General features: G+C 38.7%; 1 protein-coding gene across 1 annotated transcript; it reads right to left on the bottom strand.

Annotated features, from left to right (window-relative positions):
* Positions 1–25,798: 25,798 nt before the first annotated feature.
* SYT16 (synaptotagmin 16) lies at positions 25,799–142,364 on the bottom strand (the record flags this gene model as incomplete). Its single annotated transcript, XM_079698883.1, has 6 exons — positions 25,799–26,112; positions 46,569–46,758; positions 49,667–50,107; positions 55,675–55,931; positions 61,294–61,503; positions 141,848–142,364. The coding sequence occupies 6 exons, from the start codon at positions 142,362–142,364 to the stop codon at positions 25,799–25,801; spliced, it is 1,929 nt and encodes a 642-aa protein (XP_079555009.1).
* Between the last annotated feature and the right edge of the window lie 1,815 nt (positions 142,365–144,179).

Genomic DNA, 144,179 nt, shown 5'->3' with positions numbered 1-144,179 from the left:
AACGTCAAGACCAAAAAATTATACCAATGGCTCCGAGGCTCATAAAGATTCTGTCTGCTGTATTCAGGCAGTTATCCTAAGATAGAGAATGTATTAGACCCTGGAAACAGTAATTTCTCAGGGGTCTAGACTTGTCTCTCAGCTCCATGGGCAACACGCTTAGCCACTTAGTTTATTGCTCTTAAAACACACCCCCATGGGTTGTTGAAATGCTGAAAAGTTTTCACAGCTGCTATCTGTTTGACAATTACTTCCTTGCATGCTGTTTAGCTATTCGCAATGTTTTCAGCATCAAATTTTGGAGGATGCTTTTAGCCACTTTGAGGCTAACATATATAGCAAACATAAGTTCCTACATCTATTTTCCTGGCTGGATGAGAACTCAAAATATTCAGAGCTGGAAACTATTTATTGATCACGTGGTTCAGCCTACAAGATTTACAGATGAGGTAACTGAGGCCCAGAAGGGTTCAATGATTTCCAATTTGGTGTGTGGCTAAGAGTTTGGGTTTTGAAGTCAGATGCAAGTGGTCCAGCTCTACCACTTCTTAGCTGTGTGACTTTGAGAAAATTACATAAACTCTTTACATATTTCATTTGTAAAGTGGGGACAGAAATAATACTGTCTCAAAGGATCACTGAAATAATTCGTGGAAAGTGACTGGCATTATGCCCAGCATATAGTAAGCACTCAATCAAATCCTAGCTCTTATTAGTGCCAATAAGCACAGATCTATCCCAGAAGCAAATCCCAGCCTGGGCTCCAAGCTCTGGCCCTAAGATTCTTTCCACCACTCTGCCTCCCACAGATATTCGATTATAATTAGAGAGTTAAAAGACTGCAAAAGAATATTTCAAATGGTCAAGTTGAAAATAGCACAAGTACTATAAAAGCTCCAGAAAAATGTTTCTGGATACATTGTCATTGGTCATACACTTTGAGTGAAGGAAATGTAACTGTTTTTAAAATATCCAGATAGTCATTTAGAGAATTAAAGTTAGTCTGAAGTTCCAAATGTTTGCCTGTATGATCCAATAAACATGTGTAAATCTATTTATATAATTCTCCCATAATGAAAAAGCCCAACTCAACCCAGCCTGTTATTCAAATAAAGCTGATGAAATAGACAAGAAAAAGTAAAATGATCTTATGTCTTCATAGTCCATGTCCTGAGCTCTGAGAACAGTATATAAATTATAAAACTGAATGAGGTTGAGCCTAAATTTATCTCTAAAAGTAAAATAGCTAATGCTGGCTTGAATATTCAAATTGTTTTTAATGCTCTAACCTCTGGGCACATAAAATATCTGTGCCAGCCTCAATGCTTCAATGTATTTCCTAGTCTAAAACTTCAATAAACAGCAAGTTAAGAGTCACAGAACACAATGGCCGTCCCTGTCATTAGAGTTCTGACAGTACAATTTATACATATTTCTTTAAATACACGTTTCAAATGTAATTACAAATGACTGCTCAAATGCTCTTCCTTATTCCTCTGCTTCTGCCTCCAGACAACTGAAATCCTATTATTGTACAAAAGTGATTTCATTTGGTGCACGGCCCACAGGCAGTACATTAAAGAAAGATCATCAGCAAATTAATTTACAAACGCTTTGAGAGTACAGACGATCATAAAAGAACGACTCCTGTCATAGTAAACCATTCTTTACCCAAGACCGTGAAAAGCCTGAGAGATGGTAAGGAAGCAATGAGTATAATATATCTTAATTTTGGTAAGGTTTTCATTTTCTGCCTCACAACACTTTAATCAACACACTGCAAAAACAGAGTTCAGACCATCCTATTGGCCGTGGGCATCTGTAGCCAAAGACAAAGGAAGAGTTTGATCAATGGGGAAAATAAGGTGCTTCTAGTCTCAGATCAACAACTGACCCGTGACGTGGACAAACCACGTGCCTCAGCTTCCAGTCTCTCAGTGATTTCTCTTTGTATAGTGTATAGAGCCTTTAAAAGCACATATTCCTACCTATCTAAATAATGCTTTGCTGGTGGCAAAGCTACCAAAATCCTTCCTTAAGGGCCATGGGCACTTTTGTTCAAAGAGCTACTCTACCTGTCACTGTTAGTTACATTCTGCAGTCTTACTGCATGGCTTCAAACACTTCAGCACGACCTACTGGGGCTATCCTACAGCACTGTTTCCAATCCCAGTTCCTCATTTTATTTTCTTAGTGATGTTGGACAAAGCATTTAATCTCAAAGAGCCTGAGTTTCCTCATCGATTAAGTGAGGCCAAATATCAAACTCATTGAGTTATGTGTGGATTAACTGAGATGATTAAAAAGCACTGACTTCATGCCTGTCATATACCCACATATTTTCTGCTCACTAAATATTAGGTATTATTATTGTAGTGGCCTCATTTTTGAAGTCACATATATATGTATATAAATATGCTACTCAGCAGCACTATGTTGTATGGAGGACATCTGTCCTCTCTTATTAAGCAGAGGGTGCATGAAACATTCGTGAGTGTATTCAAGAAGGCAGGCAGGTGCAACATTCAAAGCTGTAATGCTGCACCTTCTATAGACCTTTAGCTTTGTTGATGTTTAGCAATATGTCATCATTCTTCTCCCTCATAACCTCTTGTCTGGCACCCTTCTGGATAATATGCTCTAGAGGAGCAGAATTCAGTGCCAGTTTTTAGCTCTGAATCAATGAAGCAATCCGTCCCTTCAGATTTATCATCCACCCTAAGCACATGATTGTCTCTACTGGCAGTTTAGAATTACCGACAAGTTGCAGCTCCTGGAAAACTTTCTTAGGAACTTCCAGGGGGTACTGACAGCCAGAGAGTTAGAAATGCTTTTCAAGAAACTAGCAGCATTGAGGATAGCCCCAAGCACAGATGTGGAATATGAAATAAAAGACCACTAGTTCCACACGCCTACCTTGTTCCAGTGGTGATGGTCTCTGAACCAAAGACAACATCGTTAAATGGGATATGACCAGCCATGTAATCATGAAGTTACCTTAGATGCTGCACTGAAACCTCCCTAACTTCCGCCATGAGCTGGCCCTATTAATGAGAGAGACCAAGTGCAACAGGTTCCTCGGGGAAACTGTGAATTTACCACCCCTCAGAGGTGCATCCCTTGTTTTGGAGGATGAGGCTCCCTTTCACTCTACCTTTTACCTTGGAAAGTGGGACTGAATCAGAAAGAAAACTGGCAAAGCAATAACACTGACAGATGGAGGTTCTAAGAAATATCTTATGTCTAGGGAGATGCTCTAACTTCCTTAGGTACCCCAGTCTGTTGCTCAGAGAGAAGGGTTTTTAACCCCTGACATGTGCAAGGCAGTGGTGTTTTGAAAAGTACCCCATCTGTATCACCCTCATTGTCTTCTACTTTGGGTATATCACCAAAAACACTTAGCCAGATATCCCAGAGGGTTGAGGAAAAAGATAAAACAGAACTAACCATTAACTTTACTCACTAATAATACACAGTCGTCCCTCAGTATCAGGGCATTGGTTCCAGGGCCCCCACGGATACCCAAATCTGCAGATGCTCAAGTCCCTTATGTAAACTGGTGTAGTACAGTCAACTCTCTATATCCATGGGTTCCACATCCATGAAAATCAAAGACCGACTGTATGAGAATTTGCTCTGGAGTTGGTTAATTCTCTGCCCTCACTCATATGGTGCCTGCTTTGTGTCGCCACCTGGAGTTGCTCTAGTGATGAAATGTTCTTCATTCACAGGGCACCTTTATTCCAAAGAGTGATAGGTGCTTCATTAAATTATTATATTGTGTTCAACTCAAGCATGCCACTTAGTAGATGGTCTTATCCCCCATATTAGACATGGAGAAACTGAGCCATAAAGCAGTAAAACAGGTAGCACATGGAGACAGAATTGAGACTCCAGGATCCTGAGTCCTGGTTCTCTTTGCAATATCCCCAATTTTTCTTGACATATTACCACACACTCCCTTTTAATAAGCATCTTAAAAATAACACAAACTCTGCTACACCCCTGCAGAGGGGGTTTCCCAGCTTCACACCTCTCCCTCCCCCCTTCTGATCATCACTGATGTTTAGAAGACTCTTGTATCTCTACCTACCAAGAAGATTTTTTTGTTGCATTTTACTTTCTATAATTTATAACATGAGAAAAGGTTTAAATTTTTTCTGAATATACTTATATTACAATACTGGACATAACACTAGCAAACCCTTAGTACTTTTTAATATCCTCCTACCACCCCACTGAGAATTATTGCAGCAAACTAGATGACTCTGGTTTTAGCCTGTTAAATTTAATCAGGAAAAATTAAAAAATAATTGGTTAGGTTAAAAAGGGGAAACATTAAACCAATGTACCAAGACTATTTAGACAGACCTTATTAAAAATAAGATGGAGGGTGGGGAGGGTCGACAAGGATTACTTCCTCCCAATATCTAAAGGTGTACTTCTTCCTCGGTTTTAGTACTACACAGTTATAGCCAATTTGCCCCCCTGCTTCTGAAATCGTTATTTTATTTCAGCTTTTTCTGGGTTTCTGAAACATATTGCTTTTACAGATACAACAATCTGAACTGGCTGTGCCTTGGCTTTAGAGCTATTGTTAGGATGTTGACATTTTGACAGCTAAAGCCAGCTGGCATGAGTTCTCAGTGAACAGCCTAGATGTAGAGGTAAGGGCCCAGCATCTTAATCAAACCTTTCAACATTTCTCCATGTTTCAAAGCATCTTCTAAATCCCATGAAAGTAACATGACATAAAACTGAACATGGAATGTTCATAAACACCTAAAAGCTTCCAGATAGAGTATTTGATGAAAAACTGAAATTAGACTTGATTTCAGTTTTAACTTGCTTAAACTCAGCCTTATCTAAGTCTTACAGCCCTAAGTACACCCCTTTTTATAATCCATGGTATGTACAAGTACAGCTGGTGTTCCCATTGACAAGAGTGACTAGATCCTTCATTACAGATTGGTGGAATATTTTTCATGCTCTAACTTAGGATCTACCAATGTCTCTAGGATTAAATGTTTACACTATAGTGATTTATTTGATTTACTTTTATTTATTTAAACTAAGGACCATGATAATATTTTCTGATGAATGACTTTAAACAGATATGGACATTAAAATTGCACAGTAAATATTCTGCACATTATACATTCATGATAGAATCAAAATTAAAATTTAAGAGCCCCTTTTACTTGACCTTTTGATGGTGACAGTGATCTCAATGAAAGGGCAGACTCATTCACATAAATTAAAGGGCACTGAATGATTTTAAACTTCTATGCATATTACATAGAGATAGGATGTGTATAAATTACTAATGCACAAGACTAATGCATATACATGAGCAAATACTTGTGGCTGCTTTACTCAAACTTTCCTCAGATTGATAGCATGACTAGAAATTTATATACATCTCATGACAGATGACAGTAAATCTTACTGGTCTCTTTGGATTTGTTTCTCACCATAAAATGTAGTAATTATAATGGAGGAAGGGAAAAGGGTGGATGGTGCTAAAGGCTAATGAAACCAACATTTTTGATGGCTCAAACAATCATCTTTAATGCTTAAATTTATTAAACTACAGATATTTTGCTAAGTGACTACATAGACCAGTACTTTTAAAATCTCATGATATCCATAAAAACTATACAACCAGAACAGAGTAAATTTTCAAATAGGTTTCTGAATAAAATTGTTCAATTATTTATTTTTACAAAAGGAAGTAAGGAAAGGAAAGAAATTTGGCATGGTATACTTTCATGAATTTGATTGTAATTTGCTAGGTTGGTTACCTCTAGGAACTGCATATGGATAGCTCAGTACATGTGAAAGTTACACAATGCTGGAGGGCTGAACCCTCATTAAAATTTTTATACATAAAAAATAAGACTGTATTATATTCTGAAAACGGAGTTTAAAATGCTTAACACTCATGGGTTTCTAACACCATGACCTTAATGCAAATTAAGTTTTAAAAATCACCACAATCTCTTTTTGCAGAGAGAGCTCTCTTCATTGCCTTCATTTCGGACATGCACCAATGTGCTCACAGGGTTTCCGCTTGGTATGTTCCCCAAGCCAAGCTACCTAATTTGACCTTACCCTATTCACGTGGGTCTTAGAGAGGAAAATCTGCCAGCCCACAAATGTCCTTTCTACAGAGAACCTCTATTGACTTCTACCCAGCAACCATCTATATAAACAACCCCTTATATTGATCTTGTAAGTTATGGTAATGCTACATTAGCATTTATTTCTCTGGATACATATTTAAACAGTAATTTCTTTTAAGCTAGTGATTACCTGGTAATGCTGAATCAATCTGAAAAGTGTATCTCTAGGACAGCTTCAGAAAATCTGGTGAGAGTTCCCCTTTGCACAGCGAGCATTTCTCAAAGCCTCGGGCTCATGAATGGCTACCTGAGATTTTGAAACAAGGAGCAAGACACAAATAACATTGGAAGGGTCAGAACTGCACTGACTTGAACTGGTTACCAAGTCAGGAGAAGGCATGCCGTAGGAGGTCACTAAGATGTTTGAGGTGAAGTTGATCTGAACCAGAGAGATAAACCTTTAAACATACACAATGACTTCAATGTTCTCCAGATTTAATTGTGAACATGAGGAATCTTAACTATCCTAAGAAATGTGAAAATAAGTGAATCACAGATCTCACCAACTATTTACTAGGAGAATATTTGGGGGACATTATAAGTACGTTGATTTTTTAAAAAAAATCAGAGTCAGATATACTTGTTTTTAAATGCCAGCTTTTGTATAATTTCAAGAAACAGTCTCTCTAAAGTAACAATTCAGCAGTTAACTCAAAACAGACGAACTCAATCGTTCACTGGAATACACACTATTTCTCACAAGATTTGAAACAGCCAAATAGTACTTTTTCTTTGAAGACAGTTTTTCTTTAAAGGGCCATATTTAACTGCACCTTTTTAAAAAAAAAAAAAAAAAAAACATGGATGTATGCTTACAGATCTCATCATCTTCTATATTTAGAGAGATGAGCTTTCCAAAGGAAGATAGGCAGCCAATGAGGAGGATCCCATCAAAAGAGAGGTGAGTTACTATGGTTACTTTTCAGGAGATTGAGTAACAGTGAACTGGCTGCTCCCGGCCAAATGGACCCTTTGCAGAGCAGGACCTAAAGAGAATGTTGCTCTCCGTACGTGTTGATTCAATTAGTCGAGACTACACTATCCTTTTCGCCTTAACCATAGGTTTTCTATGGGAGCTCACTGCTTCCAGCCCTCCTGGCTGCACACAGTCAGCGAAGTCAAAGGGAGAACAGGGAGGACTGAAAACTTCCGAGCACAAACCTAAGAGCGACGGGCAGGAGAATCTGCAAGAACAACCCCAAGATTAAAAAAAAAAAAATATCAAATCATGTTCTTTGGGACCACCAGCTAGCCACTTTTCAATGGCTGGGGGCGGGGTAGGATCCCAGAATACGTCCCTATCCACACCCTCAACGAAAGAGTCTTTTCTGAGTCTCAGAGGAGGGCACCTGGCTGGATGAGTCCAGACGTACCTTGCGATCTGGGTCCACTCACCAGGAGACAGGTGTACGCACCTGTTTCATAAAGGCGCGGGATCCGGTGCTCCCTCCCGTTTTGCGGCGCTGTCACTCTTCAGACGGGCGCTGACAGCGACAGCGACGGCGGTGGCGGCGCGACAGTGGCAGCAGCGGCAACTGCAGCTCGGCGGGCTGCCCTCGCTCCTGCAGGTCCGTCCCTCCAGTCTCTGAAGCTCCTCTCGCTCAGGGTTCGCGACGCGAGGCGGGCGCGCAGCTGTTCTCGGCTCGCATTGGACCAGAGGGAGCAGATGTTACCGGTTGCTAGGAGCGTTGCTAGGAGGCGATGACTCCCCTCCACAGCTAGAGAGCAACTTTCCTGCGGTTCGTGTGCGCTGGCGGCGGCTGCTGGGAGGAAGGTTTGAGAGCAGGAACCAGGAGGGAGGCGAACAAATAACCCCAAACAGGGGGTCCTGTGCTCGCCTGAGTTGGGTCCTGGAGAGCGGCCTGGGGAGCTGCGGTTGGCTGAGCGCGCGGGGCTTCAGGCGCTGCTCCGCCGGCTTGGGCAGGTGATGGGGGCCGCGCCTCCCACGGCAGGGTCACTCGCTGTAGACCCTAGCTGGGTGTCCTGTGGAAGGATCGGGTTTGGGGACGCGAGTGGGTTGGTCCTTCCAGCGGCTGTGAAGCAGGACTCGGTCAGTGCCTTGAGACCAGCTGGGATGGCCTTGGGGTAGGTCCCCAGCAAGGGGAGAGAGAGAGAGGAGTGTGTGACATGAGGTGAGGCACGTGGGATGAGGAGTAGGGGATCTTCCACCCTCTGGGACTCTTCTCCCCAGTGTTCCTGTTTGTGTATGCAGGTTCGAACAGTTGATAGATTTTGAAGAGGGAAAAAATAACTAATACATGAAAATCAGTCCAGAGTCTAATTCCTTTTGGCACTGTCTGGTGCCAAAGGTTTCAGAAAAAAAATGATCCTGTGTTCTAAAATACTTTATGCAGTTAGAAAGACTTCATTTTGATTCAGTGGCTAATTAAAACCTCGGGCTAACAGGCAAAGTTATTTAAAATAAAAATATGCAAGAGAATGTACTTTTCACAAGGGAGACTGGAGAAGGTATGCATGTTTCAGTCATTTACACTTTAGTATAAATTCACCCAAAGGCTTGTATTGTCTCTGTATTGGATCACTCAGGCTATGTTTTTTTTATCATTGCTTCTTCTTGCTGTTGTTCAATGGAGTCATTGTTCTTGGGTGAAGGGGGATGTTGAGAATGTCAAAGTGGGCAAATTTGGGTAGCCAGTGAATGATATTAAAGAAGGGAAGATGACAAACGTAGCAGAGAAATTTTGCCCAGTGCTCTTCTCAGAAAGGGAATCTCATTGAAGAAGCAGATACACAACTTCCCTACAGCGTCAGGCCAGGGCCTGGAAGGAAGAGGGCAGCACTGGGAATCAACTAAAAAGAAAAGCTGCAGTCGTTGGAGCCAGGGCAGAGCTGCTGTACAGTGTCATGTTGACTCCTGTAATAGCAGACATCCTGCAAGGTTGAAGGGGCTACGGAAAGTGGCCCTACAAATCTCAGGGGCCCCTGCCCCCTCAGGCACCCAGTACGAACTCAACATCTATGACAAAACGTAGAGTTAAGAGTTTGATAGCCCTAAGATTTAAAAGCTGATAACTTTGTGTTTATTATTAACCTTGTGTTAATAATAAACTCAGTTTGAGACATCCATTCACAATGTATATCAAATCATTATGTTGTATGCTTTAAATATCTGACAGTTTTGTCCGTTATACCTCAGTAAAGCTGGAGAAAAAAGCTGGTAACCTAACATCTAGCTGTCTGGAAGAAGTAATAAGTGGGTTGAAGATCTGATGATCACATTTCAGCTATAAGGTATGAAAGGGGGCTTTGAGACCAGCACACCTCAAATCTGGGCAATAGCCACAGCCAGAATTGCACCACTGCTACTTTTCTTTTCTTTTTTCTTTTTTTGGCATTACACGGGCCTCTCACTGCTGTGGCCTCTCCCATTGCGGAGCACAGGCTCCAGACGCGCAGGCTCAGCGGCCATGGCTCACAGGCCTAGCTGATCCAGGGCATGTGGGATCTTCCCGGACTGGGGCACGAACCCGCGTCCCCTGCATCAGCAGGTGGACTCTCAACCACTGCGCCACCAGGGAAGCCCTACTTCTTTCTTTTTCACTGTCAAGGAAGAAAGGAGCTGATACCTCAGTCAGCCTTACCTTCTTGGCTAGCCCATCTCAGGAGGCGCTCTCCTTCACTGTTCACAGTCCACTTTTTTCAGTTTCCTTGAATACGGAAGGTTCTCATTTGTCTCAGGTATTTTGCACATGTTGTTTCTCTTTCCTTAATGTGCCTCCCTTTCACCCGGCTTACTCCTACTCAGCCTTCAAGTCTCAGCTGAACTACCACTTCTTCATAGTGGCTTGCCTCCTAATTACATTCCCAAATCATCCTACTGATCCCACTTCACAAGTCATCACGCCAGGTTTCCAGCTTGTTCCACCTTAACACTGTATCCCCAGCTCCGAGCACACAGTGCCTGGTACATCAAAGGGAGTCACAAGCACATGTGAGTGGATGCAGCCACCCTGCCTGGTTCAAGGCTTCTGTTTTCACCTTAGCTATGTAGCTATCAGTGAGCTTACATAAGCCATGAGGGCAGCCACTAGTTGCTGTACTTTTTGTTAAGTGAAGGAAGGAAAAAAGCCTTTCACATAGAAAACTGTTTTCTGCCCTTAGTGAGATGTTGCACTGACATAGTAACTTCTTTTCCTTCTCAAACCATTTTATAAAGGTCACTATCTGTACACCTGAAACTAACATAACATTGTAAATCAACTATACTCCAATATAAAATAAAAATAAAAAAACACTCTGGCTGAGTTTGGTTGGAAAAAAACACAAAACATTAACTGATTTCTACAAAAAAAAAAAAGTCACTATCTGAATTTTAATGGCATTGGAAAATAACCTAAAAGTCCTGTATCTGTTTTCCTAATTCTCTTCTTTCTGTGTCCTCCAAAGTAGGTGTGAGACCTCTGAGCTGAACTGTTTCATCTTTCCTTAAAACTCTCCTCTACCTCAGGTGAAACGTAGCCTCCATCATCACATGCTGCATCTCTATGGAGCGAAAAAAAAAAAAATCTGTTTAGAAGCAGCTAGCTAACTTGACCAAAACAAACAGCACTTTTAGTATACCTTATTAGAATGGACCAGGAAATTGCCTTTCCTGCTGTCAATATAACTCACCAAATAATTGCCAAATTCCTTCTTCATCTTGAGGGACCACCTCAAGAAAAGTAACAGATTTTTGAAGACATGAAGGAAAAGGTCAAGGTAATCTCATGATCGCAGAATTGCTTGGTGGCAAAGCCAGAAATACAACATGGGTATAAGAGTTTCATCTTTACTGGACCCACTTGTCTGCAGATATAATTTTATAAATTCTTCAATTCTTCTGGTGATTGGAGCAAACCCTCCACTAAACAATTTTGGATTTAAAAATTAAATATTAAAATACCATGCTAACCACCTTAGAATTCATCTAAATTCTAATCTTTTCACCCTTGAATCTTGTCCCTCCTTGAGACAACCACAGAAGTAATGCTAATCCTGTCTCCTACTCCTTATCTGTCTGCTGAAAAGGATGAGATGTTTTATAATGTAGTAGAATGCACATTAAAATTCATCAGAGCTCTGAATTGTCACCCAAGTACTCTTGAGCCATGTCTCTGAATCTCCCTGGAGAAACCCTAGAGAAACTGTAAAGAGACTATGAGGTTTACAAGACATATAATGTGATTTGATTCGTCAATAAAATGTTATTCAAGATGATTACGATTTTTTAATTGCTACAAAAGACTTTAAGAATCACAGTCATAGATGGCTGTCTCAATTATTTTAACATTTAAGGATGTTTAAGTCTCTGTTGAAGGAATGTCAGAAGACAGCAATCAAATTTGTCAAGTTTTTCGTTCTGCAGATGATTTACTTTAAAAATCTGTTCCCTCAGCAATTTTCTGCTTTTGCTCACAATTTTATATTTTTTTCTGTTTTTTTAAAAAATATCACATATGTATCAATATGTAGTGCACAGACACATGTAGAAATGCTCAACTGTACTCAGTCTGAGTGCTCAAACTCTGCCCTGTGGCTTTAGAAATGTGAGCTCAAATGATCTTTACTTGCAACCCCCCACAACCACTCTAAACAGTGTTAAGATGCTCTAAGATGACTAGGGCGAACAAGTAGAGTTCTTAATCAGCGTGTAATGTTCTAGTGTCACCACAGGTTAGGAAGAACTTCAGCAACATAAGAAATGAGTTTGCAATTAGCAAGCTTTCCTTAAATAATCACCACTACCACAACATTTGAGATAATTTTTTTAAAGAGAAGAAAAAAATGTATGCCAAATTCTGCCTAGAAGATTCTCACTAAACTGATTCATTTTTCCGTATGCACAAATAAACAAGCCTTCTTAAACATAAGTGGAACCAAGTGACTAGCTCCGGCCAATGGACACACAGAAGGAGAGGTTGCCACCTCTTAGCCTGGCTCCTTAAAGAGATTCGATTCTCATGCCTTTTCTTCCCCCTCTATCTGTATGACCAACTAAATATTCCTTTAGAGGCCCTAAGGATTCCGAGATGGGCTTCAATTCCTGACATCCTAAGAAAGCAAGTTGCATGGGGAAGAACACCTTAGTGAAAATAAACCTTTCTTATACTAACTCACTGACATTTAGGCTTGTTATAACACATAGCATTAATTCCCTCAACTAATACAGTATGCAAAATGGTAAAAATAAAATTTCCCTGAAACATCTATAGTTTTATTTTTTTCCGTTTTCTTTTTTTGTTGTTTTGGGGATATTAGTTGTGTTTTTACTGCTGTGAGGTCGCTGTTCATAATAGCTCTGCTCACTCTACTTCTAGCTTGCTGCATTGGAGCCTTGTAAACTTATCAGAACTGTCTATATGTAGAAGGGAGAGACCTCTGGACGAGAGCCTCTTGGATGAGTAATTACCCACACATTTGTATAGGAATGCCTACGTTTTCCCTTCTCAGAATCCTCCTCAGATGAAATTAAGTTATTTCAGGTGATCTTTACATTTATAGAGCTCCTTACTTACCCAATATTCTTTTTTTTTTATACAGCAGGTTCTTATTAGCCATCCATTTTATACACATCAGTGTATACATGTCAATCCCAATTGCCCAATTCATCACACCACCATCCCCACACCCCCACGGCTTTCCCCCCTTGGTGTCCATACATTTGTTCTCTACATCTGTGTCTCAACTTCTGCCCTGAAAACTGGTTCATCTGTACCATTTTTCTAGGTTCCACATACAGGCGTTAATATACGATATTTGTTTTTCTCTTTCTGACTTACTTCACTCTGTATGACAGTTTCTAGGTTCATTCACTTCTCAAAAAATGACCCAATTGTACCCAATATTCTTAATTTAAATTCAACACTTTAAGCTAGCTTTTGAGTTGATATACATTGATTTGTGTCTGTGTTCCACAGAAAAGCCAACAGCACCCTAAAACCAAAATAAATTATATGGGTCATAAATGTAATACTTATAGTTCTAATATATCTATGTCTGCAGTTGGTATGGTTTGAGAGTTAATGGTTTTTGTATATAATGAAATAAGTAATATCACTTATAAAATTTGCATGTTGATGCTGCAAAACTGTATCTTTTTTGACATACAAAAATTTCACATGTATACATATAAGCCATCTGCTTAGACTTTATTGATAAAACCAGTAGCAGCAGTTTTACAAAATTGGAATGATTTTCAGTTTTGAACTAACATGAGTTCAGTTGCAGCAGACATTTTGTACAAACTGGGGCTAATGCTTCTTCTATGTTTCTGTTTCAAACAAAAAGCAATTAGAACTTATCCTCATGCATTTAAATATCTAATACAGAAATAGTTTTTAGGCTGCATAAAATATGCTTCCAACATCATTGTGAGACTGAACAGCTGCTTTAAGGATTATTTGTACAAGAAAAACAGTATAATTCTTCCAATCACAAACTATTCTTTATCACAGGTAAACAATTTTGTATTTTCTAACGTATTTTCAAAGGGTGTTTCTAACACAAGAGTATTAACATTGAATTGAGTACCGACATTGAATATTTCACTAGCTTGCCCAGTTAAAACACAAGACATAATATTGCAAGAGTAATACATTAAAATCATTGTTGTTGAAATCTTGAACATTACAAAAATAGAAAGGTATTCTAGTTTTTAAGTTGACCAGTTTAAAAAATTCCAAACTGTTTTCTATATACTATTCACTGATAGAATTTAGTAATTTTAGAAATGGGGTGGGTCATTACATTCTATAGCTGTTTGTTCTGGTAACAGCTAGAGATACATTCATGCTTCTTAAATAGGAGACACCGTAAGTCAATAAGTCATACTGTGAGAAACACAAGGACACCTATTCGGAATGTTCTGAAGATTTTCAGAAGTTTCTAAAAGAGAGTTAAACCCTTTGGAAGAAAAAAGTACTTTTCGTTTATCTCTTAAACCTCTGGGCCACCCAAAGATTGACTCTCTGCTAGAAAATTTGAGAAAATATGACAGCAGCTGGGTCTGAAAAGGCCCATGAAGCAATGGGAGAGGTTTGGACAGCTCCTACCTTACAACCAGCACGTCTGGCCCTGCACGATGAATTTGCCCAGGAACACCTGCTTGTGACAGAAATCTAAAGGAAGACCAGCTTTTATATTAAACCATATCATACTAAACTATCTCCATAAGTGAAATCCATAAAACTAATGACCAGCCTTCAACAATCACCAAAAAGTCAGGGCAGTCTAGTACATATAAATAACTCATTAAAGTAAACAAGGGAAAGAAAAGGTACAGGTTTACAATATTAATACATCTCCAGCATCCAGCTGTGAATAGAACAGAAATACAAGGCACACTCCCTGCTAAGGACAGTGTGCTCCATGTAGGGGAGCACAGTCTCCCCAGAATAGTTAAATATGTTCAAAATGAATGAATCATTCATATTTATATTTTTTTCAAGCAAGTTCCTCAAGGACACCCATCAAAAGTTGAGTTATAAAGGAAAACCAATAAAATATTTTAAAACAACAGAGTTGCACACAGTATGCATATGGTAAAACATAAATGTGTGAATGTGAACAACTGTTTCAGATGCCATATGAAGACCAAAAAAAAAAAAAAATCAAGAGTCAGATTTATCTTGCATTGTGAATACAAAATATTGCTGTTAAATCTTGGATGTACCTTGAAAATATTTCTTTTAATCTTTACTTTTTTCTGGGAGATAATAAATGCTATTTAGGAAGAAAACGATTATGTGGGTGAGGACAGTCACTTGAGAGAAGAGAGGTGGAGGAGACTGATTCTTCAAAAGAAAAATAATACTGTAGATTGAAGGACCTTTTTTAGGTGGGGGAAGAATCTTTCCAAATACTGTATTTAAAATACCATTGTGTAAAAAAAAAAAAATGCTATTCAATTTAATACTTTCCTTGTGCTTGAAGTTAAAATGTTCTTAAAAAAAGGTCTGTGTTCAACTCAAAGATTGGCAAGCCTACTGAAAAGATGGATTTGTAATTTGTTCTGTGGTCAGGGTCCCTGAGCAAAAGAATTAGAAGATAATACTTTATTTTTATCTTCTCGGGGGGGGGAATGGCTAAAGACCATTCCAACTTTAACTTTTAGTCAAATTACTGACATTCTATGAATATATAGCTCAATGACTGGCAGAGATTTAAAAGCATCAATTACTAGGATATAAGTAAGAACTGATTTACCTTAAAATAAAAATAATGAAACATCTCACAGTCTTCAGAAACTCTTAATTCTGCAAAATATCTTTTCATCTGTTACTTAGGCCTATGGCCCTGGTACACAGTGGGGACGCAGAGTGTTTGTTATATTAATGAAGGGATGAATGAAACTTTTTCTTACAACAACCTGGCAAAAATAAGTAAAATGAGTATTACCCTTCCCATGTGACAGATGCAAAAACGAAGGCTTAGAGAACTTGTGATCTGACATTCATTTTAGAGCTCATTAGGGGAAGATTTGGTACCAGAACAGAGGCCTCATTAATTTTCATCTAATCCAGTATTCTTTCTACAACCACATCTTCATCCCTGCAATAATCAATAATGCCCAGTTCCACAAGTTGCTGCAGCTACAAAGCAAAGGGTAATCAGTACACATATAAATAACGTCAAAATGTTCACCAGATATTGATCATCAGTCAAGCCTCCCCCTTCGCCCAGTGTGATTATCGGTGTTATCACTCCATCACCCACCACCTGCTCAGTCAGCCTATGCATTATCAAGGCTCATCCTTCCATTCAGAATTCAGAGCTCCTGTATGATCCAGATGCTTACATACCACCTTTGGCTAATCTGTACAATTGACTATGATAGGGCACAATCACAAAGCTTCCTTTCTCTTGGCAGCAGTGATAAATGTAAAGCCATATAAACTAGTAACAGAGGTGGTTTTCTGTCATGAATCAGTAATAATGTAACTAGTACTTTTTCTCAATGTATATTTAAATCACTGCTCAACAACAAAAACGCCACAGAGTATCTAAATTTGGGGATCACGTCCTCAGAGCCTTCGAAACTTTCCCTGCCTAGATTCTAAAGGACGGGGGAAAGGGCTTAGATATGTTAACATAAATGATAAAATTATGTGATTATTTTCATGAATCTTCTCCTCAAATGTAAAATAAGCTCAATATCACATAGATAAAATTGATTCCAGATTGGAGGTTGCTACATTTGATGAACCATATGAATTAATCCATCTATTTTTCTTGAGATCAGGCACATTAACAAAATGTAACATAGTAATTAAAACTGCAAATAAAATTAAACAGATGATAAACAAACCAGTACATCCAGACTGGTATATTATTACTCAGAGTTGAAAAGCAATGAGCTATCGACTTGAAAAGACATAGAGGAACCTATAATGCATGTTACTAATGAAAGAAGCCAGTCTGAAAAGACCACACACTGTATGATTCCAACTATATGACATTCTGGAAAAGGCAAAACTATGGAGACAGTAAAAAGATCACCAGTTGCCAAGAGTCAGCAGAGAGGGACGAATAAGCAAAACACAAAAGATTTTTAGGGCAGTGAAACACCTAGGAGTGAACCCTAATGTAAACTACGGACTTTGGATGGCAAGACTGTGTCACTGTAGGTTCATCAATAGTACCGAATGTACCTACCCTGGTGCGGGATGTTGATAGTGGGGCAGGATGGGGGGGTGGGGAGGTGTAAGTGTGGGGGAAGGGAGTTACTTGCACTTTGTGCTCAATTCAGCTGTGAACTTAAAATCGCTAAAAAAATTGTTTACAATTTTTTTTTTTTTTTTTTTTTTTTTTGCGGTACGCGGGCCTCTCACTGCTGTGGCCTCTCCCGTTGTGGAGCACAGGCTCCGGACGCGCAGGCTCAGCGGCCATGGCTCACGGGCCCAGCCGCTCCGCAGTATGTGGGATCTTCGCGGACCGGGGAACGAACCCGTGTCCCCTGCATCGGCAGGCAGACTCTCAACCACTGCGCCACCAGGGAAGCCCGTTTACAAATTTTTTTAAAGTAAATAGATCACAAGGACCATTATGGTTTTTTTTCCCCAAAATAGAGGTCAAATCTTATTCCAACAGATATTTTTACAGAAATTTCTCAGTCACAATAAAGTATGCAAATACTAACTTCTTATTCACAAACTTAAAATAATAGAATCTTCAATAAAATTAAATTAAAAATTCTGGAAAAGGCTGCGTTTCATAACACTAAAGTTTAATTTGTAGCTGCATTAGTATGGTGACATAATAAAAGACTGCATTATATTTGGGGATAGTTGTAAATTAATAAACATTATCATGGTCCACAAGGAAATGTGGCAAAATTAGTAAGCCTTGCTGAAGGTGCCAACTATAAAGAACTTGACAGACTCTTGAGAGACACACAGCCGTAGAAAGTAAATATATTATATGGAATAACTTACATGGAAATGTTCTTTTAGCGTACATGTTTCTCACCAATCAGAGTTTTCATTGGCAGCCTTCTGATATCTTTTCCCAAACACCAAGATCTTTAGCAAATTAGAGATGTGAACTTTTTGTTATGGATTTTATTACAGACCATCAATTGGGCAACACTAAAAAATTGTCTTCAGTAAGAATTTTTAGGCCACCAAACTTTTTTTTTTTAACATCCTTATTGGGGTATAATTGCTTTATAATGGTGTTAGTTTCTGCTGTATAACAAAGTGAATCAGCTATACATATACATATATCCTCATATCTCCTCCCTCTTGCATCTCCCTCCCACCCTCCCTATCCCACCCCTCTAGGGGGTCACAAAGCACTGAGCTGATTTCCCTGTGCTATGCAGCTGCTTCCCACTAGCTATCTATTTTACATTTGGTAGTATATATAAGTCCATGCCACTCTCTCACTTCGTCCCAGCTTACCCTTCCCCCTCGCCGTGTCCTCAAGTCCATTCTCTACGTCTGTGTCTTTATTCCTGTCCTGCCCCTAAGTTCTTCAGAACCATTTTTTTTTTAGATTCCCTATATATGTGTTAGCATATTTGTTTTTCTCTTTCTGACTTACTTCACTCTGTATGACAGACCCTAGGTCCATCCACCTCACTACAAATAACTCAATTTCTTTTCTCTTTATGGCTGAGTAATATTCCATTGTATACATGTGCCACATCTTCTCTATCCATTCATCTGTCGATGGACACTTAGGTTGCTTCCATGTCCTGGCTATTGTAAATAGAGTTGCAGTGAACATTGGGGTACATGACTCTTTTTGAATTATGGTTTTCTCTGGGTATATGCCCAGTAGTGGGATTGCTGAGTTGTATGGTAGTTCTATTTTTAGTTTTTTAAGGAACCTCCACACTGTTCTCCATAGTGGCTGTATCAATTTACATTCCCACCAACAGTGCAAGAGGGTTCCCTTTTCTCCACACCCTCTCCAGCATTTATTGTTTGTAGATTTTTTGATGATGTAGGCCACCAAACATTCTGACTTAACTTACGTGGATTGAGACATGTTTAGTATATATTTGAGATAAATTTTTATGACGTTAAGAATTACAAGCTATAAATCCACTGGAAAAATTCCTAGTTTTGCCTTCTGTTATACAATTGAAAGCATTAAGAGTTAGATTCACACTGATTTTAAATTCTTTGAGACTAGAAAATAATCACTGGTCCATCTGCCAAGATAGGGACACCCCCAATGTTGACATTTACCCATTTCATAGGATGTCCCAAATGTGCTTAGTGTATAACGCCTAAGACAAAATTTAATCAAAAGAAGCAGAGGAGCAAGCAGGTATCTTTGTTCACAGTGTCACCCCTTTATCCGGCAGCTTCCGTCCAGTTCACTTTTTCAAAAAGTACAAGGTAGCCATGCCTTTCAACTACTAAAGCACTGAGCTCATAAGAACTGTGTCACATTTGTTTGTATAGACCTAGCGTTCCAGGGTCTAACTTACTGCCTTGCAAAGAGCATTCAATATTCAATTCTAAAAATAAATATATTAAATAAATAAATATTTAGAAACTAAAATGATTGCTCGGCTCAAGCTGTTTTCCTCACCTGCTATTCTCCAGCCCCTAGCCCAGAGTCTGGGATATAATATACTTAATATTTTTTGAATGAATAAATTTTATATAAACCAGAACAATAAAATAGAGCAAGTAGATACTTTAAGGGGAAAATGAAGTAAACAAAAATACTGCATAAGTACGGTGATACCAATGGGAAGACAGCCTTCTCGCTGTCTTTAAAGTGCAATTGATAACACCGTTGTTTGAAGGCATAAAACCCCCACGGAGACACCCGAAGGCAGCCTTAGAGAGTTATGGAGAGCATTGTTTTATTCTATGAGTGTCCCTAGGCCTCCATGTCTGCCTCTGAATTTGTTCTGTTAAGGCTCAAGCTGTTTTACAGGTCTCACAGTGGCTATAAATATAGCTGATTATTGTCTGTGTGTCTAGGATACTGCTTTGTGACCTGAGGGAAACAAAAACAAAGTATCATAGGAAAGGAAACTCACCTGGAGCCTGAAGGCATCCCCAAAGTCACCTAAACAAAGCCTGAGCAGGCACTCCCTGGAAAAAAGCCTTCTATGATGCAGAGAAAAATCAATGTGGAAAAATGTCCAAAGGGGAAGAGGGCGGGCCTGGAGTACTGTTGTTGATCCTGTTTGGAGGTTACATATAAAAATATTAGGCTCAGAAGGAACGTTAGAAAGTCTGTCTTCCTGGGTGCCCTGCTGTTCCCCTTTAGTCGGAACCCACAGCTCATGCAGATGTTTCTTTCTTTTTTTTTTTTTTTTTTGATGTTTCTATTTTAAAAGACTTCCAAAGGTGATGATTCTGTTATCTCCCTTGGTGATTCCCCTGCAATGTGACCAAGGCCTACTCCAAGTCCTGGGCTTCCTAGAGGATTTTTCCAATACATTGAATCGATATATTTCACCTGTTTCCAATAACTCAAAACAAGAGACTTGACTTTTCATGGTACATGATTAGACTAATTGAACAACTGTATGTTGGTAAGCATTGCTGTTTTTATTGTGACATTGTTTCAAAGTGTAGTCACCGCACTCCAAAAAGATTTTTAAGTCCTGTGCTATCCCAAAGAGACAAGAAAATCCAAAGAATACATTGTGAATTAGCGCAAAACCCTCTTCACATCATTCTCCTTATATCTCAGTTAAACTCTCTTGACTTGCTTTAGGTGGAAGCTCTGACTCTGTCCACATGTTAAGAAGAGAGGGGGTGAGTCATCCTCTTGGTAAGAGCTCTTTACATTCTGGATAACTGTTCCTAGAAATCACTCCTCAGCTTTCTCAATACCTATCCAACCCCTTTAACTTCCCTACATGCTAAATTATTCCCAACTAAAATCCCTAAGTGATCATTCTCCAATTTCTTCATGTTTCTCCTTAACTGAGAATCGTAGGACTTGAGTCAACACTTCGGCAATTTGGCAGCTTTGGGAATGTGGCCTCACACTTCCCCATCCCAGAACCTTGCTCAGTTTAAAACCACCAGTATGCATGACTGGTTCATGGCACCTGGCTATGCGCAACATGAGGTTTGCTGCTGAACACTTCTTCAGGTCAAATGTCCACAAAGGCTCTTCTAAGTTCTCAGGAAACTCTCTTTACTTAAGGTTTGAACACCAGAGGACAACTGAACACATTTTCTATGACATCAACAAGTCACTCTTAAAAACCATTCTAAAAAAGAGTATCAACCCTGATAGAATTCCTTTGAATTATGACTTCTGAAGGGAAACAGATAAATAATTGGTCCTATTACTTCCCAGTTGAACAGTTAGGTAAGTTTGAATAGCTGCATTATTAGATCTTTAAAATTTTTTACCTATAAGTATATAATATGGATATATAACATAAGCCCCAAAAAAGAATGTTACCCATTTTGAAGAGAGTGTCAGTATAGTGCCACATTATTTATTTTACTTTTCAGATCGAAGTTGAAATAGGTACTCAAGTTGCCATCTTTACCAACTCTTTTGATGGGAACAAGGTGCTCTGTCCACATATGAACAGTAGAGGAGAGCTGGGTGTGAGGAGACGCCATGAGTGTGATTTACTAAGATGTGCACAAAAGCACCAGGGTGGATAAAAGATTTGGTCATTATACCTCACTGGGGGTTTATTAAGACTCAGTTTCCTCCATACACCAGGCTTATCCTGGTTGAGGTTGTCCCAAATTCAGACTGGCTTCATGTAGTGTCAGTGGTATAGTGGTGAGCATAGCTGCCTTCCAGACTAGCTTCATGTGCCTACCCTTTTTAAAGTATCTGAAAATTGTTATTAGTTTTTCTCTAGCATTACTATTACTTTGACTAGAAAGAGAAACAAATCTTAAATGCATTTTTTAAGCATGACTGTGAGAGGGCAACACTGAATGGTTACCATATACCCATCTCTATGCTGTTATTTCATTATTGGAAAAAAAAAAGACCTTATGAGGTAGGAATTATTTCCATTTTCTAGTTAAATAAACAGGGTCACAGGCTGGCTAAGTAATTTTCTTAAGGCCACACAGTAGGCAAAGTTCATCCAAACCCAGGCTAAGACCACAGCCTGTGCCAACCTCTCTGAGTTGCGTTAGACCAACTTCATTCTCCCCATCTTAAAGTATTTTCCAGAATTCTGCAAGTTGTGAAAAATGATACTTCATCTAAAATGGCTTTTGGTTTACATTTGTTTACTCTTCTTGCATACATGCAATAGATGCTGGCAGTATCTAGCATACTTATTTATTCTTTAATTCTTCCATACTCATGTTATATAATTTGTTTTATAGTTTTGCCTAACTTTTCTCTTTGGAACACACAAATGATTTTTAATACAGTAAAAAATACTTCTGCCATTTCAGGATGATCTATCATTTGCTTTCATTGTGGATCAAATAGAATGGAATGCTCTTTAGTCACAGTTTACTCAAAGGTTAGCGGAGGGACCACATGTAATTTCTAGCCCTGTTTCTTCACCATTAAAGGATATGCCTGCATTTGGTTTTATGTTGTCTACGAATAATCCTTTCCTACTCACTTTTTTGATCTTCATGTACTAAGCCCTCTGCTGCAAAAGGATAGCCAGGCTTTTCAGAAACATGCAGTTCCGTGGTCCACACTGAACCATGAATTTAATCAATTCAATGGCTATCAGAGAAGCATTTTCACTTAACCTGATGGGAGTTTCAACTTAAACAATGCATTACTTGAAAAGAAAAGAGTTTTGGTTGTCAGCTAAGACCATGTGGTACAGCCAGGATGTAAAACACAGTGACTGACCGAGACTTGTTAACGATTTATAAAATGTTGTGGGTGCTACATTGTTGCAAAGGCAGAGGCTGTGTTTCAGGCTCGCTGTAGCACCTAGCACTATGGAGAATACCAACGTCTGAGGTCAATACGTCACTGTCATGGAAGGAGTTGCAGAGTGAACAGTGCCTAAAGTGAGCGACAATGCAGTACGAGGCTCTCTTTTTCTCTTCCCATCATGGCGGGGATTCTTTCTCAAACTTTGCACAGGTGGAATGCCAGGTCTATTACTTCCAAAGGCATTACAAGCTCTTTTTCTGTTAAGAAAGGCAAGACCTCCTCCCTCATAGTTATGCAACAGGAGCAAAAAGAGGTCCCAAAACAACTGTACATCACACTGGGAGCCAGTGAAGGAGAGGAGTTGAGAGCAGGTGCTCGGCTGCCTGGTGAATGGCCCATTTAAAAATTCAACAATAGTCAGAGGGGTGCAGAGAATGCAAGAGTCACCACCGTGTTTGGGGAAATGGGCACTTCTCGATTCAGTGTAAACTCATTCCCTGAAAGAAGGCACGCTGTAAACCAGCTTTCCATAAACCTAGTGCATCATTTACCCTCCATAATAGTATTTTAAAAGCATTCTCTTCAGGAAAAACTCATGGAAAGAACTACTCAAGCAACAAATATTAGTGCTTCTTCAATTTCGTAAGTCCCTATGAGATATTAATTATTAGCTACATGAAATAGGCAAAAGCAGCTTTAACACGGCAGAACGAACTAATTACCTTTCATAACTCCTTTGAAAAGCAAATGCAGATATAAAAGCTCAAGTGAAAAACATGTTAAGTGCATTGTGTCTAGACTTTGCCAAGAAAATAAGGAAATTTAAGTGCACAAAATGACAAGATTTTACTAAACCAGAATTTCAAGTCTATGTAAAAAAATTCACCTCGTATTTTGATGTATCTTGTCATTAGCATTTTATATTGATACAATCAGCTTTAGGGTGAATGGTGCTAGATATTCAAGATATACATGCATCCTACATGGTAAAGAGCACCAACATAGTGAAATTATACAAATGAAAAATGCTTTTCAGGCATTCTTCCCTTAAAATTTCCGTAAACTGTATCATAAGCAGACTATTAGAAAGCAGATCAAACACACAAGGATATTTTCACTACACCAGCAGAAAACCTTAGAAATGGTGAGTCAAGGCAGCAGTAAATGAAGTATAGATGATTATGAGACAAGGGATGCAGCAAAACATAGAGCAGGAAAATATGAGGAGAAAAAATCCAGGCCCGTCTGTACAATAGATGCAGATTTTTTCAAATGTAAATTTTAAAGTGAATGCTGCTTTTATGTCACTGCATAAAGGAAAGCATAACAAGGCTGCTCTGCTTCCCTTTAAGCACAAGCGCATAAAGAGAGTAAGGGATGTGAAAAGCCAATTCTTTGTGCTGCTGCTTAATCAATTGCACTCAGTTCTACTCGATGACACAGCCGCACTGCAAAGACCACTCTGCAGTTAATGGATGTGATGTTGGAAAAGCACTTTGAGGGCTTCCAAAGCAAGGTAGGGGAAAACCCCAAAGGAGCATGCTTTTACTACTTATTCCCAATAACTGAGCAGCATTATATCTGAAACTCCCATGACCTGAAAAGAAATTAAGATAGTCATTTATTTTTCTAATTCTGATTCTTCCACATGAAATCACTTCTTTCAAAAGCTTCAAATCAGAGTCGAGTTATCCTGTGTCTTAGTCTGGGCTTGTCAGGATAACCGTTACATGCTGTAAGGAATAAATATGTGCTTCAAGTGTTACAGCCTACGTTTACAATCTGTCAAAATGTACAGCTGAGGAGGAGTTATGTGTTTTTAACTGTATACATCCATCACTCGCTATCACTCTTCCCACAGACAGCAAAAAGTCAACAATGAAACATAAAAGTTAAAAATAAGTGACAGCAATTGCTCAGAAGAGCTGCACATGGGGCTCAGTGTTACATGTACACACATTCCTTCCCTTTTCTTATTACTGTCAGTTTAAAGTAATTGAAATTAAGGGCTCAGATCTAAGAAAATAAACATGCACTGCACAAAAATGTAAAAGTCAGTCAGAAGTAAAATTTCATGCTCATAACCATACATGATCAGTGTTCTAAATGGCACGTGCCCAAAATGCAAGTAGTGACTAATATATGTTGCTGCAAATACCACGAAAAAATGACAATTATAGGCACTTCAAATGCTCAAAGAATTAGGGTCATTGCTTACAAACTGAAAATATTCTTCATTCACAGGTGTTATAGCATGTTCATTTCTAAGAGTCAATCAAATCAACATTTATTAAAGATCCATTGTATACAATTTACTATGCTCTGATGATGGAAAATATGGCATTAAAAAAGTATGGTTTACATGCAAACACAGAATCAAAATATATGTATGAGTGAGTATGTTGTACTGAATATAGAAAAAGCATAATCTAGAAAGAGAACACTAGATTCAGAAAAATCAATACCTCCATGACTTAATAGGTTTTCCGGTTTTCTTCTCATTCTGTAAGAATTTATTAGGTGAGAAAAACAGCATAAAAACCTTGAAAGTTTTAATTTTGAAATCTTACATACTCAAAAGGAGACAAGTTGTCTTACAACAGTAGTTTCCGAATTCTTTTTTAGTTTCAAAATGGGTCACCTAACCAAATCTCATAGAAAACCACAATATATAAGTGAGATAAACAAAGAGGTACTTAATTCATACAAATTTGCTTTATAAGTGTAAGTTTTTAACATTTATTTGTTAGGCAAATAAATGAAGGGTTTTTTTAATAAAGAGAAAAACATGAAATAGGGGATTATGGATGACAGTTACATTCTTCTATGAGACTCGGTGTCAGGTTCATTTCTGTATTTTGGAGTATTTTGCCCCATACTAAGAAAATTCTGATTCCTAAACACAAGTGGTTACAAACAGTAACTTTTAACATCTCCCTTGCAATCTGAGGGAGCAGAGACAGCCAGAGAAGCTTCATTCCATAGCCTGAACCAAAATTTAATAACCTATTAACAGAAATTAACTCAACATCATTCATCTCAACTACAATAACATTTCCAATAAAGTATACTCGACAGTGCATATGGGCTTTTAAAAAAAATTACAGTATTTAAATCCAAATCATACCTTTGAGAAACCCAAAGATCCCTCCACCCCCAGAATGTCCTAGGGTCTAGTAGAATCCAATCCCTACTTAAAGCCTGTCTTTAAAAAAAGCCTGCCAGCAAGCACTGAGTTGGTATCAGTACTCAAAACATGGGTCACCAGGGTAGATATAGCCCACAAACACCTCTCGGCAAACCTAGGATTCGAGTAAAGTGTGCCACCTGCAGACCTGCTGCCCTTTGGTCTCCTTCATTTCCTCCCAATGGTCGTGCTCCTCCTCTCCACTACTGTTTTGACCCAGAGCAATCCAACCAATCATCTCTTTACGCTTCATGGTACGCCTGTTATACACAGAAATCATCAACGTAACATCAGAGAGCTGAAAGAGGGCCACCTGGAAAACAAAGGTCTCCTTATAGACAGGATTGGGCTGACCGCGTCGGATGGATGTCTTGCAGCGGGACATCTCTTGACCCACAGAACTGAGGAGAAAGAGCTTTCCATATGTATCTGAGGAAACAATGGAAATGAGAAAACATCAGTGCCTTCCGGTTTGCTAGTTTAATTGCAATATCTACACGGGCTGTACATTTTTCCTTTTTAACATACTGAGTAGCATCTTTAGGCCCGGAACTTTCTGTAGGACTAATACATCTTACATGAACTCTTCAGGAAAGGGATTATTACCTTTATCCTTAATGTTTCATGCGGTCCACCATGGGGCACCTTGCTGATGTTCATTAGAAGCTCTGTATGTGCAAGGGTATGTACATGCATAGGCACGTGTGCAATGGTATTTGTGGACATGCACAGTTCTTCATCCATGCTTTATTTATGTAACTATAAATATACGTTTTGCTCTATGTGTCTTTCTTTTCATTGTCAAAGGGCTGTTTATGCCTAAAGAGTCTCTTCTCTTCTCATTCTCTACATATTCTTTGGACCATGTTATCCACTCAGTGACAACTACCAGATCTGTATCTCTGGCCTAGACGTCCCTCCCAAGCTCAAGATCCAACTGAATACCATACTTCTTCTTGTGGAAATCCCATCTCCCACTCATCATGTCTCCAACTCCTAAAAACTTGCTGTTTTAGTATTCTCCAGCCCTGTGAATGGTAGCATCATCTGCTCAAGTACCCAAGTCAGAACTCAGGATGGCATTGTTTACTAGACTGGCTTCCTTACCCCTAGTCCAGTCAATCAACCACCAAGTTCTGTTGATTCCACCTCCTCAGTTGCTCCCAAATCCATCCACTTCCTTGCATCCCAATGCCACTGAACTCTCAGTGTACACCATCAGCTCAGGTCACCAGCATTTCCCACTTGCATGACTGCATGTTTCTTCACTGATCTCCAGTCACTGGATTGTCAGAGGGGTCTTTGTAAAATGCAGATCTGGTTGTGTCACTCTCCCTAGTAAACAAAGACTAAACCTTCAATACATCCCACTAGTCTCAGGATAAAAGCCAAATTTCTCGGTATAGACCACATACCCTGACACTTTTATCTTCCAGTTTCATTATGCATCACCGTTGCCTTTATACACTGCATCCCCACTACACTGAACACTTTATCCTTCCAACCCACTCTGCTGTCTTTCCCTTTCACTTCTGCATAAGCTCTACATGCCCTGATATCCCAAATGATATCTACCTTCACATGACTCCTATTCATTAGTTTAGTTTGGATGTCACTTTATCCTGGAATCTTTGCTGACCACTTGCCCCCATGCTGACCATCTGTGGGCTCCATCAAAATCTAGTTTTAGCCTCTCTCAGCACTTATTACCCAGTATTTCCATTGCCTGCTTACTTGTCTGCAAAACTGTCAGTTCCCTGATGGGAGAAAGAGAGACTGCCCTGTTTACCACTGTACCCCCATGCCTGGGGTAATGCCTAACATGTGGTAGACACTCAGTAAATATTAAATATTTTGTAATGAATATTGTAAAAATATTTGTAATATTTTGTAATGACCAGCCAGGAGACTCGACTTTCTTTTTTCTTTTGGACTTAAGTTTTCAAACTTGCAAAATGGAGCTAAACCCCTCATTTTATAACCCCTGCACTAGAATGCCATAAGATGGTGACTAGCATCATAGGTTTAGTCATTTATAGAAAGTAAGTACTAACATAGTCTATTACTTTTACTAAAATTCCTGAATGGATAATTACAAAGAAAATTATATCCTAAGAAAATTCTATTTTTATTAAAATCAATTAATTTATCAATTTCTTGACTTACACTTAACTACAGTTTTTACCACTAATTTATGTGTCCTATCCTTTAAAAAAAAATCTACAAGTTCCTGTGTTTCCTGAATTTTATCATTCTGTACATTCTGTTCAATGCAGGCTAAATGCTGATTAGTGTTTACTGCTCACTTTCCCACCTAACAACCAATGAAACTTTTTAAAGTGTAAACTCAGAGCTCTGTAATTTACTGTTCTCTACAAGAGCATTGTAAGATAGGAAACAAATTACAACCTGCAGTTTTCTTTGTTGATCTTTTTCTATTCCGGTTTGATATGTTATTTTATGCAGTTATCTGCTGAGAAATACAAGGTGTGAAATTACACTTCAGGTGTGAAAAACACTTATCTGTCTCAAAAACAGGGCTCTCCACTCTTCAAACTACTCTATGGAAAAAACTGTCAGAAAACCAACAATGGGGGAGTGAACTTGTGTTTCCACAGCTGGACAGCTACACAATTCCTGTAGGAAAAGTTCAATCCAGTCATCAAACTGGTCTGGCAATTCTGCTACCAGTTACGGCAGTGAAAATTGAATCAATCTTGCAGACAAAGATCTGCTCATTTCACAAAGAGAGCAATTTCCAGCTTTATCCTGTCAGAAGATCATTTTCTAATTATGAGAAAGGCTACTTACTCCCTAACTACCATCAATGAAGCTGAATTGTATGTGTATGACAAAAGGGGGAAATAATAATTTTATAAACAATCCAGTCTAAGGACACCTGACCAGAAGAAGAGAAATGTTGCTGATCATTCCAGCTCAAAAGGGAACCTTTTATTGGCTGTAATAATGTGCTTACTTCTTAGTGACCCAGGGCTGTGCCCAGAAAATTCTACTTGTGAGGAATAGTGAGGAGTAAGGCTGGGGTCTTTCGGGGTTCAATGACTTAATCTGATGAGCACCAGTCAGAATGGAAGAGAAAGAATCAAGTAAATATGCAACTTAAGTGAGCTCTGTTTTAATTCTTTGGAATTGATAATACTTGCTTCAGAGCACCACCGAGCAGCATTTTTTTTAAATTAAAACAGAAAGTCACAAAAATTATAATCATCCTCATCAGTTCATTCAGTCCCATGTAATTAACTTATTTTTCATCTTGATCTTTTGTTAGCACTTTTATGAATTCATCAGTTTTCCATTAGAGTTCTGAAAATGCTTATTGATTCAGTTCACCAGTATAGTCAGTTACCAGAAACCTGTACTTGTCAGAGTCTTCTCCATGAATTCCTTGAAGATGAAACCCTTTTATAGGAATATTTTTGCAAAAGCATTAGAGTACACCCAGAACTGTCTGTAAATGACAAAAGACTTAAAAATGACCACAGTTAAAGATTTGATGAAAGTTCATAATAATGCAATTGACAAGGAAATTTAGTTATTTCTGAGATATACATTTTAAAGTATTAACTAGAATTATGACTTATAACATTACACCAGAACATATAAGATATTCAGAAATTTCATGTAATATCTGAAAAATTTATATTAACATTTTCCAAATAAATAACCCAAAGAAAGTTTAGTATTAGTTGTGTTTTTTGTATGTTTGTTTTTTTATACTTCAGGTTCTTATTAGTCACCAATTTTATACACATCAGTGTATACATGTCAATCCCAATTGCCCAATCCATCACACCATCATCCACACCCCACCGCGGTTTTACCCCCTTGGTGTTCATACGCTTATTCTCTACATCTATGTCTCAACTTCTGCCCTGCAAACCGGTTCATCTGTACCAGTTTTCTATGTTCCACATATATGCGTTAATATACGATATTTGTTTTTCTCTTTCTGACTTATTTCACTCTGTATGACAGTTTCTACATCCATCCATGTCTCAACAAATGACTCAATTTCGTTCCTTTTTATGGCTGAGTAATATTTCATTGTATATATGTACCACAACTTTTTTATCCATTCATCTGTCAGTGGGCATTTAGGTTGCTTCCATGACCTGGCTATTGTAAATAGTGGTGCAATGAACATTGGGGTGCATGTGTCTTTTTGAATTATGGTTTTCTCCGGGTATATGCCCAGTAGTGGGATTGCTGGATCATATGGTAATTCTAATTTTAGTTTTTTAAGGAACCTCCATACTGTTCTCCATAGTGGCTGTATCAATTTATATTCCCACCAACAGTGCAAGAGGGTTCCCTTTCCTCCACACCCTCTCCAGCATTTGCTGTTTATAGATTTTCTGATGAAGCCCATTCTAACTGGTGTGAGGTGATACCTCATTGTACTTTTGATTTGCATTTCTCTAGTAATTAGTGATGTTGAGCAGCTCTTCATGTGCTTCATGGCTATCTGTATGTCTTCTTTGGAGAAATGTCTATTTAGGTCTTTGGCGCATCTTTGGATTGGGTTGTTTTTTTAATATTGAGCTGCATGAGCTGTTTATATATTTTGGAGATTAATCCTTTGTCCATTGATTCGTTTGCAAATATTTTCTCCCATTCTGAGGCTTGCCTTTTCATCTTGTTTATGGTTTCCTTTGCTGTGCAAAAGCTTTTAAGTTTCATTAGGTCCCATTTGTTTATTTTTGTTGTTATTTCCATTACTCTAGGAGGTGGGTCATAAAAGATCTTCCGGTGATTTATGTCAGTGTTCTTCCTATGTTTTCCTCTAAGAGTTTTATAGTGTCCAGTCTTACATTTAGGTCGCTAATCCAGTTTGAGTTTATTTTTGTGTATGGTGTTAGGGAATGTTCTAATTTCATTATTTTACATGTAGCTGTCCAGTTTTCCAAGCACCACTTATTGAAGAGACTGTCTTTTCTCCATTGTATATCTTTGCCTCTTTTGTCATAGATTAGTGGACCATAGGTGTGTGGGTTTATCTCTGGGCTTCCTATCTGGTTCCACTGATCTATGATTCTGTTTTTGTGCCAGTACCATATTGTCTTGATGACTGTAGCTTTGTAGTATAGTCTGAAGTCAGGGAGTCTGATTCCTCCAGCTCCGTTTTTTTCCCTCAAGACTGCTTTGGCTATTCGGGGTCTTTTGTGTCTCCATACAAATTTTAAGACTTTTTGTTCTAGTTCCATAAAAAATGCCATTGGTAATTTGATAGGGATTGCACTGAATTTGTAGATTGCTTTGGGTAGTAGAGTCATTTTCACAATACTGATTCTTCCAATCCAAGAACATGGTATATCTCTCCATCTGTTGGTATCATCTTTCATTTCTTTCATCACTGTCTTATAGTTTTCTGCATACAGGTCTTTTGTCTCCCAGGTAGGTTTATTCCTAGGTATTTTATTGTTTTTGTGGCAATGGTAAATGGGAGTGTTTCCATAATTTCTCTTTCAGATTTTTCATCATTAATGTATAGGAATGCAGGAGATTTCTGTGCATTAATTTTGTATCCTGCAACTTTACCAAATTCATTGATTAGCTCTAGTAATTTTCTGGTGGCATTTTTAGGATTGTCTATGTATAGTATCATGTCATCTGCAAACAGTGACAGTTTTACTTCTTCTTTTCCAATTTGTATTCCTTTCATTGCTTTTTCTTCTCTGATTGCCGTGGCTAGGACTTCCAAAACTATGTTGAATAATAGTGGTGAGACCGGACATCCTTGTCTTGTTCCTGACCTTAGAGGAAAGGCTTTTCACTATTGAGAATGATGTTTTCTGTGAGTTTGTTGTATATGGCCTTTATTATATTGAGGTAGGTTCCCTCTATGCCCACTCTCTGGAGAGTTTTTATCAAGAATGGGTGTTGAATTTTGTCCAAAGCTTTTTCTGCATCTACTGAGATGATCATATGGTTTTTATTCTTCAATTTGTTAATATGGTGTATCACATTGATTGATTTGCATATATTGAAAAATCCTTGCAGCCCTGGGATAAATCCCACTTGATTGTGGTGTATGATCCTTTTAATGTGTTGTTGGATTCTGTTTGCTAGTATTTTGTTGAGGATTTTTGCATCTATATTCATCAGTGATATTGGTCTGTAATTTTCTTTTTTTTTTTCTTTTTTTTGTAGTATCTTTGTCTGGTCTTGGTATTAGGGTGATGGTGGCCTCATAGAATGAGTTTGGGAGTGTTCCTTACCCTGCAATTTTATGGAAGAGTTTGAGAAGGATGGATGTTAGCTCTTCTTTAAATGTTTGACAGAATTCACCTGTGAAGCCATCTGGTCCTGGTCTTTTGTTGTTGGAAGATTTTTATTCAGAGTTTCAATTTCATTACTTGTGATTGGTCTGTTCATATTTTCTGTTTCTTCCTGGTTCAGTCTTAGAAGGTTATACCTTTCTAAGAATTTGTCCATTTCTTCCAGGTTGTCCATATTTGGCATAGAGTTGCTTGTAGTAGTCTCTTAGGGTGCTTTTTATTTCTGCAGTATCTGTTGTAACTTCTCCTTTTTCATTTCTAATTTTATGGATATGAGTCCTCTCCCTCTTTTTCTTGATGAGTCTGGCTAATGGTTTATCAATTTTGTTGATCTTCTCAAAGAACCAACTTTCAGTTTTATTGATCTTTGCTATTGTTTTGTTTCTATTTCATTTATTTCTGCTCTGATCTTTATGATTTCTTTCCTTCTGCTAATTTTGGATTTTGTTTGTTCTTCTTTCTCTAGTTCCTTTAGGTGTAAGGTTAGATTGTTTACTTGAAATTTTTCTTGTTTCTTGAGGTAGGCTTGTATAGCTATAAACTTCCTTCTTAGAACTGCTTTTGCTGCATCCCATAGGTTTTGGATCGTCGTGTTTTCATTGTCATTTGTCTGTAGGTATTTTTTGATTTCCTCTTTGATTTCTTCAGTGATCTCTTGGTTATTTAGTAACGTATTGTTTAGCCTCCATGTGTTTGTGTTTTTACGTTTATTTCCCCTGTAATTCATTTCTAATCTCATAGTGTTGTGGTCAGAAAAGATGCTTGATATGATTTCAATTTTCTTAAATTTACGGAGGCTTGATTTGTGACCCAGGATGTCATCTATCCTGGAGAGTGTTCTGTGCACACTTGAGAAGAAATAGTAATCTGCTGTTTTTTGGATGGAATGTCCTATAAATATCAATTAAATCTATCTGGTCTATTGTGTCATTTGAAGTTTCTGTTTCCTTATCTATTTTCATTTTGGATGATCTGTCCATTGGTGTAAGTGAGGTGTTAATGTCTCCCACTATTATTGTATTACTGTCGATTTCCTCTTTTATAGCTGTTAGCAGTTGCCTTATGTATTGAGTTGCTCCTATGTTGGGTGCATATATATTTATAATTGTTATATCTTCTTCTTGGATTGATCCCTTGATCATTATGTAGTGTCCTTCCTTGTCTCTTGTAACATTCTTTAAAGTCTATTTTATCTGATATGAGTATTGCTACTCCAGCTTTCTTTTGATTTCCATTTGCATGGAATATCTTTTTCCATTCCCTCACTTTCAGTCTGTATGTGTCCCTAGGTCTGAAGTGGGTCTCTTGTAGACAGCATATAGATGGGTCTTGTTTTTGTATCCATTCAGCACGTCTGTGACTTTTGGTTGGAGCATTTAATCCATTCACGTTTAAGGTAATTATCGATATGTATGTTCCTATGACCATTTTCTTAATTGTTTTGGGGTTTTTTTTTGTAGGTCCTTTTCTTCTCTTGTGTTTCCCACTTAGAGAAGTTCCTTTAGCATTCGTTGTAGAGCTGGTTTGGTGGTGATGAATTCTCTTAGCTTTTGTTTGTCTATAAAGCTTTTGATTTCTCCGTCGTCGAATCTGAATGAGATCCTTGCTGGGTAGAGTAATCTTGGTTGTAGGTTCTTCCGTTTCATCACTTTAAGTATATCATGACACTCGCTTCTGGCTTATAGAGTTTCTGCTGAGAAATCAGCTGTTAACCTTATGGGAGTTCCCTTGTATGTTACCTGTCATTTTTTTCCTTGCTGCTTTCAGTAATTTTTCTTTGTCTTTAATTTTTGCCAATTTGATTACTGTGTGTCTCGGCATGTTTCTCCTCGGGTTTATCTTGTATGGGACTCTCTGCGCTTCCTGGACTTGGGTGGCTATTTCCTTTCCATGTTCAGGAAGTTTTTGACTATAATCTCTTCAAATATTTTCTCTGGTCCTTTTTCTCTCTCTTCTTCTGGGACCCCTATAATGCAAATGTTGTTGCATTTAATGTTGTCCCAGAAGTCTCTTAGGCTGTGCTCATTTCTTTTCATTCTTTTTTCTTTATTCTGTTCCGCGGCAGTGAATTCCACCAGTCTGTCTTCCAGGGCACTTATCTGTTCTTCTGCCTCAGTTATTCTGCTATTGATTCCTTGTAGTGTAGTTTTCATTTCAGTTATTGTATTGTTCATCTCTGTTTATTTGTTCTTTAATTCTTCTAGGGCTTTGTTAAACATTTCTTGCATCTTCTCGATCTTTGCCTCCATTCTTTTTCCGAGGTCCTGGATCATCTCCACTATCATCATTCTGAATTCTTTTTCTGGAAGGTTGCCTATCTCCCCTTCGTTTAGTTGTTTTTCTGGGGTTTTATCTTGTTCCTTCATCTGGTACATAGCCCTCTGCCTTTTCACCTTGTTTATCTTTCTGTGAATGTGTTTTTTCTTCCACAGGCTGCAGGATTGTAGTTCTTCTTGCTTCTGCTGTCTGCCCTCTGGTGGATGAGGCTATCTAAGAGGCTTGATGGGAGGGACTGGTGGTGGGTAGAGCTGACTTTTGCTCTGGTGGGAAGAGCTCAGTAAAACTCTAATCCAGTTGACTGTTCATGGGTGGGACTGGGTTCCCTCCTTGTTGGTTGTTCAGCCTGAGGCAACCCAACACTGGAGCCTACCTCGGCTCTTTGGTGGGGCTAATGACAAACTCTAAGAGGGCTCACGCCAAGGAGTACTTCCCAGAACTTCTGCTGCCAGTGTCCTTGTCCCCATGGTGAGCCACAGCCCACTCCCTGGCCTCTGCAGGAGACCCTCCAACACTAGCAGGTAGGTCTGGTTCAGTCTCCCCTGGGGTCACTGCTCCTTCCCCTGGGTCCCTATATACAAACTACTTTGTGTGTGCCCTCAAAGAGTGGAGTCTCTGTTTCTCCCAGTCTGGTCGAAGTCCTGCAATCAATTCCCACTAGCCTTCAAAGTCTGATTCTCTAGGAATTCCTCCTCCCGTTGCCAGACCCCCAGGTTGGGAAGTCTGACGTGGGGCTCAGAACCCTCACTCCAGTGGGTGGACTTCTGTGGTATAAATGTTCTCCAGTCTGTGAGTCACCCACCCACCAGTTATAGGATTTGATTTCACTGTGATTGCACCCCTCCTGCCGTCTCATTGTGGCTTCTCCTTTGTCTTTGGATGTGGGATATCTTTTTCCATGACTTCCAGTGTCTTCCTGTCAGTGATTGTCTAGCAGCTAGTTGTGATTCTGGTGTTCTCGCAAGAGGGAGTGAGAGCACATCCTTCTACTCCGCCATCTTGGTTCCTCCTCCCACCGAGCAGTATTTTATCTTCTGCTGATGATTCAGACGCCTCTTGGTGTCAAAACCATCATCAACAGGCTGAATGGGTCACAACCCCTAGATCGTCCTGGATGCTGTTCTTCTGACCCAGCCTGCCAACTGCTCTATGGGTCACTTGTCTCTTTCTCCATAAAGGAAGATACCACATGCACCAAAAAAATTATGACAGTAAAATATCTCCAATATATCATGGCACATAATTATGTCATTTGGGACTCAGAAGTCATTTTTCCAAAGAAACAATATAATACCTAACTATTTAACTAACCACAATAGTTAGTTAAATAGCTCATACAAGACACCTGCCAGCGGGCAGCATGACGGTCTACCAATTGTAATAGACTCAGCCTCAGGGAGGGGGTGGGAGTGAGGCACCATGATTCTCTGGGTAAGGGAAAGAATTTGGTCATTTAACCTCCCCTTAGCTTCTAATGTATTCATAATTATAAAATATTTTCAATATACGTGAGAATAATAGTACATATACCCAAGTATGCAGACTTGTGATATTTAGCATTTGTCTTATTTATTATGGACCTTTTTGCTTTTTGTTTGATTTTTAGGAAATAAAGTGTTATAATTGAAGATCCTTGAGTATCCCTCCTAATTCTTGTTTGGTTTCCTCTATCACTAAAGGTAATTCCTCTCCTGGATTTGCAGCTCATAATCTTCATGTATGTTTTTAGCCTTTCACTATATAAATAGCTGTAAATAAAGATATCCAAAATATACTTAACAGTATTCTGCACATTTAAAAAGTATTTAACGTTTTACTGTATGTCCTCCCAAAACTTGACTTTTTTGCATTCAGCATTAAATTTTTTATATTACCTATATTATATATACACCTGTGATTCAAGTGCCGTATAGTGTTTCAGTATATTAATAAACCACAATTTATTTATTCATAATCTTAATTAATGGACATTTTAATTGCTTATAATAACCAAGAAGTGAAAAGATTTCAGTGAACATTTTTATATATTTTCCATTTTACCAATATTTGAGAATTTCTCAAATACATACCTAGGAGTAGATTACTGGCTCTTTACAAAGTCTAGAGACAAAATCTTGTTATTTTTATTGCTAATATCTTCTCCCTGCCTGTAACTTATCCTTTTCCTCTGTGTAGTAACTTCTGTAGTATAAATGCTTTAAATTTTTGTGGAGTCAGATTTATCAATGTTTTCTTTTTCAGTTGACATATTTAAAAAAATTGTTTAAGAAATCCTACCCAAACCCAACAGTCTTCCACATTTCTCCTATGAGTCTTAAAGAGTTTGTTTTCCAAATCTGATCTTTAATCCACTTTAAACTGATCTTTGTGTGTAGTATAAAGTAGGGATCTAATTATTTTTTCCTATATGGGAAGCATTATTCATTTAATAGCCCATTATCTCCCAGCTGATTTGTAATATAATGTCGATCAGATATCGTGTCCAGCTTTAGTGTCCTTCCCCTAACTTGATAATATTTATTATTTTAGAATATATTTTGATCTGCTCAGTAGAATCCTTCTTCATCTTTTTAAAAGCTATTTTAGTTATTTTAAGCTCTTGCTTCATTTAATTGGCTCTTGCATATGAATTTGAGAATCAGTTTGTCAAGCTCTTTTTTTAAAAAGAAAAATACACCAAAAAAAAATCTGTGGGGATTTTGATTGGGATCGTACTGGGTATATAGATTAATCTGGTGAAAGCTGTTATTTTCACAATATAGATTATTCTAAACAATGAACATGGTTTATCTATTTAGTTCTCTTTTGTGTCTTTCAAACAGTGTTGTGATTTTTAAAATAATTTTTTTACTCATCTTTTATTAATGTTATTCTTTGGTACCATAGGTACTGTTACTTTTTAAAATATCCATGTGTTAAAACTCCACTTTCTAACTGTCCTTGATGTATTAGAAAACAAGTTTGTATTTTAAAAAAGTTATTATTTTAAATTTGTAGGTTTTCTTGTATTTTTAATGTAGACAATCATATTTTCTACAAATAATGGCAGTTTTGTTTCCTCCTCTCAAGCTTTAAATTTTTATTTCTTTTTCTTATTCTACTGAATTGTCTTGAGTTTCCAGTCTAATGTTGAGTGAGAGTGATGCCAGTGGGAACCCATACTTTGTTCTTGACTTTAAGGGGATTTCAGGATTAAGAATGATGGCTAGTGTCTATTTTCTTAAAACACCCACTATCAAGGTTAAGCAAGTTCCCTTCTGTAACACAAACTAGTTGTTGATATTTAATACCATTTCTACCTTTCTAAGCTCTTTCCCTTACAAAACATAAAATTACATTCCCCTGAATCTCTTGCAGTAAGATCCCAGTTAGAGTCCACTAATGAAAGCGACTTGTATGAGACTGGAAAGTAGAAGGAAAGGGGTGCCACAGCCCTCTAGTCCCAGTTGCAGGCATGTGTACAGGCATTAGCAAGCAGATGGCAAATTAGGGTTTTCACCCATGGTGTTCAAACATCCTTATGAGAATCATCCCTTTCATATGTACACAGCTCAGATCATACTGGCATCTTTCTTGTGATGCCTATACTTCTGGATTTCCTGGAGAGCTTTCTTGACCTTTATCACAAGCCTTCCCATGCTTAAAACCTGTAAGAAACAACTTCTGACTCAAAATACCTATTCTGTATTTTCCTGACAAAATCTGACTGATATAGTAGCTGGTAATCTGAACTGGAATGCTACCAAAATAAAAACACAAGAATGACCACTGGCCTAGAAGTTGGGTGCCAGGTGATGAAGAAACTAACATCAGAGGCTAGAACAATGGAGATCCATAATCCATATTATGTGATAGTAAAACCACCATCTGCTATAACTTGGAAGGAAGAGCATATGCCTAATGTTTATAGAACTAAGGAAACAGACTGAAAAACAGAGTGTTAGAAATGTGTATTCGTACTACTGGCTTTATTTGGGGGGTGAGGGTGAAAAGTAAGCTTGGGAAAGAACTGACCAATGTGCAAGGAAAAAGAGAATCCTGAAATTCAGACCTTTCTGTGGTTGGAAAAGTTCCTTGCTTCCAGACCTCCAAACAGTAAGAGACAGATTTTAAAAGGTTTCAAACAACAAAGGCCCAGTAAACCTTCTTAGGGGAATAATGTGATAGTGACTCAGGTTAAGTATCAAATTAAGGATACAGGCTTCACACCAGATTTTAGTTGACTGAGCCATGTGACTGAGGTCTGAATAATAGAATATGAGAAGTGGTAAATATCACCTTCAATCACAGCTATAGGCAACCACTCCCCCATCTCTTCCCCTTCCATGGCAACAAAGCAGGTCACATTTTGAATATAATATTATCACCTCATTAAATGGAAAGAACCTGTATGCCTTAGTCACAGCTTAGAGGAGAGGCACCTGCTTTACTTTGGACTGTGATGCAAGGGAGAAATAAACCTTTGCTGTTAAGCCATGAACTTTGCAGAATTTGTCATTGCATCATAGCCTAGCCTATACGAATACACCTTCTATTACTCCTCTGCTTTGAGTTATTTTTATCAACAATGGATAGTGCATTTTATCACGAGCTTCTTTTGCAAGTATTGACATGATCAGGTTTTCTCATAAATCAATTGGTATGTGAACTGCACCAGATTTTCCTAATATTAAGTCATTCTTGCATTCCTGAACTAAGCCCAATTTGTTGGTAATTAGTAGTTCTTTTTCTTATACATTGTGAGGCTATGTGGGCCCAATATAAACTGCAGTGTATGTGAGAGGATGTGAGGAGGGGGACAGGGAGAGATTGGGAGGAAGAGAAATATTAATCTAATGTTATATCTACCTTTTACATAGCAGTCTTAGTCCCTTTACATTTATTATGATCACTGATGTATTTTGATTTATTTTTATTGTTTTGGTTTGTGCTATCTATTCTGCATTTTCTAGGCTTTTAAATATCTCTTTCTGCTTTCTATTGGATTAACTGAATTTTCTTTACTCTAATTTAGCCTCCTTACTGGTTTGAAAGTTGGAAATTTTAACATGTACACTTGACTTAATGTCTAAAATGAATCAATACCTCTACCCTCTTTTTAAGCAACATAAGTACCTTAGAATTCTTTGATTTCCATCTCCCCTTCGCATCCTTCATGTTATTCCTACCCGGAATTTCATTTCCAAGTTGTTGTTGTAGTCCCAACATTAGGCATGTTTCCTACTATTGCTGTTTCTGCAGTTTATACATGCTTACCTTTACCTACACGTTGATTTTTTTGTTCTTGTTGTTCATTTTCCTTTCTTGAACTTCACTACTTCCTTCTAAGTTCGACTTCTTTCTCCCTGAAATAACATCAGTTAGTAGCTCTTCCACTGATAAACCCTTTCAAACTTTGTGAAAAAGATCTTTATTCTTCCTTCACTCGAAAAGAATAGTAAGTTGAGAGTATTTTTTTCTCTTTGATGATATTCTCCCCTTGTCCTCAGCCTTCTATCGTTGCTGTTAATAAGCCTGTCCTTAGTCTGACTGTCATTCTTCTGTAGAAAGCTGGGTTTTTTTTAAAGCAGCTTTATTGAGATATAACTCACATACCATGGTAACTGTATTTTCTCCCCTGTTGCTTTTCAGATTTTCTAACTTTGATATTGTTGTGAGAATTAAATGAGATGATGTAAGTACAGGAATATCCCATATGCAATCAATAAGTTATTGCCACATACAAATCTTCATATGAATTGGCCTTAATTCTAAGCACATAATGGCTATTAGTAAGTACTCGCTATACTTAGCTTTAAAAGAAGGTGGTATGTCCTATATCTGTTCATTTCCATGTAGTCATTTTTTCCCCTGCCTTTCATCTGTAGAGTGTACCCCCCTGCATCCCACTTGTTCTTCACACTAAACACGAGCCAGCTTGATTTGCTTTTTTGATTTTCCTTCCTCTAGTCTCTGCTATTGTGAGTACCTAACAAGGTTAATGTGCTGCTGCTGTAAGTATTATCATTTGGGACGTAATTATCACATGTGGCTAATCACGCACATGCTGAGAGGCTGGGGAACTTGTTTTTAACTGGTGGGGACATCTTAATGATAGTTTTTGACAAGGACCATTATATGGATGTATATATACACAGTGCAGTAATGCACTGTAGAAGGATGGAGAAAGAGAACCTGTCAACAGAACAGCTAATATTTTTTTTAAAAAACATAGATTTGTATCAGTAATATTATCTAGTTAACCCTATTTAATAGGGAAAGAAATTAAATTCAGAGAGGTTAAATCAAATGTTGAGGCCACGCAGTAACTGGGTGGCAAGCCCAGGAAAAGAACAGAACAGAGCTGCTAAATTGTTAGCGAATTGCTTTCCCATGAAGCCAAATTCAAAAGATAATCAAATGTTTCTAATTCTCAATGGTAACTTTTTCAAAAGCTTCTATAAATGTGTATCAGCAATGGAATATTACTCAGCCATAAAAAGGAACTAAACTGAGTTATTTGTAGTGAGTTGGATGGCCTAGAGACTGTCATACAGAGTGAAGTAAGTCAGAAAGAGAAAAACAAATACCGTATGCTAACACATATATATGGAATCTAAAAAAGAAAAAAAAAAGAAAATGGTCAGAAGAACCTAGGGGCAAGACGGGAATAAAGATGCAGACCTACTAGAGAATGGACTTGAGGATACGGGGAGGGGGAAGGGTAAGCTGGGACAAAGTGAGAGAGTGGCATGGACATATATATACTACCAAACGTAAAATAGATAGCTAGTGGGAAGCAGCCACATAGCACAGGGAGATCAGCTCGGTGCTCTGTGACCACCTAGAGGGGTGGGATAGGGAGGGTGGGAGGGAGGGAGATGCAAGAGGGAAGAGATATGGGGACATATGTATATGTATAACTGATTCACTTTGTTATAAAGAAGAAACTGACACACCATTGTAAAGCAATTATACTCTAATAAAGATGTTAAAAACTAAAAAAATAAAAAAAAAAGAAATCATAAAGATCAGATCAGAAATAAATTAAAAAAAAAAGTCTATCAGGATTTCAGATGTCTAGAAGGCACAATAAGAGGCTTTTTCACCTGGACCATCTGCCATGTACAGATGTGGAAACTATCCCTTGCCATCAGATTTGTAGACTAGCCTGTACCATCTTAACAGCAATAATGACAACACTGACCACATGTACTAAGTGAGATTTTACCCTGAAAGTGCCTGGAATGGTTCTTGGCACACTGTTACCTGACCTGAGCTAAGATTAGTTCATTTTTTTAACTTGCTTATATATTGTTTCTGAACAGGTTCTATGGAATAGTTTCAGTAATTTTCAAATAGCCTATTCTATCTTCCCTGGTCCACCTAGGATTTGAAATATATATATATATATATATACATATTTAAATTTTTATAATACGGGCATTTTCACCAGAATGAAAGGAATGAAGGAAGGAAGGAAGAAAGGGAGGGAGGGAGGGAGGTATAAAAACCTACCTACCTTTCTATCTATCTATCTGTCTGATGAATAGAGAAAAGGTTAAAGTTAGAAATAAAGAAATGCCCAACCACATACTTTGTCTCAGGATGGATGTGGTTTATGGAGGATACTACAGAAGATGCCCACAGGTTCATTTGCTTGGTACCCTATTCCATCCAAAACTGAGTCAAGGGAATAAGGTTGGAACTTGAGATGTCATCATAATTTTTTTAAAAAATGTAATGCCCACCACAGTAGCCCCTGTCAATGGCTACACTCTTGTTTTATTTTTATCTACCTGGCCCAGCTGAACTATTCCAGACCACACCAGATTTTCATGCACACTATTTTATAACAAATTTTCAAATATGCTGAAAATTCAAAATAATTATACAGTGGATACCCATATACCCATCACCTAGATTCTTCAATTGTTATATTTTTCTCCATTTATGCTATGGACTGAATGTATGTATCCTCCCAAAATTCATATGTTGAAGCCCTAATCCCCGATGTGATGCTATTTGGATGTGGGATCTTTGGGAGATAATTAGGTCATGAGGGTGGAGTCCTCATGAATGGGATTAGTGCCCTTATAAGAAGAGACATGAGAGAGGTGTTTTCTGTCTCTGCCATGTGAAGATACAGCAAGAAGATGTCTGTCTACAAACCAGGAAGAGGGTTCTAATCAGGAACCAAATCAGCTGATACCTTGATCTTGAACTTCCCAGCCTCCAGAACTGTGAGAAGTAAATTTCTGCTGTCTAAGCCACTCAACCTATGTTATTTCTGTTATGGTAGCCTGAGCTAACAGCGTTTGCTTTTGCACATATCTATGCATCTATCTATCCATCAATCCATCACAGCTGTAGCCATCATTGTTCTTTACCCCTAAACATTTCAGCATGTGTTTCATTAACTAGAGTTCAATAATTTATGGCTCTTTTCTATTATAAGGTAAAATTTACATGCAGTGAAATGCACAAAGCCTAGTAAAATTCAGTAAGTTTTAACAAATGCAAACTTCCATTTAACCCACACCCCTATCAAAATATAGAATATGTCCATCACCCCAGAATATTCCCTCATGTTCATGCCCAGTCCATCTTGATGCCAATGCCAATCCTGAAGCAACCACTCCTCTTCTGCTTTTCTTCACTATATGTAAATAAGTTTTGCCTGTTTTAGAACTTCATATAAATGGAATCATACAGTAGGTACTCAGTGCGATTTTGAGATTCCTCCATGTTGTTGAATGCCTCAGTTAATTTTGTTCCTTTTATATTGCTGAATAGTATTCCACTATGGAAATATATCTTAATTTGTTTACTCATTCATGAGAACATAAGGGCTCTTTGCAATTTTTCCATACTATGAGTAAAGCTGCTACAAACATTCTTGTTCCTGTTTTTTTTTTAACTTATGGGTAAATGCCTAAGAATGGAACTGCTGGATTTTCAGTGCATGTTTACCTATATAAGAAACTACCAAGCCTCTTCACAAAGCTGTTATTCCATTTTACACAACCACTAAGAATGTATTCTCCACAGCCTCACCAATACTTGAGTAAATCTGTCTTTTAAGTTTTAACCATTCTGGGGTGGGGGGGCGGGGCAAGGTGTGGTAGAGACTCATCTCTTGGAATGCTCCCACCAGCTCCTGCCCATTGGAGCAAAACCTGCCTTTCACTGAGCCTTCTCCCCCAAGGATTTGCCTCAAAAATTTCAGGAGGGGAGCTTACATCTCATTGGTTTATTTCTTCTAAGACCCTAAAAGAGAAGAGGAACTCCATCTATTATTTGTCCACCTCTCCTCTATCTTGCTTAGAAAGAAAAGTTTAAAATACCAGAATAGTCATCTAGCTGGATCAAGTTGGCAAGTTCAGTTATCTTTTGGTTCATGATATATTTTGATGCAAAAGATTCTCGCTTCTAAATCCCAGCCTTTGTCTCTTTCCATCAAGATTTAGCACCTTCAATATTCTAGAGAGAAGTCCCCACTCCACAGGCTCAACCTCTTTTCCTTTGGGCTTCCCTAAGAACCATTCTTCACATTATCATAGCCAGCCTGCAAGGCAGGATTGATATCCCCTTTCTGCAGAGGAGGTTCACCGCCTCTGAGCTGAGGGTCTCAAGCACAGGATTTGTGACCCTCACACAAGTTTCTACCGGTGACTTTCCCCTGGCAGGCAGCTCCCGTGGGGTGCGCTCTGACACAAGGCTCTGAGGCTCCTCCTGCCCTCCTTCCACCTTCACCAGGGAGATGAGTGCACTTCGCTGTCTCCCTCCTCCACTCCCCACTCCAGGCCTATTCATCTTCCAGCTTGCATCCTTTCCCCTTCACACCCTCTTTCTTCCAATGCTGCTCAGTTACCTCATAAAACTATTGTTCCCTCATCCTTTCTCTCTCTTATTCTCTTCCATATGGGAACTAAAATTGTATCCTAAGCTTGCCTGATGACTGCCAAAGTCCTGTTAGTGGTGTAAGGAAGTGAGACATAATGAAGGACCAATGTCGTCAACATCTCAAGCCCTTGAAAGTACCAAGAGGTCCCTTTCAGAATCTCCACAAAAGAACCTTCTACTTTCTCAGCCCCTCCTAATTAAACTGGCTTTTCCTCAAGTACCAGCATTCTATGTAAACAAAAAACTTTTGTCTTCACTATTGGGTTTCTGCTTTAATTAATAGCATCACAGCAACACTGTCTTCTATTACTTTGGCCCCAAAGATACAGCATGTCAGTTACATTTGTCAGTTAAACTGTAGCACTATTCTATGAAAAATCATGTAAATGCCAAACTGACTTAAACTTCTGGAATGAAATCAGTTTCAAAATGAGGACTTGCCTTTTCTCCTACTCAGTTTTAAATATTTGTTATAAGAGTTTCCTCTTTGGCATATTTTCTTTTACATAGAAATGCATGAAGTTTCATGAGCACCATTCTCAACATCACAGCTTTATATGTAGTATCCCTACCTAGAAAGTATATATTATTATGATCCCATTTTACAGATGAGGAAACTGAGAGTCAAAAAAGTTTAGTAACTCACACCTAGTAAGTGACAAAGACCTTAGATTGGCACACTCCAGTTGATGCTTTCTTAGCCACCATGCTGTCCTTCTCCCCTGTATTGCCTGGGATGGCCCAGCATGCAAATTAAAGCCTCCCAGCATGGACTGGAATAGGCCATGATTGTGTGATCCACCTCCGCATCATTCTCTGCAGTTGCACCATGTTCTTCCCTGAAAATTTTTCAGATCTCACCAAATCTCAGGAAAACAGGGAAAGAGATCAGAAAAGGCTCTGCAGGGAAAGCAGTAAATCCAGATCTTTAGTAAATCCAGAGCTTTTAAAAAAAAAAAAAGAAAAAAAGCTGTATCTGGAAAAAAGAGTCTAGCCATGCAATTAATAATCAACACCTAATATGGATTTTAAATAGCTCTTACCTGGTTCTGAGAGTCGATACAGAATATGGCCTATGCCTCTGGTCTCTTCTGTTCTCCAGAGTGCTGGGCTTTCCTTACTAACTTGCTCTAATGCCTTTAACACAGACTGACTAACAAGATACTATTGAACAGAGACATTGTGGGTGGCAGCACAGTTAAAGACTAAAAGGTGTGAGAGCCCAGATTTGGTTGTAGGAGCTGACCTTTTTCTACCAGCTCAGCTGGCTCTTCATCTGATGCTGACATGTGAGGCCAGAGTCCATTGCCTCTTGCAGCCTACCATGTTGTTACTGACTTCGTCCTTATTTCAGTAAGTTTTGGCTGCCTGGGGTGGACACTCTCAATTACGCTCCACTCTACCCACTTCTATTTTACCTTCTTGTACTCAAAAGGCTGGAATTTCAACAGCATTTTCCAGACTCTCTTGCAGCTAGAATTCTAGATATAAATTAGATTCCTCAAATTAGATATGGTTGCATGAGAGCCAGAAGGCAGAAGTGAGGCAGAAACCATCTTCCCGCCCTTTCTTAAGCTGTTTTTGCTGATAAGCAAGATCATTAAAGATGAGCTGATTTTTTGGCAGCATTATTCCAAGGTTCAACCTCCAGCTTCTTGGGTATTGAGAGGCAATTTGGTGGCAGCAGCCGCAGCATCTTTATTCTGGCTTCCTGAGCCCTGGACAGCAGCTGTGGGAGTATGTCTTGAGCTGCTCTTTCCAGGTGTGATCTCCGAAGCTGCCCTGGTGAGTCAGGCCTGGATTGCCCCACATCTTCCTGTTCCACCTCCTCCACCATCAACCACATAACCACTCACATTTCTTGAACGCTCACTATGTGTCAGGCACTGAATGTTCTACATAAATCATTTTAAACCCCAAAACCACCCATGAGAAAGGTACTATTAATATTCCTTTGTTCCAGATGAGTCTGCTGAGATTCAGAAAAGAGAGGTAAATTGTATAGGATCAGAGCAAAGCTAGCAGGTAGATGAGTAGAGCTGGAATTAGATCCCAAAACTGCCTGGCTCCAAAGACTGAACTCTGTCTCTTTAAATGTATTTGAGGACCTGGGACCTATTAGCAGATTTGAATTGTTCATACATGTTATGTTGCTGAAAAGACCTCATTCTTTTGCCCCTTTAACGATCTACACGTAGAAGCCAGCCTATTTTGTATCAAGATGCATCCAGATATCGAAGAAGGCTTCAATCTAATTAAACAGAAAGGCATTTGAAAAATCCAGAGGTATCACTTGGTAAAAACGTGTCTAAGTCATACCAAGATCATTTTTATTGTAAAAGTTAGAGAATTGAGATGAAGGCAGACACAGCCTTCTTCCTGTCTCTGGGAAGACCAGAGCTGGGGGTACAGGAATGAACTTACCAGGCACTCTGTTAACCGCGAGGTTTCGGAAATGGCTGCCTTTGATCATCTCCACGGATAATCGCCCCGTTGTGGCATTATATGATAGCCCCACCAACAGCTCTGGCGCCCCTCCATGCGACAGCGACTGCGTGGATGAAGCACTGTCACTGTGAGAAACTGCAGATGGGCTGAGCGGAGACTCTCCACTCTGGAGGAGAAGAACAACAAAGGATCCATTGGCCCCACTGCACTCCTCTCCCTTACAGAAAGCCGATATTATGTTTGGTGAAATTGTGGCCCAGTCTCCACTGCTGCCAAAGATTACTAATGGCGCACTCAGTGTGAATGATAATAGGGCCTGGGGAGGACAGTTTTGGATGGGATCCCCTGCATTATTAGCAGACATATTTGTTTCAAGAGCTGTCTCCATTCACTCTTTCCTCTCTAAAGACAAAACGGACAAAGATGTTATTACTAGTGTAAATCAAACCCTGGAAGATACATGGAGAGGTAACAGGACACTTAATATAGACTCAAATTTCAATGAGTTTAGACCCATATGGAACCCGTCCACTCCAGGCATGAGTTCTAGGGAACCTGTCCACCCCAGGCATGAGTTCTGCTTCTGTTCTCTGCAGCCTCTTGAGGAATGTAGCAATACAGGAGGCATTTTGTCTTCACCAGAAAAGAAATGACCACTGGCCGTCTACCACCCCATAGAACATTTGGCCCCTGGTTCTGCTCTTTCAGGTTGTCAGGAATATGGCAGATGCTACATTTTTTCTTCCTAAGGAGATGAACTATATTGAACGTGAACACTTTTACAACTGTTTAGTGAGGAAGCTGACACATGGACTGTGCATCTTAGAGACCTTGCAGGTACCAGGGGAGCCCACACTTTGTGTCATGTATTCATGCATGTGCTTCTTTAAAGCACCCACCTCTATGCACCAGACACACTGGGAGGAGGAAAGCAAAGTAGATTAGGATGTTGACTCTCACTCAAGGAGCATGAGTGGGAGTGGACCCTGAGGGGCAGGCCAGCCAGCCTCCCGGACCCACAACTGCTTCAACCTTTCTTCTCAACATCTGCAATCATTTCCTAAAACTTCTTATCAGAAACCCCAATAAATAAATGCATTCAAAGAAATTAAATATTTTTCACATCTTAGGAAACTACCCTGTTTACCAAGCTATGGACATCCCTGTAGAGCCCATGGAGGCTTTCATGGAACACAATTTGTAAACTACAGGGCTAGGTGGTTTTGATAGATGCCTTATAGGCCCTGCTGTCTGGATGATGATAACCCAACAATGAAATATTTGCCTAGTTTGAGGTGAGGGCCACCCCCTCCCTTGGGCTTGTGCATAAGTGTCCACTATGGCACCTGTCACTGCACAGCTTGCCTCTCACATCAAATTCTCAACCTTATAAATCCCTCAGTCCACAGGGCATGGCCCAGTGTGTAGCTTATAATCATGCTCAACAAATAACTGGTGAATGGGGGAATTTTTACCTTCAAGGTTCTTTCACACTGGCTCATTTCCCCCACTCAACTCTGTGCCCCCAGCACAGGGCCCAGGGCCCGGCACAGAGAAACAGGGGTGTAATAATACCTATCCTTATGCTTTATGGTGCAGGATTCCTCTGACCTCCTGTGGCTTCTGTTTCCCAGGATTTCAGAAACACTCTACTCAGAGCTTAAGAAAAAAGAGGGATTTGAACAGAGATGAGACATGATCTGGCTTATGTTTTAAAAGGCTCCTTCTGGCCCCAGTGTTGGGAATAGTCTATAGAGGGCAAAGGCGGAAGCAGGGAGACAACTAGGAGGGCATTTCAGTAATCCAGCCGAGAGTCAGGCTCTGGTTAGGTTTTCAAGATAGAGCCAGGAGGATTTCAGGTGGAAAGGAGAGAAGTCACAAGTGACTTTTAAGATTTTTGACCTGAGCAATTAAATGCATGAGATTGCCTTTAACCAAGATGGAGAGACTGCAGGTAAAATAGATTTAGTGAGGCAAAAATCAGGATTTCGAGTCTGGAGATACGAATTTTGAGACATCTACTAAAAATGTAAGTGGCTAGATCTCCCATCAGTGCACTCTGGACTTTCTGGCTCCTTTCCCCTTCCTCAGACAAGTCAAGCTCTTTCCCACCTCCTGATGCCTGCATATGCCAGCCCTTCTGTTTGGAATCCCTGTCCTCCACATGGCACCCAGTCTGGCTCCCTCAATTCCTTGAGTTCTCTCGTATCACCACCTGAAAGATACTTTCTCTGACCTTCTAAAGCAGCAGCAGCCTCTGCCTCTCTCGCTTTGCCTACCCCAGTTTGTCTTTTGTCACCCTCCTCCCCCAGATTGTACGCTCCGTGAGGGCATCACCTGTTTTGTTCTTTCCTGCATCCCCTCTGCCTATACAGCACCTGACATATAATTGGTACTCAGCAAACATTTTGGAATGGATGACTGATTTGTCCAACAGCCCAAGATAGTTACCCCATCTTTTATGTGATTTTTAAAAGGAGATCCTCACACTGGATGACATAACCCACGGGAAGAGAGGATTACCCATCTTGTAGACATAAAAGCTGTGCTGTATTATTTTGAAATCTGAGGGACACAGAGGACGGGGCATGTGGGAGAAGCCCAGTCATAGAAATGGAAGGTCTTAGAAGTGGCTGGAGTTCAGGGCTTCCTATGCAGCCTATGTAGGCATAGCTGTTAAGGACCTCACCTTGAAAGTCCCATCATCTCTGAGATGCATCATGATGCATGCTGGGGTCAGGGCAGGGGGGTGGGTGGTAGGACCACTTATCAACTAACGAGAAGGCCAACAAACCTCTCCCAGTTTCCCTGTGCCCTCCTTCACAATGCTGCTGTCATTTCCTAAAATGGACAGGGAACACATCCATCAGGTTATAGCGACTATGGGCACACACAAAAAAAGAAAACCCATTGTACTGTGAAGTGCAAATCATGTCTCAGAAGGATGAGGAGAGCCAAATGGAAAATTAAATTAAGGTGTTTGAATTCACGGGCTGAATGTACTAAATCAAGGGCTGACAATTCCAGATCCTCAAACGTAGCACATCATTAGCAGCACCATTTAACATACTCACACTGATATTACTTCTTGGCTCCAGAACCAGAGTCACTTTCATTTCCCCTTCTTGGTGCAGGTGGCTGAGATAGAAGAGCCTCTCGCCCATCATTCTCTCCCAGGTCATCTTGCGGGTGGCGTACAGGCGGAAGCGGACAGCACAAGCAGCCACATCTCTGGGCTCCAGCTTGGCGAAGGTGACTTTCTCCTTGAAGACGGGGTTGGGCCCTCTCTGTATGTTCGTCCTGCCCCTCTGTTTTTTACTGGGCAGCAGCACGACATGCACTTGCCAGGAGCTGATGCCACTTCGGTCCTTATCTGGGAGGCCCTGTGCTCTTACGATGGTCACTGTGAGCTTCTGGCTGGCAGCTCTATATTCAAAGATGACATCCAGGCCACCACATTTTGAGATGGGCTCCGGGACCCCAGATGGCACTTGAAAATTGGTTGCATACTGTTCCTGTTGCAGACAGAGGGAAAGATTAGGAATGGAACAATGCCTAATACATCTTGGAAAGATGGTGTCCCTCTGTGCTTCTTCAGAAGCTCATTATTTTGGACTGTTACCACATATCCCTAAACATTAGAAAGGTCTGTTTCCTGGTCTCTCTCTCCACTGGACTGTGAATTCTTTGAGGGTACAGCACTGGGCACATGGTAAGCCTTCATGAATGCTTTTGGAATGAATGAACAAAGCTTCAATATTTTGCAAAGTGCTTTCCTCTACACTGCCTCTCAAAAGCACAATTGACCACTATCATTGAAACCAACTGAGATACTAAGTCTAAAACTAGTCAATTATGCAACTGCCAAAAGGTAACCTCCTCAAGTCCCCAGGAGAAATGGTTCAGCCTGGGCCTGTGCTCTCTGAGCCAGGAACTCCTGCAGATAAGGATCCTAATGGGGGTCACAGACAGGTGATCCTTCAGTAGATTTTCAATCTACGTGGCAGAAAATGTTCAGGGCAGAGCTTCTCAAACATTCGAGCAGACTTGAATCATCTGGAAATTCTGATTCAGTAGGACTGGGGTCAGGCCTGAGATTCTGCATTTCTCAGGTCACAAGGATGTCTCAGCTGGACTCAAATCACTCTTGGAGTAGCAAGTGTTTAGGAAGGTATCCTAAACCCTGGAGACAGAATACCTGGGTTGAAGTCATAACTCTACCATTGACTAGCTTTTTGGCCATGGCCAAACAGGCCAGTCTCTCTGTACTCCAGCTGAAAAATGAGCATCAAGGCACCTGCTTGATAGAGTGTTGTTGTGAGGTTTTAATAGATGTGGGAAAATACCCGGCTCAGACCAGCCTCCATAGATATCTATTCCCATCACTGGACTGATACTACTTATTTTCAAACACGGCCCCTCATTATGAAATACACTTTTAGACAGCAGTTCACCTCAGCCAGTCAGATCCGATGACCTCCTTGAGAAAACTGAGCTGAACTACATTTACTTTACTATAATGAACCATCCTCTAACAAACTATTACTAATGTCAACATAATTTGATTTTTTCCTCTGAAGGCATGCCTCTTACTCATAACTAAACTTTGGTTTGATTCTTATTGTAAATCAGAAGCAGTTCTTCTTTATGTAATTGAACACCAACTTTGCTAATTCAAAGAACTCTTTATTTTTAAAAATATAATGATACACTTCAAAAATGCATGTTCATCAATGAAACTTTCCCATAGATCTAGGTGAAAGTGCATGGTTCTCTGGAATGAGACATGCTTAGGAATCCCAGGTCCATCACTTACAACCTTTAGGACACTGGGCAAATTATTTAATCCTTCTCACTTTCTGTTTTCCTCAACAGCACAAGGGGGATGATACCTACTTTATAAGGTTGTTGTGAAAATTAAAGGACTTGACACATAGCAGACATCTAATAATTGCCCTCTCTTTTAAGATTCACATTAATCTACCAAGAAAATTCAGGCTTCTTGCAAAATAAGGGAAGCTTTTTACATCCTTTCCTCTGAGCATGCATTCATGTGTGAGTGTTTCTATTCAGAGGTACTTAGTTTCAAGTGATAAAAGTGGTTGCTATAGAGACTTCTGAATACAACTGACTAGTGTAGATATAATATTAGAAGCAAGTCTCCAAGGAGCTAGGCTAACTCAAAAATCAAGTCACAGTCTTCCGTTCAAACTCCCATCTATTTTAGCCTACCTTTGGTCATCTCTATATTGCTTGCTGGACCATAAGTAGTAACAGTTAACATCCACTAAGCCCTCCCTTATGCCAGGTACCACACTAAACCCTTTATGGACTGTAAAAGCCCACTCATATGCACTTCAGAACTTCTTGGCCTCCCCTCCTGTTCCATTTTCCCCTACAGGCTGTCTGGGTTCTAAGTGGCTTCTCCCTGGCACAATCCAACAAAGTCTTGCCTCCCTCCCATGCTAGGTAACTCTCAGCTCCCATCACAGGCCTCTCCTTTGATGTCAAGGCTTGGAAATTTACAGAATCCTGCTTGGCACTCATGTATATAAAGTCTAGGGCTTCCCTGGTGGCACAATGGTTGAGAGTCCGCCTGCCGATGCAGGGGACACGGGTTCGTGCCCCGGTCCGGGAGGATCCCACATGCCACGGAGCGGCTGGGCCCGTGAGCCATGGCCGCTGGGCCTGTGCGTCCGGAGCCTGTGCTCCGCAGCAGGAGAGGCCACAACAGTGAGAGGCCTGCGTGCCGCAAAAAAAAAAAAAAAGTCCAGAGTTGGGGGGCGGGGTGGGTGGTGTTAATGCCCCATGCAATAAAATTTTCTCCCCTTGGACAGATGTCCTGAGACTAGTTTATACAGCTTCTTAGGGTATGGTTCCACAAGAGCAAGCCATGAGTCACAACTAGTGGTAGCCAACTCCATTAGACATCCTCATACTGGCCCTCCCTTCCCTGCCTCACTCTCCTCGTGCCTCACTCTTGTTGCCTGGAATTGCATGTCCTAACAAAGTAGGCTCTGCTTTTGGGAAATCCAGCTAAGAAACATTATCTTTTTAGACATTCATATTAACCTAATGAGATAGGTATTTCAATATCTTCATTTTACGGGAGAGGAAACTAGGCTTAGAATGGCTAAATAACTTAACTCCTTGCCCCCAGTATCATATGCTCAGCCAGAATTACCCAGGATTTGCCAGCATTAATGCCCAAAGTCCCAAGCTTTACAGGGAACCATGATGTCTACCTTCTTCCCCCATAAACCTTTCACCCTAGCTATTTATAAGTATAGTAAGTGTGTGAGATGAAGAGGGAATAAGATGGACACATCTTATTGGAAGTTGGAAACTTCCAACTTATTGGAAGTTGGGAGTTGGAAACACACACTACTTTGAATTTCATCTCCTTTTAGGCCCCTGCTCTTGATATTAACTAACAGTTCCTAGTTTTGTCATCAGCTTCAATGCCAAGGTTAAAATATCCTAGTTAATGAGCATCTTCCCACTTATCTATTGGGCTCTCTGTTCAGATAAATGCTCACTCCACCTGCAGGTTTGTGGTGAAGTCCTGCGGAAAGGGTCTGAAACAACTGTCCTACGAAACTTGAATCAGACACCGCTCCAGGCAATGGCCAGGCTCTGGATGGGGACCATCCAAGCTGTGGTCCATGAAAACTGGGCTTCGTGGCCCCTTCCTGGGCTGATCTGAGACCAAGATTTGTGAAGGCTGATATTTTTATAGCAATTAATTATTTCAACACACTCTACCTATCACCAGGCAACTAAAGGCGCTCCTCTTGTGGGTACTGTTAATACCACTAATCCATCTGACCTTCCTGCAAGGCAAAAATCTCTTCATTTTTATCCCCATTTGGCAGATTTTAATTAACTTCTCAAGGCCAATCAGTTAATCAGTGGAAAGCGGAGATGAAAAGTGGGACAGCTGCCTCTCTGTGCACTCAAAATCACCAGCCACCCTCCCATCGTCTTCCCTGCCAAGCCTTAGGTCTGCAGGAAAAAGTCGACAGCCTTTTCCAGCAGAGAAGGGCAGTGCTTGCAAACCCATCAGCCTAACAGGTAGTCACACTGCATGACCAGTTCCCTTCTGAGGCAACATAAATGATTCCTTTAGCTCTCGTATCCTGGGTTTTTCTTTAAGATGGGAATACTTGTGCCACATTGTCAAAACCCATGAAGATATAAAGATTTTCTATCAAACTGAAAGGCTTTCTGTTTTAGCAAGAGAGTGTTAATGTCATCTGTGTGGCCCAAAGTAAACAGACCCACAGTGTGTTCCCGATGCCAGATACGCAGGGGAAGACAGGCTTCTTAATACAGCTAAGAGCCAAATAAATCAATTCTTAAAAGGCGAGCTAAGCCTGCAAAGCAGGCATTTACGGGAACTGCCTCCGAGCTGCATCTGAGGTTCTACTGTAGGAGCACCAAATTGCAGTTTTTGTCTCAAAATAGATAGGAGGTTGAATGGAGCACACAGAGATGTCTGGGTATTTTTGGAGTCTGAGAACATTTAGTGCCCTCAACACCAAATCTTCTACTGAAGCTCCATGAGGCAGGCAAATGGGAGGTTACCTGGAGAAACCAATTCCAAGGCTAATGGTACAGTTATCAAGGGGAGAGACTGTCAATAGGCAGGTAAACAGTTCTGTTTTGTTTTTGTAGCGAGAGAGCCAAAAAGAATAGTATTTTTAAACATTAAATGTTAGTGTGTGGGATGTGATATGACTCTTGGCAGTAAACTGGTAGGGAAGTACAATTTTTTTTACAAAACGTATACGGTTGATAGCTTTGAGGGTCTCTGTATGAAGGTTTGCTTTTAACCAGCCACAAGCCACCTATCTGTGTTGCCATTTCCGGTCCTCAGCAGTAACACAACACCCAGGCACACATGCACCTGTGCCATCTCCTTATGCGCTCTCTACATGCCCCAGTGCCTTAGCAGTCAGGCTTTGAAACATATCTATCTGGGATTATTTTTCTTCTCCTTTATTTGGAGAAGCATTTGAGCATTTGGTGTTTATGACAGTCCAGGTCCTAATAAGAGATGCATCCTGTTTATTTTCTCAGTGAGACTGTTGCTAACAAAATCCATCCACCCTTCTCCTTCCTCTATTCGTGCAAATTAAAGTTTCATATAGTTACATGACTTATTTCATCCAAATTAATTTCAAAGTAGGTATTAGACACCATTATTTAATATCTCTTAATGTCATAGAATCATAATCAGAGGGGTCTAGCTAATAAAGAATAACCATAAATGCCTGTAAGATAAAACAATGTTTGTAAATTCTTATCACGGTGCCTGACACATAGTAATTGCTCAAAAATGGTAGTTTCTATCATCATCACCTCCAGTCATACTTCTGGATGTTTAGGCATATTCAGGAGTAAGTTTCAATTGAAAAAGAAATTTAGACGATGCATCTTTTATCAGAGATTTATCCAAAAAGCAAAGTCAACGGCCAGAGGGTCATGATAGACTAATGCCATCGCCTAGATCTTCAATTCAATTCGGAGCTAACAAATATGCTCATACTGCAAGATCTTCCTCATAATATCTTGTATAATTTCACTTGCAGGGGCATTGTATTTTAATTTCATTTTCAAATAATTCTCACATTCAAAGAATCATAACTCAAGATTTGGTGTAAATAAAAATAAACTCCATTTAATTGAAACCATGAAGGAAATAATCCAGTCTCCCTAAAGAACTAAAAACCCGTTATATAAAAAAAGAAGCCTGATTGTTGCTGGGTTCATTCTGCCACCATGCTTCTTTTTATTTTTCCATTTTGATAGATTCCACTTATATATGATTCTTTTATTGGCACACATAAGGGCTGGGCCTTGGTCACCTGAACAAAAAGTATATTTCCATTAAAGGCTCTTAAGGTGTTTGTTCTTCAAAGCAATGCTTCCTTCTTGGAGAAATTTTTTCTTGAGGGATGGAGGAGGGGAGAAAGAAGGGGGAGGAAGGAAAAGGGGGAAGGGAGAGGGGAGAGGAAGGAGAACGACCAACCAGAGAGCACACAATACTCAAGAAAAAAATGGAAAACAAGCAACTTGCCTCTGGACTCCACACGGAGGAGCTGTCAGTGGCATAGGAATCTTCAAATCTCCGGTTATTAAAAGCTGTCTCCATCTCCAAGCTGCCCTGTGTGGACTGACGGCTGAGGCTGCGGACCACGCTGGTCTCTTGGGGAGATTTGCCATGGTGCCTGGTGTCCCCCACCTCACAAGGGGACTGTGAGTGGGCAGAGATGGGGTCATCTTCACCATAAGACAGATTCTCAGAATAAGTCAGTTGGCTGGCTCCATCCAAACCTAAATTTGCAAAAAGGAAACTCTTTCAAATATATTATCATGTTTCACCTTTTTATCTAGAGAAAATGAGCAGTAGCAACTACACCAATCAAGTCTGCAAAAACAAACTCACTAAACAATACCTGCAGAAACATACTTTCATCTATATGGTACATAAATTTGGTCCATAAAATCGAAACCCATTAGTTCATTATGTAGGGTACAAGAAGGTTTAATGCTTTATAATAATATGAGTATAAAGGATAAGTATTATGTGGATAAAATAAACACATTAGCATTTGGTTGGAGCTAATGACCACAAGACCTTCGGGATGAATCTAGAAAGCAAGAATAGTAATCAGCTATAGAGATCATATGTTTTCCTGGCTTTACCATTCTTCCGTCTCTCTTCCACGTTCTCCATATCACCCTCTGCTCAAAAGGCTTCAGAGGTTCTCTCAAGCAAAAAGTTATCTACTTAATCCATGGAAAGAACACTGGACCTGGATTCATATGATCTGAGTTTAAATCCTAGCTCTGCATTAAGAACTTGAACAACATTTGAACTGCCTTAACCTTTGTTGTCTTATCTATAAAATGATGATAAAAGCCATCAGAGAGTCATTGTGGACACATGAAATAATATCTGCCTGGCAACCACCAGCCCTCCCATAAATTTTAGCCTTGCTTACCTGTCTGGCCTCAACCAACCCAGCAAATCCCATTTGCTACTACCTCCCAACTCACAGATACCTGTGGTCTCAGAGGTCCATGAAAATGTTAGCTGTGTATTTTGGTTCACAGCGGTCCTCAAGCCCTCCCTCCTGTCCATCCAAAGCCCCGACAACTCCTGAATCTTCCCTGACTCCTTCAGGCTCAGTGTCTTTCTCAGGCTTCGTGTCATCCTATTCTCTTTCTGTTCATCCACTTCCTCTTCCTCAGTGTCCAGGTTACCCTCAGATAATAAGGAAAAACTGACAGAGCCTCCCTAAGCAACAGCTTTCACCCTAACTTGCTTCCACATTCAGAAAGTAGCCAAGGATGTCGTATCTCTTGGGCCTCTACACTTCTCCAGTGGGCCCCATCCCAGGATGATAGAAAATTAGAGATATAGACAGGATTAATGAGGATGACAAAGTATATATGGTAAATTCAGCTCTTATTTACACACTGTATGATAGCAATTGCTCCCATAGTTGGTCTTACAATCTGAGCTAAAACATAACGTCCTTGAAGGCGCTAAGCCACATCTATATACTGCATTGTCTTTATCCACCAGTGGGTTTTACTAAATCTCAAATAACTTTAAAGGCTAGGCAGATAAAAAATATTTGAAACAGCCAGGTGTGCAGCAATATGGAGTGGTGGTGACAGTGGTTTAGCAGACAATATATGACCCACCTACAATAAACATCCAAATTTTAAAATATGTTATCACCCTATGCAGACCATATAAAAACATCTTTGGGAAGACTTGGTTTTCAGGGCACAACTTCAGACTCCTGATTTGGGATTTTGCCAAACCATGGCAAGCCATTGAGATGTTCCCCGTCTGCCCTGTTATTCTTAATAATTCACTTCAGGCCTCTTGGAAGCTCTGTCATAGGGCACCTAACATCTTTACATTCACATTTTCCGTTATTTGGCAAACGCCCTTAAAAACGGCCACAGAAAATGACAGAACAAGGGATATTCCATATGCAAAAACCCCATAACACAAAGCAGAATTTTCTTCTCAGGCTCTAATTAGCCCATCCATTCCTCACATACACGAACACTAAAATGTCCTATTAAACAGTGGGTCATCCATCAACGTGTGTAGCACCCAGCAGGATCTCAGCACAAAATCTAACTTTGCCAAGAAATTACCCTCATAAAATTGTCTCATGACTTCAACTCCTACGGTGATAATACTTAGATCAGTAATAATGGAATTTTCAAAAGCTACATTAAAGCCTTGAAAAGCTATTCATAACTGAAAAACATAAGAACTATATTAATGTAACAAACCATTTTCCTTGACAGACAAGCAAGGAATGAATTAGAAAGGCAAATCTGGGGGACAAGTCAAGTTGCAAGGAGGGGGAAGGGGAAAGGTGATTCACTGTTACATAAAGCAGTCTTCCTGTGCTTTAAATTAAAGAAGGTCATGTCACCTTAAACACATATGGAAAAGTAATTGCCTGTTGTCGAGAAATGTATCCTGGCTTCTTAGAAATTACAGGGCATAATTATGTCACATCAACTATATTTATTTTAGTAGAGGAACATTTTTAGTTCATATCCCATTTTGATGGAGTGTAAACCTATTATCCAATTACTTTCTTTCTACTCCCAGACCCCTCCCTCCATCACCCATATACCAATACTTTTGCTAACCATCTGTGATAGTCAGTTTTATGTGTCAACTTGGCTATAGGCCTCAATTATTCAATCAAACAGTAATTTAGGAGTTACTGTGAAGGCATAGAGTAGGTGTAATTAAAGCCCTTAAGCAACTGACTTTCAGTAGAGGGGATTATACTACATAATCAGTCCATTGAAAGGCCTTAAGAGGAGAACTGAGGCATCCCTGGAGGAGAAGCAATTTCATCTATGGACTGAAGCTTCAGCTCCTTCCTGAGGGTTTCAGCCTATCCTTCCCAGCAGCTTGTCCTGTGGATTTCAGAGCTGTGTATTCCGGTGGCCTACACAGCCCCTACAATCGCATAAGTCACTTCTTTGCAATAAATCTCTTGAAATATAATATATATATTATATATATAATATATATAATTATAATTATATATATTATTATATATAATTAATATAATAATATAATATAATATTATTAATAATATAATATAATGTTATTATTATATATTATTATAATTATATTATATTTTATATATATATATCTCACCCTGAAACCCCCTTCATATCTGATTGATACAATCTTGCTTGATACACCATAAAATCTTGTTTGATACACCATCCTAAACAAAAGTAAGCACAGACTCTGGGGATAATTGACCTGTTTTAAATGACACCAGGAAGGTAATGACTAGCTTCTATGAAACACCCTAAGAACTAAATATTTCACAAGCAAAAATAAGGCTTTGCTCAAAACAAACAAACAAAAAGCCCAATAAGTGGGCTATTATTCTGCAGCTCACCTTTCGTGCGTAAAGACCTCATGCACAACTTCTGATTCAGATCACTTGGCTCAAACCCTCTTTGACATTATCAGGAATACAGGAACAATTAATGCACAATAACACTAAATCAGATATGTGAGACAGGAGAGAACTTGCCTGGAATATGAAGATTTTTTACGTGGGTTTGGACCTTGAATTTCACTGGTCCAACATTTTGAATGCATTTTTTAAGTGAAAGAATTGTCTACAATTAAATTTGATCTTAGAAAATTATGTTTCAGGTAGAGGGGAAAATAGCTAAATAGACAGAGAATAGGCACCAAAAAACAAATCCTCTCTGGGGTTCATGCTTAATATTTTCCTTATTCTTTACTGCTGATGCAAATTCATTGATCTAAAGATGAACAAAAAAAAGGACACAGAAAAAAAAATCATGAAATAAAAATTACATTAACATTTCCATGGCATTTGATAACCTAAAATTTAGCATACAGTTAATCATTCCTATGAAAATCCTGATGATTTTCTTCAAAATCTACAGGTAATTCATTTAATGTAGTGGACATTTTCCTCCATCCGACAGAGAAAAATTTAGCCTTTCTATCACCATCTGTCAAAAACTTCAGAATTGCACCAGTTATGACAAAAGTTGTTGCTAATTCCAGGAAGGGTGAGGGCTAGAGTGTTTGTCAGAACTCTCAGAACAGCAGCCATTTGTATAAATCAAAATCTAGACACTTGGGCTTCTGGGAAATGGGGCCATTAGCTTTAGAATTAAACAAGCTACTCGTAGGGGATCAACTGCTATTAACTTTCATTAGCTAACATTTGCCCTCTCAGTGGAGAGAGAGGAATGCTGTGATGTAACAGCAGAGAAAGAGAAAACAGGAGAGGCGGTGAGGAGATGACAGAGGGCCATTAGCTACGGCTACTGTGCTTTGGTTACATCGGGGAGTTTATCTCCTGGCTTGCGTGGGGCTAAAAAGAAGAGCAGTAAAATGTTATGTTGGCCCATGCCAATAAGTAAAATTACATGATGGTCAGCAAATTATTATATTCCTGCTGAAAAATAGGGTTCTTTTTGTTAATTTTCCTTTTTTTCCCCTTTGTTCTTTTTCTGCCTGCCTCGTCCACATCACCAAATCAGAAATTTCTTCTCTGTCATCTTCTCTCAATTCTGCACTCTCCTTTTTGTCTTTCTACTACTAAGTGTTGAAAAACAAGGAAGATCAACTATGCCCCCATTGGTTGGACGGACCACAGGCCCAATGGAAAGAAGGAGAAGATTAGAGAACCCAGGTCATTTAGACCAGGTCACTACAGTGGACAGTATGACATTTTCTCTGGCTTTTTACCAAATACACTTCACAGACCCTTCCCTGTTCCAATGTCCTGTGCCTATTCAGGGTTCTGGACATAAAGGAGTCGGAGAGATGCCTGACCTTCGCTGGGGAAAGCACTAAGAAATATCATACTGTTCTTTTCCTAGGTTCTTCTGTGTGCACGGTGGGGAGGGAGAAGGACCCTTGACAAGGCCTACCCGCAGTCACAGGCTGTGCTCACCCTACCTCTGAGTGGCCTCCTCTCCCTCTGGGAAAGGTAAACTTACTATGAAGATGGAGGCTGGCGTAAAACCTGCTCTGACCCGTGAATTCTCACACGGGCTGGGGTCCAGAAACTACAGGGAATGAGGGAGGGTGTGCTGGGCATGTGTTGTTTGAAAAAGGTTATTTAATATTATTATAACACGTATTTTTATTTGGAAGATAAAACACACCTACTGTTTTAATATGACGAACTATTGAAAGTAAGGCTTCAAAAATCTGAGGTTACATAGATATATGGAAAATAGACTCTACGTTTCCAAATGGGAGGAAAGGCACAGAAGTGCAAGGTCAGCAGACAGCTATGTAAAATTTTTGTCCTCGTCAGAAGGGAACAAGATTTTATAAAGCTTGGTAATAGTTATAGTCGTTAGTGTTCAAAATGTACAAAGCAGTAACCTACGAGAAAGGAAGGGATCCCACAAGTGGGGGTCAAGACTTTGGCACTTCTGATCCTTTCTCTCTGCATGAGGCTGCTTGTGATGTTTGAAGCAGCCCTTTTGCCCTGTCCCAGCCTCTGGGTCCTGCTCTATTTTTCTTTTTCCTCTCTGGACTCTTAGATGCAAGTGCAGTGACTCAAAAACATTCTTACCATTAGACACCCCTGGTCTAGATAAAGGAAAGGTTTGATGCAAAGAATACCTTCGCAGGCAGACACTTCTGTGCTGGCCTCTTCGTGGGTGGAAAGCCAGCGGCTGGGCTTTGGTTTACGCTCCAGTCCTGTCTGCTTTCCTTCCTCAGATGCTCCCGAGCGGAAACTCTGGGACCGGGACACAGAAATCTCAAATTGTTTGATAACCTCCTCATCGCTGTCAGAAGATGTGGGCAGCTCATCAACTCCAAAGTTGTTAACTGGAAGCAAACAAGAGCAATGAGTCTCCTGTGGGGCCCATGAGAAAACAGAGACAGATAATCTGGAGAAATAGAAGAACATGGCCAATCAGTCTGGATCAAAGCAGACTGAACCTGGGTAGAAAGAATTCAAAGCACTTTTGAAACACACATTTGAGTCCACAAGAATGAAACAGGAAAAGAAAGCTCAGGAGGGTAACTAGAAGTACACGGCTAGAACCAAGAGAAACCACTGGGACACCCCTAACTAACATAATGAGCCCTCTTGTTGAGCTGGGCCTCCTGCTGATTTGTTATGTTGCTGGCATGTGCTCATGATTGTGAACAGGACAGCAATCTGCACCTGTGCCTTATGTGTAGTTCCAGTCAATGATGACGGAACCTACTCTCTTCGCCTCATCTCAGTTATTAAAACATACAGAGCCAAGCCCCACTTCAGAGAAGAGATATTAGCAACTGAGATCTTCCCAAAACTTCCAGTTTTGACAAGTGACACCACATTGTATAGGTTTAAAAAATTAATAAATAACTAGTTTATACTAGAAATGCCTTTCTCAGCACCAATGACTCAACCCAAACACCCTTTAGATTACTTGTACCACTCTTCCCACCCCAGCACACTGCTCTGTCCTCTTTGTTTCTCCAGCAGGCCTTGATCATGATCATTTCTGCCCTTGCCTGTGTTGTTCCTTCCACCTGAAATGCCCCCTCCCGCAGGTGTTTACCTGGCTGGCTCCTCTCACCACTGAGGTCTCAGCTTGACCATCACTTCAACCTAAACACTTCTCTGATCATCCTCCTACCTTAAGCAGTTCTGTTCCCAGTACTTATCATCTTTCTTTCTTTCTTTCTTCTCCCCCATAACTTCCATGAAAATAAAGACATCACCTGTTTTGTTAACTGATGTCTCTGTAGTATGTAAAACAATGCCTGCTGCATAATAAGTACTTAATAAACACTTGTTAAATGTTGAATAGATTGGTGAATAGCCAGTATTTTCTCCCAAAACCCTGAGCGCTCCTCCCCGCTCCCCGACAACACTCACACATGGTTTCCTGTGCCTGGAATATGCTTTTCCAGCCCCGTCTAGACTAGTCAAGAATCTAGCTCACCATTCAGGTCTCAGCATAGACATCATTTCCTCCAGAGAGTCCTTCCTTGACCCCTTAAATCAAGTTTAGGGATTTAAGGCTCCTTCCACGTGCTGTAAAATCACTCCCTGTCCTGCCCTGTCAGTGCTCCCTCCAGCTCTGGGGCAGAATTACCTATTTAATTGCCGACCATTCCACCTAACCTGTACACACCCTGAAGGTAAGGGGCACAGCAGACTGCCCACCTTTGCATCTCTCCAGGCACTATCTCTGTGCCAGGCGCATGGCAGGCTACTCTGTAAACATTTGCTGAATGCGATTTGGAAACGATAAATAATGGGGAATTATTTTTTAAAGATTTCCTCTTTCCATCCAAAAGTCACACAGTGGTTCCTGGGAAGGATATGGTTGTTAATTCACAGATGGGTCCTGAAGATCACTGTTGAATCAGAGGCTAAGAAGAAATTAAAAAGCAATATTTTAAGGGAAAGAAAATACTTTAAACACCAGCCTGGCCAAAACATTTATTCTCTGGCTTAACAGTTGATTTTCCTGAGGCTCTTTGGAAATTAGTAATTATAACAGACTGAATGCTTTTCATGTGCCAGGGGCTGTCCTAAGCGCCTTATACATATCTCACACAAAACCGCTATTACTGTTCCCATTTTCCAAGTACAAAAATTGAGGCAGAGAAAAGTCTACGACTGGCTGAAGATCATACTGCCAGGAAGGGGAAGAATCAAGATTTGAATCAAGTCAGCCTGTCTCTAGAGACCACGTTTCTAATCACTCTGCTAGAGAATGGGAGACAGATGGCAGAAAGAACTCTTATTCTCTGTGCTCACATTAGCTAGCTAAGTCTATGTGGCCAAGTCTCTTAACCTCTCTGACCCTGTTTCTTCATTTGTGGAAGAAATATCTTCACTTTTAATGTCTTGATAATTTCCCAGGTCTTTTCTAGATCTAAATTCTCCGACTCCAAACTTTCTACCTGACAGGCAACAACATTCAATCTGTTTCTTTCTTTTATGGAGCAGCTGATCCATGAACAGAAGAGCATAATATTGTTTTCAGCTCACTCAATTCTATTGTTGGCTGTGACCAGCCCCATGGTAGGACCTGAAAAGCTAAGTGTTAGAAAAGATTCCATTGCAGTCTCAACAGAATGCCATTACAATGGACAGTCTCCTCACGTCTCAATGTGCTGGGCATAGTGCTCTGGCATGGGATGGACCATCACATGTGGAAGATACCCAGAGACGAACAGGACCAAAACTAAACTCTCTCCACCTTTAGAGTATAGGACTGGCTAAGCACCTGGGAGGTAGTCAGGGAGATACATGCATTGGTGAAGTGGCTGGATTAGACATCCATTGGCACTTTTTCCAACTCTGATATTCCATTCCATTTGTATTACTAGGTCAGTTTTAAAAAATGTAAATAGTCAAAAGTCATCAATTTTAAATTAAGTGAGTTAGTCCATGGGTATTTCCTCATGTATAAAGTTAGGAACTAGAATTCATTAATTTACCAGTATGTATGATTTTTTTCCAGTGAGTCACTGATCATCCACAGAGCACAGATTCTCCTCACTCGATATAAGAATCATAACAGTAATTATAATGTTTCCCATTTACTAAACATATACTATATGCCAGGCACCTTCTGGGCACTTTGCATATATTATCCCGTTTAATCATCACAGCAACACCATGAAGTAGGGATGATGATTATTATTCCCATTTTAGATACAGGAAACAGAGGCATAGAGAGGTTAAGTGACTTGCCCTAGGCAACAAAGTTAGCAAAGTAACAAAGCTGGGACTTGAACATAGAACCTCTGTTCTTAGTCACTGCACATATCATCAAACATCATTGCATCAGGACACTAGAGGCATATCTAGCGTACTTTTCAGAGTGAGGTGAGAGAGGGTTCTACCATTTCCACCCTGAAATCTGCCAGGAGGTTGCTTCCTTTGTGAGAAGAGAAGAGCAGTGAGAAGAAGAGTCAGTCCACGTGAGAGTGAACACACTCAGGCTGCAGTATAACTGGCCCATTGCTCCTCGTGGGATTATAAATGCAACTGCACATGCTATGCTAAGCCTCAGTCCCCAAGGATCTCAGGGAATTCTGTTTAAAAAAGGAAACCTACCATCTCTCCTAAAAACCACTGAGCAGCAATAGAAATCAATAGTGGTGCTATTATAACAATAAAAGCAATCCCATATAAAGCATTTATCATGTTCCAGGCACTGTTCTAGAATATTACATATGATAACTTATTTACTCCTTACAATAACCCAGTGAAGCCAATACTTTATTATCCCCATTCTGTGGATGGGGAAACCAAGGCACCATGAGGTTAGTAATTTGCCACAGTCATAACAGTTAATAAATAGTGGAACCACGATTCAAACCCAGGTGGTCTTGCTCCAAAGTCAATATTATTCATGACTACATTATGCTCCCTCTACCATCTGCTTCTTCAAGGAAAAAAATCCAGGTTAAAATCTATACAACTGTATTTGGTCACTAAGACGATAAAACCACATAAGTTGGGCTAGAAAGGATTTTCATGAGCATCTATCTGTTCCCTCATTTTCACGAAAAGAAACCAAAGCCCAAAGAGGCAAACTGATTTGCCCATGGTTATACCAAGCCAGGACCAAATGGAGGTCTCCAGGTTTCCAGGCCAATGGTTTTGCCACATTATTTTCCAAGCTCTCTCACTGGTCGGTTATTTTCTCAAATTTAAATTTTGACTCTTACCTTTTTGAAAGATCCCAGCTGCTACTTGCCTTGTTAGAGTCTGTGTCAACAACTAAATAGCTGATCTGGATTTCATTCAACGTAAATCTTTGAAAATCACAAAGTCTCATCTAAGTTGTAGCACTTATTTCAGACATAAGATAGTACTTTCTGAAACACAGTATAAATACCAAGTTCAAACCCCTTTCAAGATATGCACTTGGGAAAGAGCATGATGGAAATTTGTAATAAAATCTTCACCTCTTTATCTAATTAGCTTGCTAAAACAACAGAGAAAAAGTTGTACAAATGCAATGGATGTGAATACATCTTGAAGTTGAGACTGTCCATTTCACTCAATCACAGAATGCAGGAGATCTTAGACACCCCCTCAGTATCTACCACCAAAGAGAAGTCAGACTCTTCTGCAATCTTTCCGATGCATGGCCACCCAGCTCCATCCCTCTGTTCACACACTACTGAGTTGTCACTGTGGGCTTCTTGCACTGGCAGGAAGTTCATGACTTTGACAGAAAAAGAGTTATCTGTAGACCCATCAATATCGAGTCTCTACAGCAGTGCCATCGGAATATGCCTCTCTGATTTTTAGTGAATTTTTTTTTCTGGTAAAGAGGGGCAGAGGAAATGCCATCTTCATCTTCCACAATTAAGAGACAGGAAGGCGGGGCCCCAGTGCCACAGAAACTGCCTGTGAGTCTAACATCAGTGAAGGCTAGGGTGGTTAAGAGTGCAGAATCTGGAGTCAAGCTACCTCAGTTTGAATCTGGGATCTTCCATTTGCTGGTCTGAGATCTAAGCAAGTTCCTTAATCTTTCTGAACTTCAGGGTCCTTATTTTGATATTCCTTATTTCTCAAAGTTGTTGAGAGGACTAAATGGGATAAACCATGTAAAGGTACTTAGCATATGCCTGACATATGATATGCTAAAAATGTTAACGATTATTATTATTCCTCATCATGGCAGTGCCCTATGTGGAAACCCTTCTAGGAAGCCTCGCATTTACATGCAAAGGGAAGAATGCCTGTTCTTGCAGGGTCTGATTTGCAAACTCATCATTAGAGCTGCTGTAGGGAAAGGATGAAAGAAACAAGGGCTGGAATAGGAGAAAATTAAGCTGAAAATGTGGGTTGTATCACCTTTCTTCCCTCACTATACTTTTTTCCAAGCCTAGAGGTGGAGCGCTCTGTAAGAGCTGGCAATGCTGTCTGGATGTGGGCAGTGCTCAACACCTGCTCATTTTGTTGCTTCTTTTAAGGCAACAAAACCACCAACTGGTGATGCAAAGAGAGGATTTCTTAAGCCTGACTGCTGCTATTTTACAGATGGAGAAAGACTTTATACATAATCAGTGAAGATCTAAGCTTATTAATTCCTTTCCACCCACACAGGAGCAATTAGGTGGAGGGAAGTACTGCTTATATCTTATAGATGGGTTGTAGAGACAGGCGGGGGTGGGTTGTGCTCAGTGGTACGGTACCACCTGGGTGCCACTTTTAACTACAATTGCAGGAATCCCTAATATACCAGATTTCTCAAATACCCACGGCAACTGTCTGCCTAGGGTGGTTGGATAAGGATAGAAATAAGAACAAGAAGTTGGTTAGGGTGGGACAGGGAGGGTGGGATAGGGAGGGTGGGAGGGAGATGCAAGAGGGAGGAGATATGGGGATATGTGTATATGTATAGCTGACTCACTTTGTTATACAGCAGGAACTAACACACCATTGTAAAGCAATTACACTCCAATAAAGATGTTAAAAAAAAAAAAGTTGGCTAAAGTGAAAAAGCAGAAGGGAGGGTCAAAGGTTGACAACTGCCCCTGTCAGATCCTAAAAAAAAATGGTCACATTTTTAGATGCATAATCCAGCCATTCTTGGACTCAGGCAGGATAGGAAAAGATTTTTATAAATCGTCAGCCTTGATTTTTTTCAGACTATGCTTTGTGGAGGTCTGGGCTTCCACAAAGGAGCTTCAATGCCACCCACAGTAAAAGTGGAGATGTGGGTAGTTGCACTGAGCAGGCTGAGCTATACACCCTGTACAATCAGGGCTGTTTTGATTTAAGACAGTTTATATTTTTATAAGATTCTGTTGGGAAAAAAATAAGAGTCCTGACTTTTTTTTTTAAGTTTGAAAAACATTGATATAACCCAACTCCCTCATTCTACAGAATAGAAACTAAGGCTGAGACTACTTAAGGCACATAACTATATGTCAAGTAGCTAGTTAGTGGCAGAGGAAGGATTACAATCTGGTTCTCCGATGCACACTTGTCTTGTCACCCTACACCTTGTATGAGATGTTTTGACAACTCTATTTCATATATGAACAAAGAGACAGCACTTGTAATAGTTAAATATGAGTTAGTCAGATAGAAAATATTTTACTAAAATTAGTAACATAAAGATCACTACACTAGGGAAAAGTAAGTTACAATATCAAGGATTCCAGTTATGATAACAGCCGAGTAAGAGACATGAACTAACCTAATAACAATTATGAATTCATGAAAAAATACTTAAACCAACTATTTGAAGGCATAGAGAGTGAGCAGGAGCAGGCAGAAACTGGAGGGGATCTAATTTTTTTAAAGAAGGAAATTTCACTGGATGAGATCCATGGTTATACTATTTTTCTGCTGAAAGTATTCCTAAGTCTATGAGGCACAGGGCGTCAAGGACTCAGGCAGAAATCACAAGCCTTATTGACTTGAGGTGTCAGAGGACAGAATTCAAGGCAATCCAGAGAAGCTGGAAATGGAGAAGGAAACCCCAGAAAAGAGGAAACCACAGAGAGGGAGCCCCAAAATCTGCATCTGAACTTAGCTCAAACACTTGGCTAAAACCTGAACTATGAAAGCATGGGGGAAGAGTCCAAGAAACCTAGAAAAAGTAACAGCTAGAGGGCTAAAAATTTGATTAGACATTTTGGTTTAAGCCTACCTCAGTAGAGACTGAGTTAGGAGACTGAATCTGGCCAAGGTAGAGGGGCTTGGAAGACACCCCAGGTTTTCCATTAAAACTTTAGAAGGGCCAACATTAGAAATAAGACTAAAGTAAAACTGACATAAGCCCAGCATAACAAACTATAAAACCAATATAGTCAAAGGAATCAGCTAGTAATTTTACTGTGGGCTAAAACAAAAAGCAATATTCTTTATAGGAAGATGAAAGAATCCATTACCTTTACAACATTTCATCCATAATGTCCAGTGCACAATCAAAAGTCACTAGACATACAAAGAAACAAGAAAAATGTGAACCATCGAGGAAAAAAAGCATTCAATTGAAACTAGCCCCACGATGACTCAGATGTTGGATGCAAAAGACAACATCTTTAAAGTACCTATTATAAATAAGTTCAAATAATCAAAGGAAAAGGTGATTATAATGAATATAAATAAGGATAATTTCAGTAGAGAAATGAAAATAATATTTAAAAAACTAAATAAACTTAGAATTGAAAATAAAACCTTCGAAGTTAAAAAATTCAGCTGATTGGTTTTGTAGCAGATTGGAGATGGCCATGAACTTCGAAGGAGCTCAGTAAAAAGTAATCAATCTGAAGAACATAAAACCTTTGGAAAGAAAATAAACAAAACCTCAGTGAACAAGGATAACAAATCAAGTTGTCTGAAATATGTGTAACTGGAGTCCAAGGAGGAAAAAATGAAAGGACTCTCCCCCATGCTTTCATAGTTCAGGTTTTAGCCAAGTGTTTGAGCTAAGTTCATGTGGAAGAAAAATATTTGAAAAATAATGGCTAAGAATCTCCCAAATTTGGTGAAAAATCAGCATACAGATTCAAACATTTTAGTAATCTAGTTCAAAAGTTCCACAACTAGGCACATCGCTGTCAGCTAGCTGGAAATCAAAGACTAAATAAAATACCTGAAAGTAAGAAGAGAAGGAAAAATGCATTGCATACAGGAAAATAATAATACAAAGAAAACTGTCTTATTTCAGAGACATTGGAAGCCAGAACACAATAGAAAGACATGTGTAAGTACTGAAAGAAAAAAAAAAAAACTGTCAACGCTGAATTCTATATCCAGAGAAATCATCCTTCAGAAAGGAATATAAAATAACCACAATTTTATATAAATGAAAAGAGAACTCATCAGACCTGCATTTCAAGAAATGTTAAAGGAAGTTCTTCAAATGAAAGGGAACTGGCAACAAACTACATCTCAGATCTAAGGGAAGGAATGAAAAGCAGTAATAGCAAAGGTAAATATATGAGTAAATACAAAAATATTTGATGTTTTCTTCTTTTACTTCTTCTGGAAGATAACTGAAGAAAGTATATATATACTATTGCATGGGGGCAGGGTATTGATAAAGTGTGGAAAAGTAAAACATGAGATATGAATAACACAAAGGAGAGGGGAAGTAAGTGATTTATACTGTTGCAAAGTGGTGTAATGCTGTGACATAAAGCAAAGAGTAAATGTGAAGTGGTATAATACTAACTCAAAGTGGACTATGATAAACTAAGGATGTATACGAAATTCCTATAACAGCCATGAAAAAAGAAAATACAAATACGTATAGCTAAAAATTTAATAGAGGAATTTAAATTGAATAGTAAAATAATAGGTGATTAACACAAAAGTAAAGCAGTAAGAGCAACAGAAGATGAAAATCAGAGGCAACAAATATCAATAGAAAACAGCAAAATGACATACTTAAACCCAATAATTTCCATACATTAAATGCAAATGAAATATCACATTTGAAAGTAAAGATTGTCAAACTGAATAAACAAGCAAGACCCAATTATGTGATGACCGTAAGAGACACACTTTAAATATAAATACACAAACAGGTTAAAAGTAAAAGGATTAAAAAGATAAGTTATGCAAACTGTAAGCATAAAGAAGCTGATGGAGTTGTATTAATACCAAAGTAGACTTCAAGACAAGAGTTTTACCAGAGATGAAGGATATTTTATAATGATAAAATGATCAACTCATCAAGACATAAAAATTATAAGTGTGTATGAACCTATTAGCAGGGCTTCAAAATATGTGATGGAAAAACTAATGGAACTTAAAGGAGAAACAGACAAATTCAAAGTAAAGCTGAAGATTTTAACACCCTCTTCTCTGCAGTTAGTTGATAGAGCAACTAAGAAAAAATCAGTAAGTATACAGATTTGTATTATAACTCAACATACAGTTCACTGTGATAATGTGGACTTGAAAAGAAAGAGCATTCTGCAGTTTTGGGGTACAGAGTTCTATGAATGTCAAATAATACCAATATCTACATAGCTCTTACAGAAAGTAGAGGAAGAGAGAACATTTCTCAACTCATTTTATGAGGCCAGCATAATCCTAATAAAAACACCTGCCAATGACATCACAAAAATAGAAAATTATACACCTATATCCCATATATCATAGTTACAAAAAATCCTTAGCAAAACATTAACAAATGAAATCGAGTAATGTATTAAAAGGATCATATATTATGGCCACATAAGGTTTATCCTAGAAATGCAAAGTCAGTTTAAAATACCAAAATCAATTGATATAATTCATCAAATTAACACAATAAAAAAAAACAATCATTTCAACAGGCACACAAAAAGTAACAATATCCAACATCAATTTCTGATGAAAATAAAACAAAAAAATCTCAGCTTACTAGGGGTATTCAACAATCTGAAAAAAGGGGGAATCTACTAAAACTCTACAGCTAACATCAATGGTGAGACTACTTAATGAATTTAGTAAAGTCATTATATAAAAATCAATTACACTTCTATATTTTGATAACAAATTGAAAAAATTTTTAATTTTAATTCTGTTCTCAATAGATGAAAATACATTAATACTTAAGAGTTAGTTTAACAAGAGGCATTCAAACCTACCACACTAAAAGCAGTATTTCTGAGAAAAAATAGAGAAGTCTCAGTATTGTTAAAATATTAATTTCCCCAAATTAGTCTATTGTTTTAATGCAATCTAAATCAATATCCAGCAGATATTTTGTAAAATTTGACAGACTCCAAAATGTATAAGGAAATAAAGGACTTACAGTATTCAAAACAGGGACTTCCCTGGTGGCGAAGTGGTTGGGAATCTGACTGCCAAAGCAGGGGACATGGGTTCAAGCCCTGTTCCGGGAGGATCCTGCATGCTGTGGAGCAGCTAAGCCTGCACACCAAAACTGCTGGGCCTGCGCTCCGGAGCCTGCAAGCCACAACTACTGAAGCCCGTGCACCTGGAGCCCATGCTCTGCAACAAGAGAAGCCACCACAATGAGAAGCCTGCACACCATGGCGAGGAGTGGCCCCCACTCATTGCAACTAGAAGGAGCCCACGTGCAGCAATGAAGACCCAGTGCAGCCATAAATAAATAAATAAATAAATTAATTAATTAATTTAAAAAAGAATATTCAAAATAATTTTTTAAAAAAACAAAGTGGGAGTACCAACCTACCTCCTCTCAAGACTTATGATACAGGTATGCTAATCAGGACAATTTGCTATTGGCAAAAAGGTAAACTAATAAATCAGCAGAATAGAAGTGAGTCCAGAAATAGCACCACATAAATATGGTCCATTTTTTATACAAAAGTGGCAAAGCAATTCAATGGGGAAATTAAAGTCTTTTCAAAAAATGATGCTTGAGCAAAATTGATATTAATATGGAACATCAACCCTTACCTCATGCTATGTGTGTGGGTGTAAAAATTAATCATAGATCAAATTGTAAAACTTTATAAAACTCCTGGGGAAAAAACATAGGAGAAATTTTTGCAACCTTAAGATATATAAGAGCATGAACCATAAAAGAAAAAAAGCTGCTGAATTAGACATCAAAATTTAAAACTTTTCCTGGTTGAAGATATTAAGAAATGAAAAGGCAAGACATAGACTGAGGGCAAGTTTTTACACACATGTCAGATAAAAGACTTGTATCCAGGCACCAGGAACTCTGTTCTGAAGTGCCTGGTGCCAGGCCTCTGCACTCAGTACCCTTGAGCAAGTAACACTAGACTAAGCACAAAGGAAAAGAAAAAGGCCTCAGAAGGTGATGAGAAAGGCATGAGAACAGGCTGGAAGGAGAATCAGGCACCGAGAGGCCCAAGCTGAAAGAAATAAAGACTTCCAGTACATAACCCTGACAGTAAGGAGCGAAGGAAAAGAGAACACTGAGAACTGCAACGCGTTCCACTTGAACAAAGGGAAGTTGGGTTGTGATAAAATAATTCTGGATTCCACAGAATGTTGTGGCTCAGAGAGGCAAGAGATAAAAGACAGAGAAACAATATAATGCCATGTGGTTGACAGGGTCTTGGTGCTCCGGCTGGATGTCAGGCTTGTGCCTCTGAGGTGGGAGAGCCAAGTTCAGTACATTGGTCCACCAGAGACCTCCCAGCTCCACATAATATCAAATGGCAAAAGCTCTCCCAGAGATCTCCATCTCAATGCTAAGACCCAGCCCCCCTCAAAAACCAGCAAGCTACAGTGCTGGACACCCTATGCCAAACAACTAGCAAGACAGGAACACAACCCAACACATTGGCAGAGAGGCTGCCTAAAATCATAATAAGGTCACAGAACCCCAAAACACACAACCGGACATGGTCCTGCCAACCAGAAAGACAAGATCCAGCCTCAACCAGCAGAACACAGGCACTAGTTCCCTCCACCAGGAAGCCTACACAACCCATTGGACCAACCTTAGCCACTGGGGGCAGACACCAAAAACAATGGGAACTACAAACCTGCAGCCTGCGAAAAGGAGACCCAAAACACAGTAAGTTAAGCAAAATGAGAAGATAAACACACAGCAGATGAAAGAGCAAGGAAAAAACCCACCAGACCAAACAAATGAAGAGAAAATAGGTAGTCTACCTGAAAAGGATTTCAGAGTAATGATAGGAAAGATGATCCAAAATCTTGGAAATAGAATGGAGAAAATACAAGAAACGTTTAACAAGGACCTAGAAGAACTAAAGAGCAAACAAACACTGATGAACAACACAATAAATGAAATTAAAAATTCTCTAGAAGGAATCAATAGCAGAATAACTGAGGCAGAAGAACGGATAAGTGACGTGGAAGATAAAATAGTGGAAATAACAACCACAGAGCAGAAGAAAGAAAAAAGAATGAAAAGAATTGAGTACAGTCTCAGAGACCTCTGGGACAACATTAAACGCAACAACATTCGAATTATAGGGGTCCCAGAAGAAGAAGAGAAAAAGAAAGGGACTGAGAAAATATTTGAAGAGACTATAGCTGAAAACTTCCCTAATATGGGAAGGGAAATCGTCAATCAAGTCCAGGAAGCACAGAGAGTCCCATACAGGATAAATCCAAGGAGACATATGCCCGGACACATATTAATCAAACTATCAAAAATTAAATACAAAGAAAAAATATTAAAAGCAGCAAGGGAAAAACAACAAATAACATACAAGGGAATCCCCATAAGGTTAAGAGCAGATCTTTCAGCAGAAACTCTACAAGCCAGAAGGGAGTGGCAAGACATATTTAAAGTGATGAAAGGGAAAAACCTACAACCAAGATTACCCTACCCAGCAAGGATCTCATTCAGATTTGATGGAGAAATTAAAACCTTTACAGACAAGCAAAAGCTAAGAGAATTCAGCACCACCAAACCAGCTTTACAACAAATGCTAAAGGAACTTCTCTAGGCAGGAAACACAAGGGAAGGAAAAGACCTATAATAACAAAACCAAAACAATTATGAAAATGGGAACAGGAACATACATATTGATAATGTCCTTAAATGTAAATGGATTAAATGCTCCAACCAAAAAGACATAGACTGGCTGAATGGATACAAAAACAAGACCTGTATATATGCTGGCTACAAGAGACCCACTTCAGACCTAGGGAAACATACACATTCAAAGTGAGGGGATGGAAAAAGATATTCCATGCAAATGGAAATCAAAAGAAAGCTGGAGTAGCAATTCTCATATCAGACAAAGTAGGCTTTAAAATAAAGACTATTACAAGAGACAAAGAAGGATACTACATAATGATGAAGGGATCAATCCAAGAAGAAGATATAACAATTGTAAATATTTATGGACCCAACATAGGACCACCTCAATTCATAAGGCAAATGCTAACAGCCATAAAAGGGGAAATTAACAGTAACACAATCATAGTAGGGGACTTTAACACCCCCACTTTTACCAATGGACAGATCATCCAAAATGAAAATAAATAAGGAAACACAAGCTTTAAATGATACATTAAACAAGATGGACTTAATTGATATTTATAGGACATTCTATCCAAAAACAACAGAATTCACTTTTTTCTCAAGTGCTCATGGAACATCCTCCAGGATAGATCATACCTTGGGCTGGTAAATTTAAGAAAACTGATGTCATACCAAGTATCATTTCCAACCACAATGCTCTGAGACTACATATCAATTACAGGAAAAAATCTGTAAAAAATACAAACACATGGAGGCTAAATAATACACCACTTAATAACCAAGAGATCACTGAAGAAATCAAAGAGGAAATCAAAAAATATCTAGAAACAAATGACAATGAAAACATGACGACCCAAAACCTATGGGATGCAGCAAAAGCAGTTCTAAGAGGGAAGTTTATAGCAATACAATCCTACCTCAAGAAACAAGAAACATCTCAAATAAACAACCTAACCTTACACCTAAAGCAATTAGAGAAAAAATAACCAAAAACTCCAAAGTTAGCAGAAGGAAAGAAATCATAAAGATCAAATCAGAAATAAATGAAAAAGAAATGAAGGAAAAAATAGGAAAGATCAATAAAACTAAAAGTTGGTTCTTTGAGAAGATCAACAAAATTGATAAACCATTAGCCACACTTATCAAGAAAAACAGGGAGAAGACTCAAATCAATAGAATTAGAAATGAAAAAGGAGAAGTAACAACTGACACTGTAGAAATACAAAGGGTCATGAGAGATTACTACAAGCAACTCTATGCCAATAAAATGGACAACCTGGAAGAAATGGACAAATTCCTAGAAAAGCACAACCTTCCAAGACTGAACCAAAGAAATAGAAAATATAAACAGACCAATCACAAGCACTGAAATTGAGACTGTGATTAAAAATCTTCCAACAAACAAAAGCCCAGGACCAGATGGCTTCACAGGCGAATTCTATCAAACATTTAGAGAAGAGCTAACACCTATCTTTCTCAAACTCTTCCAAAACATAGCAGAGGGAGGAACACTCCCAGACTCATTCTACGAGGCCACCATCACCCTGATACCAAAACCAGACAAAGATGCCACAAAAAAAGAAAACTACAAGCCAATAGCACCGATGAACACAGATGCAAAAATCCTCAACAAAATACTAGCAAACAGAATCCAACAGCACATTAGAAGAATCATACACCATGATCAAGTGGGGTTTATCCCAGGAATGCAAGGATTCTACAATATGCACAAATCAATCAACGTGATAAACCATACTAACAAACTGAAGGAGAAAAACCATATGATCATCTCAATAGATGCAGAAAAAGCTTTCAACAAAATTCGACACCCATTTATGACAAAAACCTTCCAGAAAGTAGGCATAGGGGGAACTTTCCTCAACATAATAAAGGCCATATATGACAAACCCACAGCCAACATCATTCTCAATGGTGAAAAATTGAAACCATTTCCTCTAAGATCAGGAAAAGACAAGGCTGCCCACTCTCGCCACTATTATTTAACATAGTTTTGGAAGTTTTAGCCACAGCAATCAGAGAAGAAAAAGAAATAAAAGGAATCCAAATCAGAAAAGAAGAAGTAAAGTTGTCACTGATTGCAGATGACATGATACCATACATAGAGGATCCTAAAGATGCTACCAGAAAACTACTAGAGCTAATCAAAGAATTTGGTAAAGTAGCAGGATACAAAATTAATGCACAGAAATCTCTTGCATTCCTATACACTAATGATGAAAAATCTGAAAGAGAAATTAACAGAACATTCCCATTTACCATTGCAACAGAAAGAATAAAATACCTAGGAATAAACCCACCTATGGAGACAAAAGACCTGTATGCAGAAAACAATAAGACACTGATGTAAGAAATTAAAGATGATACAAACAGATGGAGAGATAAACCATGTTCTTGGATTGGAAGAATAAACACTGTGAAAATGACTATACTACCCAAAGCAAGCTACAGATTGAATGCAATCCCTATCAAACTACCAATGGCATTTTTCACAGAACTAGAAGAAAAAATTTCACAATTTGTATGGACACACAAAAGACCCCGAATAGACAAAGCAATCTTGAGAAAAGAAAACAGAGCTGGAGGAATCAGGCTCCAGGACTTCAGACTATACTACAAAGATACAGTAATCAAGACAGTATGGTACTGGCACAAAAACAAAAATATAGATCAATGGAACAGGATAGAAAGCCCAGAAACCCATGCATATATGGTCATCTTATTTTTGATAAAGGAGGCAAGAATATACAATGGAGAAAAGACAACCTCTTCAATAAGTGGTGCTGGGAAAACTGGACAGCTACATGTAAAAGAATGAAATTAGAACACTTCATACCACCATACACAAAGATAAACTCAAAATGGATTAAAGACCTAAATGTAAGGCTAGACTCTATAAAATTCTTAGAGGAAAACATAGGCAGAACACTCTATGACATAAATCACAGCAAGATCCTTTTTGATCCACCTCCTAGAGAAATGGAAATGAAAACAAAAATAAACAAATGGGACCTAATGAACTTTGAAGCTTTTGCACAGCAAAGGAAACCATAAACAAGACGAAAAGACAACCTTCAGATTGGGAGAAAATATCTGCAAATGAAGCAACTGACAAAGGATTAATCTCCAAAATTTAAAAGCAGCTCATGCAGCTCAATATCAAAAAAAGAAACAACCCAATCCAAACATGGGCAGAAGACCTAAACAGACATTTCTCCAAGGAAGATATACAGATTGCCAACAAACGCATGAAAGGATGCTCAACATCACTAATCATTAGAGAAATGCAAATCAAAACTACAATATCACCTCACACCGGTGAGAAGGGTCACCATCAAAAAATCTACAAACAATAAATGCTGGAGAGGGTGTGGAGAAAACGGAGCCCTCTTGCAGTGTTGGTGGGAATGTAAATTGATACAGCCACTATGGAGAACAGTATGGAGGTTCCTTAAAAAACTAAAAATAGAACTACCATATGACCCAGCAATCCCACTACTGGGCATATATCCTGAGAAAGCCATAATTCAAAAAGAGTCATTTACCACAATGTTCATTGCAGCTCTATTTACAATAGCCAGGACATGGAAGCAACCTAAGTGTCCATCGACAGATGAATGGATAGAGAAGATGTGGCATATATATACAATGGAATATTACTCAGCCATAAAAAGAAATGAAATTGAGTTATTTGTAGTGAGGTGGATGGACCTAGAGTCTGTCATACAGAGTGAAGTAAGTCAGAAAGAGAAAATAAATACTGCATGCTAACATATATATATGGAATCTAAAAAAAAAATGCTTCTGAAGAAGCTAGGGGCAGGTTAGGAATAAAGACACAGATGTAGAGAATGGACTTGAGGACATGGGGAGGGGGAAGGGTAAGCTGGGGCGATGTGAGAGAGTGGCATGGACTTACATACACTACCAAATGTAAAATAGATAGCTAGTGGGAAATAGCTGCATAGCACAGGGAGATCAGCTTGGTGCTTTGTGACTATCTAGATGGGTGGGATAGGGATGGTGGGAGGGAGATGCAAGAGGGAGGAGATATGGGGATATATGTATATGTATAGCTGATTCACTTTGTTATAAAGCAGAAACTAACACACCATTGTAAAGCAATTATACTCCAATAAAGATGTTAAAAAAAAAAGACTTGTATCCAGAATACAGAAAGATCTTTTACAACTTGATAATAATACTACTCAATACAAAGAACCCAATAAAAAATTTCAAGCACATGCTTCACAAACTAATATGTACAAACAAATGGCTTATAAGCAAATGAAAAGATGCTCAACATCAGTAATCATCAGAGGAATACAAATTAAAACCAAAATATTATACCAATAAAATTTTTCAAAACTGACTGCAAGGAAGTAAAGCATCTGGAGCTCTTGTACACTCCTGGTAGGAATACAATGGTAAAACTGCTTTGCTGGTTTCTTAACAATTTAAGCAGACATTTGATCATATAACCCAGTCACTCCACTGCTAGATATTTTTCCCAAGAGGGGGGAAAAAAACACATGTCCACCCAAAGACTTTTACACAAATGTTCCTAGTGGCTTATATTTTAATAGCCAAAATCTGAAACCAAGCCAAAAGTGTGGCAACAGGTAAATGGATAAACAAATAATAGTATATCAATATGATGGAATACTAGTCAGCAGTCAAGAGGACTGAACTATTTATACCTCCAACAACATGGACGAATCTCAAAAGCATTAAGCTGAGTAAGGGGGGAAAAGCAGTCAAAAAAGAGTACACATTATATAATTCCATTTATATAATATTCTAGAAAACTTAAAATAATATATTGTGACAGAAAATAGATCAGTGGTTGCCTGCAGGGGCGAGGGAAGGTTAGAGAGAAGGATGGATTACAAAGGGTCGTGAGGAAACTTTTAGAATGATGTAGATGTTTGTTTTCTTGCTTGTGATGATGGTTTCACAAGTATAATATGTCAAAGTCGTCAAATTGTATACTGCATATGTGTGCGGTTTACCGCATGCCAACTGTACCACAATAAAGCTTTTAAAAAGTGGATTGAAGTAAAGGGGGTTCCCATGGCAGCCTTCTCTCTCTCCCTGATTGCAACGCACTGAAGTCTGTCCTCCCCTTATTGATTCAAATATTCCCAGCCTTGAGCCATTTCTGTGTAGTTGAGAAGACTGAAAACCAAGGAAGTCTAGAACTTGTCCTCCTGCTCTAGCCAGAGAAAAGAAGCCTGAGGACCAGAGTGCCCACCAAATGGAGTGTCTCTCTGATCCCCACTGTGTGCACCTGGGAAGTTTCTCCTGGCTTTCTGATTTATATTCTGAGTTCCTAGATAAACCTTGAAATGTCACCCACAATTTAGCTCTGGTCTGACACCTCTGTGCCTCTAGTTACTATACGCTATTCCCAACAGCCAACAACCACAAACTGAAGTTACACCTAAATAGCCCCGAAGACAGACAGTACTGACACAGCCTGGACTCCCCTGCTGCCACACTCAGCCCACCATTTTTATCTCCATGAGCCAAGTGTTTGCTAAATCAGCCCCAAATTTTCCTGGCATCTCTGGACAGAAATTTGTATAGCTAATCACCTAAGTCAACAGTCCTATAACAAGGGCTATTTTAGCCACTTTGAAGCTTATTTCTCTTCCCTACCAGGCCAAACTCATCCAGGATACGAAAAGAGGCATCATGAAAGTCCTGAGGGGTACAGTGATCAGGTCTGACTACGGAGATCACAAAAAGCCTTCACTACAGGTAGTATTCTGAGCAAGACCTGTATCTGTACTCATTGGGCCTTCATTTCTCACTATTTGGACTCTCTCGAATGCAAATGTTTTCTGAACACTTGGCTTTTACAATTACTCTAAGCTGTTTGATCACTCCAACAAGGCTCACCTGAACAAGAGCAGTACTAAACCATTTACTTACCTGACTATTTTAAGCTCTGCTAATTTGTATGCCTCCTACAAGGACATCTCCTTTTTTTTTTTAACATCTTTATTGGAATATAATTGCTTTACAATGGTGTGTTAGTTTCTGCTTTATAACAAAGTGAATCAGCTATACATATACATATACCTCCATATCTCCTCCCTCTTGCATCTCCCTCCCACCCTCCCTATCCCACTCCTCTAGGTGGTCACAAAGCACCGAGCTGATCTTCCAGTGCTATGTGGTTGCTTCCCACTAGCTATCTATTTTACCTTTGGTAGTGTATATATGTCCATGCCACTCTCTCACTTCGTGCCAGCTTACCCTTCCCACTCCCTGTGTCTTCAAGTCCGTTCTCTACATCTGCATCGTTTTTCCTGTCCTGCCCCTAGGCTATTCAAAACCTTTTTTTTTTTTTTTTAGATTCCATATATATGTGTTAGCATACAGTATTTGTTTTTCTCTTTCTGACTTACCTCACTCTGTATGACAGACTCTAGGTCCATCCAACTCACTACAAATAACTTAATTTCATTTCTTTTTATGGCTGAGTAATATTTCATTGTATATATGTGCCACACCTTCTTTATCCATTCATCTGTCAATGGACACTTAGACTGCTTCCATGTCCTGGCTATTGTAAGTAGAGCTGCGATAAACATTGTGGTACATGTCTCTTTTTGAATTATGGTTTTCTCTGGGTATATGCCCAGTAGTGGGATTGCTGGGTCATATGGTAGTTCTATTTTTAGTTTTTTAAGGCACCTCCATAATGTTCTCCATAGTGGTTGTATCAATTACATTCCCACCAACAGTGCAAGAGGGTTTCTACAAGGGCATCTCTTGATAGGACTCAAGTGTTGTGTTGTTTTCCTACAACAGTGGCATTTACATACAAACTAATGACCAAGACCATAATTTACTCTGCTGAGAATGAGGTGACCTGATAATTAAATTTCTGCACATGTACAGAAAACATAAAACCAGAATGCTTGTTCTTTCTTTCTTTTCTCCAACCTCCAATAGTTCTCTATCACCCCAATGAATCCTTACAAGCAAATGTGGATCAACATTTTAATTTACAAATGTTCTGATTAGGAAGACAAAAAAAAAATCCCATTGCCATGGATACTAAAATGAAGGGACTGGGATATGTAACTAAGGCTGAGAAAGACAGTGAACAGATCTTGTGATTTGCAGGTGTTGTGAGTTTCTGGATTTCTAGTTGTTCAGTTCATTCCCTCATCTTCCAACTCCATGCTGCAAATCATCCTCAAGGCAATTTCCAAAGTTGTTTTATCTTGAGATAAAACTCAACTGTAGCCCAGTCAAGCTACACAGATAATTTCCATACAACAGTTTCAAAGTTTCTTCAGCACCAAATTCACAGTAAATATATCCAAATATATCATGACAACTGAAAAGTAATAGACTGAAAATATTCACTTAGCTAAGTAACAGCTTTTTCAGAAAAAAAATAATAAAAGCATAAAATCCATATTCCAAAAAAACTCACACAATTTGTACATCAGCTATTCAGTGGTGGTATGCATATATCAGAAAAGTAGCTCTCAATAATGTCCCTGAAAATCAGGTAATAAATAACTTTTCTCCATTTGCAGAAAAATTAATGGGAAATTTTCTAAATGTTCCATTTATTCCATACAGTTTCTATGCCTGTTACCACATATATGCTGCAAGCACAATCAGGCAATAACACAAATGAATATTAACAAAGAAATATGGGCATTGCTAATCATGCTTCTTTCCTCAGCTTGTTTTGTCATGGACATGCATACTCATGGCTGTGACTATTATATGGCTTATACAGTCTAGCTATATTTTCCACGGGTAAAATGATTCCTGATTCATGATGAAAATAAATACATTAAAATTTCATGGGGGTGCCACAAAAAACACCTCAATTTTAGGCATTGAACCAACTGAACAAGCCTGGCACCACTGAATTAGAAATGTTGCCCTGGGTATAATAATGTCCCTTGTTCCACCCATATTCTTAACTGCCATGCAGTCTACCTTCTATTATTTTTCTTACTTACATTTTCTAAATGGGTTTATGCAGCTGTGACTTCTCTAACGTCTTCAAAAAATGTGTAGTCTTAACTCATTCTTCTCTAGTCTGTCCCTTTAGTGTCTAACATACTATTAGAAATAAAAAAATGCTTCAATAATTAATAAAAATATAAATTTAAAATTATTATAATAGTATATTAGTCAGAGTTCTCTAGAGTAACAGAACCAATAGGAGAAAAAAATATATATACATATATATATATATAATTGGCTCCCATGAGATTATGGAAGCTGAGAAGTCCAAAAATCTCCAGTTGGCAAGCTGGAGACCCAGGAGAGGCAGTGTGTTGTTCCAGCCTGACTGCAGGCCTGAGAACCAGGAGAGCCAATGGTGTAAGTGCCAGCCCAAGGGCAGGAGAAGATCAATATTCCAGCTCAAGGAGTCAAGCAGGCAGAGTTCCCTCTTGCTCAGCTTTTTTGTTCCATTCAGGTCTTCAGTTGATTGGGTGAGGCCCATCCACATTAGGGAGGGCAATCTGCCTTACTCTGTTGAACAACTCAAATGTTAACCTCATCCACAAACGTGCCCAGACACACCCAGAATATCTGACCAACTTTATCTTGGCACCTCTGTGGCCCAGTCAAGTTGACACATAAAATTAACTATCACAAATACCATATAAAAGCCAAATGCGAAGGAGGAATAATATCAATAAGAAGCAAATCAAGGGCTTCCCTGGTGGCACAGTGGTTAAGAATCCGCCTGCCAATGCAGGGAACATGGGTTCGAGCCCTGGTCCACAAAGATCCCACATGCCATGGAGCAGCTAAGCCTGTGCACCACAACTACTGAGCCTGTGCTCTAGAGCCCACGAGCCACAACTAGTGAGCCCATGAGCCACAACTACTGAAGCCCGTGCATCTAGAGCCCATGCTCCACAACAAGAGAAGCCACCACAATGAGAAGCCTGCACACTGCAACGAAGAGTAGCCCCCGCTCGCTGCAACTGGAGGAAGCTCGCACACAGCAACGAAGATCCAACAGAGCCAAAAATTAATTAATTAATTAATTAAATTTTTTTAAAAAGAAGCAAATCATATACAGGCTTTAATCAGCTCTGACACTTCCCAAGTGAGTAACCTTGGGTCCTCAATAAACTTCAGTTTATTCATCTTTAAAAATTAGACCAGCTTTTGGTTCCTCCTATACAGAAGCCTGAGGCCATATAGAACCCCTCCTACTACAAACTCACAGAAATGCTGATAAAATTAGAAAGACGCCTGGTATTAACCCAGAGTGGTAGTTAAATTGTTTGCAGGTCCCATAGGCTAATATCTCAGATATGAATAGCCTTGGGTTCATACAAGGCTGGATTCAGTACCCTAGCATAAGACTACTACTCTTTTTGAAATCCTGTCCTTTCTTTGAAAAGGGGACTAGTAAAATTCCATCTAGTAGTTTGTACTTAGAGAAGTGGGAAGGAAGCTTGCTATTTGTTTGGGGCTGTGAATGGAAAAAAATTATCCTGTGAGAAATAAAAACATCAAGTCTTCACAGAAATATAATATCAACACAGGGCAGTCATCTGAAGGCAAGAAATTAAAAAGAAAAATGATCAAGCACCTATGAAATCCAGGAGACCTAACAGAAGTAAGTACAAAATTGTTCTATAGGAACACTTCTATAACCCAAGGTATACGGGATTATACCCATCACCACGTACAAAAACACCCCTTCTGAAGATGAGCTCACCCACAAACACACAGAAGATAATACACAAGAGGGATTAAACTAGCACAAGGTGGGATGCAAAACAATCTAAGAATACACAGTAATTTTAAGCACATGTGGAAGAGTTATAAAAATCAGTCACGTATCATGTCACAAAGGAAGCTTCAAAAATACAGTTAGACCACATTTTAATTTCAGTACAGTTAGAAATAAAACAAGACTTTTAACAAATTATAAAAATGCTTTTGGAAACCAGAAACCACAGTTTTAAATAATTGATGGGTCAGAAAAAGAAACCCTAATTGGAATAATAAAATATTAATAACTGAAAAATAATGAACACATTACATACCATAAACTTGTGGGATATAGTTAAAGTGGTACTTAAAGAAAATTTATGGATTAATTTAGAGTATGTATTAGGAATCAAGAAAAAGATGAAAAAATTAATATGATAGATGGTCAATTCAAGATGTTATCAATCAACTGTTTAAACCAAAGCAAAATAAAAGGAAGAAATGGTTGTGAGTTTGGGCTTCCCTGGTGGCGCAGTGGTTGAGAGTCCGCCTGCCGATGCGGGGGACACGGGTTCGTGCCCCTGTCTGGGAAGATCCCACATGCCGCAGAGTGGCTGGGCCCGTGAGCCATGGCTGCTGAGCCTGCACGTCTGGAGTCTGTGCTCCGCAACGGGAGAGGCCACAACAGTGAGAGGCCCGTGTACCGCAAAAAAAAACCCAAAAAACAAAACAAAAAAATAAAAAATAAATAAAAGGAAGAAATGGAAAAGATAAAAGCAAATATTAATAAAAAATATCAATATAAAGAAAATATTAAAAATAGAGAAGGTAAAAACTATATTTTAAAGATAAACCATTGACAAGGTTGATTCATACAAATATAACTACAGAGTGGACATTTAAAAATCACAAGAGAAAAAAAAAGGTTTAAACAATTTTTTTAAAAGAGAAAATAGAAAACATATAGGCCAGTAACCAGTAAAAAAATAAAATGTAGAAAAAAATTCAAAAGGGACATATCACATCCAGATGGTTTTATATGACTTTTTCTAACCTTCAAAGAACAGGTAACTTGCTCTTTTATATAAGCTGTTCTAGAAGGAAAAACTTCCCATATCATTTTATGAACTCAAAGAAGGTAATTTATATAGTAGCTCAATCTCTGATGATCCTAGTTACAAATATCCTAAACAGCAGCAAACAAAATTTAAATGTATTAAAAACAAGTACATCAAAAATAAAAATCCACAGCATACATGCAAAGATGTTTAAATACTAGGAAAGTATCTTAAGTGTAAATAACCACATTAATAGGTTACAGATGAAAAACATATAATCATCTCAATAGATGTATAAAATCATTAAATAAACTTCAGCACCCATTTATGATAAAATACTCTTAGAAAACTAGGAATAGAAGGAAACTTTCTCAACTTGAAAAAAGATAATCTACCATTCATCACACTCGAAGGTAAACTTTTAACATTCCTTAGAGACTCTACAAGACTTGGAAAGCAAGAAATAAAATTCCAAAAGATCAAACTATGTTAAAAAAAATCCAAGGTCAATTTTAAATTATTAAGAGTTCATTAAGGGGATTTCTGCCTCTGACCAAGGTGACAAAACAAATACTAAATCTGCTCTCACACATGAAACAACTAAAAACCTGGACATAAACAATGGCTCTGAAGATATTAAACATAAGGCAACAAAAAACAGCAATTCCTAAGAGATGAGAAACAAGCAAGTCAGTCCTATGATTGTCTAAGCTGACTACCTGGAGAAAGTTTTGAAGCCATTGTTCAGGGAAGGGGAACCCAGGCAAGGTTGGTGGTCTCCCTGATTTGAGGTGATAAAGCTAGGAGGCCAGGGAGGCCAAGGCTGTGCAATACTAAACAGTATTAAAGAGGAGAGCTAAAAACAGAGAGAACTCTGTAAGTCTGCTGTATTTGAGTTTTCAGCTGAATACTGATAAGTGCATGCATGTGAGGAAACTACCTGCAGCCATGGAAAGAACCACTGAAAATGATGAAGTAACAGTCCCTTGAACTCACACAGAGCCAAGAACATTGTCTGGTCCAGCTAGCTAGAGTAGAAAACCTCATAACTGATGTGGCATTGAGTAAACTACTATGAAGGATTTTGCCTCAGAGGGGAAGAAAAATTAAACCTCGATAAAACATTATTTTGATCCTACCTAAAAAGGCTTGAAACCAAGACCAGAAAGGATCAAACTGTTTCCAAATTATTTAACCACAACTCAGAGCAGAGCTCAAGAATATTTCTATATCCAACATGCAACAAGGTAAAGTTCATGATGTATGACATCCAATCAAAAATTTCTAGGCATGCAGAGAAGCAGGAAAATATCATGCATAATGAGGGAAAACGTCCATCAATTGAAATGGAGTAAGAAATGACACAGATAATAGAGTTTGTAGACAAGAACATTAAAACAGTAAATATCACTGTATCCTATATATCCAAGAAGCTTGAAGAAACGCAGTAAGTAGAGAAAGAGTCAAAATTTTTAGAGCTGAAAACTACACTAAGATTAAAAAAAATAACACTGATTGGGATTAATCACACAATTGGACAATGCAGAAGAAAAGAGTAGAGAGCTTGAAAACAGCAGTAGAAACCAATTCAAAATGAAACACAGAGAAATATAATCACTGTAAACACACGAACAAAGCACCAGTGAGCAGTGGGACCATTTGAGGCAACATAAAATACATGTAATTGAAGACCCTGACAGAGGGAGGGGAGCAGAAAAAATGTGAAGAAATCATGGCCAAACTTTTCCATATTTGATGCAAGTTACAAACCCACCAATTCAAGAAGCTCAAAACATCCTAAGTCCAAGAAATATGGTGAAACTACACCAAGGTACATCATAATAAAATTGCTGAAAACCAGTTAGAGACGGTCAGGAACAAAACAACAGAGTGAACCCTAATGTAAACTATGAACTAGTTAACAATAATGTATCAATATTGCTTCATCAATTAGAACAAATATACCACACCAATCTAAGATGAATAATAGAAAAAAAGAGGGCAGGGGGGAGATTATATGTGAACTCTCCATACTTTTTGCCCAATTTTTCTGTAAACCTAAAACTTCTCTGGCAAAGTAGTCTACTAAATTTTTTTTAAGTAGAGGGAAAAAAGACACTATGAACAGAGGAATGTAGACAAGGATGGCAGGCGATTTCTCATTGTGAAATCTCACAGTGAAAAAGTATTTTTAAAGTGCTGAAAGAAAAAAAAGCTGATATTATTCTGTACCTAGAGAAAATATCTTTCAAAATCAAAAGCAAAATAAAGACTTTCAGAAAGAATTCATGACTGACAAAACAAAAAATGTTAAAAGTCCTTCAAACAGAAGAAAAATGATACTAGATATAAATCTGCATCTACACAAAGAAATGAAGAACCCCTGAAATCACTATGTGGGTAAATACATAAAGACTTAGGTTCTTATTAAATTTTTTTTAAAATGTCCCAGGTTTTACACATGTGTTGCAGTACACAGATGTTAATTGTGACCTTCCAGAATCTTTCTCCCTCTTTTGGTAATGACATCTGATTTTCTTTTAGGAAACCATGCCTCTCCAAATCTCAATCCATGAGGTTTGGGTGAAGCTGACTGACTCCACATTCCTTCATTTTAGGGTAGGCAAAAACCTCAGATATGGGCAGCAACAGTCAGCCTCAGAACTTTGCTAGAAATATTGAAAAAGCACCCCTACACCTGCAGCTGGGGCTGACAAGGTAGTAGGATATAAGCCTGTATCTGCTGTCACCTGGGGGACAGCCTGCCTGAGAAAGAAATCAACACAGAAAAAAGTGGGACCAAGAAATATGGATTCCTGATACTAAGACCCACTGCGAAGTGGAGCCAATCATTCCTGTCTCAAAGCACAACCCACTGGGCTTTTCACTTCTGTGAGCTAAAAAACTCTAGTGTGTGTGTGTACATGTACACACACACTTAAGCCCCTTTTGATTGAATTTCTGTCACTTGCACCCAGAAGGATACTGACTGGTGTAGTAAAGTGCAAAGAGTAGTGTAGGTGAGAGTAAAAAGGTCTCCATTCTACATCTGTCTCTGTCAACACATTATTATAAAATCTTGGGCAAGAAACTTTATTTCGCTCTCTTCTCTAAATTCCTACAATAAATGCTGTCTGCATAATTCATTAAGAAAATAAGTATGTACTGCTTTGTGATGTCTTCTAGCTTGACTAGCTATTTAAATCTTTATTAACATTTGATTTCACTTATGTCTTATTTCCCCAACTGAATTATATCCTTGATTCCTCCCACATAGCTGGTGTATCCCCTGAACCCAAACACATACACAGCACAACTAATATGAGAAAGCTGATCTCTTAGGGTCCTCTCAGTTTAAAACAAATTTATGATTCTGTAAGAATACTGTGGCCCCAAATACCATGTCTGCTCTCTGATTCCACAGCATTTCATTCACATTGACGAAGCTGCCCCATATCTTGTCCCTGAAATACCATTATTCCCTGGAAGCAGAGTCTGCTCTAGGCCTTTACAGTCCCAAGATGGAGCACAGTGCCCTCGACACTGTCAGCATACTGAAAGCACTGGCTGAATTGAACTCAATTCTATCCAAATTTCCCTTTATGTTCAGAAATATTGTCCTTCACAGATGAAGAGAAGTAAAAGGCAAATAATTTAGAATCAAAAGACCCGAGTTTTAGCCTTGATTCTGCCCACCTGTTAGCTGTGTGGCTTGCCACTTGTTAGTTGACTTTTCTGAGCCTTCAATTCTTCATATACATATGAAAATAATGACCCCTGCCTTCCCTTTTAAAGTTATTGTGAGGGACAAAAGCAATCATTTGTAGGCAAAGGACTCTAGGCAACATTTACTAAACATTACAATGTACTCATTATATTATATATAATATCCCATTTAAAACTTATCCTCAGAGGTAGCTATCATATCCTCATGTGACAGGTGAAGTTACTGAGGCCCACAAAAATTAAGTAATATGTAGGCTCTGTCTGACTCCAAAGTCCATATTCCTTCCATCACACTATTCTACTTGGTAAACACAAATAACAGGTGTTTCATTCCCCAGGTGCCAGGGAACCATGAAAGACAACAGGCTGGGCCTCAAATGACAAAGGACAGCAAGATCAAAGTGGGACCCAAAGAGTTTCTGCTCATCCACAGTAGCTGGTAGTGCACACGTGCCACTACAACTTTTCCCTCCTATGCCCAAAGCGGAGGATACTAACTGGTCATGGCACTCTTTCCCGATAAGGCTCAGAATCCGTAAATGCACTTTAAACAGCAAAATCCACTGATCAGAACTGCCTACAGGATGGAGCTGATGGCCAAACTTGTGCCCAGTAAAGACTCTCCTTACATCCTGTTTAGAGACTTCAGAGCAGAGCTATAGCCAAGCCTGGAATCAGGAGAGGAAAAGGGAAGACAATGTTAGGAAATTCACTTACTTAAAAGCCCATCTGCTTAATAAACAGCTTTGACCCTATGAGATGCCAGGTCCAAGGCCCGAAGTCAGGCACAATCGATGAGCAAAAATGGACCCAGCCTGGCAATTATAATCCCAACTCTCTCTTGCATTATACCAAAAGCCTGTGAAGGGCCATGAAGCAGGCAGGAAAAGTGGGCTCATTTAAGAAAGCAGAAATAGCCTAGATGGGTCAAGTAACTTCAAAGACTGCCAAGTCTGCTGCTGGAATGCTGGACGCTAGATATGTTTCAGAATTCAGGTTCTCTTGGATTTTAAAAAGGAAAAAATGGTGCACATACCATAATTTATTTAACACCCCGGTGGGGTCTGGGGCAACACCTTGTAATAAGACATACTAATAATTAAAACATGCAAATGTTTACTCTAAGAGAGATAAGTAAAGGCTCTAAATAACCTCATCTCAGTTCAAGTCATCCCTGACCTTTTGAAAAAATTCCAGTTTTCGATGTCTTGGATTTTGGAATTCCTGATAAGGGTTTGTACCTTTGTATCAAGAATAACATTGCAAACATCAATTTAAAAGTTAATTTTATGTGTCTGATTTCCAGAAGAGACATCCCAAACCATATGTTGATGTTTAATCAAGGCATGCAAACCTTTTCCCCACAAGATTTATTAAGAAATATTTTTTAAGATGTAGGAATCTCGAATATTCTAAAAATTTTTGTTTAAAGATATTAAAGAAGTCCATTTGCAGAATAAAACTTAATTCTAGGGGTTGGAATAGCACAGAGTAGGTGAAGAAATTATGAAAATACAAGGTAAACATGAGAAAACTAAAAGGACCTTGTAAACAGAACTCCTGCCATAATTAAGTTGAAGGGGCAAAAAGCCCACGTTCCTGAAAGTCACTTAATATGGGGGCCAGGCTTCTCAGGGCACCTGAGACTGCTCTTGCAGCTCAGAGGCAAAGGCGTCTAAATGCAATGACTTGTCCCTTGATGCTGCACTCAGAGGATGCTGCTTTTGAGTGCTCCTTACTGATCCGCTCATGAAATAAGACGGAGGACGTTCCTCCCCTGATCTTCCACAGCAAGGCAGCCTCGTGTTTCCCTCTGTGCTCCTTGCTCATCTCTTGGCACCAGTGTTCCTTAGGGTTCTACCCTGAGCACTTTGCTCAGTCCATATGCTGGACCTGCTAAAATCTCAAACTACCCACAGCTTCAACTGCCAAGTCCAGAACGGCGACCAGCAAAGCAGCTTCCTCCATCCTCTCCTGATCTCTTCACTCATGCATTCAACACCTGCCTCTAGCCTGGATCTCTCTACAGCCCCACCATGCCTATCCTGCGGCCACCTACTCCCAACCTACATGCTGCCACCTTTTTCCTTTATTCCCATCCTCATGTCTCTGTGCCCAGAATGACCTCTGCTCCCCTGACTCCCATTCTCATACTTTTTTATTGAAGTACAGTTGATTTACAATGTTGTATTAGTTTCAGGTGTACAGCAAAGTGATTCAGTATATATATATATAGTTATAATTATAGTCATCTTTTTCATATTCTTTTCTCTTATAGGTTATTACAAAATATTGAGTAGAGTTCCCTGTGCTATACAGTAGGTCCTTGTTGGTTATCTATTTTATATATAGTAGTGTGTAGATGTTAATCCCAAACTCCTAATTTTAACCTCATTCTTCACCTTTTTCCATCTTCAGCTTTTTCAGGATCTGTTCCCCCCTCCCCCTCCCAAAACACAAACCTGAGCTTGGGTTCCTTTCCCTTATTCTTGCTCTCCCTTCTGTCGGTGCTTACCCCTGTGGGAGCACTTACCAAAGCAATTTAAAACTCTCCGTTTACTTGTATGTGCCCCCTCTAGACAGGCAGCTCCTTGAAAGTGGGAGCAGAGTCCCTCTGTCTGCAATCTCAGAGCCAAGCCAGAGAAGTGTCCAGCCCACAGCAGCTGCTTGATAAATATTTATTAAATGAAAGCAGTAATTAATTAGCCGCATCTAACTATAGTGGAAAGAGATGGACCCCTCAAAGCATCAAACACAGAAAAGCACCTATCACCATAATCAGGCACAGAGTGGGTGTTGAACACAAATGTGTTAAATGGATCAGTTAAATATTTCATTAGCATCTATACAACCCGTCATCTTGTATTTCTGATACACACAGATTAAATGGGCTTTGTGGTCTGGACGTCAGCCCCAACTCTTAATAGGAAAAAGCCTTTCACATTCCAAATAGCTTACAAAGAAACCCTTGGAAGAGAACCTGTTGGTAAACAGGGGCTGAGTGTACAACAGTGAAACACTGTTGATCAAATTTAGCTTCTATTAATCTACTTTAATTTCTTTTTGCTAAACCTGTAAGTGGATATCTACTTGTCTCTTTAATAAAATCACAAATATTTTCCCTCATTATTTTCTTCCTGTGTTCTATCCTTCTTTTCTTTATCTTCATTTTTTTCTCTTAACTAAATGGATTAAATGTTTTAAGAGCTATTATAATAAAGAGATGAACAGAAGCATTGACCAAATAATTAGGACAAGGTAAAAATCAAAGCAGTATATAGCATAAATAGAAACAATTCATATTTTTAAAATAAGATCCTGAACAATTGGGCTCTGTGCCCTTGGAACTACTTCATGATGAGTTCTAGAACATACACTAAAAGTGATCATGATGCAAGTTGGGTTTAAGGGGGCTACCATTTCCAGCAACATGTTAAATAACCTGCATGTGAGAATCTGACCCTCACAGCACCCTAAGGGCAGCATTTGACTCTCCCTACTCAAAAATTACCCACCTAATGCACCAGGAATACAGACAGGCATATGCACACACTTAAGGTCACTTCAGAGACCCTGCATCTGTCATAGCCAAAAAAGCCAAAAGACAAACTAAGAAAACTGTGGTCTGCAGGTATGATGTTCAGTCAAGTCCATCCTCAACAGTAAAGCTTTTGTCACTTTCTGGAAGATGACTATGTAGGACAGTTTTTATTTCTGGGGGGGGGGAGGGTTTTGAGGGTTTTCTTAAACAGCTTTGTAGAGATATAATTCACATGACATATAATTCACCGATTTTAAGGGTGCAATTCAATGGTTTACAGAGCTATGCAGCCATCACCACAATTTTAGAACATCATCCCCCAATTTCTCCACATCCTCACTAACACTTGTTATTACCTGTCTTTTTTTATTATGGCCATCCTAGTGGATGTGAGGTGCTATCTTATTATGGTTTTAATTTGCATTTCCCTGATGGCTAATGATGTTGAGCATCTTATCATGTGTTTATTGGCCATTTGTATATCTTCTTTGGAGAAATGTCTATTCAAGTCCTTTGCCCATTTTCTAATTGCCTTTTTATTATTGAGTTGGAAGAGTTCTTTATATATTCTGGATACAAGTCCCTTATTAGATACATTATTTGCAAGTACTGTTTCCTATTCTCTAGGTTGTCTCTTCACTTTGTTGATGGTACCATTTGCAGCACAAAAGTCGTTTAATTTTTACAAAGTCTAATTTATGTAGGTTTTTGTGGGGTTTTTTGGTCACCTGTTAATAAGTAACAGGCTAAACCAAGGTCATAAAGATGTACCCCTGGGTTTGTTTCTAAAAGTTTATAGCTTTGGCTCTCACAGTTAACATCTAGGGCCCATTTTGAGTTAATCTTTGTGTATGATGTAAGGAGGTTTTGGTTTTTAATTGGATATTAGCTATAATTCATAAATCAACATATCTCTACATCTTTCATTTTCCTGCAGGGTACTAACCTTTTCCTCTCCACCTTGCTCATGCTCTCATACCCTCTCCCTTTCTTCATAATGGCCTGTGAACTTCTTGTCAAATGATTCAGTTTATCTATGATTGTTAAGTTTCTTCCATAATATGTGTCCCTGTTTTGAAAATAAAAACTACTAGTTTCTATGCTTTATGCCTTGGGGTAGGAGAGGAGAGATATCCCTGGTTTGATAACCAGAGTTTATACTTAGTACATTGATTTGTCATAAGGTGCAACATTTTATTTCCACATTTGAGCTGCAGGGGGAAAAAATTAAGCTTATTTCATTACTAACAAAATCTAAAGATACATTTTTATCCTTGTCTATAACACTCACATTCAATTGTCCTATGGTTTTTGAAATGTACTTCTGCCTTAATATTTTAAAATCAAATTAAAAATTTAGCTTCCTCTGTGTTTTTTCTGAGATATTATATTTTCTGAAATATTTACAGAGAAATATATTTTCCTTAAGTTTATTATGTTAACATCAGAGATACTTTAAACTTCAAGAAATGTCTTTTAAAGGTTGCTGATATTGTAATTTATTATCTGATAATTAGCTGTACACTCAATAGTTTGTATATTTCTAAAACCACAGAATTAAAAATAAACCAAATCTGATGGGTACACTAAAAATAATTAGGGGTAAAAATTTCTTTCATACATTTTAATGACACTTTCATTAGGTAAATGGGCTGGAAAAAAATTCTGTTTACCAAAATATTCCTGAAAAAAACCACTAACCACTCCCACTTTAACCCTTCCTCAATTCGTTTTTAAAAATTTTGTTACATTTACCTTAATGATTTTTTTACTAAGTTTAGAAGCTCCCCAATCTACCAATGTTATGTTTAATCAGATTTTTGAGACTTTTGTTTGCAAAACTAACCAGGCATTTAAAGCTAAAAGATCATTGTCATTATTCAGTATCATTACCCTATGTGGATCCATTTTTATAAACTCAAATAAATAATATATCTATAAACCCACATAAGAATGTGTTGTGTATTAGGTAAACTAAAGCATCCTAAGCTAATGGATACTACAAAATAATAGAATTGAAATTGTCACTATTTGGAGAAATTTTAAAGTAAATGATCCTTCCTTCTAAATGTCATAAAGTAACAGACTTTTAGGCTGATATGCTATTTTAATTCTTATTGTACAGGGAAAGAAATTAAAAACCAGAAATATTAAGTGGTTTTTCCATAGTGAAGAAAATGATAAAAATTATCTTAATAGAATCTTGCATTTCCATGAAATTTTAAATTTTATTAAGATATTCAGTTGCTGACAATAATGTCAACATTCACCTTCTTTATTTTTAGGCTTCTACCATCTTTCTTTTATAACTTGACTTTCCTTCCACTTTCCATGCTTACCTTTTCTTCAACTTACTGGGTCATCTATCTCATCATTCCCGTTTTGTTCATCTAAGCCAGTGAATTCCCTCCTAATCGCTAGCCACTGTCAAGGTAATTCACCTGCTATTCTGCACTCCATTAAATGCGTTTCCAATTTTATAGTTTGAAAACTGTGCTGCTGCATTTTTTAGGATTTTAGTATCTTCAGCTTCTTGCTTTTAGGGTTCAGATTATAAAGTCCATCTTTCCTGGTCAGGCCCTTTCTCATGTCCCAACAGCCTTTTCAGTACCAGATAAAGCTAAAGCCTTCCCCTTTGGCCAAACTCTGACACAGACACCACCCACTCTTACCTTCAGTACAAGGCCTGGTTCCTTGGTGTCAAGGGTCACTGAGTTAGCGTCACCACTTGATCCAGATTTCCTAATTTACCCAGGGAGGTGAGTTAGATATCAGGTCACTGCATGAGTCATGATGCATGTCCCCCATCACCACCTATTCATGTGATTTAGAGCAAGTCCACCATATCCCCCAGGTCTCTGTTTCCTGGACTGTAACATAAGGGGACTCTTCTGATTTCTAAATTACTTTTAGCCCTAAAACACCATCATTTATCTCACTTCCAGGCTCACATTTGCCTTTCTTGTTTTCCCGATTAGTAGAACTGAAAAGATGTCCCACAGTTCAACTAGCTGCTCACGAAGATTAGTAACTATTTGCTTTTCAAATAAGGTTGAACTATTTTTTTCTACCTTTGAAATATACTGTGAACATCATCTCCATTTCTGAACAGCTTCCCGGTGTTCTTCTAACTATAGTGTTTGTGCTAAATGGGAATAGACCTGCAAATTAATGCAGTTTAGCTCCCTAGAAACCCAGATTGTAAGTCTTCTCTGAACTCAACCAAACAGGAGTCGTGGTTATGTTTAATATCGACAGGTTTGTAGTTATTTGCACATTGTGACCTTTTTTTGCAGTACGCGGGCCTCTCACTGCTGCGGCCTCTCCCGTTGCGGAGCACAAGTTCCGGATGCGCAGGCTCAGCGGCCATGGCTCATGGGCCCAGCTGCTCCGTGGCATGTGGGATCCTCCCGGACCGGGGCACGAACCCGTGTCCTCTGCATCGGCAGGCGGACTCTCAACCACCGTGCCACCAGGGAAGCCCACATTGTGACCTTTTATCTTTTAACATGTTGCATATATTTTCAAAGAAACTTTAAAGCCAACATTCAAAATATTAAACTAAGTAGATTTTAATAGTTCAAGAAAATCTATTCTGTGCAGCTTATGTGTTTTTCAGTATCTCACATAATCCTCACAACAATGCTATGAGACAGATACTACTATTTCTCCCCATTTTATAGATAAGGAAACTGAGGCATAGAGGATGTAAATTAACATGCCCAAAGTCACCTAGGCTTTAATCACAGAGAGTTTGGTTCCAAAGTACATGTTCTTCAACTTGAAATTAAATGATGCATTTGTTTATTAATAAACATCTCTGATGTTTATTAATAAACAATTGCAACAGGTAAGTCATGACCTTGATTTTCTTTCTTTGCAGCTTTTCATTTTATAAATACAAAAGGCCACTGTCTGGAAATCCATTTTATTTCATCTATGGTTGGCCTCAAGCAATGATAACACACTCTTTTCACTAACTGAGAGAAAGGTTAAAACCACCTTTGAATCTGATTAACAAATAGCAAATGAAAACCTCTATAACTCTGCTGCAAACTGATGAAAGCTACATTCCACTACTGGCAAGGGAGTGAAACAGGTAGTTCAACCCTGTGTGAAAGAGAAAGTGAGAGTAATAAACAAAATTTACAGCACAAAACTAGATGGGATTTGGACTGGTGTGGGGATGGCCTCCACGGATCTTGTATTTTCCAACCAATTAAGTTAAATCAAGGCCACACTTGTCTCAGTACAACTGGTCATTCAGACATTTCAAAATGATTTCTACACAAGGGATTCATCACTTTTTGGTTGAATTTTCAATATTCCATTCAGCAAGTTCTGTTTATAACACTTTTAAGACTAACTTTTCTCCCCCTAGCAGCACAATAAAAGTGGACAAAGGTACCATTCTACTGAAAAGGAACTGATAAAAAAAAAGGAGTCAGAGAAAGACTTGCAAAAATGGCTTTCATGTAAGCAGAAAGACACATTTCAATTTGGTTTTGTATTGAATCTTTTCAATAATGGTCAGACTTCCCTACTATCCAAACCTCCCTCACAGAGCTAAGGATCCCTTAGTTTTTCGGCACTATCTGTTGATGCCCAGCCGAGGAAGAGGGTGGGAGGAACGGGTGGTGGAGGGTGGTCACCTACCAGCTGCTGTTAAAATCTGTCAACTGGCAAATGAAGCCTCCTGATTTGTGAGCAATTTCCAAAACAAACAAAAAAAAATCAGAACTACCATCTGGGAAGTGGGAAGAAGATACCACTTGGCAAAAATGTTTCAGAAAACATAGGAAAACATAGAAACACACACAAATACTCCAATGTGTACACACACATACACTCACAGAAAGGCAATGCCCTCAAACTGATAAAACCGGCCAACTCTCCCTACTACTGAGGCTTTTTTTCCCCCAATTACCTAACATTAAAAGGGAGCTGGGAGACCTCCTCCAGAGAGTCAGCAGGTGACAGAAAAGCTGGATTCTGTTGGTAGTCCCACTGCTGACTCACTACCTGACTTCAAGCAAACCACCTGTTATGAATTTAGGGCATAGTTTATCAATTTGCAAAGCAGGTGTGAGCATTCTCACCTTCCACGAATCATGAAGTGTATTTAAATGAGGATTTCAAAGAACTATGCTATTCTGGGAACAGAATTCCCAAAAGGAAGTGTAACATATCATTTTTAGAGTCCCACATGATCTCCATACCAGCAGCAAGAAGCTTCACACTCAAGATCAAACCACCAGTGGCCATCGTTTCTTGTCCACACAGGTGCAGCAGAAAAGCCTGACGTCTGTTCCCAGCGTGAAGTGTGGCCACAGCCAATCTGGGGGAAGGTGATGGATGCTCTTTATATCTCCTTTTACCTCACATTCACCCAAGACGTTTCTCCAAAAGGGCCACTTCATTCCTAATTGTGATGTTTAGGCTGGACCTTCGGGAACCACTCGGATGAAAGGTAATTGTGCAAAGCATCACACACTGCATTAAACGCTGGCCCCTGAATGAATTTTCCTCTGGGGAATAGACATAGCTACTTTTGCTTTAAAGAAATAGCTCCCAGAATACTGAAATGTTCTATATTTGTTTTTTATTTTACTTAATAAATTCCACGAAGTTTTTCCTACTTCTTTTTCTTGATTACACTTCACGGTACTGTCTATATTCTTAGTACTTTCAAGTTTGCATTTATAAATTAATTTTCAAGTTCCCTTTTTATACTGTCTTCTAAGCCCATTCCAAAATTGTTGTGTGCGTACTTTACTAAAATATATATCAATCCTGGTTATAATAATAAGACGTTAGCCTTTCAGATGTTTACACTTTGGTGACTTTTCCCATTCAACCATAAAACCTGTTCTCCTTAATCAGTCCTTTCATATAATTCTTCATTCTATTTTGACAACTATAATTAACATGAAAATTCATACAAAATATTCTGCAACTTACCTAAAAGTTTAAGCAAACAGAGAGATGCTACGGGTTAATTATTTTTAAAGGCAGAATAACACTGTGGTCAAGAGCCAGACTGCCTGTGTTCAAATCCTGCTCTGCCACATACTAGTATGTCCTCTGTGCCTCAGTTTCCTCTTCTGTAAAATGGAGTCAATACAGTACTTATAGGCTTGTACATATAAAGCACTTAGAATTATGCACATAAAGCAGTTAGAACTGCTTGGCACCTAGTTAGCTTTCAAGAAACGACACCAGTTATAATAACCATCACCACCACTACCACTACACTTTTCAATATAACCCAGTAAGTGCACAACCCACTCATTTGAGGCTCAGATCAGACAGTTGCAAGAGAACCAACTGAAGGCAGCGGCCAAACATAAGTGACTATTCAGGGAATTGTGTGGTGACACAACCCAAATTCTGTCAGCCAAAGCCCAGCCAGGCCAGTAACAGCACAGTCATGGCCACTGAATACAGAGTTGCTCAGGTGGAACATCAAAACCTTCAGGGACACAGAGGATAAGGATAACAACTCTTTTGGGTATATAAAACTCAGAGGCTGGGCTTCCCTGGTGGCGCAGTGGTTGAGAGTCCGTCTGCCTATGCAGGGGACACGGGTTCGTGCCCCGGTCCGGGAAGATCCCCACATGCCGCGGAGCGGCTGGGCCCGTGAGCCATGGCCGCTGAGCCTGCGCGTCCGGAGCCTGTGCTCCGCAACGGGAGAGGCCACAACAGTGAGAGGCCCGCGTACCACAAAAAAAATAAAAACAAAAAAAACTCAGAGGCTTCTCTTTCCTAAGGAATCATATCCCACGTTTGACACAACCGCCAGCAGTCCAAAGCTCTGCAATAAAAATCAGCAACTTGTCAGAGATGCACTGACTGCACAAAGTACAAAATTCCCTCTGAAATAAAAAGGCTCTCCTCAAGCAGTTTGGGAAAGACAACAGAAGGAACAGAAGACTCATATTAAACATGGCTGTTTTGAGACTTCTGAGTTGTGTTTTCAATCAGGTACCCAAGCCTGATTTAGTGGGAAGGTTAAGGAGAGTGAGACTCCTAACATAACATCAAACATGCAATGCTAGGACACTGAGGGAACCAAAGGATAGTGATCAGTGAAATGTCACCTCTGAGTATTACTGCCATGCACATAAGGCTGGATTGAAATACAACAGCTGGCAAATTCATACTTCAATCTAAAAAGCAGAATAACATAATGACAGGAGGATGATATTAAACATTTTTAACAGCCAATGAGACATCGGCACCAACCAATCAGAACAGCCTCTGGATGTAAAAGCTCTTATATCCATTCCTGCTACACCCTTAGAGAAACCCAGGTCTCGGGCCACCAACCCATAAACAAGGTATCTCTCCAGTTCAGACCACAGCCCCCCTTTCTTGGGCTCTGCCTTTGAGGTGCTAGAGCCATTTCTTTTTCCTGGTCCCATATACCATTAAGTCTACATTCATTCTGGAAAGTACTGCTATCAGAGATGCACAATGGCCAAGGCTGAACTGGGATATGAAACCAGATCCTGAATGTTATGGATAAAGTCACAGATGCTAGGGAAGGAAAGAGAAAAAGTAAAACCCTCAACATGTTCTCAGGGAACTTCTCCCCATTTTTTCCACAGATTTTTTGATAAAACAACTTACAGGTTAATTTCAGGAAAAGATGAGTTTAAGGCAAAGAGCATTAAGTAGACAGAGAAAGTTAGTTTTGAAAATGATAAAAGAGAAACTTCATGATAAAGACATCACTATCATGAACAATTCTGTGAAGAACACAGCATCCAATTGTGTAAAAAATATTTTAACAAAAACCTGAAGAAATATTTTTCAATCTCTGACAGATCAAGTAAACAAAAAGTAGTTGAAAATATGAATATAATTAATACATTACAAGCATTGCCCCCTTAAAAGCAGAGAAGACATCTTATTTTCATCTGTCAATAAAGCGCTTATAATAGGTCATATACTTGGTCCTGAAGGAAAACCTAATAGATTATTAGAAGGAAAACATATTATTCATTTATTCAACAAGTTTTTATCTGAGCACCTACTTACATCCAGGCTGGGTACTGGTTCTAGTACTACAGTAGTAAACAAGACTGATAGGATGCATGCCTCCATAAAGCTTATAAACTAGTGAAAGAAAAAAAAAAGAATAGGTTAATACAGTTTGAAATATACTTTATTATGGGAAAAACGTAAGTCAGGGAGACTCCTCCTCTTGCACTATGTAAGATTAAAGAAGAGGGGAAGTTCTCTAATTAAACAAAAGGACAGGGACAAAGAGAAGACAATTTGGAAGTTTCTAACAAAACTAAACATACTATTACCATGTGATCCAGTAATCATGCTCCTTGGTATTTACCAAAAGTTTTTGAAAACTGAGGCTCACATAAAAACCTGCACTGATTATTTATAGCAGGTTTATTCATAACTGCAACAACTTGGAAGCAAACATATGTCCTTTGGTAAGTGAATGGATAAACAACTTGTGTTACATCCAGATAATGGAATATTATACAGCACTAAAAATGAGCTATCAAGCCACGAAAAGACCTGGGGAAGACTTAAATGCATAGCATTAGCAAAAGAAGCCAATATGAAAAAGCTGCATGATGTATGATTCCAAGTTTATGGCAGTCTACAAAGGCAAAACAATGGGGAAAGTAAAATGACCAGTGGTTGCCAGGGTTTATAGGGGGAGAAAGGGATGAATAAGCAGAGCACAGAGGATTTTTAGGGCAGTGAAACTATTCTATAAGCTACTATAATGACAGATACACGTGGTTATGTGTATGTTTGTCAAAACCCATGGACTGTATTAACACCAAAAGTGAACCCTAATGTAAACCATGACTTCGGGTGATAATAACGTGTCAGTGTAGGTTCATCAATTATAACAAATGTACCACTCTGGGCGGGGGGCGGAGGAATGTTGATAGTGGAGCAGGCCATGCATAGCGGGGAGTGCAAGGGGTATAAGGGAACTCTGTACTCTGTGCTCAACTTTACTGTGAACTTAAAACTGGCCTAAAAAATAAAGTCTAATAAATAACAAGCCACCTCATTTTATGTAAGTTTTACTCTAAGGATAATAAATATGCATCACTTTTCTTAAATCAAAGAGTACTAATGAATAATAATGAAAAATAGCAGTCCTTGGTCCCACCTCTCTATTCTTCTCCTCAGAGACAAATACTTTAAACTCTTTGAATTCATTCTTCTGGAATTTACTTCCAATTTAAAAAGTACATTTACACTGCTATTTTTGACTTATCAAGTTTAGACTGTCTACAGAATTACGGTCATAGTAGATGAAGATTTGGCTATTTCATACTACTACTCCCATCCTCTTCTTCTTTTGTCCAAATATTATATACAATACTTTTTGTTAAATCTTAAGTTGGTGTTTATATTATTATGACCATAAAATTATTGTTCATATTTGAGCTACTTTAGTGATATTTATTAAAGGGCATCAGGAAATAATGGGAAAACATTCCACAATCATAAATGGAAAGGTATGTTATAAAGGTATCATTTCTTCCTCTGATTTTTATACAGACCTAACACAGTAAGATTTTTATTAGAATTTGATAAAATTCTTCCCATATGAAATTTTGAATCAAACAGGCAAGATTAACACATTTGAAAATTCATACCAACATTTGGTTGAAAACAGGATAGTTGAAATGTGTTTTATGAGGTAGCAAAACAATACAATTAAAAATCTAAGGATGGAGTAATATTCTGATAAAGAATAACCATCTGACAAAACCATTTATAAAAGCTGAACAAAAATAAATTTAAAACAACTGTTTGAACAAATGTTGAATCTATTCAGGAACAACCAATATAGGCAGTGCTTAGGGTCTATGATGTTGAGAAATAGGAAGCACTGAAGGTGAACTACACACTCACTTCCACTATCTCCCTGAGGGCAGTTTTCAAAATCCCAGGATGCAGAACTAGAAAAAAGATCAGAGTTTAGAGCAGCCAAAAGCAGCTGAGGCTCTGAGGTAAAATCCCCGTGAGGAAGTAGCCTCAGAAAAATCTGAGTAAAAATTCCCCTCAAGTTGTTGGCCAATTCCTAAGCTGTACATGAACTTTAAAAAGCTAACAGCTCAGAGGCTAAAAACGTAAACATAGATTTTATCAATTTCATGTTTTGAGAGAGACAGAGGTTGGAGGTCAAATTCCATGAAGGTAGAAGAAACTTAATAAACACTCTTTCAGGGGAGACCTCAGAGGCACTACATGTTCAGAATAAGAGATATCTCAGGGAGTAAAGTTAAGAATAAAATAAGCCTGCCTCCAAAAGCCCAAAAATAAATCCTTAAAAGTGTCCCAGTGATCCTGGTACTGCTACTCCAGCTGCCTGCCAGCAGAAAAATCAGGCTCTTTTGGAAGAAAACAAAATCATCCAGAGCCTCTACAATTTTTGATCTGTAATGTCTGGAATTCAGTTGATGAGCTCAATAGCAGATTAGACAAAGCAAAGTGGAAGAAGAGTGATCTGAAAATACCCATGTTGAAGCACATGGAAAAATAGATTACAAATATGGGAAAAAAAGCCCAAATAACTTATGAAATACATGTGTGTGTGTGTGTGTGTGTAACTGAAATTTTAGAAGAAAAAGAAAGTGGCAGAAGCAGTATCTGAAGAAATAATGGCCAAAATCCTCCCAAATGGATGGAAGACATCAAACCACATATTCAAGAAGTCCTATGAAAATAAATAAAAAGCAAACTACCACTAAACACATCATGGTAAACTGCAAATAAATAAGACAAACTCATAAAAGCAGTCAGAGCAAAGCACATTAGCTTCAAAGGAGCAACAATTGAAGTCTAAATACTCAACAGAAAAAAAAAGATGAAACTTGAAGAGAATGGAATAATATATTTAAAATACTGAAATAAAAATAACTACCAATTTAGAATTTTATATCCAGTAAAAATTAACTTCAAAAATAAAGAAAAATACATTTCAAACACGTAAATACTGAGAAATTCATAAGCAGCAAACTGGCACTACAAGAATACTAAATGGAATTCTTAAAACTAAAGGGAAATTATCCAATGTGGAATTATGGAAATGTACAAGGGATGAAAAACAAAGGAATGCATCAATATAATTTGAACTCTTTAACAATAACTATAGTATGCTTCCCACAATAGATTACCTCCAACCCCTACAAAAAAAATTTGCAACATTACAACTTTTCTTGAACCCATTAGAGAGAGCTTATCTTTCAGGGCAACCAAGTAACTGACAAATCTAAGGAAAGACAGGAGCCTCCAAAAAGATACAAGATACTAAAACCTGCTTACCTGAGACAGACACTGGACCCAAGTCAAGCCATTATGAATAATTTAGCTAAAACTTTTAACAAATTGCTGAAATCCAAGTATGAGCTAGCATGAACATAAAACCTCTAGGAGCTGTGGACACAGAAATTTATACCCACTTGCAGACTCTCCTCAACCATCTTCATTGGGTACTAATAAGAAAAACTGGAGTGAAAGACAAGAGAAACCCTCCCTCTTGGTTCAGTCTTGTCGAAAGGAAACAGCAGCCACTGTGGAAAATGGTCCACACAGATTATTCTCCCCTCTCTCTCCTAGGGCATAGGAGACATAACCCGCTAAAGACAGAAAATTCTGTTGGCTTTAGGGCACAGGTGAACACCTCTGCAGCTAGAGAAAAGGAATGGAAAAAAGTCTCTAATTCTACCAGCAGAGAGTGGCAGAAACACATCCTGGATCCAGATCATTAGCTGTCCTGTACCTCTGGCCAAGAGATAGGATTACCAAGAATGCCACAGCCACAAGACTCAGGGACATACCACTCCCCAGAGACCAATCTATATCAGATAACAGAGAACACCATCCCACTCTGCCCACCAGGCTAGCAAGTATCATAATGAGAAACAGCAATCTCCTGCTGGGGGTGTGTCAAGAACGTGGAAACAGACCTTCTGTGATGTGGAGGCCAAAGGGAACACTTAAACCTAAGAGTGGAGCAAATATTAAGAAAAAACTCTCTGGTAAACTTGCCCCTACCCTAAACACCAAGGTAACACTAGAAGAATTTGAAGTCTATGGTGCACAGAACAATAACAATAACAATAACTAAACCTAAACCCAGCTCAAATCTTGGCTATTTTGACTCAACTCCTCATATTAAAGGTGTAGTAAAAGATAAGGTATGCGTATTTCCAATCATAAATGCTATTCACCTCAGTTCTCAATCTATATACCTTACACAAGATGTCTAGATTTCAGAAACAAATTATGAGACACACAAAAAAGCAAGGAAAAACAAGACACCATTGAGACGAAGCAATCCAGAGAAACAGACTCAGATGTGACACAGATGCTAGAACTATGAAAGAGGAAAATTAAAACAACAATGAGGAATATGTTAAAGACTAACAGAAAAGGTAGATAACATGCACTATCAGAGGAAGCATTTCAGAGATGGAAACTGTTAAAAAAAAGAAAAAAAGAAAAAGATCCAGATGGAAATGTTAGAAAAGAAAAGCACTGTAAGAGATGAAGAATCCCTTTAATGGAATCACATTAGACTTAACATAGTAAAGGGAAAAAAATTATAAACTTAAAAATAAGTCAACAGTAATTATCCCAACTGAAACACAAACATAAAAAAGAACACAACATCCAAGAACTGTGGTCAATATCTAAAGGTATAACATATGAGATATTGGAATCCTACTAGGAGAAAAGAGAGAACAGAGGAAAAGAATGTTTAAAGAGATAACAGCCAAGAATCCCCCCTAAATTAATAAACATCAAACCATTGATTTAAGAAGATTAAAAAACACAAATCCAGATAAGTTAAACACACACACACACCATATTCAAACTGCTGAAAAACAATGTTTAAAAAAAAAACCTTGAAGCAGTCAGGGGAAAGAAAGGACACATTACATATGAGGGAACAGAGGTAAGAATTACAGCAGATTCTTTATCATTTATTTGCAGCACACCTATACTACAAGACCTAGTTCTTCAGAGTGAAGAACCATAATACAGATAGAAACTTGAAACTGTATAACAAAATGAACAGTGCTAGAAATGAGGTAAATGAAGGTAAATTTTTAAATTATTTTCTTCTTATTTCTAATTTTTCTGTAAGATAACTGTCTAAAGCAAAAATAATAGCAATATACTGGGAATTTAGAGCATAAGTTAAAGTATATGTATGACAACAAAGGATCGAGGTAAGAATTAGGAATATACTGTTGTAAGGTCCTCACACTACCCAGGAAGTGGTAAAATATTTAAATTATACCTTAATAAAAAACAAAAATTAATTACAACTCCCTGGGGATTTAAGATATTTGTGTAAATAAAAGATATGACCACAGAAATACAAAAGTATAGAGGTAGGTATATAAAATTAGAATGTTATAAAGTTTTTGCATTGCTCAGGAAGTATCTGATAAAAATACTAATTTAGGGCTTCCCTGGTGGCGCAGTGGTTGAAAGTCCGCCTGCCGATGCAGGGGACACGGGTTCGTGCCCCGATCCGGGAAGATCCCACATGCCGCGGAGAGGCTGGGCCCATGAGCCATGGCCGCTGAGCCTGCGCGTCCGGAGCCTGTGCTCCGCAACGAGAGAGGCCACAACAGTGAGAGGCCCGCGTACCGCAAAAAAAAAAAAAAAAAAAATACTAATTTAGAGTAGACTTTAAAAAGTCAATAATGAATATTATAATCTCTAGAGTAACCACCTAAAGAATAAAAGAATACATAACTAAAAATTTAAGAAAAAAATCAAATAATACAAATATTTGATTAATCCAAAAGGCAAGACAGAAAATAATGGAACAAAGAGCAGACAGGATGAGTATAGAAAATAAACAGTAAGATACCTTAAACCTAATTATGTCAGTAACTATATTAAATGTAAATTGATGGAATAACCCACTTAAAATATAAATACTGTTACACTAGATAAAAGTAAAAAAAAAAAATCCAACTACAGTTGACCCTTGAACAACATGGGTTTGAACTGCATGGATTCCCTTATATGTGGATATTTTTCAAAAGTAAATACTACAGTGCTACACAATCCAAGGAAATCTTCTGTATGCGGAACTGCAGATATGGCTGAATATAAAATATACGCAGATACTAGACTACCCGGAGGGTTGGTGTCCCTAACACCCTGTTGTTCAAGGGTCAACTGTGTAACTATTTATAAGAGACCACTTTAAATTTGATACAACTGGAAAGGAAAAAGATCTAACATGCAAACAGTAACCAAAAGTAATATGGTACAGTTATATAATATTAGAATAAACTGTAAGGCAGGAAGTATTATTCAAAATAAGAAAGGATGCTTCATAATGCTAAAATGGTCAGTTTAATAGGAAGACAAAACAACCCTAAATAATATAACTTCAAGTTATATAAAGAAAAAAAGAACAATTTGTCATATTTCAAGGTTTTAACACTCCTCTCTCCAAAACTGATGTAAAAAAAAAAAAGAAAAGAGGGGCTTCCCTGGTGGTGCAGTGGTTGAGAGTCTGCCTGCCGATGCAGGGGACACGGGTTCGTGCCCCAGTCCAGGAGGAACCCACATGCCACGGAGCGGCTGGGCCCGTGAGCCATGGCCGCTGAGCCTGCGCGTCCGGAGCCTGTGCTCCGCAACGGGAGAGGCCACAGCAGTGAGAGGCCCTCGTACAGCAAAAAAAAAAAAAAAAAAAAAGAAAAAAGAAAGAAAAGAAATCAGATTACATAAAAATTGAATATGATTAGCCAAATTACCATAATATAGAGAATGTATATAACACACACCTTCATGATATGCATTCTTTTCAAGGTTACATGGGATATTTATCAAAAATGATCTATATGCTGTGCCATAATGAAAGCATCACAAATTTCAAAATCCAAAGAATTGAAATCATGGTATATTCTCTGACTACAGGGCAGTTAAACTAGAAATCAATAAAAGAAAGATAACCAGAAAAACACCTGGAAAAAATTAGAAAATATGTTGAGCTTACTTACAATGAAAATATAACATATTAAACTTGTGGGTGGCAGCTAAAGCAGTGTCTTTAAGGAAACATAACTCTGCATGTATACTTTAGAAAAAAGTTATGTATTAGAAAAGACCCAACAGAAGAAGAAAATCTGAAAGGTCCACTATATATTAAATAAATTTAATCAATTATTTGATTTGTTTTCACCAAGAAAACACCAATCCCAAATGGCTTCACTAGTGAAATCTGCTAACTTTAAAAGAAGAAAAAATATCAAACTTACATAGTAAGAGAGCAGAAAAAGAAGTAAACATTGTTCATACATTGTGATGGGGCAACCATAGCCTTGGTACTAAAACCTGAAAAGGACATTACAAGAAAAGACAATGACAGGCCAGTATCATTCATGAACAAGATATAAGAAACCATAACCAAGATATTTGAAATTCAAATCCCTTGATATATAAGAAGAATAACATGTCATAACCAGGTGGGATTTACTCTGAAAATGCAAGTTGTTTTAACATTTGAAAATCAACCAATATAATCTACCCAGTAACAGAAAAAAGAAGGGGAAAAAATCTTATGGTTACTCCAATAGATGCAGAATAAGTGTATAATAAAATGTATCTCCCCATTCTATTCCCAAACAAACTAGGAGTAGAAAGAAATGTCCTTAATCTATGGTGATAGAAGTGAGAACAGTGGTTATCTGAGGGGGCGGTCTGAGGTTTCTAACTTGATGTGGGTGGTAATTACAAGAGCAGAAAGATAAACATTCTTCAAGCCACACAGTTAAGACTCTGCACTTCATTGGATATAAGTAATACTTCAATAAGAGTAAATAAAAAGAAAAAAAAAACCCTAAGTACTAGAACAAGAATTGACCAACAGTTAATTGACTAGAGAAGGCATCCTGGAAGCAGATAACAGAACTGGATAAATGATAAATGAAGCTTTACAGCTTTACAAAAATCAATGGGGAAGGAAGAAATTGTTCAAAAAAATGGTACTTTGAAAAATATGACCCATCAGGAAAACTCCAATTTAGAATTTCACCTTACACCATGTCCAGAATGAGCTACTAAGGGGTGAAAATGTTCATCGTAAAACCACCCCCTTCCCACCCCTTCTGTCCCCAAGGGCAAAAAAGCTAAAAGAAAATGTAGCTGAATGTTCAACTGACAGAAATTCGCATGGTTACTACAGGCCAGGCACTACCATAAACACTTTGCATATAGCACACACTAAACATTCACAATTGAGAGATAACATAGATGGGAAAACTGAGGCCCAGGGACTCCAAGAAACTTGCCCGAGGCTCACACAGGAAATAAATGGTTAGACCAGAGCTCAAATCCAGATTTCTCTTGCTCATTCCACAGATCTTGCGGCTTCATATTGATATCTCAGAAAATGGGACTTTATATAAAATTGATTTGAGGTTTTATTCTTGTCTCCTGGAGTGATTCTGAACCAAAAACAACAACGGGTCAATCACCTCCCCCAAAATGACCAACTGACACTAGATCAAAGTGTATTTGGAAAAATATTTGCAAAACATGACAAAAGCTTACTAACTATACAAGAAGAGTTCTTAAGTAGAGATGGATTAGAAAGAAAATCCCCAACAATGAATAAAACCGCGAGAAGGGCACCTACACTGAATGTCAATACACACGTTTTTTAAAATCACGAATAGTTCACACTCCAACGAAGAATAAAATGTCGCCTCTCACGAGTGTGAACCCTCACAACTTTTCTTTTTCTCAAACCGCCTGCACCCTCAGAACTCAGGACTCAAGTTTCCAAAGAAGACCCACGCTGGTCGCGGGCGTGTGAATTTCCTTGCTGGCGGTCACCGCCAAGGGGCGCAAGCGGCGCGCACCAGCGCTAGGGAGCTCGGGTTCCCAGATCAGCGCGCTGGCCGTTCTCACCGCTAAACCTGTCAGGACCAAATTCCCAGCTCACTCAGTGATGTCCAGTTTGATCCTGTGAGGTTCCTGGTACCAAATGGGAATTTTAGCTAAGTTTCACTTGAACAAAGACGCGACCAGGGTGGACAGAGCCCACCGAAGGTGAGGGCCGGGTCCGCAGTTTCTGCTGAGAATCAGGAATGCTGGTTGGTGAAAACAATTGTGGAGGGGGAAGTGAAAACTTGGAGGCTTTTTGGGAGTTGAAGGGATGGATATCTTCATTAGCTCCTGCCCACCTCTTCCCTAGGAAAATATGGAAAATTTGGAATTGAACCCTCCAAATTCAATTCAACATTTCCTTGGCAAATTTATAGGTAAGCTTAGTAACTTTCCAAAGATCCGTAAAAGAATAAAGTTTTTTTGGTTTTTTTTTTCTGGTTGTTGTTTGTTTGTTTATTTGTTTTAAGAGAGAGGTGCTAGGTTTGTAGCTACTCTCCTCAAAAAGAAGTAAGGTGATAGGGATATAAAGAAAAAAAATTATATAAACCTGTGGCAAACTTGAGTGAGATCATATGTTAATTTACTTTTACCTACCTACTATAGAGAGAGAGAAAAACTTCTTTAAAATGAAATTAGTGACAATCTTAAAGGTTTTAAAATCTCTAAAGTTCTTTACAACCCACTAAAATAAAGAATCACAAAATAAACTTTCAGAATTCAACATAACCCCAAGATTGTCAGGCCAATTTCTTCATGAACTGTTAAATATGATATATGAAATAACCCAGATAAAAATCAACTGCCTTTCCTAATCCAAGTGTAGCTCTAACTAATAAGTTGGGGGGAGGGGGGTGGGAAGTGGAAGGATTTCTTTATTGAAAAAAGAATTCCCTTCACTAATTCCCACTGTGGCCCATTTCTGAGGTTTCAAACACTGCAATAATAGTCTCTGGTGGGGTTATGATCAGGTCACCATTTAGCCTAGGGTGTTGGATCAGCATTTTTAAAGGATGCAGAGGGCAGCTCATCTTTATCAGGGGTCCTGGGAAAGAAGGCTGGTGCCCCATCCACTGGGCACTCTTCTCCCAGAAGGGAACTGGAGAATTTTCCCACAACTTCAGCTCTACCCCAGCTACTGCCTGATCACACAGCAAAAACGATTCCCTGTGTTTGCAAAGGTATCACATGAAGAAAGACCTGGAAGCCTGGAGCATCTCCTCCAAATCTAGGCCAATCTTCAATTTGCAGAAGACCATAAAGACCAAAAAAAAGAGTAGGAATATCTAAGAAAAAAAATAATACATCTGTTACATGCTTAACATGTTTTGTGTAGGTTCTCACGTTTAACTAGATATTGTTATCCACATGCTATAGATGAGGAAAGAGAGGCCTCTTTAGGTTATGTAATTTGCCCATGCTTACATAAGTAGCAGTGTTGACATATGAACCCAGGTGGCTCTAAAGACCAGAGTCTTCACACGCATGGTTCACATGATAATTCAGAACATGGAACTAATTCGTTCCACAAGGAAAAAAAGGCATAAAATATCTTCATTTGTGTACTTTCTTCTTCATTTGTGTGTTCTCTCCAAGTTCTTTTAAGAAATAAGCACATTCTAATTCTGCTTCATCATCTGTTGAAATCTAAGCCTCGAAAGTCTTTTGTATTACTACAGTGTTATTTCTTCCATTAAAGTTTTAGCCTTCTTGTTTCTAATATATTGTGAAAAGTGAAGAAAAGCTACAGTTCTTACATTTCAATAGCTTATCGTTCCTCTTATTACAAATCTAAAAGCATCTCATGGCAAATTCAGCCACTTAATTTGTGAACGCTGTCAGAATAAACTATTTGAAAACAGGATATACCAAATACAAAAAAAAGTATTCATTAATTTATTCAACAAATATTTATTTCTTACCACCATAAGGCAAGCACTTCTAGATGTGGGGGATACACCCATGAAAGAAGTGGATGGAAATGTCTCCTGCCCTCACGGAGACAGACAAATAAGTAAAACAGGTCAAATAGTGAAAAGTTCTCTAGAGTAAAAAATGGCATAGAAATAGATGGGTACAGCTTAAATTTGTGTGATCGGGGAGGCCTCTGATAAGGGCCATTTGAGTATAGACGTGAGGGAGCAACCCTGGAGATGTCTGGAGGATGGGCATTCCAGGCAGAGGAAACAGTTCATGCAAAAGCCCCGAAGCAGCAGCACAGCTGGTGTTTTAGAAGAAGAGCTAAGGGGGCCAGGGTTGCTAAAGCGAACAGGGGGAAAAGAGTGGAATGAGGTCAGAGCAACGGCATGGAGCTAGATTACTAAAGACCTTATAGCCACTGAAAGGGCTCTGGCCTTTACTCTAAATGCGATGGAAGCTACTGACAACAAAGGAATGGCACGCTCTATCTTGAGTTTTAAAAGGAACACTGAGTGCTGTGTTGAAAACAGACCACATGAGAGGAAAAGTGGATACAGAGAAATCAGGGGGTAAATTCAGTAACACAGGGGTAAGATGATGGTTGCTTAAAGCACGATGGTAGCAGTGATGGTAGGAAGAAACAGCCTAATTCTAGATATATTTTTATAGTAGAGCCAACAGGATTTGCTGATGGATTATATGCAGGGAAAAAAAGAGAGAGGTGTGAATGACGACTCCAAGATTTTTGGCTGAGAAACTGGAAGGATGAAATTGCTATTTAGAGCTAGGCAAGACTGTGGGAAGTGCAAGATTTTGAGCGGAGATCAGAAATTCCAACTTGGACAGATTAGACATGAGGTTTCCATTAAGCATCCAAGTAGAGTAGCAAGCAAGCACTTGGACACATCAAGAGTAGCCTGTATACTCATTAGCATATGAATATTATCTAAAACCTTGAGAGGTGATGAGATAAGGGAGAGAGGCAAGTCCAACCCTGGATCCTGACATTTGGAGATCAGGGAGATGCTGAAGATCAAGAAAAGGAAAACCAAGAGAAACTGGCCAATCAAGTAGGAGGAAGCATTTATATTTCTACACCAACAATTTGATATTTCAAAAATTATTAATAAAACAAGTATTTGATAAATATTAGTTTTCCACAAATTTCCTTCTTAAAAATCCCCACATTTCAAAAATTCCTGAATAACAAGGCAGGCTGAAAGAGTAAGCCACCAAGAATTCTTCTGACATGTCCCCTAGGGTCTTCGATTTTGCCTGACGGAGCTGTACCAGAACCTGAGCAAAGTTTAACGTTCCCACTAACTTAATTTATGAAATATTTATTATGAATCTAGCATATGCTAGTCACAGTGCTATAGATAGTGGTGAAGGGATACAGGGATGATTAATATGTGGTACCTGTCCTAAGGAGTTGATAGTCTAGCAGGGAAGATCAAACACGTACATCAGAAATAATGATACAAAGTTAATGTAGATAAAACCATAACAGTTTCAAAAACATACTTGGGGGGCTTCCCTGGTGGTGCAGTGGTTAAGAATCTGCCTGCCAATGCAGGGGACACAGGTTCGAGCCCTGGTCCGGGAAGATCCCACATGCTGCAGAGCAACTAAGCCCATGTGCCACAACTACAGAGTCTGCGCTCTAGAGTCCGCAAGCCACAAATACTGAAGCCTGCATGCCTAGAGCCCGTGCTCCGCAACAAGAGAAGCCACTGCAATGAGAAGCCCGCGCACTGCAACGAAGAGTAGTCCCCGTTCACCGCAACTAGAGAAAGCCCACATGCAGCAACAAAGACCCAATGCAACCAAAACAAACAAACAAACATATTTTGGGGTCAAATTCTTATAGTTTAACAAGCATTCCATTATAATCACTGCTGTAACTCTAAGCCAAAAATACAATTGAAATATTTCAAAGACTCCTTTGATCACCAGCAAAATAAATATTCTTCTGCACTAACGCTGAATGGTAGTACCTCTCTAGTACCTAGAACATCTTGCCCATCTTAGCTAAGCATCTTCTGACAAGGAGACACCTCTTATGAAAATGACTTGGAGCTGTGCCACTGAGAACTGAAATATCATGACTTCATTCCTAAAGCTGGAGTGCCACAGAAGAGTTATTGCTCCCTTGATATTTTGTCCCTGGTGCATACTCAGGAGATGTTGCCAGAGCATATCAATTGGCTCTACACTGTAATGGTTTTACCCCTGCCAAGTTGTCTGAGACGGTCCCATCCACAGCTGCTCTGCATGGTGATGTCACAGTAGCCTCATCTGTGCACCTGGAGCTCCCTACATCAATTGCAGAGGCAGGACTCACCTGTCTTGCCTTATATCTCAGAGAAAGAACAAACAGCTACAAGTGAAGGCTGACACAGTTAACATTCACAGCTCATTTTCACTTGTAAGTCCTCATTAATGCTGGATGGAGAAGGTCAAAGCAAGTCTTAACACACTTTTTGCCTGTGTCTTCCAACACAGTGTCAAGTGCTAAGAAATCTGGAGAGTGTCATTGACTAGATTCTTCCAACAGTCTGTAATCTACAGTTACTTGTAGGATATTTACAGGCTGTTCATTTTCTTGAAGGTAATGAGATATGATGGTGCCAGCTGAGATAAGCTTTATATTCATTCATTGTCATTTTTTTCATTCATGAAACTGATGTTGTACTAAATCCTAGGACTGTAAAGATAAAAGCACAAACCCCTGCCATCAAGGAGCCTACAGACTTGGGTGGGTACAATTTTTTTAAGTTATATACAATATAAAACCTATATTACTGAGAAATGTAATATGCTATTGGAACACAGAAGAGGAAGCAGCTAACTGCCAGAAGAAGGCCAGAGGCATGGGGGTGGGGGTAGGGAGGGGGAGTGTGGGGAATATGACAGAATATTATGAACTGTTATGAACTAAATCCTTGTGTCTCCCCAAAATTCCTATGGTGAAATCCCAACCCCTCAATGTGATGGTATTAGGTGGTAGGGCCTTTGGGAGGTGATTAATTCATGGGGTAGAGAGCTCAGAATGGGATTCCTGCCTTTATAAAAGAGACCCCCAAAAGCTCTCTTCCCCTTTTCCACCATGTGAGGACAAAACAAGAAGACAGCTGTCTATGAATCAGGAAATGAGTTCATGGAGATAGAGAATCTGCTGGTGCTGGAAACGTGGATTCCCCATTATCTAGAACTGTGAGAAATCAGTAATTTTTTTGTTTTTTTTTAATAAACAATAATGTTATGAGATTTATTACAAAACAATGTGTTTCTTTTTGGAGGTTTTGGGGTGGGTTTTTTTTTTGTATTTTACTTTTTTGTACAGCAGGTTCTTACTAGTCATCCATTTTATACACATCAGTGTATACATGTCAATCCCAATCGCCCAATTCATCACACCCCCAACCCCACCCACCGCAGCTTTCCCCCCTTGGTGTCCATACGTTTGTTCTCTACAGCTGTGTTTCAATTTCTGCCCTGCAAACCGGTTCATCTGTACAATTTTGCTAGGTTCCACATATATGTGTTAATATACGATATTTGTTTTTCTCTTTCTGACTTACTTCACTCTGTATGACAGTCACTAGATGCATCCACGTCTCAACAAATGACCAATTTTGCTCCTTTTAAAGGCTGAGTAATATTCCATTGTATTTATGTACCACATCTTCTTTATCCATTCGGCTGTCGATGGGCATTTAGGTTGCTTCCATGACCTGGCTATTGTAAATAGTGCTGCAATGAACATTGGGGTGCATGTGTCTTTTTGAACTGTGGTTTTCCCTGGGTATATGCCCAGTAGTGGGATTGCTGGATCATATGGTAATTCTATTTTTAGTTTTTTAAGGAACCTCCATACTGTTCTCCATAGTGGCTGTATCAATTTACATTCCCACCAGCAGTGCTAGAGGGTTCCCTTTTCTCCATACCCTCTCCAACATTTGTTGTTTATAGATTTTCTGATGAAGCCCATTCTAACTGGTGTGCGGTGATACCTCATTGTAGTTTTGATTTGCATTTCTCTAATAATTAGTGATGTTGAGCAGCTTTTCATGTGCTTCTTGGCCATCTGTATGTATTTATTGGAGAAATGTCTATTTAGGTATTCTGTGCATTTTTGGATTCAGTTGTTTGTTTTTTTAATATTGAGCTGCATGAGATGTTTATATATTTTGGAAATTAATCCTTTGTCCATTGATTCCTTTGCAAATATTTTCTCCCATTCTGAGGGTTGTCTTTTCGTCTTGTTTATGGTTTCCTTTGCTGTGCAAAAGCTTTGAAGTTTCATTAGGTCCCATTTGTTTATTTTTGTTTTTATTTCCATTACTCTAGGAGGTAGATCAAAAAACATCTTGCTGTGAATTATGTCAAAGAGTGTTCTTTCTATGTTTTCCTCTAAGAGTTTTACAGTGTCCAGTAATTTAGGTCTCTAATCCAGTTTGAGTTTATTTTGTGTATGGTGTTAGGGAGCGTTCTAATTTCATTCTTTTACATGTACCTGTCCAGTTTTCCCAGCACCACTTATTGAAGAGACTGCCTTTTCTCCATTGTATATCCTTGCCTCCTTTGTTATAGATCAGTTGACCATAGGTGCGTGGGTTTAGCTCTGGGCTATCTTGTTCCATTGATCTATACTTCTGTTTTTGTGCCAGTACCATATTGTCTTGATTACTGTAGCTTTGTAGTATAGTCTGAAGACAGGGAGACTGATTCCTCCAGCTCCGTTTTTTTCCCTCAAGACTGTTTTGGCTATTCGGGGTCTTTTGTGTCTCCATACAAATTTTAAGACTTTTTGTTCTAGTTCCGTAAAAAATGCCATTGGTAATTTGATAGGGATTGCATTGAATCTGTAGATTGCTTTGGGTAGTATACTCATTTTCACAATATTGATTCTTCCAATCCAAGAACATGGTATATCTCTCCATCTGTTGGTATCATCTTTCATTTCTTTCATCAGTGTCTTATAATATTCTGCATAGAGGTCTTTTGTCTCCCCAAGTAGGTTTATTCCTAGGTATTTTATTCTTTTTGTTGCAATGGTAAATGGGAGTGTTTCCTTAATTTCTCTTTCAGATTTTTCATCATTAGTGTATAGGAATGCAGGAGATTTCTGTGCATTAATTTTGTATCCTTCAACTTTAACAAATTCATTGATTAGCTCTAGTAGTTTTCTGGTGGCATCTTTAGGATTCTCTATGTATAGTATCATGTCATCTGCAAACAGTGACAGTTTTACTTCTTCTTTTCCAATTTGTATTCCTTTTATTTCTTTTTCTTCTCTGATTGCCATGGCTAGGACTTCCAAAACTATGCTGAATAAGAGTGGTGAGAGTGGACATCCTTGTCTTGTTCCTGATCGTAGAGGAAATGCTTTCAGTTTTTCACCATTGAGAATGATGTTTTCTGTGAGTTTGTCATATATGGCCTTTATTATGTTGAGGTAGGTTCCCTCTTTGCCCACTTTCTGGAGAGCTTTTATCAAGAATGGGTGTCGAATTTTGTCAAAAGCTTTTTCTGCATCTATTGAGATGATCATATGGTTTTTATTCTTCAATTTGTTAATATGGTGTATCTCATTGATTGATTTACATATATTGAAAAATCCTTGCAGCCCTGGGATAAATCCCACTTGATCATGGTGTATGATCCTTTTAATGTGTTGTTGGATTCTGTTTGTTAGTATTTTGTTGAGGATTTTTGCATCTATATTCATCAGTGATATTGGTCTGTAATTTTCTCTTTTTGTAGTATCTTTGTCTGGTTTTGATATCAGGGTGATGGTGGCCTCATAGAATGAGTTTGAGAGTGTTCCTTCCCCTGCAATTTTTTGAAAGAGTTTGAGAAGGATGGGTGTTAGCTCTTCTCTAAATGTTTGACAGAATTCACCTGTGAAGCCATCTGGTCCTGGACTTTTGTTTGTTGGAAGATTTGTAATCACAGTTTCAAGTTCATTACTTGTCATTGGTCTGTTCATATTTTCTATTTCTTCCTGGTTCAGTCTTGGAACATTATACCTTTCTAAGAATTCGTCCATTTCTTCCAGGTTGTCCTTTTTATTGGCATAGAGTTGCTTGTAGTGGTCTCTCAGGATACTTTGTATTTCTGCGGTGTCTGTTGTAACTTCTCCTTTTTCATTTCTAATTTTATTGATTTGAGTCCTCTCCCTCTTTTTTTCATAAGTCTTGCTAATGGTTTATCAATTTTGTTTTTCTTCTCAAAGAACCTCCTTTTAGTTTTATTGATCTTTGTTATTGTTTCTTTGTTTATATCTCATTTATTTCTGCTCTGATCTTTATAATTTTTTCCTTCTGCTAACTTTGGGGTTTGTTTGTTCTTATTTCTCTAGTTCCTTTAGGTGTAAGGTTAGATTGATTATTTGAGATTTTTCTTGTTTCTTGAGGTAGGCTTGTATAGCTATAAACTTCCCTCTTAGAACTGCTTTTGCTGCCTCCCATAGGTTTTGGATTGTCATGTTTTCACTGTCATTTGTCTCTAGGTATTTTTTGATTTCCTCTTTGAGTTCTTCAGTGATCTCTTCATTACTTAGTAACCTAGTGTTTAGCCTCCATGTGTTTGTGTTTTTTACGTTTTTTCCCCTGTAATTCATTTCTAAGCTCATAGCGCTGTGGTCAGAAAAGATGCTTGGTATGATTTCAATTTTCTTAAATTTACTGAGGCTTGATTTGTGACCCAAGATGTCATCAATCCTGGAGAATGTTCCATGCACACTTGAGAAGAAAGTGTAATCTGCTGTTTTTGAATGGAATGTCCTATAAATATCAATTACATCTATCTGGTCTATTGTGTCATTTAAAGCTTCTGTTTCCTTATTTTCATTTTGGATGATGTGTCCATTGGTGTACGTGAGGTGTTAAAGTGCCGCACTATTATTGTGTTACTGTTGATTTCCTCTTTTATAGCTGTTAGCAGTTGCCTTATGTATTGAGATGCTCCTATCTTGGGTGCATATATAATTGTTATATTTTCTTCTTGGATTGATCCCTTGATCATTATGTAGTGTCCTTCCTTGTCTCTTGTAACAGTCTTTACTTTAAAGTCTATTTTATCTGGTATAAGTATTGCTACTCCAGCTTTCTTTTGATTTCCATTTGCATGAAATATCTTTTTCCATCCCCTCACTTTGTCTGTATGTGTCCCCAGGTCTGAAGTGGGTCTCTTGTAGACAGCATATATATGGGTCTTGTTTTTGTATCCATTCAGCAAGCCTGGGTCTTTTGGTTGGAGCATTTAATCCATTCATGTTTAAGGTAATTATTGATATGTGTGTTCCTATGACCATTTTCTTAATTGTTTTGCATTTGTTTTTGTAGATCCTTTTCTTCTCTTGTGTTTCCCACTTAGAGAAGTTCCTTTAGCATTTGTTGTAGAGCTGGTTTGGTGGTGCTGAATTCTCTTAGCCTTTGCTTGTTTGTAAAGCTTTTGATTTCTCCGTCATCGAATCTGAATGAGATCCTTGCTGGGTAGAGTAATCTTGGTTGTAGGTTCTTCTCTTTCATCACTTTAAGTATATCATGCCACTCCCTTCTGGCTTGTAGAGTTTCTGCTGAGAAATCAGCTGTTAACCTTATGGGAGTTCCCTTGTATGTTATTTGTTGTTTTTCCCTTGCTGCCTTCAATAATTTTTGTCTTTAATTTTTGCCAATTTGATTGCTATGTGTCTCAGTGTGTTTCTCCTTGGGTTTGTCCTCTATGGGACTCTCTGCACTCCCTGGACTTGGGTGGCTATTTCCTTTCCCATATTAGGGAAGTTTTTGACTATAATCTCTGCAAATATTTTCTCTGGTCCTTTCTCTCTCTCTTCTCCTTCTGGGACCCCTATAATGCAAATGTTGTTGCATTTAATGTTGTCCCAGAAGTCTCTTAGGCTGTCTTCATTTCTTTTCATTCTTTTTTCTTTATTCTGTTCTGCGGCAGTGAATTCCACCAGTCTGTCTTCCAGGGCACTTATCTGTTCTTCTGCCTCAGTTATTCTGCTATTGATTCCTTGTAGTGTAGTTTTCATTTCAGTTATTGTATTGTTCATCTCTGTTTGTTTGTTCTTTAATTCTTCTAGGGCTTTGTTAAACATTTCTTGCATCTTCTCGATCTTTGCCTCCAGTCTTTTTCCAAGGTCCTGGATCATCTCCACTATCATCATTCTGAATTCTTTTTCTGGAAGGTTGCCTATCTCCACTTCATTTAGTTGTTTTTCTGGGGTTTTATCTTGTTCCTTCATCTGGTACATAGCCCTCTGCCTTTTCATCTTGTCTATCTTTCTGTGAATGTAGTTTTTGTTCCACAGGTTGCAGGACTGTAGTTCTTCTTGCTTCTGCTGTCTGCCCTCTGGTGGATGAGGCTATCTAAGAGGCTTGTGCAGGTTTCCTGATGGGAGGGACTGGTGGTGGGTAGAGCTGACTTTTGCTCTGGTGGGCAGAGCTCAGTAAAACTTTAGTCCACTTGACTGCTGATGGGTGGGGCTGGATTCCCTCCCTGTTGGTTGTTTGGCCTGAGGCAACCCAACACTGGAGCCTACCTGGGCTCTATTGTGGGGCTAATGGCAGACTCTGGGAGGGCTCTGGCCAAGGAGTACTTCCCAGAACTTCTGCTGCCAGTGTCCCTGTCCCCACGGTGAGCCACAGCCACCCCCCACCTCTGCAGGAGGCCCTCCAACACTAGCAGGTAGGTCTGGTTCAGTCTCCCCTGGGGTCACTGCTCCTTCCCCTGGGCCCTGATACGCACACTACTTTGTCTGTGCCCTACAAGAGGGGAGCCTCTGTTTTCCCCAGTCCTGTTGAAGTCCTGTAATCAAATCCCGCTGGCCTTCAAAATCTGATTCTCTAGGAATTCCTCCTCCCATTGCCAGACCCCCAGGTTGGGAAGCCTGATGTGGGGCTCAGAACCTTCACTACAGTGGGTGGACTTCTGTGGTATAAGTGTTCTCCAGTCTGTGAGTCACCCACCCAGCAGTTATGAGATTAGATTTTACTGTGATTGCGCCCCTCCTACCATCTCATTGTGGCTTCTCCTTTGTCTTTGGATGTGGGGTGTTTTTTTGGTGAGTTCCAGTGTCTTCCTGTCAATGATTGTCCTGCAGCTAGTTGTGATTCTGGTGTTCTCACAAGAGGGAGTGAGAGCAAGTCCTTCTCCTCTGCCATCTTGGTTCAGGCTCCTCGAAATCAGTGATGTTTAAGTCACTCAGTCTACAGTATTTTTGTTACAGCAGCCTCAATGGACTAAGAGAGCTTCCTGGAGACAATGGTGCTTGAAATGACTCTTGAAAGATAAGCAGTTTTCACTAGGCAGGCACAAGAGCAAGGAGAGGAAACCAAATGCTTAGGTGTGAATGAGCTCGGTATTTCCAGACACTGGAAGACAGTGGCCCAAATCCTTGAAGGCTATGAATCTTTCAAAGGAAAGAAGTCATCCTGGAAGCCTTTTTGTATGAGAAGGCATGAAATCTGATGCAGAGTTTAGAATGCATCCTCTGAGGGGACCCTAGAGAGTGGATAAGAGATGGAAAGAATATAGAAATAGAGAAACCAGTTAAGACATTATTGAAATAGATATATATAGATATATATATATGAGTTAAGGTAGAGGGGACAGAGAGAAGTTGTACTGATACAAGAGAAATTGCAGAGACAGAATCAATATAATTTGGTACATACTGAAAAAAGAGAGGCAGGTTAGGATTGCTGTGAGGGATAAGGAACTGAGAAAGACTAATCTCTTACTTTGATGACTAGCTTTCCATAAATAAGAATAAAAGATGATTGTGTTTTTAAACATGTTGAATTTGAGATGTGTGATACCATCCAAGTGAAGGCAACTCGGATATATGAGCCCAGAGCTCAGGAGAGAGGTCCAAACTAGAGATGCAGATATTTAGCGGAAGTCACGGAAGAATGTGTAAGAGGGAAACCAATGTTTAAGGAATTGGCAGAGGAAGGTGAATGAAAAAGACGTGGCAAGGAGAAAACCAGGAACAAGTGGAGTCCAGAACCCAGGTGAGGAATGAGTTTCAAGGGAGGAATATTCAACACTGTCACTCTCAAGTAAGTAAAATGGGCGAGGGGGAAGTAGTCATATAATTCAGTGCATGTTCATTAGAGTAGAAGACTAGAGGCCAAACAATAGTGAGGAAAGAAGCAAGTAGGGGCTAGGGAAATGGAGACTGCAAATGCAGCCTATTTTCCCATTCATCCCTTAAACTAGATTTAGGAAGGTTTAAATACACCAGTCAGAAGCTGTAATGCCCAGTAATTTGTTGCCAGTAACTGCTGTTGAACTGGACTTCTTGTAGCAGAGGTACAGAGGTGTGGGATGGAAGTGGGAGCACTTCAATCCACTTTGGGACAGCGGTTACATGGAGAAGCACCTTGATGTGTTTTTTTTTTAAATAAATCTATTTATATTATTTATTTATTTTTGGCTGCATTGGTTCTTTGTTGTTGCGCATGGGCTTTCTCTAGTTGTGGTGAGTGGGGGCTACTCTTACTTGCGGTGCACGGGCTTCTCACTGCAGTGGCTTCTCTTGTTGCGAAGCATGGGCTCTAGGCATGTGGGCTTCAGTAGTTGTGGCTTGCGGGCTCTAGAGCACAGGCTCAGTAGTTGTGGCGCACGGGCTTAGTTGCTCTGCGGCATGTGGGATCTTCTCGGACCAGGGCTCGAACCCATGTTCCCTGCATTGGGAGGAGGCTTCTTAACCAGTGCGCCACCAGGGAAGCAGCCCCCCTTGATGTTTTGAGTCAGACGCATGTGGTTTGGAATCCCAGCTACTTTACCGGCTAGAGACATGGAAATAGTTACTGAACCTCCCCAGAACATTTGTCTTTTATTTAAAAATAGGAATAATAATCCACTCACCTACTCGTGGACACACCTCACAAAATTATGATTATTAAATAATATAATGTAATTAAAATATTTAACACAAAGGTAAGGTTACACTTTGTTGAATGCCTATGGGTGTTATATTTATTATTACTGATATTAACAATCAAGAAGTTCTTCACCTAGAGTGTTCTACAAAATCAGTAAGGACTCTTGGCAAGGTCTCTTAGGCACCTGCAGTGAGATAGCACATGCCAGTGGTGAGTTTTCCTGTGAAGTCTGCATTCCCTTGATACTCTACCATCTGCAAACGGATTCAGGTCTATAGATTTAGCTTCTAACCAAAATCTTTTTATGAACAATTCCTGCATGAGTCATTCGCAGAGCAGCCAAGAAAAAGGAGTAGTTGCCTTTTAAGACAGAAATAAAATTTTCTCATTTAAAAAAATCTGTAAGAATAAATAACTCACATGAAGGTATTTAAGTAGCTTCTACCTTTTGTGCAATTTCTCTACTTTATTTAAATAGCCAATCTAGGATCCCATGGTGGGCAGACTCTAAGGTGGTCATCCTTACCCCCATCCCTCCCGTCTAGTGTCCATACCTTTGTGTGATCTCCTCCCCTTCAGTGTGGGCAGGACTTGTGATGTTCTTCTAACTAGCAGAGTATGACAGAAGTGATGGAATGTCATGCCCATGATTTCATTATGTAATATAAGATTCCTTTTGCCGTTAGCCTCCCCTCGCTAGCTTGATGTAGTAAGCAACCACTCTGCCCATGTGACAGGGAACTGTGGGCAGCCTCTAGGGACTGCAGGCAGCCTCCAGGAGTGAAGGGCAGCCTCCAATCAACAGCCAGCATGAAGCTGGGGCCCTTGGTCCTACTTCTGCAAGGAAATCAATTCTGCCCATGACCTGAGAAGGCTTGGAATGTCCACATGAGAAGGCAGCCCAGCTGATCCTTTCACTGCAGCTTTGTGAGACCCTGAGCGGAGGACCCAGTTAACTCATTTCTGGATTCCTAACCCAAATAAACTGAATAATAAATACATATCATTTTAAGCAACTAAGTTTGTGGTAATTTGTTATGCGGCAATAGATAGCTAATTCAGACACCATTCAGTTAACTGTGCAGTTAAACCAATCTAAAAGGGTGAGTTAGAGAGATTTTCTAATATCCAGGAGAGTAGCCATGATCTAAATCAAAATTATCAAATGCAATATTGCTTTTCCTGACTTGTAAGAGATGTGCATTCATAAGCACTGAGAAGCAGGTGTTCATGGCATCTGTGATGACAATATGCCATATGTGGTGACACAAGGGATCCAGGTCCATCCTTGGAACAGGCTTCTGATCAGTGCACAATGTAAAGGCAGTGGGGACACCCATGAAAGGCACTGGCTCCTCCAATAGATCTTTTGTTTCTTTGCCACTGGATTATCTATTCTTTCAACTTCTGGAATCCTAATTTTTTTCTGGTAAGCCACCTGTTCTCTATGCTCACACCACGTTTCTGGTAAAGGTCTCTCTCCACCAACCCCAGGAATGACATGTGACTTAGGCCTGGCCAATCAGAACTCCACATTTCCCTGATCTCAGGGATTGCTAAAGTTTGCCACATAATTCAAGCCAAGCAGAGAGAATCAAGCCAATGAGTGCTAACCCCAGAATTGTTTTTTAAGTTGCCAGAAAGTGGCATTTCTTTCTACACTAGATTATAACCTAAGAGGATATAAATCTGGAGCTTCTGGCGACCATCTCACTACACATGGAGCCAGAGAATGGAACCAGCTCAGATGGATGCAGAAATAAGAGACTGAGGGAGAGAGAGAAACCAAATTCCAAAGACAACATTTGAACTCCTGGATATACATTCTCATGGAATTAGATTTACCCCCTCATTTGTCAATTACTTGAGCTCAACCACTCTTCTCCTTTGCTTATAAGGAACTGAGAAATTCCCTATATAATGTCAGTTTAGTTCAGTTGTATAAATAGCATGGTTTCTGGTACATAAACAATATTGCCTCAATGCCATTTTACAGCTAAGAAGTCCAACCTTGCAAAGGGAAGTATCACGAGTAAAACTGATCTAGCACAGACTCAAATGAAAGTAACTGCTTGTTATTATAGGTCTAAATGCAGGAGAGCAATTTTCAAACTTTCCATACAAGCAGTGGCTGCTTTTTGCAGGATCAAAACAGGATAAAAACTAGGCAGTCCCAGGAAAACTTGAAGTTCTTATTTTGGTTTTGAAATAGACTTTGATATCACAGCTTAAGAAGATAATGCTTGAAGTTCCAACTTCATACTGGTTTCTCTTCCCCCAAAGGAACTGATTTTTGAAATGTTATAAAAGTTCTTGAAGTCCTTCTGTGTCATGAACAAGAAAGTCTCCTGTGATAATCCTGTACCTGACATCCTTAAGCAGAAGATTTATGAAACATGAGAAAAACCTCAAGAACAACAGAAACTCCAGAGTAATAACTAGACAGTATTACTGATGACCAGATGCTGGTAAGCTTCAGCAAAGCCACATTTTACAATCATTCCACCAAACACAGTCCTCATCCTACCCCATGGCTTGTCCGTTTACTGTTCGCTCTACTAGGAATGCTCTTTCCTTCAGATCGCTGCATAACTGTTGTCTTCCCAGACAGGTCATTCTATACAAAGTATAGGAAGGACAATCCTATATAAAATAGCACTCATCCGATTAATTTTTATCCCCTTATCCTGTTTTATTTTTCTACATGGCATCTATAACCTATGTTATATTAATTTGTTTACCTGGTGAACATCAGAATGGGTAAGATTTAGATGTCCATTGTGCCAGTTACCTATCATCTCCAGAAAGTCCCAGTTCACCTGCAAATTGTAGCTCTTGCACAATTAACATAGACTATTTCAAAATCTACACAACTGCTTGAACAACACTTTAATTACTACACTGGTCAAGGTCCAGTCAGAAAACAAAACCCACAATAGGTATTTCAACAGAGGGACTTTAATATAGGGAATGGGTTCCACAGGTATTGGGTATTGGATAAATAGAAGGAGGAACAGAAATAGCCCAGAGATTGTAACCGCAGGAAGCAGCTACCACCCCTCTAGCTGGGAAAGCAAAGGGAAGAGGTCAAGGTTATTGTAAACTAGGAGCTCAGAGGTGAGGTGCTATGGATATGCAGCTCAGACGTCTAAGGAGGGGAAACTGCCTGGTCAGTGCTGTCACCTCTGAGTGGAGTACAACGAGCCTGGATCTGGAATGCTCAGAGAAGCTGGGGACTAGAACCCACACTGCTGACAGCACTGTGAAGGGCAGTGCTGAGATGCCAACAACAGAAACAGTGAGCAAAGACAGAAAAAAGTAAGCCTTTTCTCCTTACCTCCCACCTTCCGATATCCCCCTACTACTCCTCTTGCATAGATCAGAGAATACCCCCAAGCAAAGCAAACTGGAGTTGGAAAAATTCCAGCCCCAACATCCAAAGCAGGATATGGAAGAATGGATTTGAGCTGAGAGACAATAGTTTAAAACCCAGCACATATCCTAATGTATTTCTCCAATTTTATTTTCATAAGAAAAAAGCCAAACTTCAAATGAAATGGTACAATGCTTGACTTCTGACTGTATTATCACTAGCTCTTTCTTGTAAACCTTGTCAATTTTAATCCAGAGTACCATAGATGAACTTTGGGTGGTGCAGAAACCCATGAAATTTCATTGCTAAAAAAGTTTGATATGTTATGTATGTATCTTCCTGAATAAGGAGGTTCATAACTTTCATTAAAGTTTCAAAGAAGCCTGTAACACCCCTTAAAATTTGGTATCACTGTCCCATGTTCTCACTCATTATTTAAACTTGTTATGGAAAACACAGACAACTTGTAGACTCCTTTAATGCCTTAACACACACTATTGGTTGTGACTGTTCATTATAGGGAAAAGGAACCAATTTGAACCACCACAAAAAAAAAGTGGGGCTAGAGCAAGAGCATCAATTCGAGGGACCTCAACGAGGGAAGAAATTACCATGTTTACAAAAGGGGCTCAAAATAGGACCGTCTCTTTCATATATCCCATCTAAATACACTCTAGTATATGTGCTCAGAGATACTTACATTGCAGAATTATCTGTTAAGGTAGTGAAAATTGGGAAATAAATTAGATGCTCATATGAATGGATAAATTAGATCAACAGAAGAATGAATCAATTAAATGGAATGTTAATTAATACAGTGGATTACTATATAGCAGTTAATATAAACCATATGGACATGTATCTGAACAATGTAAAAGTGTAACGTTGAGTGGAAGCAAAAACAAGTTGCAGAATAAAATACGTTCAATATTATAACATTTGTATAAAGCTTTAAAACATGCAAAATTATGTTGCACATAATTTACAAATACCTGCAGCAAAAGAATAAAAACACAATAGGAATTATAATGCCCAAATTTAGGTTTGTTTTACTCCTAGTAGGGAGAGAAGGGGAAGAAACAAAGAGGGGTCCTCAGGGGACTCCAATGACCTCCATCCTGGATGGCTTCTTTAAAATAAATCTGAATTAAATATGGGAAAATGTTAAGACTTGGCAAAGTTAAGTGGTGGGTGTTTGCTGTATGATGCTATATTTTTCTATGTTTTTGAAATGTCTCATAAATTTAGAAACTATGAAATGTGAAGGGCACTAAAAGCTCCATTAGCAATGGCCTAGACCACCCCTTAGCATAATTATCAAGAGCTCAAAGAGAAGAGGAACTTATAATCACACCTCAGCAACTCTTTCCATTGCAAGGCTCCTTTTCAGAAACACTCTCCACAAGAGTGGACACTGGAAAAGAGTACCAGGGAGGGAGAAAGGGGACTTACCAAACAAAGGAAAAGATAAGAGGGGAAGAAGAGAAGAGGATAAACGCTCCATGTTGTTTTAAAAGATAAGCAACACAGGAACAATACAGGTAACAATCTCCCTCAGCAAGAAGAAACAGGTACATAAGTGCAAAAAGTTCTTATTAAGCTGTAGTTCCTAACTGGCTCTGGCTTCTTCCCTGTTGAGCTAGATAATTGCAAAAAATAATACACCTGCCTCAATTACGGTGTGTGCCTCAGGGCAAGGAAGACCCCTGAGCTTTTACTATCAGGTAATTCCATTATTAAGGAAAAATTTCTGGTTCCTTGGGAATTGTGAACATGGAATTTAAGCTTATTTGTAGCATAATTTACCTCTAATCCATGCCTAAAATCCATTTTCTCTTTCCTTTTAAGAAGAGGAAAATAGAAAATGGGCTTTCTCATTTTAAACCTGTCCTTTAAAATGTCCTACCGTGTATTATAATATCCAGAAATTAAGGCAAAAATTGAAGCTCTACTTGACCATTTATATAAGTTACATGTTCTAACTTCTGCCCATATAAAATTGTGTTCCATGTCTGAAATTTCCTTTTAAAATGACACAAAGTTGCAAAACAAATAGCAATGGCAATAACAACCTCCTTGCCTTACATATCAAAGCTCTGAAAGCTGGACATCAGCTCCTGGCATGTTCATTAATACCCAGCTTTTCTAAAACATGCAAGTCAACACAGCAAGAACCTTAACTTCATAAAGCTTTTAGAAAACAAATTCTGAAGCTTTTTCATGGACAATTCTGGATAACCAATGACATGGTGGCACATGCTATCAAATGAAGTACTAACAAATGAAGATAAATTTAACTAGGGATAGGCTTACTTTCGAGAAATCACTTGGGCAATGAAAAAGCAAAATCCCAGTATTGCAGTTAAAGGAAAGGCAGGATGCAGCATTTCATGTTCAGTAATACATCCTATAGAAAAGAAATGAAGCCTGTGTAATTTATAAATCAACTGCATGCTCTTGCCTGATACCATTTACTCTCAACTGCCACAAGCAATCCCCAAAACATCGACAGAACAAAATACCTTCAACCCATAAAAGCTTGAGACCAACCAGTAACTAAGAACTGGTTGGGACAGGATTTTCCCATGTTACATTAGCCTTGACGAATAATCTGATTGAAAAGTCAAATTATATCACCATGATTTCAAAGCCTGCTGTTCTATTGTTTTAAATACACTCCATCTAGTCAAAGAGTGTTTCTAAAGTTCTACATGCCAATGTACTCGGAACACATTAATTCTATTAGCAGGCTATTTCAGGAAACAGTGAGCATATTTCTTGGAAACAAATATATGTGGTTGAAAAACAGCCTTAAAATAGTATGAGGTGAAAAACTGAAAACAAAGATGATTTTAAAATGCAATAGAACTCCTTCCCATCACATATTAAAGGTGTCATAATTGCTTCTCGACTGAGAAGTTGCTGTTTGGGATTTGGGTCTTTAAACCAAAAAGCCTATCTTGAGATGGCACTATAAGGACTCTATCTGCCTCTTAATCATAGGCAACTGCTAAATGAAGTGTATCTATTTTCTCTGTTACATTACTATTGGCAACCAGGTCCCCAGTAACTGCCCAGAAATGTTTCCATGGTTACAAAAAGCATTCAGCATCCCTCTTGTTTTGGGCCAATTTATCTTAAAATCTATTGTGGAGAAAAATATGGCACATTAAGGAGCATAAAATCAAGATACGACGTTATGAAAAGAATTCAAGGTTAAATGGGAAAAGCAGGTTTGACAAGGCTTTTTAAAAAGTGCATATAAATCACTGATTAAAATGCTGCCTTTTCTTAGTGTATCTCCAAATACATCTCTCTAATAGACTGCAAAGCAGCCCATGCACTGAGGCTGACGTGATCTCCAGTATAAAGGAAAAAATGAGCAAGTGAGGATAATTTAAGAGTGTTAACCAGCAGGTAAAATCCCCCCCAAAAAACAAGGGTTTTAATATTCTTGCACCTGAGAGTCCAGTCCCATATTCTAGTTTCAGAGGGTCGTTTGGGCACTTAAATATTTTGACGAAAGAGAGGAATAAGAGCTTTTGTTCATTGTCTATAAGGCATCTGAAGTAAATCAGTGGACTCCATCTCCTCAGGGAGAGGGAGAAAGAGGGAAGTTCTCTAGAGACAACTCAGTAAAGCTCCTCCATCTATAAAGTCATGAGTGATTTGGGCTAACGGGCCTGTCTCATTCTAGGTCTCTGCTGCATTCCCAACTCCCACTGCCACCAAAGAGCCGGGGCATTAAAAACATTTTTGCATCTTCTGGAACATGTTAAACAAATGGTATAAGCATTTCAATAATCTGAAGGAGAGGTTCACGGCTTATGCTTGTGTAGATTTGTCCATTCCCCCAATGCTTTGTACATGGTAGGCATTCAATAAATATTTGGTTAACTGAGGAAGGACATCATACAAGACATCTCTTTACAGAGGAATGTTTCTCCCCATACTACCTATACATACACATGCCACCTTTTATCATTTCTCTATTCCTCTTATTTTCACTGTGAAATGGAGAGAAGTGGGTGGGATTTAAAGTCATAATGCTATTAAGGACTAATTTGAAGAATTTCACTTCCAAGGAAGACAGAACAGATATACTTTTCCCTATTCTTCCCCCCAAGTACAACTCAAAACTCTAGACATTGTATATAAAACAAAGATGAGAAGACTGAAAGATGCCAAGAAGAAGGCAGACCAGCTAGTGACCATGAGACTCAAGGAACAACATGGAGATGAGTTTTCTGGGTTCTGCTGCCTTATATATCTCAGACTTGAAGCTGAGGAAGCTGGCAACCCAGAAACGCCAATGAGCACGGACCAAAAAACTCAAGAGATGCCAGTTCTCTCTGTGCAAAGGGCCAGGAAATGGACAGACTACCCAAAGAGAAAAGTTTTAGACAATAAGTGTCTAAATCCAGCCAAATAGCACAGAAAAAACTGTGTCCCCCACCCTCACTCATGCCAGCAAAGGCCAGAGAGACAGCCTAGACTTCCATACTCACCAAGCTTTAACGAGGGACCCCAATATCCCCACTAGGGGATGCCAGAGAAGGCTGAGTAGGAATCCGGAACTTTCATCCTTGGCCAGTAATGAGCATCCTGTACCCCCACAGTATCAGTGAAGGGCACATGGGGAGCCTGCACCCCACCTGAAGTAACGAGGCACCCCTGCCCCACTCTACTTGGGTGGTGTCAGAGGAAGTCTAGTGGAGACTCAGGATTTTCACCATCAGTGTGGCTACCTTCACCTCCATGTCAATGGAGACCACATGGAGGGATGGATCTGCCACCCAACCCAGCATTAGTGAGAAGCACTCCTTCAAGGGTTAAGGAGGCCAAGAGGGAAACCTGGACTTCTGCCTCCACCTAGCTATAATAAGGTGGTACCCCACTGCCCTGCCAGAGCCCTGGAAAAGACTCTCTTTAGTTGAGAGGCCTTTTAGGGGGAGTAATGTCAAAATAAGGACAACTATTTCTCTTTATGTGTTCGTATCGGCTTACAGACGGTTTCTTCTTACCAGCTACTACAATAGCTCCCTACCATATATCCTTTCCTCCAGCATAGCCTGCAAACTGATGCCACAGTTATCCTTCTAAAATGGAGTTCCGTTGGTATCACACTTGATTAAGAGCTCTTTGAGATTCCCAGATGCTTACGAGACAAAACCTAATCCTTAACACAAAAAACAAAGACCTTCCCAATTGCAGCCTATGCTACTAGCCCCATCCCTGAAAATGTCAGTCTTGTCCACGTGTCTGTGTTCATGCCATTCCTTCAAATGGTATGCCTTTCTCTCCCCACTCATCTCTTAAATTATAATTCATTCTTAGGGTTTGTAGTCCTATATCATCTGCTCTGTGGAACCTTCTCTGATCACCACTGGCAAAACCACCTCAAAAGTTACCACGCAGATAACTGTTCTAATTTTCTACAAACTTTTAAAAATGGGACTACTTACATGTAACTATCTCTTAGGGATTGGAAAATTCCTTAAGACCAATATTTTATTTGTACATTTATCTCCAAGCCCAAACATGCCACCCAAATTAATGAGAATGTCCAGCTTAATTTTAGAGTTTAGTGTTAAATGTGCAAAGCTCTATGTTCTAGCTTCCACTTAGGATGTAGAAAAATTGGAAATAATGCTCTCGCTCTTTAAATAAAAATTAAATCTGCATAATATGTCAAATTACACATTTTAAAACTCATCAGAGAGCTGAGATCATAAAGCAATCAACTAATCCAAAAGTTACAAAAAGAAAACTTCTTTCCATGGGAGAAAGGACAGAAGCGTTTGCTTGCCAGGGGCAGATGCTGGATTCATACAAGCTGGCAAGAAAAATTCAGCAAATATTTTCAAGGAACTTCTAAAGACCAAGTGTGTACTAGCACAAAAGTAGAGAACCCATGGGAGCCACAAACCCCAGGGAAATTGAAACCCACTTAGAAGCCTGGCCCCACAGAACTCACCTGGTACTCACAAGAAAGACAGAGTGGAGCGGGGCAGGGCAGGGCAGGAGTGGAGAAAGGTTCTCTCATGGTACAGTCCTGGAGTAGGGGGAAGAGCAGCTGCTATAGACAAAATCAGAAGTCTCACCAGGGTTCCTCTCTCATCTTTCCACTATGGAATAAAAGCCACAAGCCACTTGGGAAAGGGCAGCAAATCCCATCACCCTCAGACCATAGGTAGAGACACATTAAGGTGAGTGAACAGAACAGAATAAAAACTACCACTGCTGGGGAAGAGGTAGAAAGAAGTCCTGGAGTCATACAGTGGAAATCCCCTAACTCTGAGGGAGGGGCAAGATTACCAAGAAGGCCCTAACCCAAGACACAGGAACATATCACCTGCCTAAGACAGAGGTCGCTCCAGAATAGCAGAAAACAGAAACTTCCAACACAACAACACCATATGAGCAAACACCAAGTAATGAATAACATCAGGCTCCTTCTGGGAAAGGGCCAACAGCCTGAAAACAGAGACCCTCTCTGAGGTACAGGCAACGAGAAGAGACTTGAAGCTGAAGATGGAGCAGATTTTGACAAAGCTCTGTAGCAAACAAGCCCTTACCCTAAACACAATGTAGTAATAGAGGGTTTTGAAGGCTATACTACAAGGCAATAACAATAACAACAACAAAACCGAAACCCAGCTCATATCCTGACTAAATTGACTCAACCGCTTCACATTAAAGGCCCAGCACTAGAAAAGGCTCACCTACTTCCAGGCAGACATACTATTTACTTCCCCTACATATGATGTTCAATTTTCAGTCTAAAATACAAGAAAAGCAAAAAAGCAGAAAGGAAAAATACACTGTTAAGACACAAAGCAATCAAGAAAGCCAAACTCAGATATGACTCAAGTGTTAGAACTATCACCCAAGGAATTTAAAAGTACTATGATTAATATGCCAAAAACATATTAATAGTGGAAAAAGGGAGAAACATGCATGAATTGATGAAGAATTTCAGCAGAGAAACTGAAATAAACTTTTAACCAAATCAAAATGCTAGAAATGAAAAACAAGGTAACAGAGATGAAGAATACTTTTGATGGCCTAATCACCAGACTTCACACAACCAAAGAAAATATTAGTCAACTTGAAGCCTATGTCATTAGATACTACTGCCCAAACTGAAATACAAAGAGAAAAAAAAAAGAATGAAGGAAAGAAAAAGAACATTCAAGAGCTGTGGGATGATATCAAATGGGCTAGTATTTGTATAATTGGAATACCAGAAGAAGGAGCAAGAGAGAATGGATTCAAAGAAATATTTGAAGAGATGATGGCAAAGAATTTTCCAAAAGTAATGAAACTCACTAAATCACAGACACAAGAAGGATAGAGAACACCAATAAAAATGAATACCAGAACACACACATACATATATGCAGTACAAATATAAACGTACACACACACACACACACACCTAGATATATGCTGCTGAAAACCAAAGATAAAGACAAAATCTTTAAGGCATCCAGTGGGAAAAAAAGACACATTATATGCAGAGGAACAAAAGTAAGAATGACAACATGCTTCTCATAGGAAAACTATACAAACCACAAGACAGTGAAATGGAAACCTTAAAGTGCTAACAGAAAAATAACTGTCAACTCAGAGCTCTATATGTATCTAAAATATATTTCAAAACTAAATAAGAAATATTTTCAGACAAACAATATCTAAGATAATTCATTAGCTGCATATATGCACAAGAAAAGTTAAAGAGTGCTTCAAATGACATAAATGATGTAAATATAGAATTCTTTTTTTCTTATTTTAATCACTCTAGGAGATAACCAACCAACTAAAGCAAATATCAAATATCAGCGTATTGAGTATTTATTGAATATGTAAAAGTAAAATATGTAACAACAAAAAAATAAAGGATGGGAAGGAAGAATTGGGAGTACACTGTTGTAACATCATGTAACTATACTTGAAGCAGTACAATATTATTTCAAGATAGACTGCGATTAACTAAAGATATATGTTGTAAAATCTTAGGATGATCATTAAACTTTTTTTAAAAGAGATAAAAATAATCAGCCCATAGTGGAGATGAAATAGAATCACAAAAATATTCAATCCAAAAGAATGCAGAAAAAATAGGATAAAAGAAACAAAGAATAGATGAAACAAATAGGAAAAAATCTAACAAAATGACAGATTTTAATTCATTATCAATAATTACATTAAATACAAACAGTTTAAACATACCAATTAAAAGTAAAAGATTGTCAATTTGGATAAAAAAGCAGGACCCAATTATATGCCACGTACAAGAATCCCACTATAAAGATAAAGATAGATTTAAAGTTAAAGAGTAGAAAAGAACATGTCATGCCAACAGTAATCAAAAGAAAGCTGGAGTAGCCGTATTAATATCAAAGTAGACTTTAGGTCAAAAAAATACTACCAGGGATACAAAAAGGAACATTATATAATGACCAAGAGGTCAATTCATCAGGAAGACATATATTTCTAAAATGTGTATGTATTTAACAACAGAGCTTCAAACTACATGAAGCAAAAACTGAAAGAACAGAAAAGAGAAAAATAGCCAAATCCACAAGTAGAGTAACCAAAAGAACAAAATAAGTAGACAAAATCAGTATAAAAATAAGTATACAGAAAATCTGAAAAACAGCCTCAAACAACTTGAAGTAATTTATAGAACACTGTATCCAATAACAGCAAAATACACAGTCTTTTTAAGTACACATGAAACATTCAACAAGTTAGAACATGTTCAGGATCATAAAACAAACTTTAATATTTTTAAACTAAAGTAATACAGGGCTTCCCTGGTGGCGCAGTGGTTGAGAGTCCGCCTGCCGATGCAGGGGACACGGGTTCGTGTCCCGGTCTGGGAAGATCCCACATGCCGCGGAGTGGCTGGGTCCGTGAGCCATGGCCGCTGAGCCTTGCGCATCCGGAGCCTGTGCTCCGCAACGGGAGAGGCCACAACAGTGAGAGGCCCGCGTACCACAAAAAAAAAAAAAAAAAAAAAAAAAATAAATAAACTAAAGTAATACAAACTATGTCCTCAGACCACAACTGAATTAAACCAGAAATTGGTAACAGAAAGTTATCTAGAGTATTCCCAACATTTGGAACCTAACCTACACATTTTTAAATTAACAATGCATCAAAAAGGAAGTCAAAGGGAAATTAGGAAATATTTTAATATAATGAAAATAAAAACAACATATTAATATTTTTGGATGTAGACAAAGCAGCGCTTAGACAAATGCATCCATTAAATGATTATATTAGAAAAAAGAACGAATTATACCCAAAGCAAGCAGAAGGAAGAAAATAATAAATAACAGAATTCAATAAAATTAGGAACAGAAAAACAATAGGGAAAAATTAATGAAACCAAAAACTAGCTCTTCGAAAAACATACAGACATATAGAGAGCTCTACTCAGACAGAACCCACACCCCTGCAAAAAATGAAGATAAAAATTACCAATATCAGGAAACAATGGAGACTACTATATATCCTACAAACACTAAAAGGATAACAAGAAAATACTATGTCCATAAATTTAACAACATAGATGAAATGAAAAAAAAACAATCCCTGAGAAACAAAAACTGCCAAAAGTCACTCAAGAAAGACAGACACTTCAATAAGTGGTGCTGGGAAAACTGGACAGCTACATGTAAAAGGATGAGATTAGATCACTCCCTAACACCATACACAAAAAGAAACTCAAAATGGATTAAAGACCTAAATGTAAGGCCAGAAACTATCAAACTCTTAGAGGAAAACACAGGCAGAACACTCTATGACATAAATCACAGCAAGATCCTTATTGACCCACCTCCTAGAGAAATAGAAATAAAAACAAAAATAAACAAATGGGACCTAATGAAACTTCAAAGCTTTTGCACAGCAAAGGAAACCATAAACAAGACCAAAAGACAACCCTTAGAATGGGAGAAAATATTTGCAAATGAAGCAACTGACAAAGGATTAATCTCCAAAATTTATAAGCAGCTCATGCAGCTCAATAGCAAAAATACAAACAACCCAATCGAAAAATGGGCAGAAGACCTAAATAGACATTTTTCCAAAGAACATATACAGACTGCCAACAAACACATGAGAGAATGCTCAACATCTTTAATCATTAGAGAAATGCAAATCAAAACTACAATGAGATATCATCTCACACCAGTCAGAATGGCCATCATCAAAAACTCTAGAAACAATAAATGCTGGAGAGGGTGTGGAGAAAAGGGAACACTCTTGCACTACTGGTAGGAATGTGAATTGGTACAGCCAGTATGGAGGTTCCTTAAAAAACTACAAATAGAACTACCACATGGCCCAGCAATCCCACTACTGGGCATATACCCTGAGAAGACCATAATTCAAAAAGAGTCATGTACCAAAATGTTCATTGCAGCTCTATTTACAATAGCCCAGAGATAGAAACAACCTAGGTGTCCATCATCGGATGAATGGATAAAGAAGATGTGGCACATATATACAATGGAATATTACTCAGCCATAAAAAGAAATGAAATTGAGTTATTTGTATTGAGGTGGATGGACCTAGAATCTGTCATACAGAGTGAAGTAAGTCAGAAAGAGAAAGACAAATACCGTATGCCAACACATATATATGGAATTTAAGAAAAAAAAAGTCATGAAGAACCTAGGGGTAAGCCAGGAATCTTTACAGACCTACTTGAGAATGGACTTGAGGATATGGGGAGGGGGAAGGGTAAGCTGTGACAAAGCGAGAGAGAGGCATGGACATATATACACTACGTAAGGTAGATAGCTAGTGGGAAGCAGCCGCATAGCACAGGGAGATCAGCTCGGTACTTTGTGACTGCCTGGAGGGGTAGGATAGGGAGGATGGGAGGGAGGGAGACGCAAGAGGTAAGAGATATGGGAACATATGTATATGTATAACTGATTCACTTTGTTATAAAGCAGAAACTAACACATGATTGTAAAGCAATTGTGCTCCAATAAGGATGTAAAAAAAAAAGTTACTACATAGCAAGCCTATAATAAAATTTGAATGAGTTTCTAAAAAAAAAAAAAAAAGACAGACATCTTGAATAATCCTATACACACTAAAGAAACTGAATTTTTATTTCAAAACCTTCCAACAACAACAAAAAAATTCCAAACTCAGCTGACTTCAATGGAAAATTCTAGCAAACATTTAAGAAATAAATACTGATTTGACACAAATTTGTCCAGACTATAAAAAAGGAGAAACATTTCACAACTCATGTTATGAGTCCAGCATTACCCAGATACCAAAACTAGACAAAGATATTGCGAGAAAAGAAAACTATAGACTAATATCCCTAATGTAAATTGATAAAAATTCCTCAACAAAATATTAGCAAATCAAATCCAGCAATGTATGAAAAGAATAGTACATCACGACCAAGCAGATTTTACCCAGGTATGCAAGACAGGTTCAACACTCAAAAATTAATCAGTATAATTCATTTCAACAGATTAAAAAAAATCATATGATCAGCTCAACAGATGCAAAACTGCACTTGACAGAATTCAACATCCTTTTTGATTAAAAACTCTCAACAAATTGGAATAGAAAGAAACTTCTTCTATATAATAAAGAGCATCTACAGAAAGCTACATCTAACTACTAAGAAATAGTGAAAGACAAAGATTTTCCACTAAGCCCAGGATCAAGGCAAATATACCCACTTTCACCGTTCTCATTCAATATGATAATATAGTGTAATCAGTCCAGAAAAAGACATAATAGACATGGGTATTGAAACGGAATAAATAAAACTGTCATTTGTGTGATTATATTATTATCTACATAGAAAATCCCAAAATAGCTATAAAAAAGCAATTAGAGGTGGGGCTTCCCTGGTGGCGCAGTGGTTGAGAGTCCGCCTGCCAATGCAGGGGACACGGGTTCAAGACCTAGTCCGGGAAGATCCCACATGCTGTGGAGCAACTAAGCCTGTGCGCCACAACTACTGAGACTGCACTCTAGAGCCCGCGAGCCACAACTACTGAGGCCGACGCCCTGAAACAGGAGAGGCCACCGCAATGAGAGGCCCGCACACCACAACGAAGAGTAGCCCCCACTCACTGCAACTAGAGAAAGCCCGCGCACATTAACAAAGACCGAATGCAGCCAAAAATAAATAAATACATAAATAAATTTTTTAAAAAAAGCAGTTAGAACTCATCACTGAGTTTAGGGAGGTTGCAAAATACAAGATTATATACAAACATCAATGGCATTTCTATATACTAGCAAGTAGCAATTGGAAATTTAAAGTTATAGATATAATATTTACAATTATATCCAAGAAAAGGGAAATACTTAGGTATAAATCTAACAAAATATGTATGAGACCTGTATGCTGGAAACTACAAAACAGGTGAAAAAAATTAAGAACTAAATAAATGAAGTGGTATACCATGTTCGTAGATTTAAAGACACACTATTTTTTTAAACATCTTTATTGGAGTATAATTGCTTTACAATGGTGTGTTAGTTTCTGCTTTATAACAAAGTGAATCAGTTATACATACACATATGTCCCCATATCTCTTCCCCCTTGCATAAAGACACACTATTATTAGCATGTCATTCTCCCCAAACTGATCTATGGATTCAACAAAATTCCAATGAAATTCTCAACAATTTTTTTTGTAAAAATCAATAAGCCTAATCTAAAAACTATATGGAAACAACTAGAATGGTCAAAACAATTTTTAAAATATAAAGTTGAGGGTTCACCTGATTTCAAGACCATAATGCTATAGTAATCAAGACAGTGTGTTATTAGAGAAAGAATACAAATGTAGATTAATGGGAAAATATAGAGTCCAGAAATAGACCCACACTTATACAGATAATAGATTTCTGACAAAGATATCAAAGCAAACAATGGAGAAAGAAGAGTCATTTCAACAAATGGTATAGGAATTATTAGTCACCTACATGGTGGGGGGAGGGCTTAATCCACACCTTGCATCATATAAAAAATACCTCAAAATAGATCATAGCTCTAAATGCAAAAATCCGTAACTTTAAAATTTCTAGAATAAAACACAGGAAAAAAAATCTTTCTGACCCTGGGCTATAGAAAGATTTCTTAGATATGATACCAAAAGCAAAATTCATAAAAGAAATACTTGATAAGGTGGATTTCATTTAATTAAGAATCTCTGTTCTTTGAGGGACATTGTTAAGAGACTGAAAATTCAAGCCCCAAAACTGGGAGAAAATATTTTTAAAATACACTCCTCATATTCAGAATATAAACATAGTTCCCAAATCTCAAAAATAAGAAAACAAACAATTCAATGAAAGTGGGCAAAAGATTTGAAGACCCTACAAAGAAGTCATACAGATTACAACTACATGAAAATATGCTCAGTGTCCCTAGTTATTAGGGACATGCAAATTAAAGCCAAATGGGATGTTAAAACCTAAGAAGGGTCTATGATTTTATCCTACTTGCATCTAACAAGTTTGCCTGTTACTGTTTTATAGATGTTGGCAAAGATGCAAGACTTCTGGGTTAGAGACAAAGGACAATTTATTACTCACAGTACCTCCAAGTACCATGGGGGTAATGCAGAGGCAGGCCCAGATAGATTCCGTGCGTGCAATGGGTTTATGTCGCCAGGGAACACCAAGCTTGGAAAACCTCTATCATTTGCAAGCAAATTTGCCTAAGCTTTGCCCTGAAGAGAGACATTAACTTTATTAGATTGGACAGCAAACAAATATCCCCTGTGCTCTGGAGGGACACACTATCTTCCAAGGCTGTCATACAAACACCCTTGAAAAGATAATCCAAAACAAAAGGCTGTTTGTGGCTCTGCCCTGCTCATAGGACATGCAAGACACCAATGGAGAATTATCTCCCAACATGAGTTATCACCACACACCTATGAGAATGGCTAAAAAATAATCATAATAATACCACAGAGTGTTGGTGAGGATATGAGTGACTGGAAATCTCACACATAACTTTTGAGAATGCAAAATTGTACTCTGGAAAACAGTGGATTTTTTTTTATAAAGTTAAACATATACTTTCCATATGACCCAGCAATCCCACTCATAGGTATTCACCTAGTTGAAAACATATTCACATGAAAATCTGTTTTGCAAATATTTATAGTAGCTTTATTCACAATGCTAAAAACTGGAAACAACCCAAATATCCCTCAACTGCTGAATGGATCAACAAACTGGGGACTTCCTGCAATGGAATACTATTTAGCAATTAAAAAGAAAGCAAACCAGTGGAACACATGACAACACAGATAAATCTCAAGGGTGTTACAGTAAGTGCATTATGAAAATAGCCAGTCTCAAAAGGCTACAAACTGAATGATTCCATTTATATGACATACTGGAAAAGGCAAACAAGAGAAAGAGAAAACATATCAGCAATTTCCAGGAGCTGGAGGTAGGGAAAAGGACTGGCCCCAGAGGGACTTGAGTGATAGAACTATTTCATACCTGGATGGTGGTGGTGGTTAGAAGACCATGTGTGTCTGTCAAAACTCACAGAACTGTGCACTACAGAAGGATGAATTTTACTATATGTAAATTATAACTTTAAAAAGGGTGGGGGTGGGAGAGTTACAAGTGTAAACTCTAGAATCAGACTACCTGAGCTCTGCCTCTTTCTAAGTGTCAGTCTTGGGTAGAGTCCCAAATTCTAATCATCAATTTTCTCAACTGTGAAGTGAGGATAATAATAGTGTTTACCTCGTAGAGCTGTTAGCTTTCCTTGTTGTTCCATCAGTAGTTATTATCTGATGTTCTATTATATACCTAACATTGTGTTTGATAGTAAGGATACAGAAATGAATCTGTGACACGGCTGCTGGCTTCCAGAAGGCTACAATCTGGTGAATCAAGATTTCCCGAATGAACAAATGAACACAATTGTTTAATTGCCATTAGATTATTACAATGATTACAAAAATTAACAGAAGCCAGTGTTAAGCATCTATTGAGCCAAATTCATGTTAATAATTTTAAATATAGTTCAACTTTAGCAAGAATTTTCTAAAATAGGAATAGAAATTTCAAGTCAAATCTAAGAAATCCTATTAGTAATCCAGACATTTCTAGGATTATCTCTATAGATAATTTTAAAAGGCTTGCAATTGCATTTATTTATAGTTTATCAGATTCAGAAAGAATATTAGGCTACCTTGGTTCACCAATTCATTCTAGCATTTAATACCTTGAGTAAGAGTATCAAGAAAGCATTATACATATATGTGGAATCTAGAAGAATGGTACAGATAAACCGGTTTGCAAGGCAGAAATAGAGACACAGATGTAGAGAGCGCACATGTGGACACCAAGGGGGGAAAGGGGGAGTGGGATGAATTGGGAGATTGGGATTGACATACAAACAATAGCATATATAAAATGGATAACTAATGAGGACCTGCTGTATAGCACAGGGAACTCCACTTCACTGTACATTAGAAACTAACACAACATTGTAAAACAACTATAGCCCAATAAAAAAATATTTTTTAAAGAAAGCATTATAAAAAGAATATGAAATTATATTTCTTCATTTACTAAGACTGTATGTACCTGGATAAAACATTCCTCTAAAAAGATAAAGCTAAGAGGAATCACTGAAAATGGATGAAGACACTAAGAAAGTATTCCAGAGAAGTCTGCTCCCTCCAACAAGAAGAGAATTAATGAGTGCACCTTTTACATTAAAAGATCTGAAAACCTGCATGAGCTATGTGTGCATTACAAACACACATCCTATATACACACCCAACACCTTTCTCTATCATGTATCTCTCTGTCTCTCAATAAAATGGAATGTCCTTACTTCAGGCTTAGAGTAACAGAAGCGTGAGAAATTTATGCCAGAACATACTACAGCTACTTTTATAGAGTTAATTACATTTTCACCATATTCATTATGCATTTATTGAAGGCCCATTATATGCTCAGTTCTGACAGGATGAAGCCCTATAGGCAGTTTGTTTTAAATGTGTCCTTTCCATTCAAGGCTAGAAGAAAAGCGAGCTATTCTTATTCCAAAGATTTCCTATCTACTGTCATCTCACATCACGTCTCAGTACAACACTGTGAGATGTGTTCTTGGAGTGTTATCAACTAAAAATTTTGCAACAAGTATGGCTTTTTGCACAGGATTTCACACTGAATAATATAGTAACATCTAGAGATTCCTAACCTAGTTTAAAAAAGAGAATATTTTTAAAGATGTTTTAAACAGTATGACATATGCACGAGGGGCTTCTCAAACAGAACCCACAGACTCGTTTTCACCATTTCACTTGCTCAGAACTATTGTTTTGGAATATGGAGCCCACCAATGTGGATCTTCCGAAGTTTTATATATTGAAAATATTCCTAAGGATTACAACTCTCATTAAGAAGCCAGTATGTGGAAAGGTATAAGAGACAAAAATAAAATTCAAATGATAACTAAAACAAATAAAAATAAAATGAGTAGAAATGTCCTTTGGACAAACCCATAGAAAATGATTACTGGCTAGCTTACCTTGCATTTTTCCATTAACGTTTTCTAAAATACCAGAGAGGTGGCTGTCAAAGCCCTGTTGAAGGCCACTCCTTTGCTTTTCAAGGTGATGTTCTTCCTCGGCAATAGAAGAAAGCACATGTGGTGGCTTTTGGTCATCAAGGGTCTGATTGGGCCACTGGGTCACTATGGAACAGTCCTTTGCATGCTGGCTAAGTCTGGGGCTTGAACTTTGGGCAGAGTCCTGCAAATCACTATTACAACAGGAGAAATGATCCACTTCAAGAAACAAGGAATTTATGTCCTCTTGACTCCAATTGCTTTGTTCTTCATCTTCAAAGTAAGTTTCCTGAATCTGAATATCATCTAAGTCCTGGTCTAGCTTGTCACTCAATTTAGAGTCTTGTTTGTTGAAGTTAACCAGCAAAGCAGATAACGTATCTCCTGCTTGCTGGAGAGCTTCATAAACCCGAGATATCCAGGAAGAGAGAGGCTGGAAGAGGTTCTGAGCATCCTGAGATGCCATTGTCAACAGCATGGCCAACTATCTGATGTCTACAAGTCCACTTGTTCCGTTCCTTCAATACTCTGGACTTAATGTGAACTACAGAACAAGCACGATGAGAAATTAAATTGGAGGTCTCTCAATGGCTGTGAATATTTCACTCTCAAAACTTCTCAGCTGAAACAGAGGAAAGAAATACTTACACCTGTTAAAGTTACAACCTCAGGCCCATCACCAGATTCCTACAATCAATGTCAAACAGTATTTGGGGACAAAAAGGGGTCATCATTGAAATCCTTAAGGCAGCTAAGTAAAAATGACTGTAAAAGTCTAAAGGTATCAATAAATTATTTCAATGCCTGTTCACCTCTGCAGACATGTGCAAAACTTCCATTAGCACTAATGGGCTCAGGTCCTGTGGACTGAGAGAAGTCTATCCCCATAGACTGTACTTAACAGTGTGAAAAGGATAAATGAATCTTCATTAAGAGGCAGTTGGACATGACATTTCAAAATACAAGAAAGGTTGGATGCTTCATCTATGAATCTGCAGATCACAGAAAGCAGGCTAATAAGCATCTCTGCTTCATGACACGAAGATTTATCCTTTCAAAGGAAATGTGTGCCTGGAATTAAAAAGCTTTTAACAAATCTTAGAGCAGGATTTTATATTTTTATGCAATTTCTAGAAATAACACCTATTCTTGGGAAACAACCAACCTCTGAAAGACTGAGGGTGGCAAGTGGATTACACAGCTTATTGGAGACATGTCCAGAGCATTTTGTTGCTTTTGTCTGTGTTCCAACTGCCCAAAGACAGCCCTCTACAACCTGCGAGACTCCTGGGAGACACTCCTTCCCACGAGATTCATAACCTGAAGGAGGCAGCTACAGGACGTCGACATAGCAACAGGGCACAATGAACACTCTAGGGCTAAAGATCTATACTTTCACAGATATGCATGTATACACACAGATATACAAACATGTACACATATACCTGTGTATACATAATCATATGTTATGTGCATTATGTGTGTACATACTTATCTTATTGCCTTTACACTGCTCATCAACAGCTCAGGATGAATGTTATACATGACAGCAGAGCCTGAATTCCTGCTTGCACTTAATCACCCCATCTCTTTTATAGTAATAGCTTCCTTCTGACCAAATCAGCAATCCTGTAAATTTCAGCCATCTTGACCTCAGGCTACTACATGTGACACGATTGCCTACATCCTCCTAAAAACTTCTCTTTAGATTCTGTGCTAGCCATACATTGATTCATTCAATAAACAAATATTGATTAAGTGCCTATTAAGTGCTGGGCACAATGCCAGGTATAAGGTAACCCTGAGGTTTCTATCCCCATGGAGCCCACATTCCAATTAAAGGGAAACTGAGCTCTCTGCACTTTCCTGACGCTGAATAGTTCATGTGTCTTTCAGGCTCTTTCTTGTCTAAACACCAACTACATATATGCAATCACTCATTGTCCTACAGTTTCCCCTCTTCTCCCTTAATACTCATCAGCTGGGAGAGGTGACCCATCCATAAGTCTCAATTAACACTTTTTTAAAACTCTAAAATATACATATCCAGCCCTTAACTCAATCCCTCTTTCCAGACTTGTGTCTGGTTATCTAAGCCAGTGGTTCTCAAACTCTGCTGTGTCAGAATCACCTGGTGAGCTAATAAAAAACACAGAGGCCCAGGCTAGTTGAAGGAAAAGGCTCTGGACCTTTGCATTTTTGTCAGGTTCCCCAGGTGATTCTGACAACCACCAACGTTTGAGAAATGCTGATCTAAGGAAATAGCTACACTGGGACAACTCACCAAAATCTC

This window comes from Hyperoodon ampullatus (assembly GCF_949752795.1).
Source record: "Hyperoodon ampullatus genome assembly, chromosome: 3".
Taxonomy (NCBI): Eukaryota; Metazoa; Chordata; class Mammalia; order Artiodactyla; family Ziphiidae; genus Hyperoodon; species Hyperoodon ampullatus.
This window is presented reverse-complemented; position numbering and strand designations above follow the sequence as displayed.